The following is a 144,179-nucleotide window of genomic DNA, read 5'->3' on the forward strand; positions in this document are numbered from 1 at the left end:
AATTAATGTGCCCTGTAAAAATAAAACTGTACATAAAATAAATTGTCTACACTTTAGATGGGGAGATGAGTGAGAGTGATATTTTCTATTAGTGATTCTCAACCATTTATGATTTTGTTGGCGACCCTGGCCCGTTGGACCCCCTCAGAGACCCCTGGAACCTCCTCCAGGATCCCTGCTGCTCCAACTTTGAGGATCCACAAGCTAACAAACAAAAAAATATTTTACTCTATATAATTGGGGAAGGTGACTTTTCACTCGGGGAAAAAAAAAAAAAAAAATTCACACAGCCTGTGTTTCCTAATGCCCCACGACGGACTAAGGAGTGCAGCGGAAGGTTAAACTCCACAGCCAGCTCCCGCGGAAGGATATGATATAAATCAGGACCATGGTACTAGTTTCCAGCATTGTTTAACGCAACGTCAGGGCGAGAGGAGCTGCCCTCTGACATGATGTGACAGAGCGATACAGTTAGAAAAACTAGACAGCTTATTTCAGCTGGGGACACTAGTCCAACCTTAAAGGACAGTCATTTGAATCCGTGGCAATTTCTAATGGTTGTTAAGCTCTCAGACTCGACTGCGAAGAAGAGACGAAGTGTTGTTATGTGTCACACGGATAAAATTAATGTCCATCGTGCAAACGTTGTCAAAGGGAAGAGAAATGTGTCTTGTGGAGTCGGATATCTCGGCCAAGTGGACAGATAGTAAGGAATAACGCCTTGAGACAGACACCAGTTTGATGTTGACAGTTGTTTGTGTTGCATCCTTCACATTTTGCGAAGCTAACTGTCCACTAGCTAGCTAATTTTGGCTAGCTGTCTTGTCGTCTTGTATTTTTTATATATATATATTTGTTTCAGTCTAAGCTATTAAGTTGACACGTAACGTCAGACAAGGTGCAGCGATAATTCCGTCTTTTCTGTTATTGCTAGCATGTTTGCAGAGAGTAACAACAAGCAGTATGACGCTGGACGTAACGTTAACGGCGGGGTTATGTCACTGTCAGGCTAGCAGATAGCTGAGGGTGTCTGCAGCTGCCTGCCTTCTGTCTTTGCATGTAAATAAATGTTCACAAGGCTTGACATCATGTAGCCCGTCCATTTGAACACGTTAGATCACCGAGGAGACAAACTGAGCTAGAGTAACGCAGAGCGGGATTGCTGGTTATCCAACTGGGTCAAAGGATGACAGCTGGCACTGTTACTGTGTAGCTCAGGATTGTGGCTAGCCATGCCTCAAGCCGTCTGCTCTGTTTGACAAGTGGACATACAAGCATCCCGACCCACTGACAGGGCATCTGAAGCATGATGTCCCGTTTGCGTCCTTAAATCAAGCAATAAGGCTTATATCAGAGAAGAGTTGACGGACAGCAATGCCAAGTCAGCCTGTCACGAAATAAACCTGCGGTGCAGCAAATATCATCAGGACGAGCTGGAAGTGGACAGTTTGCATCGGGATTATTTTCTCAAGTCAAGTGAAGAGGAGATCAGGCTGAGAGCCCAGCATCAGCTGGACCAGCAGTCTTTTTTTAAAACAATGGAACCAGTGGGGGATTTCGAGTACAGCAGAAAAGACCTTGTGGGACATGGAGCTTTCGCCGTGGTGTTCAAAGGGAGACACAGGAAGGTAAATAACTCGCCTGCAATGCTTTTCTTACCCGTCCCCTCCCTCTTTTCCTCAGAGAGAAAAAGGGGGCCAAGTGACAGCTTCATTTGTAAATCTGGGTCAGTGGCAATGCAGAATGCAGCGAGAAGAGTCCTACAGCAGCATCTCTGTGCTGTCACCCTTTCTGGTGATGTTCATCATGGATACAGATGAACCATTTGATACTAATCCAGTTCACCCGATTCAACATACAGTAGGCTGTGACAGTGGATTTCAGTATTATTTCATCATCCTGGTATTATTTTGAGGTGTATATTTAAGGTGGTGTGCTCATTCATGAAACAGGATGAGTCAGGCAGCAGTGAATGACTTGCTGACGTATTGAGGGGGGTGGGGGATGAGGTGCAGTGTTTTTCCTCTCTGTTTTTAAGGATAGGAGCCCTTCTTATGTAAGCGCAAGGCAGGGTTCATTCATACCCATCCCTGTGTAACTATTAGCTTATTAATAGGATGAAACTGGATTAAATCATTGTTAAATTATATCAGGGTGTGGTTTTCTGTAAGGCCCAGAAGGGCTCAGGAATGGTGAGATTGTTTGTGTGTGTGTGCGAGAGAGAGAGATGCAGTAAATGACATCATTGGCCACCTTTCCCACTCCTGAGAAACAGATGGTACTGAATTCCTCAATGAAAGCACATTAGAGCAGCCGCACTCCCTGTCATAGTCTGGGGATAGCAGGTTACTCGTCTTGGTCTGGCTGATGAGTGGAATCAGTAACAGGCTGCAAACTGAACTGAGTGAAGATCTGCGAATCGTCCAGCCATCACTGGAGGCAGTGCACTATGTGAGCTGTATTCATCCACTGGTCATCACATGACCACCACCACCCCTGTGTTAAAATGAACCAGGCAGGTGATTAGTGTAATTATAACTTCTAGCATCTGCATGCCATGGAGCCTATTTATAGTTTATAGGATTATTTCCACCTTGGTCTGAGGAACAGGGAGGTTACTGTCACCTGCATGCAACAGAGGTGATGGATTGCCTCATCCCTTAAGCAATGTTAGTTGTTAGGCAATGAGCTCCTGTTATACTGCGCACATAGGATCAGCCTATTTAGCATTTAGAGTCGTCAGAGATAAGGCAATTATATAGACCAGAGTGGCTGCCTTGTATTTGAAAGAAGTCTCTTTATGATATGAAAAGATATGGTTTGGTCCCAGAGGCCCATTAAAGATCATAATTAAATGAAAACAAACTTCAGCTTGTTGGCTAATTTTCCACAACATAACACAGTTAATTAACAGTTAATTGCAGTTGATTAATTGTGAATGCCAAGAAAATGACAAACCTTTTATTTACTTGTATTTTTATATCAATATCTCCTGACTTTTTACTGGAACGCAGGTCTGTAGTGGTTACTGCATGGCCAACAGATGTACATAAAAATTCAACCAGTAATGCCATCACATTATTTTGAGCAAATAATCACCCAGCCTACATAATAAACTGCAGCCTAACACCTTTCAAAGTCAAGTTCCATCATAGTATAATGGTGAAAATCCGGCTAACTTCTCCCAAGACACCATGGCTGATTTATTTTGAAGAATCTGCAATCGTGAAGTTCTAGATTATGTGGCAAAGTATTTTTGTTTGCATTTAGGACATAATGGCCTATTTCCATTTCAGTTAATGGCTCAGCCGCTGTAAAAATGGTATTGCTAAAACTGTGCCAATACACAAATTTCTAGTGGAGTTTGGAATATACTGATTTACCAGACACAGCTAGTTCCTTCCTCTCCACATCACGTTCCACATCAACATCCTCTGTCAGCGTGGAATTATGGAAGCAATACACCATGGAAATGCTGTGTCCCTGTGAGTTTAAAGTAGAATTGAACTTTGGTAGAGTGTTAGGTTGTATAGTTACGTGGACATGATATGAGTCCAGTATGAGTCCAGACTGCTGATCCACAATACTGTGTTTGTGTCGCTCCATTCACTTTAATAGCATGCCAAAACAAGTCCCAAAATAACACTGGGCACATACAGTAAATGAGAGTGAACAAATTGGATTATGCCAATCTAAAAAACAATAAGCCCCGGTACCCATTTTGTTTTGTGTAATTACAGTGGTCCTTCCTGGTGCAAGGTTACTATTTGCAGACACTACCTGCCAGATCTACTTTCCAATCAAAACAAAAACAATAAAAAAAACAGTTTAATTTCCCTTTTTTTTTTTTTTTTTTTTTTAAATGTTCATGTTGGTCGTGTTATTTTGGAACCTGTCTTGTGAATGGAGAGACACAAATACAGTATTGTAGATTAGCAGCCCTGAGGACTATGGATCAGCTAATGAGGATATTTCACCACTAGGGCTGTGCCATGCCATATTGTTCATGACAATACAGGTATAAATTTGTTCATGAAAAAAGTGTCATATCATGATATCAACGATATAGCATTATGATGACATGCTGATGGTTTTGCATACCCTACCGCACAGCCTCCAGCGTTCTACCACCACAACAACAAACAGAGCAGGAATCAGTTCAGTGTTTTCCACAAAGCCCAGGTATATTAACAGCTGCCCAAATGTACTGCAAGTGAACCCATTGAGGGTTTCACATTAGCTCCATTAGTTTCACATCACTTATTCACATCACAAATTAGCATGAATTTTTGTGATATTATTTCAAGTCTATATCGCCCACCCCTACTCACCACCATGTGGACTCATATGACACCCAGGTAACTGTACAACCCAACACTCTGCCATAGTTCATGCGGAATGCATGCTGTTCAGAATGATATACTGATTCATCTGAACTGCTGGACAAGAATATTTTAACAAACCCAACCCTAATCCAGATGTTTTTATGTCTTCTTGGACGATGTGCCGTTTCATGCCAATAGTGCTGATCTGTCCGTCTGTCACAGCAGCTTCGGCTTACAAGTTGACACAGCATTGCTGACGCTAATCTCTTTCTTGCTCACACCACCATAATCGCCTGTGATTCATAAATGAGATCATCTGTGACTCTGGAAAAAGAAATCATCCCCCATCTTTACCGGACGTTTTCCATCAGCAGATAATGCTTACTCTGCACTACTCGGTTGTCCATTATGTGTCACGCCACCAAGCCATCAGTTTGGTTTCATAGAAAGCACGCCCCCGTTCACAGTCCCCCCACTGCATCATTACATGATAGGCCAGTGGGATCGTATCTTTTTCTTCGGGTGTACTGTTTGCAGCTCAGTGTCAGTCACACCTGACTGGGCAGACTGTCAGTGAGATAGACATGGATGCAGCTCAGCTGGCAGTGTATGTCACACATGCACACAGGCACACATACTGCCACATGAGCTCGTGCCATTTTCTATGCCAAGCCTTAGGCGGAGTACACCCGCAGAACAAGAACATCTCCTATTAACCTAGATTCATTTGGAAAGCATCCTTTTTTATTCATAGAATTCTTTCTTCAGCTTCTCATCTGACTGATCATATGTACAGTTTTGTTTCAGTTGTCCTTGCTGAAGCTCAGTCTCTCTGTTTTTGGCTCAAGGGCAAAGGAGCACACCAGTGTTGCTCCTCAGGCCATATATCTGTACTCTTAGTAGGGCGTGGGACATGTGCAGCAGATGTACTGAGAGCCTTTCGACTCACGTGAACTCCAAACGTCTTTTTATACCCACTCCAGGAGCTCATGTGGAAACAGTATCTCAGCCGGGGGAAAAAAATAGGTCTCTCTGCTCTCACTTAGCCTTCAGCATAAAGTAGGCTGCCTCTCGCTCTAGCTGTCATTTGAGTGCCTCGTCATTCAGCGCGGCGGGGCGGTGAGTCTGTCAGAAACCCAAGTGACCCGGTGTTATTGGCACAGCTAAGATTTCCGCCGTCCTCCTAGCCATCTCTCACACAATGATGCTGACAGTGCGATTACGGCCAGCTGTCTGGCTTTCTACACAACACACAGAGACACACACATTGCACTTGACCTTAAAGGAAAAACACTCAAATGGTGTTCTAAAACACAGCTATTGGCAAAGTACCTTGCATTTCTGGGTCACTTTTGTTGTTTGGTGGAGCATTTTTCCATCAGAGCTGCAATGAAGATCGACATTTTTTTTTGTCTGCATCTTCATACATAAATGTCAGGTTTGGGTTGTCAGTCCCTATGGATCAAAGAAGAAGAATGTCTTTTTTGAGTCACCATGATTATATTGATGTATTTGTGTTTTCTCTATTGGTTGTACAAAGTGATTACACAGTAGGAGTAGACAACTGACTTCACCAAATAAGTAAATTACATTACTTAAATACACAGTATACCTCCTGGTAAGGATCACCACAAAGGGTGTTTTTTTTTTAAAGTAATTATTGTGAGACAGAACACATTTAAAGGGGTTTTAACAAGTTTCTTGTCTCCCATTGTCCTCTGCACTCTGTAGAAAACGGATTGGGAGGTGGCCATCAAAAGCATTAACAAGAAGAACTTATCCAAGTCCCAGATCCTTCTTGGCAAGGAAATCAAAATCCTGAAGGTGAGTGTCCCACTTAATTGCTTCTCACTTATCTCCTGATCAAACTTGACTTGACATCGACCTTGTGTGAGTCATGTGTGAGGTGCCTTTGAAGGAAAAGGGCCTTGACTTCCTTGGAACATGTCAATCAAAGTGATCACATCATCTATAGTTAATGGTGCTGGCGTAGTTAATGCATCTTGTTCTTCTGCTGTTTTTATACCCAGGAACTACAGCATGAAAACATTGTGGCACTTTACGACGTCCAGGTACGTTCTTGTTTTCTACATTGAGATGAGATAAGCTCAAAGGGACTTCCAGTAATCTGTGACTTTTATGATCAATAAGAGTACAAGTCATGGTAGCCTGCAATTGACACAAACAATTAAGTCACACTTTCATATTAGAGAGGAATAAGTTGGCTAATCAGCCAGTGAAGAGGCAATATATCACCATGCTAAATACTGTAATCATACTGCTCTGTCATTTCCAGTAGGTGGGGAGTTTTAATTGCAAAACAGAGTATGGAAAGTCAGTTTTGAAAGTGAAAAATCTTTGCAGAGTCATTTGTAATCAACAGCTCTGTCAAACCCTTGCAGATGTAGTCATGTTTTGCTGTTGGACAAAAAACAATAAATTATTACACCTTAATGTCAAGTCAGTGGCCTTTAGTTGAGAAATATCACAGCAGCAGCTAGCAGTGTGGCTGGTAGAATAATTCATAGAATTGATAGAAAGTAGAAATTATCTTCCTTTTGGTTACTCAGGATTAAATGGTCAAGAGGACGTGTCCAGTATTATTAGACAAAAAGCGTGATGAATATGGGTCAATATGTCTCTATTGACTGTTGGCAAAGGTCCTGTCTCTGCTTCAGTATTAATGGGGCATCACTCAGGAAAAACCTGCATTTAGATACTGGAATCTCCATCCACAAATTCCCAGTGGAGTTCCAAGTAGATCAATGTTGCTGTTGGCCTTTTCCCTCACAAACAGCAAGCCCTTCAGTGGCATGCTGAGTTAGCCCGCCTTACATCTGCATTTGACACTGCTGGTTGATTCAGGGTCATGCTATTGCAGAGGATCAATCCCACCACTCTCATTGCAGGATGTGCACTCTGTAGCATCTGCAGCGTTGGTTTTGAGGACACAATTTAGTTGTACTGCAAGCCTCAAATGTTTTTTTTTTCTTGAAACCAAATATTTAATCATTCCTTTTGGATCAAAGCCAGCAAATGAGAATGAAGTACTTAACTGTGGACATGCTGAATTCGGATCATCATCTGTTGTTGCCGATATCTACAAATTCACTCAAATCATTCATTGTGAAGAGGATAACTTGCAGTTTTTGCAGACTTTTTTTTTTTTTTTGGCAGAGAGAAGGGTATTTGAGCCATTGGGCTGGAAACACTTAACATTTCTGGAGGTGTTAACCTTTAAGATAGAAGACTATAGTGGGCGTTACCTCCACGTACAAGTGCATGTATTGAATGCAGATTATTTTTTATGCACTAAATGGACAATTCTCTTTTTCTTTGGGATTACTAATCAAAACATGGTAAACATCATTTTATGCTTCATAGTGTTGTATTTGACTTTACATAGTCAGATTGATTTGACAGCTGCTCCTCCCTCTCCCTCCATTGCAGTGAGGGAGACAGAGTGGGACTGAAACTGGGGGCCCTGTCATGCTTTGGCTGACAAAACTACTTCTAGGTCTTGAGAATTAATCTTAAGAATTACATAAGCGCTGCTCACATGATGGCATGTGACTGGCTAATGGCCAACACCAGACCAGCACACAGTGTTCAGTCTGTCATGTTGTCATCATGGGTGATTTCTCAAAAAAACACCCTTTACAACGGGCCTCCATAGCGCCTATACACATTGAGCATGTTTACATGCACACCATATTCCTGTATTATTCAGAATATCTGCAATATTCCGGTTGCACACAAGTCATGTAAACACGTACCGAACACGATTAAGGTCATATTCCGGTTGGAGAATATTCCGAATAAGACCCCTGGCATATGCCTGTTCTAACCAGAATATTGTGCCATGTAAACACCTTAATCGGAAAATGCCCCGTACCGGAATATTCAGTTACGTCTGCACATGCTCTATTCACAATGAATCCTGGGGCGTCTTTGTTGCTATGGTTACTGCAAGCAGGGAGAACGACATGGCGAGCAGCATGGCGAAAAGCAGCAAGAGCCAGTATTTTTGGAGTGAGGAGGAGACTGCAGTCTGCCTTCAGCTAATGAAAGACTTAAATATCATGGAGTATATCGATGGGAGCAAACACAGAAATAGCGACAGCTTCTTCTTCTTCTTCTGTATTTCCAGCAGACCAGACGCCTATACGTGTACTGCTGCCCCCGCAGGTTGAGTGTTGCATTACATAAGAGCGTGGAATACGCCGAGACACGGGAATATCCCAAGTAACATGTAAATGGAATACTCCAGTTGCTTATTTGGAAAATTACCTTAACCAGAATATTGACCCGAATCGGAATATGGTGTGCATGTAAACGTAGTCATTGTTGAAGAAAGCTTGATGCACTCTCACGGTCTTAAAGGTTTGCTCAAATCAACCACTTTTAACAGTTTTGGCATGGCTGTGAAACTGTTGATCTTCACGTTAAAGGACCGTGATGCAGTTTGCTTCTGAAATGCTTGGGTTAACACAGGTCTGACCTCCTCTGTCTTCTGGTTGGTTAAATGGGCTCCATTCTTAGTGTCTAGTAGTCCCACCATCAAAGAGCCTTCATATTATTGGCCAATATACAGTGCAATATCACTTTTACAGATATATTTGTACTCTGACATATTCCATCAACAGTTGCTGGCAAAATATTGACATAAATACACATTGCTATCAGCAGAACATTTGACTATGTAGCTTCTGAAGTTTACTCTCTCCAACATCTGTCACCGGTCCTGTATGCATTTGGAATGCTGCTCTTACAGTACCGGGTGTTCAGACTGCAAGCAACCTGCTTGATAGAGAGTTAAGGTTGGGATTCTCTTAATTCTGACTGATTTGGGGTGAAACAAGAGTCTCTGAATGCACCTGTGTAGTGGTCTCTGACAGCTGTTAGTTTTCAACAAGGAAATGGAGCACTTTTTGCTCTTTGATGTTGCTTTTCATAACGTTAACACAAGACTCTAGACTACGACCAACCATTTTTTGAGAATGTGCGACTTAAAATTTCACATGGTCGTTTTCTTGCAAGTGCATAGGATTCATATCCTCCAAAGTTGAGGATGAAACAATCCATTTAACCAATGTTACTTTGTTACAAAAATGTAGCATGCTATAGCTGATTATGTTAAAAAGCAAAATAAGGAGAGAGAGGAGGAGGAGGAGGCTGGTGGGGAGGGAGAGCCAACGAGAGGTTTTGAAATCAGACGCCACTGATGATGAAAGTGCAAGCAAGGAGAGACTGACTGATGGCATGTTCAGGCCGCACGCAGACGAGCCATGAAACGTAAATTCACTCACGTGTAGGAGCTTGGCTGTTCACATTAGAAAGTATTTTTTCAGGACAGATTATACATTAATCTTCTTTTTCTCTCCCCATGTGTGCTGTGTTGTCTCACTGTCCCTCTCTCACTGTACCTGCTATCTCTCTCTCAGCATGTAATTTAATGGTTGAGCCTGCATGGTTCTCATGGTCGGACTGTGTATAGGCAGGATTTTAGTTATTGGAGCTCTAGACATGAAGCTGTTTGCCTCTGACAGATAACATGTTTTCAGTGGAGATGGAAGTAACTGTAAGACAGACCTGCCAATAAGGAAACCATGTGGACTATATTTTCAAAGGTATGTCTGTTGACCAATCAGACACAGCAGTGACACTATTTATAACAAATATAGTTGGCGGGCAGATTCTGAAATGTTATTTAAGTCTGGAGAAAATCAGCGCAGAAAATCAGAAGTCTACGATGTGTTTTCAGCATGTTTTCTTGTGAAATTCGCTCATGGCGTGTTGAGATAGTAAACTAGACACCAAAACTGTCTCATGAGCTCTCCATGGTGCGTCCGGTCTTAACTGTACCAAAAAAAAAGGGTGTAAAGGGTGTGAAAGCTGGTAGCACTGGAAAAGTTAGTCTGGAGCCCTGTATCATTGGTTTGCTGAGATGACTAAGCTAGCTAGCAAAGATAGCTGAATCTGCTCCTAGGTATTTGCTTGCTCACAAAGGCCTTATCAGCAGTTGAGATATATTGGAAGTTGTTTTGCTCTCCAGCATCTGTAGCTTTGGGATTGACTATATAAAGAATTGGGTGCACTCCCGACAAGGAGAGATGAAGGGAGAAGTGTAGAGGGAGGCTCTTGAAGTGATGACAAAACTCTTCCCACATGGTCAAGGCACTTCCTGTGTTTGTATAATCCTCCCACAGGGACCTCGCTGATCAGTCCATCCACAGCTCTCTTCATCCCTCCTTCAGTGCTTCTGATGTTCAAACCTGTTCCAGAGGCACATGGCTCAGGAGCCCAGTCATAACGCAGCAGACAGGATAGAGTTGGGAAAAGCACCTTCTGTCATTGGTTTCATCAGACTTTTCTTTCTGGGAACATTAACATAATCTGATCATGGTTTTGACAACTGGCTCTCTTGGTCTTTGATGTTGAAATCCAACATAAGCAGGCAGCTTCCTTAACTATAAGTGCTATTGACCTGAAATAGAAAAATAAATTAACTTGTTTTTTTTTTTTCAACATAGGGCTTGTGTTAATATATATTTATAGGCAGTTAAAAATGTCTTTTGCTACATTACAAAATACAGATGGATTCTTGCATGTCTTACATGTATGCCCTGGAGACAATATATGAACTTTTGTTACTGTTAGGCAGCTTGATAGTATCTTACCACAGTTGGTATCATGAGATGTAGAAAATATTCTGTGCAAATCTGTAAGAAAATCTTTTTCAAGCCTTTTTTATGAGGCCATTGCTGCAGCTCTTTGACGTGGCTCTGACATGCCAGGGACAAAGACCATGGAGACACAAAGGATTTGGCACCAGACAGGAATTGGTATACTGATGCTGTTTTTTTTTTTTTCTTGATGCATGCTCAACCCCTCAAAGCCCACTTTGTTAATTATGGTGTTGGAGTTAGTTTCCTCATGGCTTCTCTCTTTGTTTCTTCATTTTACTTGCTTGGTTTCTCTCACCTCTCCCCCCCGTTTTTGCCTCTGACATTGACTTGTCTAGTTCAGCTCAGCTTTGGGCACAGCCTCTCTCCTTCTCTACCATCTGGCTGTACTTTCCACCTCCTTCTTTCTCTCCAGTCTTGTTCTCTCTGTCTTGGTATCTGGTGTTATGTTGTGTATGCCCCGTCTCTGTCACCATATAAATAGAGCCTGGTGTGTTGTAGCCCTTTATTGACAGAAGAAAACAGCAGCTGTCGTTTTCTTCACCTCTTTTTCTCTTTTTCATTCCCTCTTTATCTTTTCAGTGTATTGGGCTCTTTGTATCAGTCCCTGTCTTTCATTTTTTTGTATTCCCCTCCTGCTCTCCGCCAACCCTCCCTCCTACCCTCCATGGTTGGCATCTTCCCAGCCTCATCAGCTGTTTTGGTTGGTAGGAACCACGTGCCGTGTGACTGGGTTTACCCAACAAAGCAGGAAATCTAACCCAGGCTGGCTTGTCTGTCTGTCAGGAGTGGCTTGCCTTCTCAACGATATATGACGTGGAACTGCTTCAACTTGTATTTTTGTCCTGCTAAAGTGCCTTTTTAAATTAGTCGCTTATTTTAAGGAGGATTGAAAGAGAACAACTCAGTCCTTTTGCATCATTCTCTGTTTGGGAAGAGATTTAATTTTCCTGGATTACTTTCAATTCTTAGGTGCCAGCCCACTATACTTTCAGAGGGCCCTTTAAGACCCCCTGTCAGTTTTACTGCAGTTTGTGCTCCTTGATGTGAAAAGGGGCGAATAGCTTCATGAGACTGCAAAGGGTAACTGCTGTTTCAATTAGAAGTGGCTTATCATCTGAATCTTTTCGGTTAATCGTGGTCTGTTTTCAAAACACCATCCGTTTAGCTAATATGACAGCCATTACCAGCGGTTATTCATCTGCATCTAAGTGATGTTTGAAGATCAGTGGGAGCTTCCCTCGTGTTGAATCAAGGCATTATTGAGCATGCCAGATATACCCTGGTTGTGACTTTTAATTTGGTCTATAAATTTCCCTGAAGAGCCAGCCTTCACACGATGTTTGACTGCAGTTTGTTTCAGAAGCCACAGGATGTTTTTATATTGTTCACACGTGTGAAAATTGCTGACAGATCCCTTGGAGTTCACTTTAGGGAGTCAAATTTTGGGATCTGTTTTTGGGTATGGGACTTACCATAAAACTGGACTGTTAATCAAGCCATGTTAACAGTGTACTGCCTTTTTCACAGGCTACAGATGAAATATAGGGGAAGGTTTGTGATCTTTTCCCTCTCTACTCTGCTCCTCAGCTTATACCTATATAAGATTTGTTTGAACTTTCCCACTGCCCTTGCTTTAGCCAACAGGAAATGGGTTACCTATTTAAAGAGTGATGGAATAAACCATAAATATGGCCTTTCTGTCTCATCTTTATAGCTGTTGAGATATAGGTGGTTAATGTCATGCCTGCAGACAGTCAATGGTGGTTGAGAGGGGGCAGATCCAGGAATCTGTAGGAGCCCCATTAAGGTCGACAATGCTGAGAGGGATTGACCTTTTGAAGAAGCACAGTGCTGTGACCTCAACGTATAGCCGGCTTATACACATTCAGCACGCAATGCAGTGAGTCACCTATAGCTCAGGGTTACAGGTGCACACACAGGGCTGTAGTCCTGACCACGTTACTTGAGTATGAGTCAATTCTAAGACCAGGACACATTAAATTCAAGATCAGATTAGATCCAGGTCCTGTTCAGCATCTGCACTTGCTGTGTATGTGTTGCCATACAAGCAGGTAGAGCAATTCAGTGTGAGTTTTTTTTTTTTATTTTATTTATTGTGGTTGTTAAATTGACCTTAAATTCCAGTTGTCATTAAAAAGGTCTTACAGAGTCTTAAATTTGACTTTTTCAAACTTGTAGAGACCCTGTCAATGACACTTGTATTGCTTCTGCCAGCTTCTTTGAATGCACCAAACCTCAAGTCTCTGTGTGTGAATCACCAACTGGTTAAATGTGGGAAAAATTCCACTTCACCTGCCTGTGCATTGACATAGCCTGTAAAAGACTTGATGTGGGAGTATCTCCACCAAATGACAGGTCGCAGGTTCCTGTTCCTGGCTCCATACTGTGGAGGAGCTCTGCTCACGTGCTGCTTTTAATGACAGTCCTGAGTGCAAGGCAACCTCCTCCATGGAGCTGTTAATGTTAAGCAAGATGTAGCAGAGTGAAGCAGAGAGTCCTAATTATACGATGTTGAGTGTCTAAAGCTGTCTCTCCCTCTCTCTCTTTCTCTTCAGCCCACACTGCACAATGTAGTGCAGCTCAGCCACGTAACTGGGCAAATACACCTTCAAACACCTTCGAAACTTACATTGGAAGTGCGTCTGTTTGGATACATGTTCAGAACCTATCGCCACATGAAATGCCCAAGGTCCAAAATAAGCATCCACCAAGCAACAAAATTTTGCAGGCAGATAAATTAGTAAAGGTCACCCGCAATAGGCTACTGGCCAGTAACTTTGTGAGGCGATAATACATCTGAAAAGTTAGTTACAGTGTTTACGGTAATTGACTTTTCGACTATTTTTTCACACACGGAATAAAGGCAATAGCAAATAAGAAAACAAAACAAATAAAAAAAAAAAAATAAAAAAATAAAACTAGCACAAAAAGGAGAAAATGACCAGTAAGTACACTGTCTTTGAATTTTATCCAGTCAAATCCAAGCAAAACATTGGCTCTGTGTCAAACAGGGCACTGATTGAATGTCTCTTCTGCTATTAAGACTCAGAGTCCAGGTCTGTTTAGACCTTTTTCACAGCAGCTACTTTGACATGATTAGCAGGGTAAACCTCTGTGTTAGTAATGATTTTAAGTAAGGTTCTGTTCCATTTGGATCTAACAGAACCAGAGTCTTGCTATTGTTCATGCTGGTTCATTGGAAAGACTCTGCTGCACTTAACTGAAACAGAGCCTTAATTAATGTCATTAGTAACACCTGCGTTTACCTGCTGTTTCACGTCACAATGACTGCTGTGAAAAAGGTCTGTTGACCAGAAAACCTAATTCTTTAACACAAAATAACTCTGAGAATTATTATTTATAATATTGCTATTAAACCTAATTTTTGCTGTTTTATTTATTTATTTATTTATTTTTATTTTAACCAGTCCTTGGCAAGTGAGCCAAATGGTTAACTTTGAATGTATGAGGTGGAATTTCCTACGTAATACACTCTTGATGAGGGCGCTACACTCAACCAACCGCTTTTTCATACACGCACACAGATTTTATATCCTTGCTCTGTCACCCACACACACAAAACACTGTTTTCATGAGATGTGAAGAAATTGGAGAAGGGAGGGTTAGACCAAGGAGAGATATCACAGCTAAACTTGATGTCAGAACACAAAACATAACAGAGGGAGGAGGAGGAGCTTGGAGGTGGGGGGGGTTTGTTTACAAAGCTCGGCAGCATGGTGGTTTGTGAGGCCATTACAGGGGTCAAGCTTCCAAAACAAAACCTAAACTTCCTGTTGAAGAACATTGTGTTCTAGCCTGGAGAGGGGCCTCTAGCCTGCTCTGTGTGTGTGTGTGTGTGTGTGTGTGTGTGTGTGTGTGTGTCCATTCTCCAAGAGGTAGAGAGTGAGGGCTGTAAGAATGAAGTCGGATGAAAGCAGACAGGGGGGCGTTGCTTATTCTTGGATAGATTCAGTGGGGATTTGGGGAGCTCAGTCGGTTTTCCTAGAAAACCAGCAGCGTGAGCCCCCACATTCCATCATAGGGCTTTTCTGTACAGCCATTAAACTGTCTGGGACGTTAGCCCAGAGGAAAAGCCTGCAGCTGTAATGCTATGTAAGTACACACACACACTGTTCACAGTATGTCCTACCTACCCAGGATTGAACATGTGCTTTTATTACATGTTTCCATGTTTGATCAGCACACATGTTATTTAAGGAAAGCAAACACACTTGCGGTATTTCAGCTGTTTCACATGATCGACAGTGCATTTAGATAACATAACCCACAATTTACATAACACATGGTGTTCACTTGACGTTAAAACAGCAGTAAATGTTAAAGTCATATTATTCTTTGGCTTAAATATAGCATTTAAAATCTTAGATTAACTTTTAGAGGTGTTGAACAGGCTTTGTTGTTCTGTTTATAATGCAGAGAAATACAGTTTAATCTTAACAGCTTAACATTTAACAGTTCAAAGACGCTTTCACTCCTATAGTTTGCTGGCTTTGCTCCAGTTCAGGTGTAAAGTTTTTGCAATTGTCACCAGGTCCAGATGGTTAATGTTCACACTGCCCCGTGTTAAGTGAACCAATCTTTGTAACCAAATGACACATGATTGAACAGTTTGTTCATGTATTGGACAGAAAGTAATATCTCAGTTGCGAATAACATATTGCAACAAGAACAAGGTGCTGTGTTTCCAGAAGTAATCATGAAACATTGTCCTTGGGCCCTCACCTCATTAATGGGCCACGTTTGTCCCTGACTCATTTTGACAGCAGCAGCTCTGTCTGACAGCTTCAGGTGTCAACATCCACTTTCAATCAGCAATACACAACACACTGTGTTCTGGTTCTCTTCATATAGTCATATTGTTTGGTCCACACCGGAGTACAAATGCATGTTTTTACCTCTCTAAATGACACTCAGGAGTTAGAGTAAGTTTAAGTAGTTTTAAAGATGTTTAGTCTTGTCTTAAGCAATTCAATAAAAACTGGAGGTGAGGATGTAATACAGCTTCAGGGATGTAAAATCTGCAATGAGAGCTCATATTGACTGAAAAAGCTAAACACACCTCAAAGAATTTAATTAGTATGGCTTTCAGTGGAGAGTATAGTGACCCATGATGGTCTAAGTGTTTCAGAGCCTGATAAGAATGAAAGTCTGGGGGAAACACTGAATCCTTGCAGTTTATTTAATGTTCAGAAATGGTTTGGCATGAAAATGGTCAAATTAAAATTTACAGCACGAGATGGTGTCATAAAATATTGTCTGTCTACAGCTTCTGTATCAGTTGTCACAAACTCATGTTGGTTTAGGCCTACCCTGTAACACCAGATACACAAAAACACCAAAGGTGCCAAGTATTTGGTTTGTGTTTGTTGCACTTCACAGTCTCATTCCTTGTGTAAAGCTGCGAGGATTAAGGCTGTTACACGACCTGATTTCTAGCAGCTACACGCACCACTACGGGACGCCTGTCCATTTGTGAATGGATTAACACATGGTGTGTTTGAGTGTTGTGTGAGTGTTTGAATGGGAACACCAGCATATCTGCGTGTAACAAACTGTACATTCGCTGTGTCTACAAAAACAAGCGTGCCCTTCCATGGCACAAGATTTAACCAGTCTTTGAAAAACATAAAAGCGTGACCCTCTGACCTCTAGCATGTAATTAGTGTTATTTCATCGCTGCTGGTGACAGAGTGATATGTCACTGCACACTGCTGTTATGTCAAAGCACAGACCGTGTTCCTAAATAACACCCCTTTACTCAGAATAACCTGGATTATCCTCATAGTTTGCGTGACAGATACATGCCGGATTTCCACAAATGCAGACACACACACTCCTCTCCCCCTCCTCCCTCTCCAGTTTGGTCATATCCCTTCCCCCCCTTGGTTCTTATGTAACCCAGCGCTTCTGGAGTTGGGTTGTGACGCAATTGGTGGACTGCTATCCAAAAACACCGTTGCGTGTGGGCTGAGACGAAGTGTTGGCAGTGCCTATAATTTGTGTATGTTTGTGTGTCTCATGTCAAAACAGCACGTCATTTTTAGCGCTGATTGTACAGGGTGGTCGGTTGTCAGATCAGGCTCTCATTACAATAAAATCCCTCCATTTATCCAACAGACAGATGGGTGGCTGTCAAACAGTTTATGGACTGTACATGGGTGATGGTGGATTTCTGTGACGAGTTGATGACAGAAGGGATATTTTTATTGTTGTTGTTTTGTCATATCACTCACCAGGAAAGAATGTTTTTGAGCCTGACACCGTCCTGGCAGCACATCCAAAGTCCACCAGTTTTTTTCAGATATGGCCGTGTGTGAACAATACGTTCCAGCAGAGGTTTGATCATGTAAACAGTTCAAACAGTCGGCAGGTTCATAAACACTCGCCACTACTTCTTCTAAGGCTCTGCAAATAAAGGCTGCCCTGTGTCGTGATGTCGACACCTGCCTCTTGAAATTCCTCTCACTCCTCAGCAATTAGGCAGCTAACCAAACTGAGGTGACCGCAGCAGCCAGGAACAACAAGAGAAAGTGTTTGAAAGAAAAAAAACCCTGAATGAGTGTTTTCTTCTTCCAGTGGTACACCAAGAGCCACTGTTTCTTGGTAATGTTTTTTGTTGATTAGAGACCTGAGTTTGGGTTGTGTAAGGTTGGATCACAGCCCCAGTGATGGATCCCTCATTTGCATTGGTGTGTGTTGGGGTGCTTAGGGAGGGGGTTGTGACATAGCCACTGACATATCAGTTACCCTTGCCCCTCTGGCGTCATGGCTGACTGTGCTCCCCACCCCCAAACCAACCCCACCCCCATTGCTCTGCAGAACACATCCTCATTATGTAATCCCACTCTGGCCCCAGCCCGCATACAGACAGACACACACACACACGCAAATAGTCTTGCTCTCTCCCTCACACACACACACGCACACACACATACATACAGTTAGAATGGATAATGGCAGCCCATCCCCCACCGCCACCTGCCTCATCTGGAGCAAACACTCTATAGGATTGGGCAGGACGGAGCCACTTACTGACCTATCAGACAGTCCCGTTAGCCTCGTGTTTCAGCTCACATGACTCACATGGTGTTTGTTCACATCAGTCCTGTTCTAGTCAGGCCATGGAAACCTATAAGTCTGATAAGCTGTATGTGGAAGGATGGACTGGGTTTCAGCTTGTCTAAACTAAAGGGAGTCCAAGTGAAACTGCAACTTCCATGTTTGTGTTCCAGAAGTAAGAAAACATTATTCCTAGTCCCCCCAGACAGTTTAAATTACAAAGAAATCCAAAAATATGCTAAAACATACTGTGCTTGTGCTCAACAGTATGTAGTGCAGTTCTTGCTTCAGTAGGATCATTCCAGTCAATTTTGCATTCTTAGCATAATATCTACAAACGTATATAATTCAGGTTTCAAAAACTCATTAAATGTTAGAAAAATAAATGTTGACCCTTGAGATAAAAAATGTGAGACATTAATCTTTTGTCTACAAAGACAATAGGCACTCATTAAGCTTTGAATATGAGTAGAACAGCCAGCTGATGATATCTCTGCTTTGCCGAAGGATTGATAAAAATTCCTGTTATTTGAAAATACACAGTTGAACAGAAGCTAAAGGAACAAAGGCCAACCGGGAAGTAGGGGAGGGACTTTGGTTCTCCCATATTCTGCCAGGCTATAGGGAATCAAGCTTCATCCAGGGGATGGGAAGTGTAATCTTGCTGATGGATTTTCTTATTACTGTTGTTGATGAAGAGCATCATGCACACAACCTGACACCTCACACACACATTGAGCACATTCAGGTTTACGTGGAGATGTTATCACAGCACTTGCACACCTGCTAACTGACACACACACACACACACACACACACACACACACACACACACACACACACACACACACACACACACACACACACACACACACACAGGTAATCCAGAGGCCTTCTTTGGTTACTTGACCATCTCTCAGTGCCTCAGCTTCTCAGTGTTAACAAGGTGTCTGTTGTAATTGTCATGTTGCCATGATTCTCAGAACCCTAGTACCCTGAACACACACATTCACACACACATACACGCCCTCTGCATGACCCTGAAACAGGTTCCATCATGCTTCTGCTGCTAGTGTGTGGTACTTGTTCATGGTTTTGGGTTGACCAGTGGTCTATTTTATCTCTGTGTTTACTGGAGCCATGCTTATCAACATTGCTCTCAAATACACATGCATTTATTAGCAGTGTCATAATACTCCAAGTTGCATAGAGACATTTCCAGCTACAACCTTTATAAATAGTAACCGGTGATAATGTATACAGTCACTTCTGTAGCCATCTTTGCATTGTTTTCTGTTGCAGAGTTGCAACTATTGCATCACCAGCTGACTGTATCTCTTCTCTTCCAGGAAACGCCCAACTTTGTTTTCCTCGTCATGGAGGTAAGTGCAGAAATGGATATTCTGACCTATGTTTTCCATCATTTGTACATCATGTGTTCTTCCCCATTTGGCTACTGTAAGCATCGTCACTGTGGTCTCCCTCTCCCTGTTGGCCTGTCGCTCTTCATCTCTTGTTTTCTTTCGCTGCATGTCTTTACTCTCCTTTGTTCACTTGCCAAGAGCCTAACCCTCGGCATCCTCCCCATCCTCTCTGCGAGGCTTGCCCTACCTCCAGTTTCGCAACACTACCAGCTGCCTGCAGGGTTGAAAACAAACTGTCACAGCACCTGAACTTTCTCACTGAAAATACTCGACATGGTTTCTAGGAACCCTGTTCTCCGAAAGGCATTGCTTAAATGTTGTTTTTGGCCTATATTTAGACAGCTTCCCTGAATGTCAGTATGCTCCGTCTCACTTTCCACCTGATGAGAAGTTAATCGTTTTGGAGCTTGTGTACATGTGTGTTTTGATTGATAGCCGTAGGACGTAAGAGTATCTTGACTTGCTTTTCATCATCTGTTGTTTTCAGAGCTAACCAACCAGAGCTAAATGAATGCTCTAGACTAGTGGTTCTCAAACTGGGGTTTGGGACCCTGCAGGGGATCGTGAGATAATTTTTGGGGTCGTAAGATTATTAAGACATAAGTGAAAGAAATTGTCATGATTGTTTTTTTCATAAGTTGCTCTTTTTCCTGTTTTCTGGTGGAATAGTGAGTAGTTTTAAAATGTGAGGTAGGTCATTCTTAAAGTGGACTGTTCACCTCGCTGCATAAGCAGCCTCTGGGGGGGTCATGTGTAGGCATCACAAACCCCAAATGTTGAGAACAACTGGTCTAGACAAACAGAGAATTTGTCTCTCTGTGAGTTATATTTTCATTCTCAACTCGTTACCTGATAGTTTCAGGGGTATTACTTGGGATACATTATTCCAGATAACCTCTGCATGAAGGGAACAGAAACATAGGAATTGCCCACAAGTTGTATCGAATTTGAAGCAGCTTGTTTGATGCAATACTGAAGACACCGACAATTATGCTAAAGGTGGCGGTGGCGCTTTGTGTTTTGCTTAGTAGGAAAAGGCTCGTCTTACTCAAAGGGTAATGGAAGTATCAGATGAGTTTCTCATAAAGAGAAGACTGCATTGAGCGTGGTTCACACCCATTGAATAGGATACTGTTCAGAGGGACACGGTGCCCTTTTCAGCAGACAATCTGAAGCAAAAAAAAAAAAAAAACAAAAAAACCCAAAAAGACTATTTGTTTGTTCAAACAGCACAGTTACCTTCCATTAAGTCTTGAAAGGACAATGTTTGTCCTGGAACATTCAGTGCTGCGCTCTGCCAGCATAGCAGACATGGTTTGAACCGGGCTCACATAAACTTGTAGCAGATGACATGTAAACTTACTGTGTCAGCCCTTAGCCCAGTGCGTTTCTTTTTTTTCATGCTGATATCTAAGATGAATTGTCAGCAGCAGACAAAAGTGCAGGTCTCCATCTTATTGTTTGTGTCTTTTCTTTGCTGTCAGTAAACCATAAACCCTGACAACATAGCATTTAGCTGACATCATTAGCATACCTTTCTGTGGCATCCCAGTATCTTTACTTGTTATAATATCAATGCAAAGCTTTACACCTTGTTCAGCATAACACATCACTTACATTTTAGAGTGTCATTTTAAGCCTCCTCTGCTGTTCACATATGATGTGTGATCATGGCCTGCATCAGATCCAGCAAGTGTTAAACCAGCTTACCACCTCTAAATTGCAACATACACAAAAAACCTTGAAATTATTAGCAGATGAACGAGATAACAGCTGTGCAAGTTAGCAAGAGACCACACTCAGGAAATGAGTAACACAACAAAACATACCTGGTAAATGCTTCATGGCTGAAACTCTTCTCTAAACTTCCAATTTAAATTTCAAGGATTTGACCTACTCTGTCTTACTAAGCTGTAACTCCATGAAAGGGAAACAATTGGCGGCTTAATGCACAGGCATTGGATGTGATGATGCAGATCAGCTAAGGCCAGAGCAAACTCAGCTTTGATCCGAAGAAGCAACAACTAGATAGCTTAACACCATGGATTTGAATGGCAGTTTGACTGCCAAAGGGATGAACTGATGTGTAGTGGATTAGCAATAATAGCTACTACGATTATTCAGTGTTTTACTGTAATTCATTTCTGGCTGTAATTTCACTCACTCTCGCCTGCTTGCTTATTCACTCAGCCTGTCAGTCTCCCTCTACCGCTCCACTCACCCCACCCCACCCTCATCCCTCTCTTCCTCTTGTCCCTCATGAGCGCGTACCGCACCCAAGCAGAGGTTGTCAGCACTGATAAAGCTACATCCCCTCATCAGATTAATTGATGAGCCTGCTGGGTTTAGCATGGGCTACAATGGGAACACACACACATGTTGTACCACAGTGTGCTCTCAGCTTGATATTGTTAATCCTGAATTTGTCTCTGTTCACACAGTGTTGCTGATAGTGGTTGTTTGTTTGTCTCCCATACACACACAGTACTGTAATGGAGGCGATCTGGCTGACTATCTGCAAGGTAAGCATCACTTTAATCTCCCTATCACACGCACACATTATTATTCATCAAAACAAAGTTACTAATGCTGCAGAGGAGAGATGGCCATGTGACTGGAGCTGTTATGTGTGTGTGTGTGTTTGTGTGTGTTTGTGTGTGTGTGTTTGTGTGTGTGTGTGTGTGTGTGTGTGTTTGTGTGGGAATCTGTGCATGTGATTTATTATGTCTGTAAGGCTGGGTGTATGGGGTGATGTGTGTGCAAATGAGTGTGTGGGATAATGTGTGGCTGTACTGTATGTGGGGATGTTCATGACTGTGATGTGTGTGTGTGTGTGTGTGTCCATGCTTGCTATGTGATGGATGCGTGTAGGAACAACTGCAGCTTTGCACAAAGAGCGCCTTCTTCTAGTTCAGAGCCAGTTAGCACAGTGCTGACGCCACTGGTCTATAACAAATTATGATGCCTAATCACACAGCAGTAAGTGAAATGAAACATAATGGGCAGTGAAATTGATGTTATGGAAGTTCATTGAGTTTGACATGGTTGGGACTTGCAATATTAGTGCCCTGCTCCAGGGGCAATCAGTGAAAATGTAAAATTCCAGAATGCAATGGTGAAATGCATCATTCTTCTAAGTTTCATCAGAGGCCGATCAGCGGGTTATGAGATAGAGCATGTGACACAAGAACAAAAGAATGAAAGGACACACTGATCCATAGCCTCTCCCCCAATTAGTCTGCTGTTTCAGCTATTAGTTTTCTGTTACCACTAGAGTGTAGCCATCTTGAATTTGCATTGCCACTGACATCATGGGTGTAAGATGTCTTGCTGTGACAGCTATGGTCTAGGATTACCAGTTGGACCACCCAAATGTCTTTGTCGTGTTGTATATCTTACTTTTCACAATATAGATAGCAGACCAAGTGAAGATATTAAATATAACTCCATGAAACTAATGACAATTGTAAAACCACTTTTGAAGGATTTTAATTCTGGAGTGACTTAAAGTCCTTATAGGCGTTTTTTTAAATCCCAGGAGGGAAGACTTTCCTTATCGATCCAGTATCTCAACAGAAATCGAGCACCTCTTCCCCAGTTACCCCCTGCCCCAAATTTGAACTGCCTGTAGGCTATCAACCCAAAGGGCCTGATAAAGACATAGCGATTAGATATGAGGTCAAAGACTTACTGTATCTCAAAGCAAGTTGTGTTTTACAGCATGAATCTAATTCCCTCATTTTGTTGCTAAACTGAAAAATGCTTGGTTGCAGAAAACTAGGCCTGGTCCCACATCACACCTGTTCTGCAATTATGGCACAGTTGTGCATTGCAATTGTCAAACATTATCAAACAATAGTTTGTAGTTTTAGCTACTTTTTTAGTTATATCTCATCTTTTAGCTTTAGAACTGTAATCCATCCCTCATGTGACATAGATATTGAGAGTCAAACCCATGATACCCTCACAATTTGTAATTTTGTTTCTCACATTGCATTTATATCAGATTAAAACCTGAATGTCAGTGTATGCCTTGCCACTGCTTTCTTAAATAACCCCAAGTATATGTAACGCTGTGCCATAAAGCTGCTGATTGTCTTGCTGTAATGACTCAAGTAGAGCACCGCTGATAGTATTTACATAATAGTGTGGGTCACGGTCAAACGACAGGGTGGGCCAGGGGTCTTCAGTTGAGTAACAGTCAGGTCTTACTGTATCTCTGTAACCTAATTTTGATTGTGAAATGAAGCCTCAGGGTCAAAGTGGAAACCTGACAGCCCGGTTGACCTGGTGCACGTGGTGTCACAGTGATATTAGCTCTCTGAAGAAAGCTGTACTCGACTGGCTGTCTGAATGCTGAACGCACACACTGTTCTGACTCGGTTCTTATCAGGACAAGGCTCCGGCTTAAAACTTGTGTTTCCACATCACTGAGGCATGGAGTGTTGTGTCACCATGGACCCTCATACATCAAACATCTTCCATTATATAAGAGGATCCTGCAGCAGTATTATTCCAATACTTACACAACTTTTCCTTGTTATAAGTTGGTCCACGGTGGTTGGCAGGGTGCCTCTAAACCCCAAATCCTAGATTGATGTTGATAAGCCTACTGGTTTGATGTATGCCTACATTGTAATCACAATGCCTTGGTGTAGAGAGAGGAATCCTCTTAGTCTAACATCGGATTAGATTTATTTCACTACCACTAGGGACCAGGACCTTTGCTGCGCTAATTTACACTATTTACACAAGGATTATTGCATTAAACTAATTATTAGCAAAAGAGATTCGAGAATAAGTACTTTTTGGGAGTTGCAGTTGTATTTCCTTCAAGTTCAGGGATGCACTTAACAAGCAAGAGCAATTGTAGTGCAGGATGTTAAGAGTGTTTTGCATCATGTGAGTACAGACCAAAGCAAACATTAATGCTGTGTATTAAGGAGCAGGAAGCAATTGAATGAGTTCAGTAGGCAAGTGTTGGGACGGTTATTCAAGATTTATATTTGGCAGTAAAACAGAAGCAGATGCATCATAATCAGTAAAATAGTTGGAGACACAATGTTGTCACTTACCGATCTTTCTTCTCCCCTGTAAAACATTTGTAAATTTTCAGGTTCTATTGCTTTTGCACCAAGTAAAGTACAATGAGAGAGAACATGAATCCTAGGTAATGTCATTTTGCTCCTCTCTCTTCTCCTTTAGTCAAGGGGACCCTTAGGGAAGACACACTGAGGGTGTTCCTCCAGCAGATTGCTGCTGCCATGCGCATCCTCAACAGCAAAGGAATCATTCACCGGGATCTAAAGCCTCAGAACATCTTGTTGTCCTACGTGGGTCGCAAGAAGTCCAGTATAAATGGCATCCGCATCAAAATAGGTAACAGAATCAGCACTAAGTTTCAATTGGTTTCACATTTTTATTTTGTTAATTTTAAATTAGGGGAGGTGGTCTTGTATAGATGCCATAAAGGATCTGTTTTATTAGTATAGAGTACATTCATTTCTGCAAATCTAGAGAGTATGAATTAATGTTTAATGTGAACTGTATCCTATTTTCATATAGTTATATTGTTGCCAAGACTTGGACTTGGTATGAACAGAAGGATTACTTCATGTCTGTAATTTTCCGTATACAGTATTTCACACCTGTCCAGTGTCATGTGTGTGTTATCCCCAATTCCAAACTGTCTGTTGTAGCCAAGGTTATGTGTACACTGTATTAAAGTTACAGTGTGGAAACTCTTCAAAGTCATGCCTTAGAGTGCTCTTCACAGGGATTTGTTAGAGTCCAGCAATAGTGGTGGTTGTTGCTATTAATAACACAGACATACTGACTTGGTTGTTTCATGCTTTTGTCTCTCAGCTGACTTTGGCTTTGCACGGTACCTCCAGAGTAACATGATGGCAGCCACGCTATGTGGGTCACCTATGTACATGGTTAGTGTGCTTTGTGTTTTATGTGCCTATAGAATTGCAGCTGATGTCAGCCGTTCTCCAATGGCAGAATCAGCTTTCTCAGCAGTGTGTTAAATAACCTTTCCCTTTTTTGGATCTTGCCCTTCGACCTTATCCCCTCCCAGGCCCCGGAGGTCATCATGTCCCAGAACTACGATGCCAAGGCTGACCTTTGGAGTATAGGCACAGTCATCTACCAGTGTCTAGTCGGCAAGCCACCTTTCCAGGTTGGTACAATGTTAGGAGAGAATATTGGTAACGTGTGTTTGTGTATGTGTGTGTTGTTGCCGCTCATTGATCTAAATGTGTATTTTCACAGGCAAATAGTCCCCAAGACTTGAGGATGTTCTACGAGAAGAACAAGAATCTACAACCCATGTAAGTTATGAAAGCTCTTGGAGTTTAAAAAGAGGATTTTTGCTTTTAAAGCAAAATTGAACTTTGGCAGGGTGTCAGTTTGTATAGTTACTTGGGTGTTACATGAGTGCACATGGTGATGAAATATCCTCATTAGTTGCTCTGTGCTCCCCTGGGCTGCTAATCTACAATACTGCATTTGTGTCTCTCCATTCACTTCCATAGTGTGGCAAAACTGCTTCCCAAATAACACTTTTAGCCCATAAATGAATGTAAACAAAGTGGACTGTATAAAAAACAAGTCCCAGTACACACTTTTTGAGGAAATTAAATGTCTTTTTTTGTTATTTTACTCTTTGATTTGGAAATTAGATCTGGCAGGGAGCATCTGCAGGCAACTTCTGTATAGCAGCCTTACTCCTGGATTAAATGGCCTGAACGCCCAGGAAACTATACAACCCAACACCCTACCAAAGTTCAGTGTTGCTTTAAGTGACCTTTATTTTGAAGAGCCATAGCTCACATGGTATTAACATTATCACACCCTGCTACCCAGCATCCCTAGGGAGACATCCCCACACCTCAGCGACCTTTTGCTGGGGCTGCTGCAGAGAAACCAGAAAGACAGGATGGACTTTGGTGAGTGCTGACATCACTTCCTCCACAGACAGCAAATGATGATTGAGTGGGTTGGGTTTACCTATTGAAATTTTCAGAGCTGATTTCATCTTTGTGAAAGGACTTCTCTGTTCTCATTCTGTCACTTTTTACTGCCACCCCACAGATACTTTTTTCAGCCATCCTTTCCTGGAGCCATCATCCGCCATTAAAAAATGTAAGTTGAAAAGTCACCTTTCCCAATGACAATAACTTGTTAAATACTGTGTAAGACTTAAAAACCTTGCAACCCAGAGCCAGAAATTATTGTCTTTTTTTTTTCTTTTAGCATGTCCTGTCCCAGTTCCCAGCACGTCTAATGTTGTGACGGACAGTTCCTGTGGCAGCTCGCCATGCATCCGCTACAACTCTCCTCCTGTGAGTTAGATACGAGTTCTGTAAAACCTCATTCAGATTAATTTTACAAAGTAAAAAATGTAATAAAACTGAATATTAGCCGTGCTTGTCTGTTAGTTTACTTAGTCCTCTGGACGGTTCATAGTCATACTACAGATGAAGGTGTGCCATTTTGTGAGACGTTCTTGTTCCACTTACAACCGTAGCTGTTATGGTGTGACTGATGCCAAATTAATCTACAAGTTGACTTGAAAGCTGTTATTTTGTTTGTTTGTTTGTTTTTTTGCCCCAAACAGGACTAGAGTTATCTAACCACCTACAAGTATAGTTTGATAATTATGGAATTAATTCAGAATTATTTGTGGGATTGAGGAGGAAGAAATCACTGACATGGTTCCACTGGAAAGGGATTAGAATTAATGAATCGCTCAAGTAATAATTACAATTACCCTACCCACCCTGCAGAAGCTAATCTTGGCAAACCGGCTTTTTAAGCAAGATTTTCCATACTGGAATGCTTTTCTTTCCATGTTTTGCCTTTATACTTTTGAGTTTGTGAATGTTGTGTTTGTAAGTTAGGTACTTGCTATTAGGGGTGGTGAAAAAAATCGATGATTGATTAATCACGATTATGTTGTGGATGATTATGAATCGATTATTAAATTTTTAAGAATCGATTATTTGGTGACACTGTTCTTCGCGCTTCACCAAGCCGATCAGCGATTCGCGCTCGATCCCCTCGCGAGAGGTTAGACAAACACCGCGAGACAGCAGAGGAAAGACACAGACGAGAAGGAGCGTGGTAATCGAGAATCGCTAATAATCGAAAATCGGTTGTTAATCGAATCGGGACCTCAATAATCGTAATCGAATCGAATCGTGAAATCACACAGATTAACCACCCCTACTTGCTATATGCTACTGCTGTCACCATTACTACTAAAGCTACTACTACCTCTACTAGTACCATGATTCCTAATACTACAACTACTGCTGCTGCTACTACTGCTAAAATCTCTTCCACTACTACTATTACTATTGCTACTACCACTATAATTAGTGCTGTTACCTCTACTACTACCATTTATACTAATACTGCTTGTACCACTACCACCACTACTGTTACTCGCTGTAATAATATTTCTTGGCACTCATGTCTGGTTTGTGGCATAGTATCAGTGGGAAAGCAGAGGAAGCCATTTTTCACCCTAAAAATGCGATTGGATTTGTTTGACAGTCAGTACTGCCATGTCTAGAAGCCCTAATTGCAAGAATCAGCAGAACTACAATTTACTCCTCTCCTTCTTCTCCCTTTCCCCTTCCAAACACTGTCATGACCACACACACACACACACACACACACACACACACACACACAAACATACATACATACACAGTCTCTACCGGACATGCAGACGTTAACGGAGGATGGTCTGTCATCTCCCCCGCTTGGTCCGCCCAACTTCCTGCAGCTGTCAAAAGAGTCTGCAGGAAGTACCAGCAGTAAGAACTCCTCTTGCGACACCGATGACTTTGTCCTGGTGCCTCATCTCTCCGCCGACAGCTGTAAGTCGTCGACACAGTGTACTAACCTTTATTTCCCCTACATATCCACCCATCTGTAACTCCACACAAAAGCAGTCGCACACTCTTTGTCCTACCTTGTCACACAAAGATTGTGTCCCCGGTGCTATTTGGCACTATTTATCACTTTATTTACATGTGACTGAAGCTCCCTGCTTTCTTATAGCTGATCAATAAACATCATCTGTTCTTTGGAGAATACACTGCTAGCAAACATAGCTATAATAAAGTGCTATACTATATATTTGCTCTATATTTGTTGTCTTAGCATCAAAGAAAGACTTAGCCATGTATTTCACCATACACTAATGGGATAAATGAAAGCAGTTTGATCTCCCATTGTATTATGTCCTCTGAAGTGATTTGCATACACGAAAAAGAGGATTATGGGATTTGTGTAAAAAGTCTCAGCTGAAATATGAAGATTCATATATCTTAGTTTTACACTATGTATTGCTTCCTTTTATTGATAAAATACTGCTCAATAAAAAGCAACAGTTGGAAAGTCATTTTTACTGCCTTGTGATGAAGTCATTTGCTTGACATAACCTTGTGAATGCCATGGTGCCACCACAAAAATGCAAAAAAGCAATGAGAATGTGTCATCTGACAACACTACCGAGTGTTAGCCATGGGATTTCTTGTCTAATATTAAGATAACTAGCCATCTGTCCATGCATGGAACATTTCACACTGCTTGTGTATGTGCATACATAGTACATAAAGAATAATATAGAAAGAATACACATGCATACCTACATATTAACACAGTTATGTATATAGATTACTAATATACATGCTCTACATACATATAAATGTTTTGTTAACCTGTCATAGACGTAATAGAAATCACTCTTTCTCACGTTCACTCACAATTGATACACAAATGCATGATACACATGCTGTGGCTAACATACACGTTTGCAGAAGTTACAGTCAGCATCTGCCAGCAGTGCATACTGTACATACAGCACATACTCTCTCTCTCACACACACACACACACACACACACACACACACACGACCAGCACATGTCACCAGAATGTGCACGTGGTGAACTGGACAGCTGCTAACAATCAACATGTTGTAATTGTAGCCAGCACTTCACAAACAGTAAACACACACACTCTCAACACTTGCTGCAACACACACACGCACACACACACACACACACACACACACACACACATGCATACACACCCATACACCCATGCACCTGCTAGTTCTAGCTTTGATACCAATTACTGATGATTTATCCATTAGTAAAGCCTTTTTGTTTTCCCTCCTGACAACCCTCTCCTCAGATGACCAACCAATGGGAGCAGGCCGTCGGCCGTCCAGCGAGTTCCTCATGTGTGGAGGGTGAGTGTGATTTCATCAGATGGTTACTGACTTTGTTAACTTGCTTAACTGTCTTAGTACCTTGGGAATGTAAGGACCACAATAGCAGAGAAGTATGCACTTTATCAAAGATAGTGTGCATACCAAGATTTGAGTGGTGAGGGTTTTAGATGGTTGGTACTGAGAATGATATTTTCTGCTGATATGCAACATGCTGAATTAAAGAAAGAGTAATCCTCTTTAATCAAGTAATACGGCATTCTTATTATTTTGGAGAAAGTGGGAGATGTTTTAATTGAAACTGCTTATGAACAGTGATTCAGTGGTCAGGTAAACTTGAGAATACATTATTGCTGTTAAATGACATGATAATGTACAAAATACATGATTTAACAATCAAATGAATAAAATGTGAAAGGAAAAATGTTAATGGACACTTTTCATGTAGCTGTGGTCAGGCAGGAACCTCTAGCATAACTCTGACAGGCTGAAGTTTGAGATTTATTACAAAGCCAATACTGGGCGGACCTGCTTCTTTTTTTATCGTGCTTGTTGATCCTTTGTTTTCAACTGAGTATGCTTTCAAGTGCGTGTTTGACCGCCCAATCCAGTGTGCGTGTTTTGTGTCATTCATAACCAGAGGCTGACCAGACACTTCAAAAGCAAAACGTAAAGTCAGGACATGACAACCTGGGGCTGTTAGTGGCAAATAAAAAGATGCTGTGTTTTTAGCTCTGGGCTTCCTGACTTGCTGGTTGTTCAGTGGGAACAAATGGAGGCGCTGCTGTCGATTTCAATACATCACAGAAATGTCAGGACAAAGCAGCTTATGAGACATTCTATTGAAGAGTTATTATTGGAAGGCAGGTTTTGTTTTGGCAAACAGATAATGATGAAGTTGCTGAGAAATATTGCTCAAGTTAACCCTCTCACTGGCATTCAGTAGAAGATGCTTCCTCTCAACACAAATGACACTTACTGGTTTATTACTCTCATCCAGTGCATTTAATTTTTTCACCATTTAATAAAGGGTTTTTGTGTGTTGTGTCTCCAACAGTGTCAGAAGCACAACATGCATCATATCTTCTTTACTAAACAAAATTGGATTTCATATTTAATTTCTTGTTGTCTTTTTTCAATGTTTTGCCCAACTACAGTCTAATTTGTTTCCAAAGGCCTTCAGAACGTCTTAAATAGACTTTAATTTGGAAGTGTGAATCCTTCAGATACCCTTTTATCTCTGGTATGTAAACCCAGCATAGGTAACTGTTCAGAAACAGACCGTGGAGTATGAACTGATGTATGAATGTTAAAGAGGATCACAACAAAAAATAGATTGAACATGCAACGGAAACATGACACAGTGTGGTGTGTCATATTCTATTTCAAACACAGAGATTTACTTGTGTGTGTGAGTGTGTGTGTCATTCAGCTGTGAATGACCTCTTACATGACTAATTGCATACTGTCTACTGTGTAGGTCATATCTTTGTATTGTCGAAGAAGGCTTAGGACAAGAGAATGGCATTTTGACAGTTCATTCAGTTCAAAGAAGTGAATACACAGTTTTACAGTATTAAATATTCATGACTATGGTAATACAAGTTGGATATATAACTACCACTGGCCAAATTTAACCAACTATAACTACATTGCAGACACTTCAAAAGTAAACTCCTTCTTGAGGAACAAAAGGCTATTCTGTTATTCACTGAAGACAAACTAGTCAGTATTATCTAGAAGACATTAACACTGGACATCCTGGTCCTCAGTTCTATGAGAGAATATACAAAAGGCTACTTTAGTGCTTGTAAATATGTTGAAAATACACGAGGAGGTGTAAACTACATAATCCTGTAATGGTAAAATTAACAAATAACAGAGAATGTTATTCTGAGGTTTGGCACTTAAAGGAATAGTTCATCTATTTTGGGAAATGTGATATTATTTTACTCCCCCCCTAGCTGTTATGTAGGAGAGTAGTGGTGCTATCTTCCTCTCATTGTTACTGAGTGCTGGATGCTCCAAATGCTAACTGTTAGCCTCCTGCCTTTGAGGTGGGTTGGTTGGCAGTATGAGCTGTGTCTTGATATGTTTCCACGTCTCCAGCAGTTCAGCTACCACGGTATAGACCCACTGGTTTTGTCTGTCCTCAGTTCTTGTGCTGATCAGGTTCACCTTTCTTTGTTTTCTGTCATTTTGTCTCTGGCTTCCCTCTGATTTATAGCCACAAGATGTCTTTTATCACTCTGGTGCAATGGCAGACATTCTGAGCTTGCCCATTTGTTATGAGTGATTTCTCCTGCCCACGTCCAAATCTGCATGATGAGTGAGTTTTGAGTCACGAGCTGAGCCAAACAACAAGGCTGTGCTGTACTAAAAAAAACACTTGGTCCACTGGGCTCTGTGGGATAAGAATAGCCTCACACATGCATATACATGCAAAAACAAAATGTGATGGTGCTATTCTGGTACCCAAGATGTCTGTTAAAAGACTGAAACATGCTTACCATGTCATAGTCTTGTTTTTGTTCTCATTTTTCCTCTTTCTATAAGACTGAAAAACACACAAGTTTGCAGTTGCATTGCAAATTCCACTCAGGCACATAAAAGGCACGCTCACTGACCTCAAGATAGTGCTGTAATAATAATAAGTTTACGTTTTTGCAATTATCTTTAAAAACACATGAAGTTTATAGCTTGTAATCAGCTGCATGGATTTGGCAAATGATGAGTCAGCAGTGACATTCAGAGTCTTACTGTAATTAGTACTGTATGCACAACATTTTCTATTTTGCCAAATAACATTTGGATCAAGCTCCACCAGAGTATTTTACAATACACCTGAAACCAGCAGAACAATTTTTTTCCCTTCTTTTTCCAGAATTTTATCCCCAGCAGTTAAATTGTTGTCCATTTTTTGAAGTGCTCATGCTGAGTCTAAATTTGCTGGTGTCCTTTTTCTCCTTTTTCTGCCATTTAGGGTTTTAGAGTGCTCTTCAGGTGTGTTCTGTCAAATAGCCTCGTTTTGCCTGCATTGTTTCCTTACTTTGGTCACTCTGTTGGTCTTCAGTTTAATTCCAGGTAGCATTAAAAAAAAAAAAAAGACTTAAAATGTCTGAAACCTCCAGACATACTGTTCTCTTTTTTTGTCTTTTAGCCTCTTTTTCTCCCCACCCATTTCTTAATAACCTACACTCAGACACAGCTTTATACTTACACTCTGTGTCCCTCTTCCTCTCTTTGTGTCACGGTAAACAGCCTCAAGGAAAACTGTTCTGTCTTTCAGTCTCCCTCCCTCTCGGTGTTTTCTACTTTATGTTTTTCTTTTTCCTCTTTTTTTTTTTTTTAAAGGTTGTTATTGCTCTATCTTGGTCTCTCCCTCCATTGGAAACCTCATCGTCTTCTCACCCCTCTTGCTGCTCTGTCGGCTTTTTGCTCTCCCTCTGCCCTCCCCTTGATAACTGCCTTCATCCCAATAATTATATGCTACGTATAGAAATTAACCATTTGCATATGCAGCACTCCTTTTGTCTCCACCAGAGGAGTCCTTTCCTTTTAGAGGTATTCAGAACTGCAGCGACACACACTAACACAAACATGAAGTTCATGTGAATCACAGCTTTGTTTATCCTAAGTACTCTGTGTCTTTAGTCGATTGGACTGAAGGAGGAAGAGGGACGGAGAAGAACAAAATAAAGGAACTAAGGGGATGGAGAGAGATGAGGGGAACAGATACCGGGGAGAGAAGAGCAGGGCGTCTGGAGAGAGATTAGTAATACAAAGAAAGCAAGAGATTTGGAGCAAAGGAAAGAAAGGGAGCATGAGCAGCTGGTGAAGATGAATGAGGAGGCAGCAAGGAGCAAAAAAGCAACACACTGAGATGAGGGATTCTTTAAATACAGTCTACTGTGCTCCCATCCCCCCTGGTCTGCTCGGTTTAAAACCAGGTCAGCAGAGATGCTAACTGGCTTGCAGATTCACCCCCTCTTCTGTCTCCATCTCTGCCTCTTTTAAAGAAGCAGCCACTCCGTGACCTACAAATTATTTTTCCTATGAGGCAACCACATATAACATCCCTGCCGGTATTAAGTCTTGGTAGAAATCAGTAAAGCATATAGCACTGTGAAGGGAAAAACAGAATGCCGTCTTCACTGTTTCCTTTTTCAGATGTCTGTAAAATCATTAGGTATGTGGAGAAATGCAACAAAGTGTGCAGGTTTGCACATCAGATTTGCACAAATCAAACAAAGAATGTGCTTTATGGTTCTTTGTCTTGGCTTGCCTTTGCAGTCTCGTGCCTCACGTGTCCACCTCGCTCCCTTCCCCTTCTCTAGACCCTCCCCTGCTTCACATCATTGCATAATACTGGTTCCCAACTTGTGCTGCTCTTTACCAGTCATTTCCCTCCCCTCCTCCCCTCCCTGTTCTATATGTGAGCAAAACCCCTCTCTGGGTGACCCAGTCATGACTTTATAGTCGAGAACATTTTGTGACCGTTGGACTAACAAAAGAATGCAAATGGGCTCTTTTTTTTGGCACTTCCCCTTCTGTGTCTGCTGCACATAGTGGGACTGCCTAGCATGTGCCATTTGACAGCTCCGCCCCCAGCTCCGCCTTCAGCATGAGCAGCTGGAAGCTTATTTGTCATGCCTCTGTGTGTTTACATGGAAGCCCGGCCCCCTTTTTTTTTTTTTTGCTGAGTCTGTCCCCTGATCAACAGGGCTAAACTTTATTTCCTGAACCTGCCTCACACTGAAGTAAACAAAGAACTCAGGGCTGTAAAAACTTACTCCAGTTAGTGTCGTCCTGCTGCATTAACCTCTTACTAAAAAACAAAACAAAACAAAAATAGTATTCTTGATTTATCTGCCTTTTGGAATATCAAGTTACCATGGGTGTCGACAGTGTTGAAGACATGGTGCAGATGTGGAAGCAGCAGCCCCGGCTCGACTGGCTAACGACGCTTCTCTCCCCCTTCTTCCCCTCCAGTCAGCCTCAGCCAACCCCGGGACAGACCCCCATGGTGTCTCCACGGGCTGAGACCACCCCGATCCCTGTTCCCACCCAGGTCCGCAACTACCAGCGCATCAAGCAGAACCTCTCTAGCAGCCCCACTACCACACTCTACAGCTCCCCCAGGTAAGAAGCGTCTTTGCTGGGCTTGACAGTGCAAGAAGCTCCCTCGGGGCGGTTCACCTCACCCCTTATTAATCAGCCCTACAGTATGCACCTGTGTCACGACTCTAAGCTTGTGACTTATGTTTTGCCCACAGTTTGGGTGTGGCGAGCAAAAAGATCAGATTAGCTGGTGAAAATGCCAACTGTTATTTCATCAGCCATCAGGTATAGCTGAAGTTACATCAGCCAAATGTCTACTAGAGCTCATGACGTTTCCACCTGTTGCTGGGAGGGATTTTTGGGGGTTTAGTGCGAAGACAAAGCAGATGGGAGGGCAGAGGGGCAGATAAGGGTGGCTTTTATTTCACAGGAAGATTAGTTCTGTTGTTCCTATTAACAATCTGTTGTCTGCTGAAAAGGAGAGCACCTCAGGGAGGTAGTATGCCTGTCTATTGTGTATTGTGTTAGCTTATGTGTTGCTTCTTAGCATTCCGTATATCTGCTGTTTAGTCCTTGTATGCAAAATGTAACAGCATTGTTGAGTGTGGCCTGTTTTCATTTCTTGGTTTGCTTGTTTTGCCAGTTAATCTGTCCTGAGGTAACTGTAGTCTTGAGGATTAGGGTTAGTTTGAAGTTCCTGGAGTATCACCTTGTCTGCCCCTCTCTGCACCTATGAGTGACAACAGATTCTGCCCCTCTTGCCCCAGTGCTATCCCCTGCAGCAGGCTCACTGTCCACCTGCTCCACTTTCCAGTCCCCTTGGCCCGTAAGTCTGCCCAGGGAGGATTACAGCTCTGGCACCCTGTCCCTTTGACCCAATAGAGGCTCTTGTTAATGGGTTAGTGCTTCCTATTCTGGCCATGGGGAGTGAGAAGCTGGCAGACACCTCAAGGAAACTCTGTCATTATATAGATCGTAACTCATCCATGTTTCTGCAGTTAAAACTTTTAACAAGGTAGTAAAGTGACACACAACAATGAATCAGGAGGAGAGGAACAAGTTTATCTTGACCATTTGAAACAGATGTGAAGATTTAATATGATTTCACTGCTATGTGAATCTGCCTTGTCTGGAATTTGTGAAGTAAAACAAATGTAGCTGCTGAGCCAGTGATTTCAGTGAATTTTCCTATGTGAATGGCTTTCATCAAACATAGAGATTGGGGGTAATGCAGTAATTACATGAGATTTTCCCATTTTAGTTAACAAGTAGGGCTGAAGGTGCATATCCACAAAAGAATTGTTGTGATAGACTTACAAGACAAACAACATAGTGGCAGTCTGCCCAGGAAGTGCTCCCACATGCTTGCTTTCCACGTGACTGGAAGCTCGTGCTCGAGGCATTAAACTTGCAGAATTACAGGATGGTTTTTGCAGCCAAAACCACAAGTGTTGACTAACTGGAGAAACGGGCTGAAATGAGCCAAAGCAGAAAAAAAAAAAAAAAAAAAAAACACAGCGGGGTGGGAGAGTTCAGCTGAGCAGCTGAAATGCAGATTGATTTCCAGCAGTTTTATTGAAAACTATTTTTATAATTTAGATTGGCAATTGACTGTTCAACACAGTAGATCAAGTTTGAATTGGTTCTTCTCTCTACATGCTACAAATATTGAAATAACTTTCTCTTGTGAAGATAATGCCCTACTTTATATAATGCTTTTGTGATGTATGTGTGTTCTCCAGGTCTGGCACAGTGAGGCGTTCTAACACTAGTCCTATGGGGTTCCCTAAGGCGGCATCAGGGTCTCCCAGCTCTGCGGAGGTCGCTCAGACGGTGGGCCGGCGTCTTTCCACCGGCAGCTCCCGTCCCTACTCTCCCTCGCCTCTCGGTAAGCACATGCCCCGACATGTTCCCAAGCTCAGCAGCTCCTCCCCGACACTTTTCACAAAGGAAATTGGCTCGTATTGTATAGTGACCGTAGTTAGAGATGACAATATGATGTTTAATTTTGCAGTGGGAACCATCCCTGAGCAGCTGGGTCACTGCTGCTGTCACCTCCAGGGTCACGAGTCTCGCAGCCGGAGCTCCTCAGGAGGTGAGTTCACTGGCAAGACTTAAAGGGATAGTTCATGCATTTTCAAAAAAAAAGCCTCACTGTCATTTAGGTAGTATTCTCCCTGGCTAACTTTCTTAAAAATAACTGCTTTTATCCACTAAAATAAGGTTTAACATCACTTCACAATTGTCACCAAATGTTAGCACAGAGAGCTTAGGCCACACCAGAAAATAGTCATACCATTAGTAATTATGAAAACAGCCAACTTTTTACACCATTTCTGGCTGTTAAAAAAAACTGTGCTGTACATCATCAAACTGAAACTTTGTTTATTTAACAACTTGAGTGGCTTAAGGTGATTCTTTTTAAGAATGTTAGCTGGGGGTCCACCTCAATAGCAGGAGGCTAACCGGTAGCATTTGGACCATCCAGCCAATATCCAGCTCTCAGTAACAATAAGAGGAAGATAGCACCACTACTGTCCTGCATAACAGCTAGGGGGGAAGTCAAATAATGTCAAATTTTGGGTGAACTGAGTGAACTATCCCTTAAAGATAGTCTGGACTCTCTGTTATTCTATGCTCTGTGACTATAGAGCATAATAGATCGGGTAATCAGTATGCTGCCAACATTTAGCTGTACCAGTGTGGACCTTTTGTTCTCTTAAACAAGGTGAAGGCAGTTTGGGTCATGGCAGCAGCAAAAAGTATCAGGATACAGCCAGGAAAAATGGAGCAGAAATTGGAATATAGCAGAAAGCTGTGGATTGCTGTGGACTGTTTGAAATATGTGTAACAGTCTACATTCAATGTTTGGCAAATGAGAAGGATATGAAGAAAGAGGAATATCATGTAACAGCATCTGAATACTTTCAGGATATGCAAACATGTGTCATGTTCATGTTAACGGGCCTTCAGACAGCTGTGAGGACAGCAGGTGACTAAGTGTGTACATGTAGGTTATATAAGACTCTTCACTGTTCACCACACTGTTCCTTTCTCTCTTACATTCTTTGACATCGGTTTATTATTGACAAAAGGCCCATGAGTCAAGGTCTTTTTTAAACGTCACCGGTGTTCCATTAACACTGCATCATCACTGCCCCAAACACACACACACACACACACACACACACACACACACACCCAGGCACAGGCACATGTGTACTCAACCAAACGTGTGTTACAACTGCCTTACTGTTTGTATCAAGAGGTTTGTCGTCATGGTGATATTAATTAATTTTTTTTGTACAGAGAAGGAAACTGCATCTCACTGTGCAGACGATGCCTTGGCCAGAAAGGATATAGTACTTTGTCTCCTATTTGTGAAGCCATGCAAACAAATATAGATTTTATGACCTAGAGAGTCAGCCAGTGGAAAATTTCTGGGCTATTTTTTGTCAGCATATTCAGCAGAAATCCTGTGAATGAGCAAGGAAACTCATAAAATCCTGGAGCTAATGGCATGTTTTCCCTGCCGCTGCTATTTTTTGCTCATCACAGGAGAGTGAAAATGTTTTCAGACCTGAGGAACACCTAGCAGTGAGAGGTTCACAGACACTTAGCTCTGTCACTATCCAGAGTCAGTCTATTATTCACGTAATTCTCCTGACATTAAACATCCAGCATGTGTGACATTTTCATGAAAAAATACTCTTATTGTCAATTTAAATAAAGAGAAAATCCATCCTGCTGCAAGGCTTTTGACCAGGGTGATGGATATTTTCTGAGCATCGTTAAAATGCCAAAAAAGACATTTCCTCAGACTGTTCCCTTTCTTGTCTCTTTGGTATCTTTGGTATCAAACATTCATAGACCAACTGGCTTTGTAAACAGGAAAGTGTTGTGCGCAGTGGACTTTATGGGGCATTGAATTCCTCAAAATGTAGTCAGTTACATCCCACTGCCAGTTGGTGGTGCTTTAAAAATCACATCAGGTGCTGTTGTTGTTTGATGATATAATGCAGTTTGGTTGATGACACCTTGCTCAGCAATGAACTGGTTGTCTATGGGAAGCCCATAGTCCCAATAATGACAACTGGACCCCTCCTGCCCCACCAGGCTCCCCCGTCCCGTCCTCCCAGCTCCTGGGAGCTCGGCTCCAGAGCGCCCCCACCCTGACAGAGGTCTACCAGACCAGACAGAAGCTCCACAAGCAGCTGTCAGACCCCGTGCAGCCTTCCTCCTCCTCATCATCTTCCTCCAGCCACTCACCCCAGCTCGGCCGGCCCGTCAACCTTGGCTCCTCCCCCACCAAGCTGCTGGGGTCTTCTCCCCGTTCCTCCGATTGGCTGCAGAAGTCCCCACTGCCCACCATCATCGGCTCCCCCACCAAGGTGAGCAGAGGCATTAGCAAGTATATGGCAAGATGGATTAGTGGAGGGAAAAACTTCATGCAGATCTTTTGCTTGAAGAGTTTCTTGGAAACCAAACAGAAAAACACCTCCACCAAATCCTGCCACACAACAAAATGAAATAGAACCCTCTCATTTCTGTTTTGAAAGATTAACAAAGTATTTATATTTATACACTGAGTGCACAATCAGTTTGCTACAAGAACACCAGGTGAATCCAAGTGAGAGTTACAAATTTCCTCCTGACTTCACCTATTAAACCTTGACATTAATCATGAAGGGAAAATGTAGGTAAATTAGAAGAGAAAAAAAAAACATATCCTATGGTAACAATTTCCTCTTTTTGTATTTGTTGTCATTCAGACCATTTCAGCACCGTTCAAGATCCCCAAAACACAGGCATCCTGTAACCTGATGGCTCTGGCAGACAACCCCATGCCCACCAAGACGCTGGCAGATGCGCGGGATATCTGTGCCCACCACTGCAGTCCCTATCCCAGTGGACGCCAGGCCATCCCCGAGGCCAGCAGGACCTTCGGCAGGTGGGACAGTCTGAACGCTGCTCATTCAGAGGCCATGGCTTTGTTCAGACTGCAGGCAAATCAGATTTGTTTCTCAAATCAGATTTTTAAGACAGACTATCTGTGGTGTTATTTGCAAGTGATCAGATTGGATTTGCGTGTCCTGATATCACCAGTGTATCTACATAGGTTGCTGTGGTAACGACGTAGGTGTCAGTAATGTACGCTGGTGACGCAGTATTCCAGTGTGGAAGCATGAGAAATGGAGATCCGGCATCTCGCCCTCCAAGCTGTAGTGCTGTCAAGTCACAGAGCAGAGCTCCTCTGTTACACCAGTCAAACTCACACAGAGGGGGCTGGTGCATATTGCATGCTGCTCTGATGTACTTCTGTCACTCTGGATTTAACTTTGTCATTGTGTGTGATGTGAATGATGCAAAAGACAGTTTGAAATCTGATTTTTAGCAGCCAGACTGAGACACATCTGTAGAAATCCAATTGGAATTGCATTTCAAACCACCTCCAAATGTGGCTTTGATCTATCAACGAATATTGGTGCAAAACAGCAGCATCAGCAGGTTCAGTTCAAAACACTGATATCAGTATAAGCGTTAAAACACAGAGTGATGTCTCCGCTACATACAGCTGGTGTCTGATACAGAATTCATTCTTCAGATACTAAAAATTTCTCTAAAAATACCAAAAATGTTCTGGTTGCACATTCCCAAATGTGAATTTACTCAGTTTAATCTTTTTTACATTTTTTAATTAACAACACTAATTATAATGGTAATAGTAACAAATATATTTTTTATGCCCGTTAGTCAGATTAAGGAAGCAGTTTGAAGAGTTTATTTGGGCTCTACTAACTTGTGGTGGGCATTTGTCATTACTTTTGACAGCTGATTGACAAAATGATTAATTGTCAGTGAAAATAATGGTTAGTTGCAGCCCCACTATGGAGTGACATGGCCCAGGTTGGTAACTGGGCTATGGTGACTGTGTAAATTATACTGAACACCAAATCAAGAAACGAAGGTCTGAGTGAGTCTGGAGTAAGAAAGGGAAACCCTGTATTATCCTGGCCCTGCAGTCTTTCCATTCTACCTGGAGGTGTCACTTTTCTGCTGTTGGATGTTTTGCTGATGCTCTCCATTGTTTCCCTGCAGGTCTGTCAGTACGGGCCGTCTGTCGGAGCAGCCAATCAGAATCACTCTGGGTGGACAGCCCTATCAGGGCAGCACCGACAGCCTGAACACAGAGCGACCCATGGACACAGGTATGTTGCTGTACACACTGTGTCCCGTGTTGTGTTTGTCTCAGTTGTGTGTATATGTATCTCTGTAGCTATATTCGGCAGCATTTTATTTGACATTTAATTTAGTCAGCTTACTAGCTTATCTTGATTCAGATTAATGCACTGTGTGTCTAATTACATATTAGAGCTGGGCAGTGTATCAATATTACACTGATATAGTGATATAAAGCTTGATATTGTCTGTGATTTTGGATATTGTAATATGTTATGACATTAGTGTTGTCTTGTCCTCATTTTAAAGGCTGCATTTACAGTAAGGGGATACAATTTTCTGAACTTGTTAGTCTGTTGTATTTGTTCCGTTATTTGCCTCCACCTGGTTGGTCATCATAAAAAATATTGTGATATTTGATTTTGTAGTGTAGTAATATGTAGTGCATCTCAGCACCTGAAACAAATGTAAAACAAATATTTTACTTGGGCAGCTGTTAATTTATAACATTGTGAGCATGCAGGATATACTCAGATATAAACCAGCCTTCTTGCCCGCTCTCCCCCAGCCCCTGCAGGTCCCACTGGACTGGCCCAGGGTGGGTCAGCGAGCCCCCGTACCGTCCTTTTCACCGTGGGTTCACCGCCCAACAGCAGCACACCCCCAACCTGCAGCCATCTTGGCACCCGGCCACGCACCACCTCAGGTATCAAACTGCAGCAGCCCACAGACAAACTTACCACAGAAATATATCTAAAGTTTGAAATGAGAAGTCATGTTGTCTCTTTTCTCGCTGCCTGTTCTCCCAGTGGGCTCCAACAGTTCGGCTGGCTCCCTGTGCTCCACCAGTGGTCGGGTTTATGTCGGCTCTCCGCCTGGCATGGCCATGGGCTCCTCACCTCCAGGAGGCTGTGGGGTGGCTCAGGCCATCCCTGTGGTGGAGGGGGCGCCCAGCAGCCTGCGCTATGTCCCCTATGGGACCTCCCCACCTAGCCTGGATGGATTTATCACCTTCGAAGCCCCAGAGCTGCCAGAGGAAACCCTCATGGAGGTGAGAGAGCTGGGAAATGTTGGCTGCGAGTGTTGAATTGACCAGAGCCAATAATCCTGAAAAATGGATGTACTCTTGTCATCTTCTGTTTTATTCTAACCTTTGTGTTTCCTGGTGCAGCGTGAGCATACAGACACCCTGATGCACCTTCGCATGATGCTTTCTTTCACCGACTGCGTCCTCGAGATGGCGGCAGTGCGAGCCGGGGGGACAGAGCTTGGTGTGTCGGCGGCCTCCCTCTATCCTCCCCAGGACAGTGTGGTGGTGGATCAGATCAGTCAGCTCAGCAAGGAGTGGGGGTAAGGAAACACTCAACAAGGCTTGACAAACAGTTTGTTACAGGCTCTTGTTTTTGATGTAGTGAACAGTGTCGTTTCTGGAAAATGGGAGCAGAAAATGGGATTACAAAAGTCACTTTATACAGCAGAATGTATTTTTTGTATTGACTTGTTTCACAGAATCATATCATGCAATAGATGACTTTCAGTCTAGTAGAACCCATACTGAAAAATAGCAAACCAGGAATAACATTTACAGGTCTTAATTTAGTCACGGCATGCCCTGGAATCTGCATCAGGACCACAGTGGGAATCCTGATAAATAATTTTACAAGTCACATTGCGTCTGAGAAAGTTACACCAGAATAGAATTTACATATGGGATGTGGGCAAAAATAAAAGTTGCTCAGTACATATCAATGGGCACGCAAAGCTCTGTAGTAATAAGGTCTGACCTTGTGTGGTTCTGCTGCCCCCTACAGGCAGGTGGAGCAGCTGGTGTTGTACATGAAGGCAGCTCAGCTTTTGGCCTCCTCTCTCCATCTGGCTAAAGCTCAGATTAAATCAGCCAAACTCAATCCTTCCACCGCCGTCAAACAAGGTAAGCACAGCATTCAGTTTGTAATCTCCCACCCTGCCTTTTTAATGAGGAGAGAACTGAATGTTTCCTATTTTGACACACTGCGACCCATCAGAGAGAGAATTCTGAAACCACCATCAGCTACCATTTTCAAAACCCAAAGAAGAAAGCTGTTGTTAAAGTAGAGAGTGGTCAAAAGCCTTCATTAAATCAGTAGAGAGAACAGCACAGTGTTAAAAAAAAATGTGTTCAGTTACATGTGACCCAAGTAATTTTTTGCAAGACAAGATAGTTTTTAGATTGGACAGTAATTACTTAATTCAGATTTGCTACCACCTTTATGGAGGGTAAGAACTTAGGCAGTCTTCCAGACTGTAGGAATGATGCCAGAGGTAATGCTGAGACTGAAAATATGAGTTATATACTCATAGAAATTAGCTGTCATCTCCTATTGATTTTTGGACATCAGTACGGCATAGAGCATGAGCTACCATGGCACTGGAGACTGGAGACTATCAAATAACTGACAAAATGCAGCAAAATGATTGTAAAAGCAGTGCAGATTTCATAACTATCATTTATCTGAGGAAGGCCATTAGCAACATAGGCAAGTAGAGGAGTACTACAATTGTTAGAGAATGATTTTCCAAAATTTACTTTACAGCAGCAGTGCAGTTACTCCTTAATTCTCTAAAGATAAGCCAGTGACAAGGGTCTTTGGTGCACCTTGCCAGAGCCCATGCTTTGTTTCTGCAACAAAATAAGATAGAACCAGGCAGTGGAGCTACATTTTCTTTTTGTCTTTTTCAAAGGTGCAGAGTTAAAAACATTAGTAAAATAACTGAAAGCTAGCTCAGGATCAGGAATTTTGAGTGTGGGCCGGAGTAAAAATCATGTACAAAAGCCTGATCATTTTCTTCTGACCACAGTGTGTGAATTAGCTTTCCTGTTTCACATTTCTAATGCAAACAGTTGGCCAGTGGTCACTAACTCTAAGGCCAAAAACACCACAGGCAGGATATTTCTCTGGTCTGTTTGATAATATTGAGTCAGTTCAGCCTGACTGAGATGACTTGGATAAATCCTTCAGGTTGGGGCGAGTGGAATTTGAAATAAGCTATGTAAAATTAAGTTTATGAAAAAGTACTTTAAGATTATTAGATTTTGAGGTAAGACAGTGTAATCTGAGATCACCAAGGATAATCACCTTGTGATCAATCAATAATGCGATTAATTCACCCATTTTTTTTTTAGGTTTTCTGATGGGGCAGAAGGAAGTCTGTAGACACCAGTTAGTATTATTGAATTATTATGTCCCTAATCAGTTTGTAACAAAATTCCAAATATTTAAGAATTTAAAAAAGAGATAATTTTACATACATTATATTGCACCACTGACACCAGCTTTACTAGCCATCTGCTCTGAAAATATTAAAACCACCAAAAGACACAGTTTGATTATCAGTGTTTTTTTCCAGCCAAGTCTCTGTTAAAATCATAACATCTGGATGAGTTTGAGATAGTAGGACATTTAAGTGATCATGTTTGTATAACTTAATAAAAAACACATATTTATAAGTAGGAAACCAAAACCACTTACACTTGTGCATCATTTAAATTTGCATATGAAGTGATGAATGAAGACGACCCAGAAGTAGTCAGCTTTAGAACTGAGGAAGTTCGCCTCCCTGAACCCTTACTGATCTGAGGAGATGAGGATGTAGGACAAGGTGACAGGGAAGATGTAGTTCTTGATAATTTAAGGATGTTTTTTCTAGTATTTTGAACACATGAGATGTAGTTGAGTTTCTATTTTATATCACGCTAAAGTCTGTCACCTTCTTCTCTCAGTGGTGAAGAATCTGAATGAGCGTTACAAGAGCTGCATCTCGCTCTGCCGGCGGCTGACCGACAAACTCAACCACTTCTTCTCCGATAAGCAGCGCTTCGTCGACGAGATCAACAGCGTCACCGCCGAGAAGCTCATCTACAACCACGCCGTGGAGATGGTGAGTGTCACACACAGTGAGGAGCTTCAGGAGACTTGAAGGAACAAAACAAGTAGGAGACACAAGTCCCATCTAACACTCCGATCCCAAGTGTCTCCACAGGCTTTTTACGTTGTGTAGATCAGTGTTACCTTTAAGTGAGAGCACCAAAACAGTAGTTTGCAAAGAGCACATTCAAACCACTGCTGTGTGTGTGTGTGTGTGTGTGTGTGTGTGTGTGTGTGCGCGTGTGTGTGTGTGTCAGGTTCAGTCAGCAGCTCTGGATGAGATGTTCAAGCAGACGGAGGACATTGCCTACCGTTACAACAAGGCCGCCATGCTGCTGGACGGCTTGTCCAAGATCCTCCAGGACCCCGCTGACATCGAGAACGTGGTCAAGTGTGAGTACCGTCCTGCACGCAAACACACTCTCACATCTTCCCTCACGCAGCCTGAAACACACAAAATGTGATGGGTATTATTACATTAACCGGCTGTCAATAGATTGTGAGGAGCTTTTTTATTTTTACAAATGAGTTTGAACATGAAATCACATTATCTGGCAATTTATTATACCAAAAGAATTTTTTTTAACTCACTAAGGGTCATTTAATTATATTTTGACCATTTATAACATTATTTGACATTTTGTACATTATCAGATGCCGCAGACTACTTATAGTCCCTGTCACATACAAGTCAGAGCCCTCAGTAATGTAGTAGTGATATTTATTTATCCAGGGAAGCATGACTGCCTGTTTTTTTTTTCCCAGTAGGATATGAGGTAGACGAGGCACTCTATTTAGGAGCAGTGTACTTCACATGACTTGTGCCGACTGTCCAGTAAAAATAAACCGCTCAGGGTTTCCCACAGGAAATGTGCTAGTCAGGGGAAAAGGCACTGAGGGTGGGGATCACACCAAAATAAACGAGGTTGGGAAAGACGTCATCTTTACGTTTTCATTCAGACATTTCGGCTGACACCTGAGCAAATTCTCTTGATTTCTTTCAAGAATATAGGAGAAAAGGCAGTTCGCAAATTATAAAACAAGAGAATGTCAGTAAAAAAAAAAATACAAGAAAATTACTGGAAAATTATAAGAACAGAGAGTACCAGTAAAGTGTATGATCGGTGATGCTGGATCCATTAGATTTCTTTTGTTTAAATCCTTATTTAACCCTTTGAAACCTGAGCAAATTAACGTAATTTCTTTCAAAAACATGCGAAAAAAGGTGTGGAGCAAATGAGTAAGAAATTACCCATAAATGTGCAAGAAGCTACTAAAAAGTTGTAAGAAAATTACCAGAAAAAAAAGACAAAAAACAGCAAAAATTACAAGAAAATAACCACGGAATTACTCACAAAAAAAAAACTAAGAAGAAAAAAAAATAAATTGATTTTTTTCAAGAGGGAGAAATAAAACCTTTCAAAATAAATGCCTGCAGGCTTGTGGGATTTAGAGTTAAATATACAAGGGACTTAACTCTGTTTGACAGCACATGTTGAAGGCTTATGGTGCTCGCATGCTGTAAAAAGTCACGGTGTGTGAGTGCATGAAAGACGTCCTTACAGGTGTTTGTATTAACACCCGGACACCTGCCAACATTGAAACAGCAACAATGTCTCCAAAATAATCTGCTCAGGGAAAATAAACTCATAAATAATGGATTTTTTTTTTTTTTTTAGGAATTCTTCAGTTTCTTTTGGCAGCATCAATGGAAATCCTGAATATTAAATGACACACAGAACATGCAACTTGTATTGATGAAGTCTTTCTTTGTGTGTTTCCTCTGCAGACAAGGCCAGTGTGGACAGGAGGATCTCTGCCCTGTGCTACTGTACTGTCACACTGTACGAGTAGCAGCCCACACACAAACACACACACACACACACACACAGAGTCCCAGCCCTTCCCAGAGGGACCACGTTCAAAGATTATTGACTACAATCCTTGGAGCCCCCACCGTTCCCTCCTGTAGCAACTCAAGCACTTTTCCTTTGGTCAGTCTCGTCTGTACTTTCATCCTGCATCCAGAAAAACCCAGTTACTCTACTTTTTGCATCACAGACTGAACTGCCGAGAGCAACCGATGCACAAATTTACAACCAAAGATGACAACGGATCCTGAAACAAAGGCTACAAAACCGGACATGGACTTAACGTGTGCACTCTTAACTGAACTGAGTTTTCTTTTTTCTTTCTTTTTTTTTTTTTTAGTTTTTTTACACTAACCATGATGATGACGACAAACCACATGATCAAAAGATTTAAAAACACGAAATGTCCACCGTTCAGGATATTCTTCGCTTTTTTTTGTACCAGAAGAAAAACAGGATTGACAGGACAATGAGAAGCTCCATTAAGCTTCAAGAGACTTAATCTACCCATGACGCTGTTTCTCTTTTTAAATCTCGCTTACTACAGTATATTGATGGTTATTATTTACTCTGTGTTTTACTTGTTATTGTTCTTATTTATTGGCTCAGAAGAGTACGGATGTTTCAGCCTGCTGCCTTGTCTCGAAAACCTCAAGTTATCAAAGCGGAAGGAAATTAGCAAAAGGCAGGCAGGCCAATCACTGTAACAGATTCCCTGCACGCAAAATGTACATTTTACATAAAACACAGACTCCTGTTGACACAAACGGAGACATCAGCAAACTAGACAGCCTCAAAAGCAAAAGGAACCTGTATATTTGTAATTAATTTCTTTTTTTTTTTTTTTCAGCCGTTAGCTCAAGCACTTTATTGTCGATTGAGGGAGGGCGCGGATCTGTCAGAGTTTTGAAGAGAGAAATGTGAAGGCTGCAAGTCGCCGCATGTTCACACTGCGAGCAACCCCGTCCACAAGTCACTAAAAACGTCTGGAATTCATGAGTTTTCGCATCTGCGTCTGCTGAGAAAACGGTTGAGCTTTCTGCGCCCATCAGCTGTTGACAGCCAGTCCCATTTCTGCTGTTCTTTTTTGTTCATGAAGTCGAAAAAAATAAGTCCAAAGTGGATGACAGCCACTCCCAGTCGGCGTTGCTCTCAGTGTGAAAACACAGTTAAGGCCTGCGGTGAACTAAGGGGTGAAAGTGTCTTGCCCTGTTGGTATTTCCACGTGGCCCGAGGGCTCCTGCAGGACTGTGACACATCAAAAAGCTTCGAAAAAGACAGAACAGAAAATCAGAACTTGAGGGAAAAAAAACTCATCCTGGGACACTGAAGCGGCGGCAGGACCTTCAACTGGGTGGAAGCTCTGGTTTGCCCACATAAACCCCCGACAGAGCGAATTATGAAATCGAATGGTCAAATTACTTGAGAAGTTACCTTAATAAGTTTCATTTTACTAAAATAATACAGCTTTTTTATGTTCACTTGTCAGTAACTGTAGCTAATTTTTAACAATACTTGATGTTTGCAAACTTGTAAATATTTGTATGTGGTGCATGTTATTTTTTTTTTATTATTTTTTTTTCTTTCTTTTTTTTTGGTTTTGGAGTGAATGTGTGAGATCACAGTTTGAGTTTCAGGCGTCTGATGCCATCGGACGCCCTGCCTGTCAGTGGAAGAGCACAAATCTTTATATGTACATAGATGAATTTGATACGTTTTACTCATGTCTGCCAAGGGTTTGATAGGAAACCTATTCTGGCACAACAGGAGTGTGCCAAGAAAAGGAAAACAAAAAAATACAATAAAAAAAAATGAATAAAAACCACATGGCAGCTCCAAAACTTTCCACATAACTCTTTCTACCAGGACTGTTCATTATGATGTCCACAGATTTCTGTATGGAGCTCAAGTCTCACACGTGTGTGTGTCCAGCCCGGTTTCATGACACTTTGTGAAATGAGCACGATGCAAAAAAAAAAAAAAAAAAAAAAAAGCCTCTGAGCACGCGGTTTATTGTCACATAACTACTTTTTCAGTGGAGGAATGTAAATCCTCACATAAATAGTGTCCACAGTTCCTGCTCATTTCATGAAATCTTGTGAGACTTTGTTGATTTGTCACAATCAGCACTGCCTATTCTGCATCCAGTTCTCCTCTGCTTTCCCCAAGTCATGCACTGTGCTCCTTACAGTGTGTATCTATGTGTGAGTGTGTGTGTGTGTGTGTGTGTGTGTGTGTGTGTGTGTGCGCGTGCGCGCGCGTGTGCGCGCATGTGCACTCGCCAGGTGTGCGTACGGCCAGTAGTGTACCCAGTGGAAGATGGAGAAGGAGGTGCCTTCTTGATGAAAGCAGACATGCTCCTGTGTACAGGTGTGAATAAACTCTCCTCTCTGTGTAGAAATGCATGAACCGGCTGCCGGGCCTGTTCTGTTCTCCCATGTACTGTTTTTTTTTTTTTCTAAACATATCTGGGTTTCCTGTGAATGTTCGTTTTGCGCTCCCTCGTCCTCGTCATGAGCACTCTGCACCATACGAAGCCTTTTACTGCACACCAAGTGGAGAGAGGAAGGAAGGAATTAAAAAAAAAAAAAAATCAAAAACTCACCTGAAACTCTGAAATCCTACCAGAACCCATGCTGTAGATTTAGGCCACACTCCCTTGGTACCGTTTTGTTTGTTTCTTTAGATAAAGCATGGGTACCAACACCTTTTCCTTCGTAGAGCCTGTAGGATCTTGAATGTATGTGCCCTGTTTTGCGCCTCTCCAGCTTGACCCGAATGCATTTTGATGAATCCCTGCCGTCGGATCTTTGTCTGAACTGACCCTGAAGATGCAACAAGTTTCCACGCACCTGATTATCTTTTTTTTTTTTTTTTTCCAGTGAGAAATGTTGATGTTCTACTTGTGTCTTTCACCGAGGGTATCTCTCTTTGTTCTTTATGGAACTCAAATGCAGTCTTTGTTATTAAAAAGAAAAAAGTGAAAGATGCCCTGTTGTCTTTTTGTTCTTTGTTTGACTGATTCTGAAGAACTGAGAGAAAAACAAAACAAAACAAAAAACAAAAACAGGCCAGTTGGTTTGAGTCAACACCAGACACCTACAATTTTTTTAATGCCCAGCTCAGATTTAATTTTACATGTCTTTTTCTGACTCATATTTATGCAAATGTTGAATGTTGGCTTTGTTTTTTTTTTTTTTTTTTTTATAACTTATTATACCACCTCAAATACATCTTTACAGCACCAACATTTCATGCAACTTATGCTCATTGTGGTCAGGTCATCAACCATGATTTTATGTTTGGAGAAATACATGTTCAGTACAATTAATTACCTGCTGATAACATAAAAGTTGTTTAAAATCAACAATCTAATAGCTGTGGAAATGAGTTTTTCCCACAGGTGATGTCATTCCTTCATTGAGTTTACTCAGTTGATTCTAGTTTAATACATCAGGTTCTGTCAAAAGTCAAATTTGATTAAAAAACAGTTCCCCCCCCCCCCCCCAAAAGACAAAAAGAATTAGGGTTAGGGTTTTTTCAAGCTGGCAAGCTTGGAACATGTAGCTAGCTTGGAATGTCGCATGTATGTAGGCCTAGCAAAGCTGTAGCTTTGTTGTATGTTGTATGTAGCTATGTTCTGTTACATTGTAATAAAGCTTTTTCCCACTTTAAAATGTCTCTGAAAACATGAAACAGCAGCTGAAGGGTAGGCAAAGCATTCCATGCCAGTAACCAGTGGCAGCCAGTTTTAAAAATGGCTGCCACAGTCATCAGAATAAAAATTTGCAGTGGCCCACTATCCAGATTCATTCAACATATATTCAGCAATGAGTGTACCAAATTTGGTGCTTTTATCCCAAGATGAACGATAGTTTAGCTCTGCCGCCCCACTAATACAACAGTCACCATACTGTGTTTCGGCAGCTGCAGTGTGGCCCGCGTGTGTCTTCGGTTGGTTTGTGAATTTAGTGGAGAGACAATACTCTTTTCCTAATTTGTATCTCACTTTATTGTTTCACATGTGCATTGCGTTTATTTTGCAGCACTTGTAAACTGATTGTCAGTGCTGTATGTTACTGTAGTCCAGTCATTTTATGACTCAAGGTCAAACAAATTGCAACAGAAACAAACTCAACTGATTTTGTATCCTCAGTATGTCCTGAGTGAGGGAAAAAAAGCCCCGAAGAATCCCACTGGGGGAAAGTTTCGAAAAAGCCCAAAATATATCTCATTCAAACGCCTATTACCTTTTTTTCCTCATGTGAATAGGGTAAAAAATTTAACCTTTAGGTATCACCATGAAAATTGCTGAGTTGATTACTTGCATATAGACAAATAAAAAATGTATTGCAAGTTTTTTTTAAATTGTTTATTGACATGAGCAAATGATGCATATTTGAATCATGTACACACTAATTTGCAATAATGCTACAACAGATATAAACCTTGGGTATAGCCAGGTGAAAATCTTGTAATCAATCCTGTTGACAGTCAAATACTAAACATTAAGGTCTGAATGGAACCCATTTAGGCTACCAATGAACATTAAGGAAGAAGGAACTTCAAACCAGTCTTTAGTGATTATCATTGTAGAGATGAGGTTTGGAGTTGGGTCCGTGAGGCTGTTTCTGGGAGATAAGTCTCTAGTGTCTCTAGACTCTAGTGGTGCAGCCACAGTACAGCATTAGCATTGTTCGACCAAGTGCTACCCACAGCAAAATGACTGTTTGATCAAAAAAGCTATATTGTGGCGCTCCCTGATCTCAGCAGCAGTCACCTCCTGAAGAAAGGAGCATGTCATAACTGCTCCACTAAGGTGGTAGCAATCTTGAAAAATGTCAGCCATTTTGAAATTTCTAAAAGGTTACTTGTCAAGTGACCCATGACAGACAGCTCATCCCAATTTTCATGCTAGTATCATAAGAAGACCACTTTATATGCCCTCTGTAGTAAAACTGTGGAGTTTATGCAAATTAGCTCATGTTACTAAAAACTTGCAATACATTTTTTATTTGTCTATATGTAAGTAATCAACTCAGCAATTTTCATGGTGATACCTAAAGGTTAAATTTTTACCCTATTCACATGATAAAAAAAAAAAAAAAAAAAAAAAAAGTTAATAGGGGTTTGAATGGGCTATATTTTGGTCTTTTTTGAAACTTTCCCCCCGTGGGATTCTTCGGGGCTTTTTTCCCCTCACTCAGGACATACTGAGGATACAAAATCAGCTGAGTTTGCTTCTGTTTCAATTTGTTTGACGTTGACCCCTTATTTGGCTTAAAATTACTGGACTACTGTGCTTGCCTTTTTGTGCCGCACAATCTTATTATCTTGCAAACTTATTTTCCCAGACACACTTTGAGGTCGTCACTCCTCCCATGTTTTGCACTGGGTCAGGAATGAATAGCCTCAGCACTATGCACTATGTATGTCTGTGTCCTATACACAGCGACGCAAACACATCGCAGGGTTTGCACTGCAGCTGCGAGCGTGTCAGAGCCTGTCAGGACTCACTGACGCCACCGGCAGTCTGCATAGAAAATCACCACAGCACGGCGGTACAGCGCATTCCCATACGTTCGGCACTTAATCATGCTGATTTTAATTTTCAACAGAAATTTACACCATTTCTATTTCTCATTGTTCCAACGAAACACTGATGTGACAATGTTGCCAGTAAGAAGGGGGGGGGGGGGGGGGGGGGGGGGGGGGGGGGGGGGGATAGGGGTGTTAGTGGAATAGCAATTCGGCCACTGATTGGTTCTTTGCAAAATTGACACATCAACGGACAAATGGTCTTCTTGTTTCTGTCGTGGGGTGCAACACCAAAGTATCATTGTTGTAACTGGCTGTAACAGTGTTACAGCCGCTGATGAAGTAGATTTAAGTGGCGGCTGACTCATTAAGGTAAGCATATATAACTTAAACTACAGACGATGTCGGTTTATTATACATAAATTTACACAGTACGCCAGGCTTTGCAGTGTTGAGAGCTGTGCTACGCTATCACTGCAGTTACTAACCAGTCAGCTAATGCTAAGCTAAACTTTTCTTCGCAATAGCCTTTGGCGAATGTAAATGAAACCCGGAGACTCCGCCGGTCGTCACTTAGCCTACTTGCCTGAAACAACAGCCCAGGTTGCTGTTTGTGTCACAAATAAATATTTGCGTTTTGCCTCCTAAAGGTGAAGGACAAGGGGCTGGTGACGTTATGTAGTGACTCAGTCAAAGTAACGTTAACATACCTAACGAGCTATTAGCTCGAATACTGGCAACTAGGTTAACCGTTAACTAACTGTTAGGCCAGACTCAGTTTAAGAATCATGCAGTTTAATGTTGCTTTGTTTATTAACAACCGCAACATAGCGTGTGTCACACCTGGGAAAACATGTTCAGGATGCTTTGGGGGATTATTCCGCATGTATATGTTAACGTTCAAAGTAACGCTAACATGTCTAACTAGCTCGAGTGTAGTCAACTCCTGGCTGGCTGAAGTCACACCAGATTCCATTAAGAATCCTTGCATTTAATTTAAATGTTGCCTTGTTGATAAGCAAGCGCAACATACCGTACGCCACATGTATTTGTCAACATTCATAGTAACGTCAACACACCCAACTAACTTCTACCTTGAATAACCTTTACTCTTGGCTGGCCGGTTGAGCCAGACTTCATAAAAAAATCTTGTAGTTAATTTTAATTTAAATGCTGCTTTGTTTATCAGCAGGTGAAACATAGTGTGTGTCACACCTGGAAAAACATGTTCAAGTTGCATCTACTGCTCCAACTAGCACTTATGTGGACTTGTGTGGAGCATGGTAGGGTGCATGGTGAGACAAATCTAAGACTGTGTTTGATTGGAATGGCTTGTTTGGTGTTGTATATTGGCCAGATTTACCAGAAGACATACTCATTAGTCTTTGTTTCATCAAGTATGCATCGTTGCTGATAAACAAAAACTACCAGAATTCTGAATGAAGTGGCATGACAGTCTTTTCCATAGCAAGAGAAGGCACAAACTAGTAATAAGACCAACCTAACAGAAGACAATAACCAGGCAGCCAGTTTGACTCCTACCAGACTGCTGTGCTGATACAAGGATACAAGGAAGTTTATTGGTCATTATACAACAGGTTAAATAATGAAATTAAAGTGTAGTTCCCTCTTGATTGATTAATTGATTGTATAGAAAATAAAATTATTAAACATGGAGGAGTGCAGATTGTGCATTTAGTAGTCTCACAGCCTGAGGGAAGAAGCGGCTCTGTAGTCTGGTGGTACGGCAGCGGATACTTCTGTATCTTTTGCCTGACGGCAGCAGGGTGAACAGGCTGTGGCTGGGGTGGGTGTGGTCTTTTAGGATCTGGGGCTTGGTAGATGGGTTCCAATGATGTTTTGGGCTGTTTTAACCACTCGTTGCAGAGTCTTCCTGTCCTGGGCCGTGCACATCCCATGCCAGTTTGTGATGTTTCCAGTCAGGATGCTTTCAATTGCTCTTTTGTAGAAGTTGACAAGAACTTGGCGTGGGAATTTTGCTTTCTTAAGTTTCCTTAAGAAATACAGCCGTTTCTGAGCTTTTTTTTTAACCAGGGCAGAGATATGTGAAGTCCATGACAGGTTCTCTGTTATGTTGATTCCCAGGAACTTGAAACTGCTCACTTGCTCCACCTCAGCTCCATTTATGTAGACAGGGTTTTGTGTCTTTGCCTCCTTTTTTCTGAAATCAACTATCAGCTCTTTGGTTTTGCTGACGTTGAGCACTAGGTTGTTTTCTGTGCACCATTCTGCAAGATGGTTGATTTCCTCCCGATATGAATATGTCATCATTGTTGGAAATCCGGCCGATGATGGTGGTGTCATCTGCGAACTTCACAATAGAGTTCTTTCCATGTCGGGGGTTGCAGTCGTGGGTGTACAGCGTGAACAGGAGGGGGCTGAGCACACAGCCCTGGGGCGCTCCGGTGTTGAGCACCTGAGTGGAGGAGGAGAGACTGCCAATCCGAACTGACTGGGGTCTGTTTGTGACTGTAGCGTAGCTGGAGGGGGGGCAGGGGGGCCGCGCGCCCCAGGCCCCAGCTCATGATAGGCCCCCTGACAAGGGGGCTCTTGACGGCCGATTGCTGCAACCACACTGCTGCAATCTGTTTGTGAGGCAAACAGATTGCAGCAGTGTGGTTGCAGCAATCGGCCGTCATCTGTCAATTCAGCCCGTCGCAGTACCACTTTAACAGGCCCCCTCCCCCGTGCCGCTAGTCTGTCAACGCGCTGGCTGGCTGGCTGGGCCGATTCTTGCATGAGACTACCCGGCCCCCTGTCACCAGCAGCGCTCAATTCTAACCTCTCTGTAGCCTATGTAGGCTATTTGTTTCCATATGCTAATAAAATTAAATTACAGTTGAAATTAAAAAAATAAATTAAAATTTAGGCTACATTTTTTGTTTAAAATCAAAAGTGAAAAGACAACATTAACTTACGTTACCACACCAAACTTCAAACTAGTAAGGGGAGAGGTGATTGGCTGTCAAATGTCACTCCTAGCCTACTGTAACGTTACTTCCTTGCATACATGATGCATCATTTTGATTTGATCGAAGTCTGAAGTTTGCTGACGGTCCCGTTAGTGTCCGATTGCGTTCAATGCTAAAATGGGGAAAAAGTCGGGATGGCAAAAGATCAAGGAGAAACAAAGGAAGAGGAACCTAGTGGCCTTGTGTGCTTCACAACTCAACCCTCTGCTTCGACATCTGGGGTCCGTTTCACAAAGCAGTTTCAACAAACTCCGAGTCTTACCCTGAACTCTGAGTTGATCTACTCTGAGATAGGAAACTGATTTTTCGGTTCCAGAACAGCTGATTTGAGTTAGTTTGATCAACTCTGAGTAGTTTCACCTGGAGTTAAGCGCGTGCACCACAGGTATAAAAAGACAGCGTCAATGGAGCCCCGATTTGACGAGTCACCATGGCAACGAGGAAGCGTCGGGCTGCGTTTCATTCATACAGTGAGTTTGAACAAGTTTTTATTATTATTATTATTTTTTAAAGTGCAACACAGCTGCAGCGGCAAATGAGAGGGAGACGGCGTGGGAGAGCATTGCTGCTCGGGTCAATGCTTATGTTTAAATGTCGTCCGGTGCAATCACAATAATATTACCGGGGAAAACTGCTTAAATGGTAGCCTATTCATTTATTTCATTTAGGTGCAATCCCGCGGGGGAGAAGCGCACTTGGCAGCAGCTTAAGATGAAATATAAAAACATTGTTCAATCATGCGCGGTCTTATAACCATATCCCGACGAATATTTAATTCTCTGCGCAGTAACACTGCACCTTCATCCACGGGATCGTTGTCGAAAGGACATGCCATGTTCGTGGAAAAAAAGCCGCCACCTAACTACTAATGGACTTCTAATAAAGGCCTACTGACTGTTTTTTTTTGTTTGTTTGTTTTTTTAAATAACAGACGGCAGAACTAATATGACACGCCAAAACTCGCCTGCTGACTGAATGAATGAAGAAGTTAAATACCGTGTGTGGCTGAAAGAGGGCGGACACAGAGAGAAACTCGAGGTTTCATGAGAATAACCTGGACCCGACCAGGTTAGTTTCATGGAGTCTGTTACTGCGGTAACTGACCGAGAGCTTCAGTTACCTCCCTCTGGGAAACAGGCTACAGTTACCCCTCTGTCTCTGCTTTGAGTTAGCCCCCTTTGTGAAACGGAAAACTCAGGGTTTCCCTCATTTCAGGGTTAACAGACTCAGAGTTTTCACTAAACCTGCTTTGTGAAACGGACCCCTGGCCAGCTGGATGCTCGCCCCGCTAACCTTACCAAAAGTTGTGGGACACAGCATGTTGCTAACGTTAGCATGCGTATCGCTGAGGATGATGCTAGTGGTAGCGATGAGGAGGATAGTAGTAATAATCTACGCTGAAGACACCATTGGTGAGTAACTTGTTTCATATTATTGGCTTAAAGTTGTCATAAATCTGTCTAGCAAAATCTGTCTACCACCGTGTTTCCTTAATTTGTGTTGGTATTGTCGCTGTCGCTCGCAGTTAGGTCTACTTTGCTCTGCTTGCATTGATTAGGCTGTGTGTCTTGGTTGTGTGGAAGGCTGTGTGGCTTTATGATGATTCATTCAACCATCACATTATTTGGTAAATCCATGGCGCTGACCATGGTGCTGAAATAGGCTGTTGTCGCTTGTACGTTAGGCCTACGTTTTGTGTGGATTGATTAGGCGTATGTGGCTTGGCTTGATTGTGTGAATTGATGTGGCTGTATTATGATTTAACCATCAAAAAGTACCATAAATTATTTGTAAAATCCATGGCAATAACCATGGTGCTGAAATAGACTACAGTTGACCAAGGCTAAAGTGTTGTTTTGCAAAATATCAGCAGTTCACTCATCCGATAAATCCATGGCACTGCCATGGTGTTGAAATAACACTACAAGCTTCTTTGACTCCTTACAACAACAACAACATTATAATAACAATGATAATATAATAATAATAATAATAATAATAATAATAATAATAGGCCAAATATTAACAATAAAACACTTTGTATAGCATCTTATTCCTGATAGGCCCACTACAAGGTCCCGCCCCCCCCGCATTAACCAGCCAGCTACGCCACTGGTTTGTGAGGAAGTCCAGTATCCAGTTGCAGAGAGTGGTACTGATGCCCAGAGTGTTCAGTTTTCCAATCAGCTTCATGGGGGAGATTGCGTTGAAAGCTGAGCTGAAATCAACAAACAGCATTCTGGTGTAGGTGCTGCTTTTCTCAAGGTGAGTGAAGACTGAGTGGAGAGCAGTGGAGATGGCATCCTCTGTGGATCTGTTGGTTCTGAATGCAAACTGCTGGGGGTCCAGACTTGCAGGGATGCTGTTCTTTATGTGCTGGAGAACCAGTTTCTCAAAGCACTTCATCAGGATGGGGGTGAGTGCCACAGGGCGGTAGTCATTTAGATCAGACACTGCAGACTTTTTAGGCACAGGGATGATGGTGGCTGTCTTGAAGCAGGTAGGAACACTCTCCTGTGACAGTGATATGTTAAAAATGTCAGTAATGACATCTACTAGCTGGTTGGCACATGTTTTTAGTTATACGGCCAGGGATGTTATCCGGCCCAACTACTCTTTGTGGCATTAACATTTTTTACTGGTTTGTTCTTGTCCGTAACCAGAGCCCCTTTGCTCTAATCTTAGTTGTATAATATTGTTCTTTGTTGCTCTTTGTTCCTTGTTGTGGTTGTTCAGTAATACAGCAAGTAGATCAGGTTTTCCTAATCTACCTCCCTCCATAATAACCCCATTGTATGCCGCTGCATACTTTACCTGCTTACCTTAGGATTCATCAGTTCATCATTTGAATTTCTAATCTTGCTATCAGCCTAGTTATTAATAATAAGAATAATAATAATAATAATAATACATTATTATTAATACAAGGACAGGTAACAGGCAAGAGGGAAAAAAATTCATTCAGTACAAGTTAGCAAAATGAGAGAATGTAAGATAATGACAACTTTGATCATAGATATCCCTCTCCCCACTGTTATTTCCCCAAATTAGACAAAAGTTAATGATTGTAATGATTGTACCAATGTCGTATTATTAGGAATTTGGGACTTTGGGACAAACTGTTATCAGCCCCTCCTTCTCAAGGGTGATTTGTAATTCACTAGAATTACAAATCATCCCAAACTAGCCAAAGGTTACAGCTGATGAGGAACAGTAGGCTTTCACAGTGGATACTTTCACTCATTCATTTCTTTATCTCAAGATGTCTCGAGAGCAGTTGGTGGTGCAGCGGGCAAAGAAGGCCTTCCAGACAGGGAAAACCAAACCTCTGGAATACAGGATCCACCAGCTGAAAAGCCTATATCGTTTTGTCTCAGAGAGACGGAAGGACATTGCAGATGCTGTCAAAAGGGACCTGAACAAGGTGGGTTACAGTCAGAGTTTAGAGGATGTGTATGTTGCATGTATGTTTATATGTATGTTATATTCCAGAGGGGAAATTTGATCAACAAGTCTGTTAGGTACCAGTTACAACCTGCTACAGAGAGGTACCACCTTAGGAGATGTACCATCAGGTCTTTTCTTGCCTTCTGTTTCAGAGTGAACATGGGACAGAGCTGTTTGAAACTCTGGGACTCGAGGGGGAGATCAACCTGGCTATAGAGAGACTGGCAGAGTGGGCGGCACCACGGCCCGTAGAGAAGAACCTCCTCACCATTGCAGATAATGTTTACGTCCAGCCGGAGCCGCTGGGAGTGGTGCTCATCATAGGAGCCTGGAACTACCCCTGGGCAGTCACCCTGCAACCCCTGGTTGGGGCCATCGCTGCTGGTACGTAGTCCGGGACACTGGTAGATAGGTCCATCAGTGTTACTGCTTCAAAATGACAAAATAAGCCATTAGACATACACTGCCCAAAGCCTCTAAAGACAGAAGGCCAACCCACTGTCATTACCTACTGTGAGACAGAAAATAAGAGTGCAGTAAAGTCTTTTGGGCATCGGGGCAGCACTGAGCACTTCAAAATATAGCAGACAGTGGGACTAAGTGCTGTAAAAATGAACCCTGGTTTTGATTCCAAATATTTATTAGTAACTGGACTATTACTGTCATTGTTGCGCAGCACAATATTTATAATGAATACAATTAATAAACTGACATGAAATTTGTGGTTGGAAAATTTCAGAAGATTTCCAGAAGCATTTAGGCTATGTGCTCTTGACTGATTGCATGACTGGAAGAAATAAGGGTAGGTGAACGTAGTGCAAGCCATGCCATTTGGAATTAGATGCAAAATGTAATAATTTGCGTGTTCAAATGTGCAAATGACTACAAAACAGCACTTTGGTTCACAAGTGGAGTTACCATCACATCTGCTGGGAGCACTCTAACCAATATTTCCAATATTTCTTCTTTTGCTATAGCTAGATTAAAGTATCAAACCACGTGTTAAAATGCACCACAATACAGGAGATGGTATCTACTCATTACAAAATTTTCCGGGGGGAGGACCCCCAGTTCCCCCATTAAGTTGTCACATCCACATTTTTTTTTTTGCTTCCGGCGCCCATGGTATGTACCATATCAATTTCAGTGATGTATTAATTACAGATTACTTGTCTTGATTGATGGTCCTACTTAAGAATGTGTTATCTGATAATGCAGGCACTGCTGTTTAGGTGCTGTGAGTTTCTAAATTTCTCATCTGTCTAAAACAACAGTAAATGTCAGGTTTTGGTGGCAGATTAATATCATCCTTCCATTGTATCTTATTTACTCCTCCCTAGTTATCGGTCTGATCTCTTTTCTTTCATCTTCCAGGTAATGCAGCGATAATAAAGCCGTCAGAAGTCAGCCCTAATTCAGCCAAGGTCATGGAGGAACTCCTCCCTCTCTATCTAGACAAGGTGAAGCTCCTGCCCTGTTGTATATTCAAACAAATGATTCACACAAAATTAAAAATTTCGTCATTATCTACACTGTAACAAATTACTGTTTTTTTACGGTGGATTTACAACAGTATCCTACTGTATTTTACAATAATTGAAAAATACTGTTAAATAGTCATCCCTCACATGTAAATTAACAGTAAAATCGGTCAGTTAACAATAACAGTAGATAACTGTAACTTAACAGCATAAAACAGTATTTGTAATGAATTGCTGTAAATTACAACAGTATCTTACTGTATTTTATAATTATTGTAAAATACTGTTAAATATTCATGCTTACATGTAAATTAACAGTTAATGGTCTGTTAACAATAACAAACTGTAATTTAACAGCATTAAACAGTATTTTCTGTCAAGCAGTGGAGACAGGCGCTGCTGTATGATCCCTTCTCAAGTCCACTCACTATCTTCAGCATCTTGCTGATGATTGTGGGCTTATGTTTCTTTTCTTTTTTTGATGATAGCACTTCTTTATTGATCAAACTCCTCATTTTTGCGTGACAAGATGTAGCCTAGCCTAACTGGCTATTCCTGCACTTGACTTTCTGGAAAACGGTGTTAGAGTGAGTGTTCTTCTTTGTCAGTTCTGGTCCTTGGTTCTTGAAAACAGCGTCAGAGTGAGTAATCACACTGTTCACTCCGTGCTACGCTGCTTCTCCGTGTCCTCCGCTAGCTTAACACACTGCCATATACTGTAAAATTACCATGTTTCATAGTTATTCGGTGGCGTGGCTCAGGAGGTAGAGCGGTCGTCCGGTAACCAGAGGGTTCCCGGTTCAATCCCCAGCTCCTCCAGAGTGTGTCGAAGTGTCCCTGAGCAAGACACTAACTCTGTCCTGATGGACAGTTCGGCGCCTTGCATGGCAGCCTCTGCCATCAGTGTGTGAATGGGTGAATAGGAGGCAAAACAGTGTAAAGCACTTTGAGTGATAAGTATCCTAGAAAAGCGCGATAGAAATGCAGTCCATTTACCATTTTACTGTCATGTAGCCTACTGTTATCCAAAAAAACGGAATTATACTGTTTCATAAATTACGGTAGATGCGCTGTAAAATTACCATAACCCTGTAATCTTACTGTCATGTGCTGTACTCCAAAAAACGGTATTATACTGTTAGATAAATTATGGTAGATGCGCTGTAAAATTACCATAACACCCACCGTTATCCTACAATCATATACTGTAATCCAAAATACGGTAATATACTGTTAAAATAAATAACAGTAGATTGATTGTAAAATAACAGTAAAATACTGGCGTCCCTGCTGCCAGTATTTTACTGTTATTTTACAGTGAAATTCCTTACAGTGTACTCTCCTCCATCAAAACACAAAACCCCATTAGTTACCTCACTATCTCTTAGATTTTCTACATCTACAAAACTCTAGTTGCCCTCAATTGATGTTAACTTTAGTCATTAAACTTAAAATTTGTTTAATTTGAATAACTGCACATACCCTCTGTAGGATCTGTACCCGGTGGTGACAGGTGGCGTGTCAGAGACCCAGGAGCTGCTGAAGCAAAGGTTCGACCACGTCTTCTACACAGGAAGCAGCGCGGTGGGCAAACTGGTGATGCAGGCTGCAGCCCAACACCTCACCCCAGTCACTCTGGAGCTCGGAGGGAAGAGCCCCTGCTACATCGACAAGAACTGTGACCTCGCTGTTGCATGTCGGTGAGGGTCTTTTGAAGGAATTCAACTGTCTAAAACTCAAAATGCTGTAGATATTTTACACCTGTTAGGTTTTGTATTGTATAATTCTTCTTCTTCTTCTTCTTTTTTTTTTTTTTAAATCAAATTCAAGGACCAGATAACTCAAATATAGATATTCTGTCATTACCATCATTTGTCAGTTAAACTTGTATGTTAACCAAACATAGGGAGTGTGAATGCAAAGCGCCTATATTTGCTGCATTATGTAGCATTATTGCAGGTGAAGGAAATGTTAAGTTTTTATAGTGTGGTAGATTGGACGTTCTTTTCTCTATCTTAAGAACGATTGGAGACCTCTGGGAGATTTGGTTGGACATTTGTCTTAAATGTGAGTTCGACCAAATACAGACAGTGCATGAAATCAGAGAGGTAATGATTTGCACAAGAGCATCCATTCTGAAGCTGTTAGTCGGCTAGCTTGATGGCATTTGTGTTGACTTCTAAAACTTGCTATTGCCTTTGCTCCAGATGTATCAACTGCACTAGTGGAAGCTTATTTCTCAAGTATTGCCATCTTTTCTTGCCAGCATCCATAACCACTTGTCAATGTAATCGTCCTTAGATGTAATTTTCAGACAGAACATCTGGCCCTGTGAGACTAATGGTGTGGAGACTAAAACAAGGAATTGTAGTGATAATGTTTACAACATCCACATTAACATTACCTCTGGCATCAGGGCAGGTTAGAACATAGGGACAGTGTGAGGAGTGCAGATGTTTTAAAAAAATGTCATATTTTATAGTTTTGCACAGCTTTTGAAGTTTTGCCTCTGTTCATACAGCCGTATCACGTGGGGGAAGTTTGTAAACTGTGGGCAGACATGTATCGCCCCGGACTATATTCTTTGTGAATCCAGCATCCAGAACCAAGTAGTGGAGGAGATCAGGAAGAGCATAAAGGTCAGTTTCATTTCAAGTTTCATTTCACTATAGTACTATGTGAACCCTTCTCAAAATGTATAGTACAAATTATTCCTTTCCTAGATTACAGTCTCAACACTATCACCTCCCCATTCACAGGATATGTGCAGTTTTACAACCAGAAAGCACTAAGCAGAGCGTTTACCTCCACCAACACCATGTAACTGTCATGATTTGCCAGTTCAGAGTCAGATAGTTCCTCTTTGCCCCATGACTGACCTTTCACAAAGTTTCATGATGTTTTGTGAATCCATTTGGAAATTAAATGTGTTTTTATGTGAAGCCCATCCACTGCCATGCCCCCCTTCGGTCAGTTGATATGAAAGGTGAATCAGTTCATTCTTGCCACATGACCATTTCCACAAAGTTTCATACAAATTCATTCATAATTTCTCAAGATATCCTGCTCACCAAAAAAAAAAAAAAAAAGACAAAGAGAGGAAAAACATACAACCACCGTCCAGCTAAGAGTGTAGCAATATACCAATTTTTAGATTAAGTGTGATTTTTGACATTGATGTGACGATTCAATTCTATTTGATTCTTTATTCTACATTTGTTACATTGTATTCATAGAGCAAACTAATTATATGCATATCCTTTATTTAAAACAGGTCGTCTCATTGAGATTGGGATCTTTTTTCAAGAGAGATCTGTCTAGCAAAAAATAAACATATGCAGTTTAAGCACAGACGAATGCAGAAATAATTCACATGCATAGATGATACAATTTTCACAAAATAAAGAAAAACATTTACATGTGTGATTGCAAATACATAAGTGCAACCTTTTAAAATGCTCAGGTGAAATAAATATATACACACTCTACTACACAGCTTATAACTAATGACAGTTTTATGAAACATTGCAATGCCATATAAACATGTCCTTAGGAAGGCAGAAAAGCAAAATAAAAACTGCACAAACTAAAACTGCTGGTTGGGGTAGCGTGAACATTTTCAACAAAGTCAGAATGACAACATTGTCACGGGATACAAGTTTTTTTAAACTAAAAATGTGTGCAAACAGAAAATTATTGTGTCTTAAATGTGTTAGTGTGTTTCATGGTGCAAGTAAATTTTTTTGAAATTTCGATTCTGGATTGGTATTGTTACACCCCCATTAGATACCACTATTAAAAACCACTAACTATTCTCCTACATGGGGGTCTTTCTCAAATGGTGCTTCATGGCCCTAACGTGTGTCTCTTTGGGTATGCCGTGGCAGGAGAACTCTTGCTACAAACAATACTTAGACCTATTTAAATCCTTAGAGCTGCCTTGAATTCAGGCATTCTAAAGATTTTTTCCCACATGATTTAGGAATTCTACACAGATAATCCAAAGACCTTTGAGGATTATGGACGCATTATCAACAAGCGGCACTTTAAGAGGGTCATGGCTCTCATGGAGGGGAGCACAGTTGTCATCGGTGGAGAAAGTGATGAATCCGAGTGCTATATAGGTATGTGGTGTGTTTGAACCATCCTTGAAAAGCATTTTTTATGTTTGGCGACAATTATCTACATGTTCAAATGTCCAGTAAGCAACATGGAAATTTCAGTATTTCCGCGTGCTTGTCAAATTGACTGTGACTGTAAGCTTCAAAGACCAGCTGATGGTTTTTACTCATTACCCCTCGTGGTCTACTGAAGACGGTAAAATAATAACACACAACATGTTTCTTTTATAAGCTCCTTAATGTCTCATTATTAGGTCTTGCTTGGAGATTACAGTCGAGAAAAATATAGAGAAAAATACCTTTATATATACACTTTGTGTGACTGACCTTCTTCCTGTATCCTGCAAGCCCCCACTGTGCTGAAAGATGTGACAGCCGAGTCAAGGGTGATGCAGGAGGAGATCTTTGGGCCGGTGCTGCCCATCATTACAGTGAGCGGTGTTGACGAGGCCATCCAGTTTATTAATGAGAGAGAGAAGCCGTTGGTGGTGTACGTCTTCTCCCCTGACAACAAGGTTAAACACAACATCACACGTTTGCCTCACATTCTCAAGTCTACATTTTAGATATTTTTGTGTTCAATATTTCAGGTGAATTTAACATTCTTGCCATTAAGTGCACTATAGAGGAATTTCAGGTGATATAATACACTCTCTGGCAGCCATATAAAAATCCAGGTCTGTGTCATAGTATCCTTCATTTGGCATCAGTTTTACCTCATCAGAATATTCCCTTTTATACCACCTCTCTATATTTAGCTATTATTTGTACACACCTGGTGGACCTCTGGCTGCAGAGAGACTTGTGATGCAACTGCAAAGCTCTTCTACACTAAATTCTCCTCACATTGCACAGCATCATTGACTTATATGCCACGGGTTCCCTCTGTTCACTTCCTGTCTGACCGATAGCTCGTCAGGAGGGTAATAGCTGAGACGTCCAGTGGAGCCCTGCTGGCTAATGACTGTCTGGTCCACTTCTGCGTCAGTGCTCTGCCCTTTGGAGGAGTTGGTGAGTGTTAAGCAGGGATTTAGTAGAGGTTAAACCAAACTACACTGACATTCACTCACTTTTATAGCTGCAGAAACTATTATTAAACTTTTTAACATGATATAAATCCTCAGGACTGAAATAATGTTGTGTAGATCATCAGGGTTCCTAGGTGAATGCCACACAGGGAATCTTAGGGAATTAGATGCATTCTCGGAAGAAATCAGGGATAGCATGTCAGTTTACATGAAGCCTGCCAACTCAACATGATCGAAACTCTCAACTTGCTGCAGCTTTTTGCAAGCCTTCAGTACAGTCCACCAGGATGCTAGTTGTTGACTTCAAAAACAAGGCCAAGCAGAAAAAATAAGGACAGACACTGCTACCATGTCCCTGCCACTAGCCACGAAGCATGTTCAAAATTGTCTTTTCACATTTGAACATGACAGGGCAGTTTAATTTTATTTGTATTGTACACATATCATATTTAATTGCTCTTAGTTTATTTTCTTGTATGCAACGGTACATTTTCACTGAATTAATTATACTTTGTACTTCACTTTGCTCAGCCTTGTGCCTATGCTTGTGACCAGCACCAGCTTGTAATCTTAAAAGCCATCAGGAATTAGTATCTTATTTTCCAAAACTGTTCTTTGGGGGAGCATATCCCCGGACCCTCCTACTAGGCTTGTGTTTTCTCTGCTCACACAAACTTCTCCTCATCTTTAACCAGTTTGCATGCCTGATGTTCAGTGGACTATTCCAATCCTTCACCGCCTTGCTTCACTCAGGTAACAGTGGGATGGGCTGCTACCACGGCCGGCACAGCTTCAACCAGTTCAGCCACCTGCGCAGCTGTCTGATCAAGAAACTGAAATTGGAGAGCATCAACAACATGCGCTACCCGCCACACACCGCCAGCAAGATGACCTGGGCGCGATTCTTGCTCCTCAAGCAAATTAATTTGGGCAAGCTGCGACGCATGGCCCTGCTGGTGGCGTTTGCTGCCTTGACTGCAGTTATTGTTCAGGTGAGATAACTTAGGACGTCTGAGCAGCAAATGCCTCAATCATAAAGTCAAACCCCACAAGAACAGGTGGATGGGCGTAGCTGTGCTTTGCTTAAATCAGGTGAAACAACTTTGGTTAAGGTTAGGGTTAGCTTTAGGTATTGATCTATAAACAAATGATGTGATAAAAAGTGAAGCCACTTTGACCAACTTTTTACCACTTTATAACATAGACGTTATAATCTCTAAATGTATAATAAGTGGCTCTGTCAAACTCATTTTTCACTTTTATATGATTTCCTGTTCATGATACAGACAGCCATATCAAAAATAACACATTTCATCATGTTACCATAACCCATCACAGGCCACCAGAAACATTTCCAAGGGCTGTCATTGGTCCATGGGAAACACGTTGAGAATGTAGAAAATACGGATTTATAGCTCCATCCTGCACATTGGAAACACCAGTATGGCCTGTGACTCAACTCTGGCAGCTTCAGTCACAGTGGATAGTCTAATATTATCTAAGGCGTCAAGACTAAATGATAGATCAGTGGGTGTACGTAACTAAAACTCATGGTTAAATAAGAAAAACAAGAGCTAAAAATAAAAACTTCACTCACAGTAGAACACATGAATTGAACCCAGATGGTCAGAATTGAAATTAAAAGTGTCTGCCCCGACTGTCACACCTGTAGTTTCCGCAGCACTATTTCAGTGCCAAATGACAAATTGTTTCTAGTTGTGCCTCCTCCACAGTATCCCAAAATCTCTCATTTTATCTGTACAAAGATCACCAACATTTTCTGACCTGATGCCTGCAGTAGCTCGTGAGCTTCTCAAATCTGCCATTAGGTGTCACTGTTGCACCTCAAGTTCCTGCAATTGGGTTTCTGTGAAAATAAGACCCTCAGGGCTCATTTTTTGTTAATGATTTACACACGGTGTCACGCCTTTGTGTTACACAGGTGACTGACTGAAATAACTGCTTAATTTTAATCAGAGTTTGTGTGACAAGTTTATGCGTGGTGGAATCATGTTGACAAGGCGTGAAGGTATCGTGAGTCAAACAGTAGCTCTAGTTTATCTTTTAAATTGCCATGGAAAAATCTGTTTTTGCGTTTGTGTTTGGGTTTGTGTGACGGTGGTTTACAGCATTTTGAAAAAGGGAAAAGTGCATTTTTCCCAAGATAGCCAGATACAAGTGTTCCCCATCTATACTCCCACAATCCTCCAGACTTGTTCTCTGGCACAAGAATGGCTTTGTTCCTCGCAGACAATGTGTGGTGTTGTCCAGGAAATCTAACCACAGAGCACTCCCTCATTTGTCCCCCTCTAATTACCCAGCATGCTTCGCTCCCTGCTGCTTAATAGCCCCTTTTGTTTTGGTCAGGGCCTCCACCTTTGTTTACATCCACACTGTTGTGCTTGTGCGAACAGTTAGAGTGTGTGTTATCTCTGTAAATCAAACAGTTGTGGTTCTGAGTAGAACCAGCACTTGTGGTTTGACTCTCTGTCTTCCATTTTGTGCCCTGTGTTTCTCGCAGAGGTTCTTGAAATGAGGCTGAGGAGCGGAAACCGGTGGCCTCAGTTTGACTTTGTGGTGGTACTGTGGGACGTCTGCGATGACAGCGACTCTACATTATGCAATATGGCACTGCTTATGGTTCAGATCACTGGATAAAAATCACTGTTGAATGATGCATGTTATTTTTCATTTTTGAAAATATGTCCTAACATTTCACCTCTTTCAAACAAGAAGTCACTCAAATGTTTTATGAACATCTCCGTTACATGTAAATAGTATGGATATTTTATCATATTTCTTATCCTGGAAAATGCAGAGTTTATTGAAAATAATAAATACTACATGACTCTAGTGAGCTAGTTACAGTCCTCTTTTCCTACCAGTTGTGCTGAATGTATGTATTTATGGAAGACAAAGGGATACGCTCAGAAAAAGATGATACAGTTTCACCTCATGCATGTCTTATAGACTAGATGGCATTACTGACAGAATCTTTCAACTGTATTATTTTACAGTATGATATGTTTTAATATGTGAAGCTGTTTTTTACGGAAGCGTATTGCTGCCACGCCAGAAAACATGACAATATATATTGTTAAAACATGAAACTTATCACATTATAACCTTATAATATCTATTGTTAAAACATGAAACATTTCACATTATAGTGTGATAATTTACTGTTAGGTCTGTGTCTTGTTAGAACATGAAACTCCCATGACACGATGTGCGGACGGATTAATTGAGGAATATGGCTCATATACATAAACATTCTGTTTAATGCTTGGGCTGAAACGTGGTGAGATTCTGCTGTTATTGAGGACGGTGGATGATATTGTGACGATTATGCGTACATTAAGGAGGATTTTAAAATGCACGGGGCTGGACAGAAGAATGAATGAGTCCGACCCTCTGGAGGTGGCTCCATGGATACAAACTCCACCATCTAAGCTTTCACGTCTTAAGAATATATAGTATATATCACGTTATAATGTGATAAGTTTCATGTTATAACATGATATGTTATCATGTTATAACGTGATACTGGTACATATTTTTTTTCTGGCGTGGCAGCAATACGCTTCCGTAGGTTTTGATGTTATTTGCAAATATAAATCCGCAAAATAATCTAGATAACATTGTATTGCCGTTGACATTTGGAAATTATTTTTCCGCTGATGCAAAGTGGTTTACCAAATGTAAAGGTGAATAAAGTGGCATATTATTAACAAGGTTTCAAGGTTAGTATATTTTATGACTTGGCTCACTGTGACTGATAAAGATTTGCTCGTCTTATTAAGGTACATTGACCTCATTGATCAGCACCTGGTCAAAAATTAGCTAAAGAAAAGGCCATAAAGTGAACTGGGATTTACAACCAAATAACTGCTATAATTATTCACTGAAATGCAGCCCTGGCTAATAAAAGGGTGTGTGTGTGTGTGTGTGTGTGTGTGTGTGTAGGGGGGGGGTATGCATGTGTGTGTTGGTGGTTGAATGAACCTCCAGTCTGGTGACAGAGAGCTGGTTTCTCACTGTAAACTGATGCCAGATCTGCCTGACTGATAAACACTGTATCACGAGACTTCAGTCAGTCAGTCAGTCAGTCAGTCAGTCAGTCATCTGAACTGCTTTCAGATCAGAGCCGAGGGAATTAAATCCACCATTTTACAGTGAAGTGGATTCCAGCTGAGCTCTCTCCAGCTTTGGTGAGTTGAAATCTTCTCTGTTGATATTTGACATGAAACCTCAGGGAGCTTGCTGACGTCCAGTCAGTTTTATAAGTGAGTCAGAAACACATTGTGCTGAAGCCGTGTTGCTCCTGGGTAACTCAGGGCAATCAAAAACAACCTGGCAAGTATTAATTCATTTAATCTTTGATTAATCACTCTAAACCTCTTACATCTGGCAAAAGGTTCAGAGGACAAAAACTATTTATTTGCATAAAAATAGCCACAGATTACATATAAATTATTTAGTTTTACTACTTACTCATCTGAGTGTATTTACCAAAGCATGGAAGAAATTTGTTCAGTAAGAACAATATAAGTATCATATGGGTGTGGAAAGAAAGTCCACATTTTTAATTGTATTGGAAAGTAATGGCTAAGGAAAAAAAAGTCTAGCTTTAAATCTGTTTTTTTTTTTTTTTTTTTTACATGCTTTATTGCCAGCCAATTATATAATGCAGTTCAGTCCAAAACATCTGTCCTTTGACATTTGAGATTTTTGACATTCTTTGACTTCTTTATTGACTAAATGTCTCCAGACGTTTAGTCAATAAAAAACAGGCGTGGAGGTTTTAGAGAAGATGTTGAACTGAACAGAAAACCTGAAATAAAAAACACTTTTTACCGAACCAGGAGCCTGTGGGCGGCCTTTCATTTTCCAAGGTTTCATTTTGCCCTTTAAACCAAATTCACTTTATTTCTTTTTACTTTGAATTGTTTTGGGGGGATTTTGTGGTGTTTTTTCTTGTTTTTTTCAGTCTACTTTTTATTTATTCATTTAGTTACTAATTGTCTGGTCTTTTTTACTAATTTTCTGGTCGCTTTCTCTCAACTTGTGTTGAGTTTTGTTTTTTTAAGAAATGTTTTGTTAATTTTCTTGTAACTTTTTCACGAATTTCTTGCTCAGTGTTTGGTCATCTCATGCTAATTTGCTCATCACCTTTTTTTCCTGTGTTTTTGACAAATCAAGTAAATTTGCTCAGTTTTCAAAGGATAAAATACTCATGAAAGGAAGCCATTAGAAACATTTAAACACAAGAAATCTGACATCCATCCAGCATCACTGATTTGATGTTTAAATATAGAATATTAACAATAATAATAATCATAATGAAAGTAACATAGTTGTTTGTAATAATATTTTTTGTTACTCATGTTTTTATACTTTAATGCTAATTTGCATATCACCTTTTTTCCCATGTTTTTGAAAGAAATTATTTTATTTTGCTCAGGTTTCAGAGGGTTAAATTCAAATTAGTAGGGTTCAAGTAAGGTTTCCAGTTTTGCGTGACTGAAGTCTTGGATTAGAGTCTTGGCCAACAGATTTGAAGGTTTGATAGAGCAGCTGTCATCAGTTGATTGCCAATATCTATCAACTGGATATCGATAAGATAAACACCAAGGATCCAGGGATATTTTGAAACATGTTTCACTGTCATAAATTTGAACCAGCTGTCAGTCGGTGTGGACGTGGCCCAGTGTCAGCAGCCCGCCCTGCTGTCATACATGACTATGACTGACTGTGGCTGTGACTGTGGTGCAGGCTTGTGCATGGACAGGCAGGTGGTGGAGAGGGCCAAGGAGGCCTTCCTGGGCGGCAGGACGCGGCCCCTGGAGTTCAGGCTGCAGCAGCTCAAAGCCCTGCAGAGGATGATCACCGACAGACAGACTGAAATCTCCACGGCGCTCAAACAGGACCTCAACAGGGTGAGTGGAGCCGCCAGATACAGCAGCTGGAGCACAGGAGGCTGGCAGGAGGTCACACAACCCAGGAACACAAAAGGAAGAGAGAAAGTGACAAGAGAACGCCATAGATAAAGAAAATAGTCCCTCATAAAGATGCATGAATAAAGGATGCATAAAGTTTTACAATGGGACAAAGACTTCAGGCTGATCAAGCGCAGCAACCAGAAAGTCACTGACAGTTATGTTAAAGTTATGTTATATTAAAGAAAGAAATACAAAACATAAGCATATGTACCTTACAAATTTTAAAAAGTGTACATTATGTATAAGATGTATCAAAGTATGCGCATCAAGTCTCAATATGTGCATTAAACCTATATACACCTTATGCACACAGAGACATTGCACTGTAATGTGTTGAATTGTTCTCAAGTCCTACAGGTATAAATTATTGCACAGTTAAATGCTTAAATAATCCGTTTAGTGTACAGTGATGCAGTCCTTTAACTCAGAGCCTGTGTAAAGTTGTCGGGGCTTTCCCACAGAGCCAGTACGACACACCGCTCTTGGAGCTGATCAGCCTGGAGAACGAGATCGCCCTGGCTATAGAGAAGCTGGCAGAGTGGGCGGCACCACGGCCTGTGGAGAAGAACCTCCTCACCTTAACAGATGAAGTTTACATCCAACCAGAGCCGCTGGGGGTGGTGCTCATCATAGGGGCCTGGAACTACCCCTGGGCCCTGACCCTGTCCCCCTTGGTTGGGGCTATCGCCGCTGGTAGGTCTAATCCCTCGTTACCTTCCTGACTTGTGCTGTAACCAAGTGTTCCTCGAGGTCCAACATGCAGCACTCACACCTTTCTTTTGTGTTACCTGAAAAGGAGACTCTGTGGGTTTCTTGGAGGGAATAGATTTGAAATGAGCACCTGATGTTGGTTCCTGACAGCGAGGTGGTGCTAACTGACTGACATTTGTAGGAATGGAGTCAGAATGTACATAAATGTATGGCTCTGACACCAAAAGTGCAGTAGAAAGATTGTTTGTACAACAGCTCGACCGACATTTCCATTTCTTAATATCAGTCAGGCTGAAACTGTCCTGTTATGAAGATAATCAGAGGTATCCACCTGTGATATGATGAGGGAGGATCCTCCCTGATTGCAGTTATAAAAACATTTTGCAAAACTTGGAATGTAACTGGACTTTGTAACTCATTTTATTTGTGTAACAGGATGTGGGAAGGGTGGGGGTTGTGATCTGGGTTTTAGTCTTCCACGCTGGTCTACATGCTGTTTCTGAGGCCAAACACCAGAGGAGACAAGAATACTATCCTTGGTGAAAGCAATTCTTGTAATGTTTTAAAAGCAGTAAAATTCAGTCTTCAGATATGTATCAAACTTGAACCCTAGTTTCTGCCACTTAGGTCTAGCTAATGTCTCTTTTGCAACGTTTAAAAAAAAAAAAAAAATGACAAGAGAAATGTCCTGGGATGAGTTTGGGCCAGTTGCCATCCCTCCCCAGCTCAGCGTTTGCCAGCTTTCTGCTTCCTTTGTGCAGCATTCATCAGGCGGTGATCTCATCCCATTCACATCTAACTTCACTTTGTCCCTGAAGGCAACGCAGCTGTGGTGAAGCCGTCCGAGCTCAGCGAGTACTCGGCCCTCCTCCTCCGAGCTCTGCTGCCTCGCTATCTGGACAAGGTCTGAACACCAGCTGCTATTGTTGATGAAATATCATTATTCTGCAGAGGGACTGTAATGTCAGCTATTGTTTTCTCCTACGTGGCCTGCAACCTCTGAAAACCCTGGACCAGCACAGCAAATTGCATATCAGCCTGTATCCATCCGTGTGTGGCATATAGAGCACCTTAAAAACTATATTTCTAATTTAAATTTTTAATCAACAATTAAGCAAAATGGAACATGTAACAGAGATTAAATTTAGAAATGTAGGAATATGCATTTAACATCTACTAGCTGTTCTGTGGGACAGTGGTGGTGCTCTCATCCTCTCATTGTTACTGAGTGCTGGATACTGGCTGGATGCTCCAGATGCTAACTGTTAGCCTCCTGCCATTGAGCTGCACTTAAAGTTTAACAATAGGAATTAGCACCAAAAACTCTGACCCTGTGGTAAACTTAGGCATACCAATGTTACACCAAACACCAGATTGTTACTGCGTATGAGCTTGTCTTTTAATTTTTGCTGTTTTTCAGATTGTTTTTCTATATCTGACAGTGAGTTTCCTCCATCATGTCAAAGGTGGATGATGCTCATTGATCGATATTTGACATTTTGCTCATAAATTGGTGTAGCCCTAGAACAAACCCGGGTAAACATGGGTAGAGCATGCAAACGTGACAGGAAATCAAATGTCCACCCTGTTTGCTGCTAAACACTGAGACATTGCACCAACTCTCCTTTTCATGTTGTTTATTTCTAGGATCTGTACCCGGTGATAACAGGTGGCGTGTCAGAGACACAGGAGCTGCTGAAGCAAAGGTTCGACCACGTCTTCTACACCGGAAGCAGCGCGGTGGGCAAACTGGTGATGCAGGCTGCAGCCCAACACCTCACCCCAGTCACTCTGGAGCTCGGAGGGAAGAGCCCCTGCTACATCGACAAGAACTGTGACCTGAGAGTCGCCTGTCGGTAATACACCGCTCATAACAACATATCAGCAGCAGCAAACAGAGAGCTGGTGTTAAGAGAGGCTCTGATGACAAGACATGGTGACCTTAGCAGGTCTCCATCATACAAGTGCAAGTTATGAATCACATTTGTCTAAAGTCCTCAAGACGCTTAAGGAATACAGCCAAGTTTTAGGTTGTTTGTCCCATTAATCAGCTTTCGCCCTTAAGTGATGGGAACAGGACACCAAAATCATGTGGCTCAGATGCTTCAAGTCCCCGTGAAATGAGCTCACATGACTTCTCCTTGCTGTAAAACACAGCATCTTAAATCAGCCTGCACTTGTGGGTGTGAATTAAAACCAATAAAACCTTCACATCACCTTCAAATCAAGAAAGAAAGAGTCCATTTCATTAGGTCTTTAGTGGTAACACTTTTTTTTTTTTTTTTTTTGTTACATCATAGTGACTGTAAAAAATTGTTCACTGAGTGATTGCAGGCTAACTTTAGTGCTTTAAAAGCTTTATATACCTTGTATAAATATGTGTTAAATAATTTATTAATTAAGCAATACAACATGAGAGGTCATGGCTGAGTGCTGTAGATCATCATAGCTCTGATATTATTTTCTATAACACACAGACCTCGAGTGTTTTTTTACTTTTATACAACAGTTACAATTTTATAGCAATAATATTGTTTTTATTTCAATTAAAATGCTGGAATAAAGCTGTGGTTAAAGTATTTAGTAATGTTTCGCAAAAAAGTAGTTCCCCAAAGTTTGCTCAGCTCATCTGCTGTGATGCTGCGTGTCGGGGAGTTTAATCTCTAATCTGATGAACAGGAACGTTTGCTTTAATTTTGTTTGTTTTTGTTTTCAGACTCAATCCAAACCAGAAGTCATATTTGGAAACATACTGTGTCATTGTTAAGAGAAGGAGATTGTTGTTTCAGTTAGTCCCCTTATGTGCTATTAATCTGACTGCTGCTGTGGCAGAATAATCCAGATAAAGTGCCGCGGCTCCTGTGATGTTTTAGTAAATTAGACACAACTTTCAACCAAACAGAGCAAAAAAACATAGAACAAATGATTCTGTTCAAACGATCTATGTGTACTGTTTCTCTGTGAATGTTTTTTGAGCCATACTAGTTTTAATATGATTAAGACAACAATGTGTTTGATGGAGCACATAAAAAAATAATCTACCCGGGACACTTGGATACTCATCTTTCCATTTTTGTTTGAACAGCTAAGTCAAAAGCAAATTGTAGTTTATCTTAACCCTTTGAAACCTGGATCGACATCAGATTTCTTGTGTTTAACCCCTTAAACCTGTGCAAATTGGCTTGATTTCTTTCAAAAACATGGGCCCAGAAGGGAATGAGCAACTTAGTGAAAAATTACCTGACAGTTTGCAAGAAATTAGGAACAGGTTACAAGAAAATGACCTAGAATATTTAAAATGATGTTACAGGAAACAATATTTTTTTCTTGCTTATTTTCAGGCTATTTCTTTTTATGTTACTCATTGCCTTTGTTCGACATGTTTGTGAAAGAGATCAAATGAATCTGCTCAGGTTATTTTTATCAAAGTGATTAACTCAGAATGATCTTGTGTTCCATTTTCTGGTTGCACTGCAGTCGTGTCACATGGGGAAAATTTGTCAACTGCGGTCAGACATGCATCGCTCCGGACTACATCCTGTGTGAACCCTGCATTCAGGGCCGAGTGGTGGAGGGCATCCGACAGACCCTGCTGGTATCATCCAACAACATCACATAACTCTCTGTCATCATTTTATCAAATCTGTTCAGTTTTTTTGTTTGTTTGTTTTTTTAATGGAAAACCTTTGACCAATCCTAGGAATTCTATGGTGCCGACCCCAAATGCTCCCCAGACTACGGCCGAATCATCAACCAGCGTCACTTCAGCAGGATAATGGGTCTGATGGAGGGTTACACTGCAGTGCTGGGAGGGCAGAGTGACGCATCACAGCGCTACATCGGTAGGAATGGAAGTTTTTTGGCGTTCAAGGTGGCTTTTATTGTTGTAATTCAGTTGAAGCCACAAAACATTTTCGTACAAAGCCCTCCGCTCCTCAGCCACACAAACATCATTGTATGAGTTTCATATTGTGGCACAAAATGATGCTGTCAGAGGTTTGTGCTCATTCGGCTTGACGCTGAACTTGAACCTTGCTGCCTTCATTCTCTGTTGGGGCAAAGTGTCAAAAATATCGCTTGCACTGTCAGCCTCACATCACAGCGTGCTGCGCCTCTGGTTTATGAGCAGCACTGACCTCTAAACCCCGTCTCACCTCCCAGCCCCGACGGTGCTGAAGGACGTGCCTCCGCAGTCCAGGCTGATGCAGGAGGAGATCTTCGGGCCTCTGCTGCCCATCGTGACCGTCAGCGACATGGACGACGCCATCCGCTTCATCAACGAGAGAGAGAAACCCCTGGCCCTCTACATCTTCTGCTCTGACAAGAAGGTGACGCTTAAAAACAAGTTGTGATGCGTGAAACTCTCCTTTATTTTCCTCTCAGAGGCAATTCCTCGACTTTTTGTGATTCACTATGTCATCCTGTCTCTCTAAGGCGGTAAAAAGAATGATAGATGAGACCACAAGCGGAGGAGTGACGGTCAACGACGTCATGATGCATTGCGCGCTCAGCTCTCTTCCATTTGGTGGTGTTGGTATGTGTTTCTCTCTGTTTTATAACATGGAGGTGTCTTTTTTTTTGAGAGAGAGTGACAGAGATAATGACTTCCATTTTGACAAAACTGGACACACTTCACGCTCACATTACAGCATTTTCAATAAAAAGCTGATTAAACTTATTAATAAGTGATAGCGATGGCTATAGGGGAGACTGCATCACACATGGGGATGACATATTTACTGTTACTTTTAACATTTTTGGCACTGTATTTTCATAAAAGTGGCATTAAGCAGTATTATTATTATTATTACAATACAGCTGTTTTATCAGCCTAAATCACAAAATGGATCTGCCAACATAGAAACATGTCCAATCCCAGTAATTGAGATGCTGTAGCCTGATTCAGCCTATTTACCCAAATGAAATGATGATATCAGAATGGACACTTTTCCTTCTCCTTTCTAAGATTTCGTCCTTTTTTCTCCTTTTGGGTTTTTTGGAGTTTTTTCTTGCTCACTATGAGGTTTCACGTCTGGGGGGTCGTTTTATTTTCTATAAACTCTGGGCCTATGAATCCCTTTTAGACTGTCACTGTGAGTAAGGGCTCTAAATAAACTAGAACTTGAACTTGCGCATGAATCAAAACTTGAGTGAAATAAAAAGTGTCTCCTTAAGCACTAATGATCAGTGCCGAAGAAATATGACCTCCACCGATATGAACTATTTTGCGTCTGTTTTTCCCCTCTGTTCCCTTTGGTGTTCTTTGATATAAAGTATCACAGACAGGCTGTAGATTTGTTTTAATGTAATGGGTATTAAACCTTTACCCAGTTTCTCTTCTGGGATCAATACAGTATTTCTAATTTTGATTCTGATTTCTGATTTTCAGTTATTTCTCATTGCCATTTCAAGCAGCCAACACACCAGTTTGTCCAGTGCTGTTTGAACTTGTGCTTCCATTTTGAAAAAAGATGAATCACCCCCTGACTTGTCTGCAACGTCTCCAGGTCAGAGCGGTATGGGCCGCTACCACGGCAGACACACCTTTGACCAGCTCAGCCACCAGAGGGCATGCCTGCTCAGGTCGCTGGGCATGGAGAGCGTCAACTTGGCCCGGTACCCGCCTCAGGACCGCCATCGGGCGCGCAGGGCCAGGCTCGCCCTCCGCTCGCCCATGATCGACTTCTCCAAGAGGACCTTCGTGTGGGCCGTCACGGCGACCGTCATCGCCTTTGGCCTCGCCATCGCCCTGCTGGTCATTCTGCTCATCGCTTCAGGCCTCAACTGTACCTGCTTTTACTGGCGAGGCTTTTACTACTAGAAACTGAATTGGGTAGACTGGGCACTGTGTGGGGAGTTCTAGCGTTGCCAGTGAGCCTACTGGCAGCCACATTTGAGGAACCAATCAAACTTTATTGACACTTCCATGGTGGCAAAACAGCAGCTGGCAGTCCGGTGGATCTCTGTCACAGTGTGCGCTAGGGCTGTGCTAAAAAATCAACACAATGAACTTCATGCTGACTCACGTGTCAATACAGATGGTCTAGTATCGATACAGCAGCAAGTGCCTTGGCATCAGTCTTGAAAAATAAAGGCACACATTGCACAATGCACAAAAGGCCAATAGGTGGCAGCATAGGCCAAATGCATGTTACTTTAATGCCAGACAGTCAGGATTTGGACATGAGTCATGCAGTGTGCAGGATCTGCACTCAAAGACAAGTGAATAGGCATTATTGTTGCATCAAGGAATAAGATAAAAAAGCTATCTTTCAAAACTTAAAATGACATTTTAAGTTTTGAAAGATAATGATTTGCTTTCAAAATCTCTGGGTTAAAAAACAGAACATACGTATCGTAGTGTGACCCCAGCCCCAGTGTGTGCAGCTTCACAGCAACACTGACGGGCTAAAGAATTACATAAAATCACCTGTATGCTTGGAAACCAGCTTCCAGTCTCAGGCTAACATTATATTAGCTCATTAGTCAGCTTGGTTAATCCTAATCAGCTGCATTATTGTGAATAAAATTAATGAATAACACAGCAAAGACACCAAAAACTTAGCAGGTTCGGCACATCTGTTTTGTTTATGTTTTTTTTTTTTTTTTTTTTTTTTTTGTACACAAGAGCCACAGGGTTATTTTCACATCCTTCAATTTAATTTTCTTCTAAAACAGAGTATATTTCTGTTAGGGGTGTATCAGGCTTAGTTTAATCAACACACTCCTCTGAACGCTGCAGCGGTGCATGACGGTTCTACCCAATTCAATGTCTATGACTGAAACACACCAATTTCTTCTTTTGTAAGGAAGAAGGTGAGCTTGTACCTGCTTGAATGAGTTCCACTGTATGAACACCAGTGAATCCACTTTGGAATCTGGGTTGAATCCTCCAAATAATTTACATCACAGTATTTACATCTGTCATTTTATTACTGGACCTTCACTCCACTCCTTCAGCTTCTCTATGCTCACAAATTTGACCATGAGCTGATCTGTGTAAAGCATTTCTGTTGACAGACATGTACGTTTCCTCTGCTTTCTCTTTTCATCAATAAAGAGATTTGTCGATACATTAACTTCTGCCTTTTTTTAAATTTAGCACCTTTTTTATGCTTCAGTGTCACAGTGTCTCCAGATTTATTTTAGTCTGCAGTCCTCCTCCAGCATTTCACCAAGCTGCAACATTTTATTTTCATTGCACATTTTACAATGTTTATTCATTTAATTGTTTACTAATGGTTTTTGTAAATTAGTTCATTTAAAAGCCTAAAGGGAGCCACTACTAACCCTAAAAGGCCATTAGTCTGTTTAAATGGAGCCTTTTAGTGTCCCATGATGGTCTAAATGCTGTTTCAGAGGGCGTTTCCATAAAAAAAAAAAAAAAAAAAAAACTAGAAGAAAACACTGCATTACTGGTAATTGTTGGCATAAAAACTGTCATATCTGAAGATAATGAATATTGTCAGATAATAGTGGCAGTCAGAGAATGTCTGCCTTCAGGATCCCAGACTTGTCAGACTTGTGTGTGAACGTCAACACGGTGAGCCACCACAGCAGCCTGAACGCCTCATTTCAGGGTGTTTGTGGTTTTCTGTCTCTATAAGACAAAAACAAAACATCCTGCAGGAAAATAAGATTAAACTGATGATGGCCTCGATGAAAATGGGCCGTTGCAGTAGAGCAAAAGTAAGCAGCAGTCTTACTTTGACAGTGTAGTGTGACGGCCTCAAGAGGGCGCTGTTTAATGCAGAGCAAAGACATCAACACTGTGGGAAACCTTTATTTTGAAAGGTTTTATTTCATCCTCTTAACTATAAATACATTATATAAATTCACTTTTTTTATTTAAATTTTGAGGGCAGTCTTCTTGTTTTAAATTCTTTTCTTTACAAATTGTGTAACTGAACATAGATATACATTTAGAATAATTCTTGTATTTTTTTTTTTTTTTTTTTACTTCTATTTTTCTAATTGTCTGACAATGTTTCACTAATTTCCTGGTAATTCTTCTGGTGATTTACACTGGTGTCAAAGGGCCGAATGCTAGTGAAAAGCTTCAGAGCATTTAACAAACATTTCAATAGCAAACACAAGAATCCTAAAAATGATGAATAATGTGAATGAAATATGAATGCTTCTTGTAATTAAAAATGCACATTCAATCTTGTGTCTTTTCTTTCAAATTTTCACTTTCTTCTCCTAATTTTCTCATTGGAGGGGTCTGGTAATCTTTGGTAATTTTATTATCATTAATGTTATTGTTGTTATTTGTGGTGGCGCTGTCGATGTGTGTCACTCAGCTCAAACACATAATAAACATTCAACTTGTGCATGATTTTATTCATTAATTAACTTATTTAATTTACAGAGCTATGTTAACAGCATCACAGAGAACTCAGTCTGCTCTGATCTGGTGCGATACACACTTCTGTACTGTATATAACCACCAGATGGCAGCAGTGAGCCAGTGTAGGCCTATTTCATTTTTTCTTTTTTTTAATTTCATTTTACACATCTTTGTCCTTTATTTTTCCTTGATTCATCCTTGTCTCACAAGTTAAAGTTTGCTGATAGATTGTTAGAGTTTGTTCACTGCAGCTTAAGGCAGACAGTGCAGGCAGTGCAAAGAATAATGCAACTCAATTCTCAAAAAAATAAAACCTTGAAAAGCCTTGGGAGTAGAACTCTTTTTCCCCATCATCACCGCAAATATGACAGCATTTCACTCCATGTGTCATGTTTTCATGTTTTTCCCATGCTCATGTCTTTGTGGTTGTTTTACATCAAAGCATCAGACAGAAGACAGACCAAAGGTGATTCATTAATTCTTTGGGTTGTTATTCTTGACATGAACCTGAGGCGTTCAAACTGCACAGTGTGGCTTTAATGCTTTCAGTATTTACCTGTAATTTGTTTTGACTCATTTGATCGTGGTCTGGTAACATGACCAGGCTCGTTATCTTCCTCCTGCCGAGGCCTGAGCTCACACCGTCATAATTACAGCTTTTCACTCGACACTTAGAGGAGCTGGTAGCCTCGTGCTGAGACAGCTTTCACACCGGCAACTTCCAAAGTGGACTGACCCCGACTTTAGCCTCGGACATGTTGGCAAGTTTAGCCCCAAGGTTGTGTGGTCAGCCTGAGAAAAGTCAGAGCTAACATTTGTTAAGGTCAGAATCAAGGTTGAAACAACAGCAATAGACTACATTCACACAGCGGCCATTTTCCTCTGACGTACATCACACTCAGGGTGGGAAACTCAAATTCTCTCATCACATCATCCTGCTGTGTTGCAGGTTGTGTCTTATATAAATGTAGTGAATCTGACCAAACAATATCATTTCATCACTTTCTGATTGATCAGCAACTGAGAAAACAATGGCTAGTAAAAATCTGGAGGGATATGAGCCCATATTTTAGGGTAAAACAACATATTTGATCACTTGTTAGCTGCCTTAGACAACAGCTAACGTTAGCCACTTCCTACCGATACGATACCGTTTGATAGCTTTACATGATATGATAGATTAGACCCAAATTATTATGCAGCATGAATAAACATCTTTGACACTTTTTCTTTTCGGTCTACTTGTGAAAGTTTAGAATTAAATGATGTGGTTCAGTGAGTGCAACGTCACATAATGAGCTGACCAGAATATTTCTGAAGTGAAAACATAACAGGATGGCTAACGTTACACTGCTAGCTTCAGCACATCCACTGGGTTTAACTTCCACACTTCAGCTGCTGGGCTCACTGAGTCCAAGATGTTCATTGATATTTCCTAATTAATTTACACCTTTCCCTATCATATCATGTAACACTACTGAATGGTAACTTTAGCTAGACAGACAGTCGTTGAATGCTAATGTTACCTGTTGTCTACCAGGTACTAATGGATGATCAGAACTTGAAATATGGCCCAATGTCTGTCTGAGCTTTCACTAGCCATTGTTTTCTCAGTTGTTCACCAATCTGGAAACAGTGAAACAATAACATTTTGTCAGATTTACCACGTTTATAAAGGATGCACCCTGAAACGCAGCAGTACGACTCAATAACAGCGTTTGAGCTTCCCACCTTGAACATGACGTCAGAGGAAAATGGCTGCTGTGTGAATACGGTCTGTTGAACACTTTTGAAAAGCAACAAGATGTTTGTTGTCCAATTAAAACTGTGGAACAAGTTTAGGACAGTAACCCCGGGCTAATAAATACCCGTGTGAATCTACAGTTGTTGCAAATGACACAGAATTTTTCAGCTCAAGCGAAAAAATTCATGGCGGTATTTACCCAATGTGAAAATTCACTTGGTGTTTTGTCTGAACACGCCATTCTATTTAAAGTGGGACTTTGATTTTGAAAAGTTTTATTTCACCTCTCAAAAAAATTAACTTTACTTTCACTTCTTTTCATGTCTTATTTTTTGGTGATTTTCGTGAAATCTTTTACTAACATTTTTGCTTATTTCCATGTCATTTTCATGTCAGGTCATGTTTTTGTTTTTGTTTTTTTGAGTATGTGTGTGTGTGTGTATGTATGTGCTAATTTTCAGGTCATTATCTTTTTTGTTCAATTTCTCTCTAATTTGCTAATAGTTTTTTTCCCCATGTTTTTCAAAGAACTTAAATGAATTTGCTCAATTAACGATTAATTTTTTTTTTTTTAAGTGTTTTGGTTGTTGGGGCCATATATTGATGAAGAGCCCCCACTGAGCTCCCTAGTGGGCCTGATTACTCTAGTAGTAATATCAGCAGTAGCAGTGGTGGTAATATCCGCAGTAGTGGTGGTGGTGTTATCAGTAGAAGTGGTACACATGATGTATGTCATGTAAAAAGCTCATTTAATATTTAACAGCACATATCAAGTATTTATCATATGGAAGAGGTAAAGTTCATACTGTCCATAAGCTTCTCTAATGCACACAGCGTCTCCTGTAGCAGAGTGATGTGGAAAATTCACCACAGATACGAGACGAACCTCACATTCACACATCATTTATGGTCTTATCATATAACCAATGTTGAAAATGAAGCTCTTACAATGGAGCATAAACTGTTATAATTCACATGAATGGGGCCCGAGGTCTGGGGGATTAATAGGTGAACTTGTGCAATGCCTGGCAAGGAAGTTCACTGAGATTTGCAGGTCTGATAGATGTCCAAGTTTCTGACCCCCCGGTGTGATATGTTCCATTTGAGAGTGACTCATGCACGGCAAGGAATATTTCAGAGGGCATATTTTCAGAGGTTCAGTGCTTTGCGTGTCAGCTGCCCTCTGATTGAAACACTGCAAAGTTTACTTTTGGAGAGATTTGCCCCCGTTTGTCCTCTGGGCATAATCCAGGCTCTGCCGACACTGCTGGCAGCTCAGCCTGACACTCATAACTCCTCCATTGCTCCACTGCTGTGGAAGGAGAGGGGAGAAGAAAAGAAAAGAAAAGAAAAAGAAAAGGACATGCCTCATATTTCATACTGCAAAGCATTTGGCTTGAAGGTGCTACATGTGCACAACAGCCTTTCTCATGTCTCCTGTCTGACTCCACTCCTGTCTTATTATTAATGTCTCATGAATGATGCACATTTTTAAGTGAGCATGTTCTAAGATGAAACCTTAAAAATTAATTCAAGAACATCTGTGATGGTGTGCGTATGTTTTTATGCATGTGTTGATGTGAGTGTGTGTGTGAGGGCGAAAGGCAGTCTGTGTGTGTGTGTGTGTGTGTGTGTGTGTGTGTGTGTGTGTGTGTGTGTGTGTGTGACATTCCAGCCGACCTTCACAAGCGTCCTGAAGTCCTCGGACACCCGGTGAGTGTGTCGGGGGGCAGATAAGCTCTCAGGGGTAAACCAACCAGGACGAGAGAGGATTTAGATAAAACATGACCTCTAGTAGTGGAGAAAAGTTTGGTTTATTTCACATTTATAGCACTAGCATTTATGGGACAAATTTTGAAATGCAGCACACTCAGCTGCAAGGCTTTTAGTAAGAGGATCACACATCTCTATTTTTCCGTTATTTGTTTGGCAAATTTAATACAGGGAGGTGCACTGTGTAATGATCACAAATGAAGCCGATCACTGATCACTGAAATCGCTGAGTAATTCCAGTAAAGACTCCACTGCCAGATCTCCTCTTGGAATGCGAATGCTGTGCAGACAGGGCCGGTGATACCAATGCAGAAAGTCTGGCTGAAAAAGGAAAGTGGAGCGACTGTTTTTATTGCGCCACTTGTTCTAATTTTTACCATATTTATTGTGCGCTTTGTTTTATCAGCTCCTGTGTTCCGTGTTTTATTATGTTTAATTTTATGTTGTTTTCTTAATGGTGTTTATTGTTTTTACTTGTTATGTAAAGCACTTTGTTACTATGTTTTGAAAAATTCTATACAAATAAACTTTATTATTAGTATTATTAGTATTATTATTCTCATTAAATAGTACAGGATGTTCTCAGCAAGTGAAACACCAACATCTCATGTCCCAAGTCTTTTTTTTTTTTTTTAAGAAAACATGCCATCAAAACAAATTACATAACATCAATAAATACATTAAAGGTGTACTATGTAAAGTTGCATTGAAGTGAGGACCCCGTAGACTCGACTGAATAAAAAAAATGGAATAAGAAGGAAATATCATGGTTGTTGGCTGAGTAAATTAAATGCGTATGCCATGTTTTTTTTACATAAGCAAAGCTGGCAATAAGCTGGCAAATGGTTTGTTCTGGTTAACTGAACTGACTCCTTATATACAATATGACATCAACACACTCCCCGTCATGTTTATGTGCATTTTTTTTTTTAATTATTTCATCTGACTTACACAGATTTATAAGCCCATGTAAATATATGGAGAACACTGAACGCACAGATGAGTTGATGATCTCCAAATTGTGGCTCATGTCCTTTAATACTCCAGTTCTGGTCGGTGATTAGCAGTATGAAACCATCCACCTGACATGTAACTTAACAGAAAACACAAGATTATTATTATGTCACCTATTATTTCATGAAAGGACACTAACAATGTTAAGCTGATAAATGCTGAAATGTTTTGCCACAATAAAACACAGAAAATATGATAATATGATGGATTAAAGAAAAAGTCACTTCAAATAGTTTCTATCAATTCACAATTCCTCACAGGCTGCTTTACTTTATGCTGAACACATCAGGCGATCATAATGTGCATTGGTTGAAAATGGACATTACCCAATTCAGTGTGATCACTGACACGGATAGCTTTTGCCGTATTCTTTCTTGTGACCCTGATGCCTTGTGTTCATCAATAGAGTCGCTCAGTGACATGCGAGGCGAACCCTGGAGGGGCTGATTCAGATGCAGGCTACGTAATGCAGCACTCGCTCCGATGTAATGGCAGAGTCACGCTGTGCTTTCTGTCGTCCCCCCCACTGTGGCAGTGAGGCTCCAGCTGAAGCAAGTGATGTCACATTGCAGAAGGTCAAATATAGCCACTGAGTTTCAAACTGTGAGGCTTGTTTGTGCATTTATTCTAACAAAAACCTGACCGCCGTTTCATCATGTCAAAATGCAGTGAATCAAAAGGGCCATTTTGTAATGAAAACGTGTTGATGCCGCCTTTGGCCCCCCACCATGACATAGTTCACCTTCAAGTTAACCACAGCATCCCGGAATCTGTGGGCATCAGGCATTTACTATTACTTTGCTACTGTTGCTATGGTAACCCCACCCCACCACCCCTGACTTTGAGATGTGGTGTTATTTTAGTCCTCCTACACATCTTTGTCAAAGATAAATGAAGTGTGCAAACAAGTGTGCAACCCCACATACAGTAAGCACACTTACAGAGGATGAGAAAAACAGACAGGAATCAATGAAATCACAATAATGAGACATGATGTGGACTATCCAAGTTTAGTTTCTGGCATATCTTTTTCTTTTGTAATCCTGAGCCACTCATATTTGCTGGTCACACAAAGCTAGAAATTGAAAATGCATGAAAATAATGCATAACTGACTTGTGTGTTGAGTGTCTTGAGTGTTTACATGTCAGTACATCTCTCTCACAATGTTATTCTTTACTTCCCACTAATTCTTCCATCATCAGTCCTTTGAAAAATATTATGACATATGCAGTACTCGAGTTGAGGGTGGATTTGGGTGGATGGCATCCCCCCTGAAATAAAAACGGTCAAAATCATCCCCCCTGTAAAACTGCCATCCTCACTTTTCATCAAGTGAAAAAAATTGACCACCCCCCCCCCTGAATTTTTTTTTACAACTCGACTACTGGACATATGGATATGTGTCCTCACAAAATGACCTTTTGAAAGAACATTGTTTGCTAGTAGACTGTCTATACTGTATGCTTGCTGATCAGTGGAGAATTCTTAAGGTGCATTCAGGTAAGAAATGTGTCACTGTTCACATTATGACCAATTAGAGAGTTATGTGCAGCGCAGCTGTGACCTTTAACAAGTCTTGAGGAGGATTCAGCTAATCAGAAAAGGGGAGGGGTCTCTTTCTTTGTCTGCCTCAGTGGCAATGCATTAAGAAAGCTGTGTAGCGAATTCACGCTTTACAACAATGGGGTTCAGTCAGCTTGCAGCGTTTGTGTCTTTGCTTGCATGCGTCAGGCTTAGTGATGCTCGATCCCTCGGTTTGAAAATGCCAACATACTGGGGAGTCAGTGCACAGAAGCCTGCTGAGGTGGAAACTGGGACAGTAGCAGAACCTGAGAGAGACCACTCCAGAGAGTCTGCTCAACTATCTGGCAGTTTCCAGTCAAAGCAGTTTCAACAAAGCGCTCAACCACTCCCGTGGACATTTCCTGAAGATCCAGTGTCTGAGACCAAGGTTCCTTTAAAGTTTGAACTGCGGCAGCCAGTGACTGCCAACAGTGTTGCTGTGCGGTGTGGGGAAAGTGCCGTCCAAGTGGAAGTCAATCAGGACCTACTTGGCATTGGCCAGCTGATAAAATCAGAGGAAATCACGCTTGGTGGTTGCTCAGCCACTGAGATAGATGATGACGCTCATGTGCTGATTTTCAAATCTGAGTTGCATGAGTGTGGCAGCACAGTTGTGGTATGATTTTCATTATTTGACATAAACTTTCAGTGCAGCAACTTTCAGTTCATCAGTTTTTCTGACAAATATTCTCTTGATGGATTTTAGATGACAGAGAATGCGTTCATTTATGCCTTCACGCTGGTCTACAACCCCAAAGTGCTGGGCAAAACCAATATCATAAGGAGCAGGAGTGCTGTGATTGGAATTGAGTGCCACTTTCCAAGGTGAGCTGCAATCGATCCCACCTATAGCTTTCAAAGACCTAGTCGTGTTTACTGTGGGGTATCAACAAGATCTGCTTGTTACAAACTGCAGCTACACTGCAGATTACACAAGATCTAATTCCAAATCAATTTTAGAGTCAAGCAGACTTGACTACATACATTTACCTTTTTTAGAAGACTAGAAGTCCTCCAGCAAGGAATTTTAAATGAAAGCTGAACCACAGCTAGTTCTTCTGGGTTAGTACATGTAACGGTATAGTTTGTCTAACTTGCCATGCCATTTCAGGAGGCTAAGTGTGAGCACCAGTCCTCCAAATCCTGTCTGGATGTCAAATAAAGATACAAAGGTGGTTGAGGAACAGCTTTCTTTCTCCCTGCAACGCATGACTGGTGGGTTTTGGGAGCATATTTTCAAAGACAAGTATTTGGAAGATGTGTATGTTCTCAAACCCTGCAATGTTAAACTTCTTTTCTTATAGATGACTGGAAGTCTGAAAGACCCTCCAACAAGTACGTCTTAGGAGATGTCCTCAACGTGGAGGCGTCAGTTGTTTCAAACAAATACACACCCCTCAGGGTCTTGGTGGACCGCTGTGTTGCTACTTTGAAGCCGGACATCACTTCTGACCCAAGACACTTTCTCATCAGCAACCATGGGTGAGTTTTTTTTTTTTTTTTTAAGATGCAAAAGTGTATCAAGATAATTGGTTTCTCAGCTCTTCCTGTAATATCAAGCTGCATCTTTCTCTACAGTTGTCTGATGGATACAAGGCTCACAGGTTCCAGGTCTCGGTTCCTGGCCCAGTCTCAGCCTGACAAGCTCCAGTTTCAAATAGAGACCTTCAGGTTTCGCCAACAAAGGACCGCCTCGGTAAGTGGAATTACATATGCTTGACATGAACTTCTGCTGGTTTCACTGTTTCACTGGATTCAATTGACCATATTTCCAGTTCCAGCAGATCTACATCACTTGCGACTTGAAGGCCCTTCCAGCTTCCTCATCAGTTACCACTGAGCACAAGACGTGTTCCTTTGACAAGGGGTATGAAAACATTTTTGAATTCCTTTGGATTACCTCTGCTCTAACCAAGATGGCCTCTAAGAAACTAAATTCTTCCCTCAGTAGGTGGAAGGCAGTTGGTGGAGAGGACCAGTTTTGTTCCTGTTGTGAATCAAGCTGTGGAATGAGGAAGGCTAGACGCCAGAATGCAGATACAGGTACTGTATGTCCACAGTAAATCACTCCACTGTTATCTGCCAACTCTGCTATCATTGATATTGATTTTTTTTCCTCAGAGGAGCAGTGGCAAGCAACAATAACCCTGGACCCCATTGTTGTTGAAGAATAATTTGTGTAAAAATAAAAGGTATATTTTTTTAACTAATAGTTTTTTTTTTTTTTTAATGGGGCGGTGATGGGTAAGAATGAGAAATGCTGGTAACAGACGAAAGTGATGAATAGAAAAAATGTCAAACATACGTGTGGTGCAAGCTGGACATTCAGCGAGGTTTGATTTTAAAGCATCATACCCGTGATTTTTGCATGCTTAACGTAATATCAAAAATAATCACAATGTGTCCTTCACACCAGTACTGTCACCGTAATAAAATCCTCTGCATTAGTTTACCTAAAAGCAGCAGCACTGTTGTGTTTTGATGACTTGAAACTGGGGCAGAGTGAAACGGTACCTCCATGACAAAATAGTGCCCGGGGAAACGTTTGCTTTACACAGTAAATTCTCAGTTCTGTGGTTTATGAATGTTGAGTTTGTTAGCCGCAAAAGTAGAACATTACAAGGTGGGTGTTTCAACCAAAAATTTAAATTCAAAAATCAAGGGATTTTTTAAAATTATGTTGTGAAATCTTTAGTACCCCCACATGATTTGCAAAATGGTTTTTCAGTGTAAAATGTGGGACAAGCATTTAAAATCATCGGTATGTTTGTTTTTAAATGGTTTGAGTGACAAGGTTGTAGCAACAACTGATTCCCTGCAGGCGCTTTTTAAAATTAATTTGCAATGACCTTGTAGTCATAGCCTGGGTTATCTCTGTGTGGGAAATAACTGAAAGACGTAGGAATTTGCTGTGGGCTCTCCCATTGTGTACACAAATTGAGAGAAAAGTTGCAGTGTGTCCAATGTCAGCAATCCATGGTAATAAAAAAACCCAAAAACAATTATCAAGTTGTATACACACTGAGGCGATCAACTCTTTGCACGAAAAGTGAGCACAATTCATAGTTGGTGGATGACATTTAAATTCACAAGCGACTTTTGAATTTAGGAGTCCAACAGAAACACATGAATGCTTCCAGGTTGTAATGAGATGTCATCTTCCTCTCCCTCTGGTGACACACACACTTGACCCCCAGCAGGCTTGTGTGTCTCTTGGCTGCTTCTCACATTTGTCATACGGATGTTAATAGATTGTCCAGACATAAACATCTTGGTGTGGACGATCCCGCCGGGGCAGGCTTAACTGAGCTTGGCTTCAGACAGGAGTGTAAATCCCTCCTCCCTTGCTGAGGACAGTAAATACTTTAAGATCCAGCCGGCATGAGTTATAACAATAGTGGCTTTTGTTCTAAATGGGTCAAGCTGTGATTTATCCTGCGTTTGGACAGTGAGGCTCACATTTCTCCCCAGATCTCTGCTTGGTCTGTGCCTGGTGACGTTTTCCTGTGGCTAAGTTTTAGATGTCAGACTCCTCATCAAACCCCATTTCCTGATTTCTGGAAAATCTCATTCTTGCTGCAGCACAGGTTGTAGACATAGCGTGCTTGGACACACTATATGTATTTACCGTTAGACTGATGGCTTTGTGTCCGCCTCCCCCTTGAATCTCTGATGAAGCAGCTGTTTTGTATCATGCCTCAGTCATACTAGTGGTTTTCCATCTGACCTGACTTGAGTGAGGACTGTTTTGGGGTTGCAATGTCTCCCAGTGACATCACAATTACATCACCCATCAGGCTCTTCATTAGTGCGGCTCACCGTTTTACAGCTTTCCAATAAAAACGATTGAAAACAGAATTTATCTTAATCTGCACACAGCATACGATTTCCAGATTTTACGAAAATGGGTGTTTTTGAAGAGTGTTTTTAATATGTAGGCTATGAACAGTGTGTGTGTGTGTGTGTGTGTGTGTGTGTGTGTGTGTGTGGGTGTGTGGATGCTGTCTCTTTCATCTCACCTATGGCTTATTTTCTTCCATCTGTTTGACACCTCCAGGAGAAGATGTGGAGCAGTTGCCTCACAGCAGGAAGGGAGAGGATGAGCTCTGTGTTATTCCCTTAACCTTTTTTCTTCCCTCCTTCACCTCATTGCTAAGCAACCATACGCACTGACACTTTTTGTCACCCTGTACGTCTACATCTCATTTTTTGATAATTCCCATCTAGGGTCACCGGAAGTGGATCTATCCCAGCATGAATTGGGTGGAAGGCAGGGAGCACCTTAGATAAACCCCTAGTCCAACCCAGGGCTGAAACAGATACACTACTCACAAAAAGTTAGGGATATTTGGCTTTTGGGTGAAATTTATGGAAAATATAAAAAGTTCACGCTACAGTGATATTATATCATGAAAGTAGGGCATTTAAGTAGAAGCATACACTGGTGATTTCCTCATCTCGAACAATTTCTTGAAACAAAAGCCAACAACAGTGGTGGGTATACCACAACAAAAAATGTCAGTGTCAATAACTTGTCATGTGCCCTTGAGCATCAATTACAGCTTGACAACGACGTCTCATGCTGTTCACAAGTCGACTTATTGTCTGCTGAGGCATGGCATCCCACTCTTCTTGAAGGGCGGCCCTCAGGACATTGAGGTTCTGGGGTACAGAGCTCCGAGCCTCTACATGGCGACTCAGCTGATCCCATAGGTTTTCTATGGGATTCAGGTCTGAGAAAGTGCAGGCCACTCCATCTGAGGTACCCCAGTCTCCAGCAGCTGTTCCCTAATGATACAACCTCGATGAGCTGGAGCATCAAACACCTGATGTGAATTTTGCCGTTAAACTCCTTGTTAGAGAACAGCAACTTGTGCAAAAAGTACTGAAACATTGAACAGTTGGACATGTGCATTCAAAAGTTTACAGAAGGTCACATTAAGTTCACCTGTAAAGGTTATAATGCATTTTAGGTTCATCCTGAAATTTCACCCGAAAGCCGAATATCCCTAACTTTTTGTGAGTAGTGTATATAGATATATAGGCAATCAAGGCCTCCAATTCTGACTTCCAGAAGTTTCCTTCTAGCCAAAATTTTGCAGTGTAGATCAGTGGTTCTGAAATGGGGGTACGCGGACCCCTAGGGGGATGTAGGAGTACCGCAGCACGTATGTGAGAGTTTTTAAAAACTGTTAATTTAAAAAATATCAGTCATGCATATTCCCTAAAATAATTAGCTCATACTGTAGTAAGTTCAATAAAAAATGTAAACGTAAGAGTGATAAAGCACATTTTATATTCAGTTTTCGCTTCGGATTTCCTCAAGGTGTCACGTGTGTTTAAATCAGCGAGGACGTTTGTTCACTATGACCAGGAAGCCAAGACAAAAATCTAGAGAATGTATTTGTGGTTGAAACGTAGCAGCGATACAGCTGAAAACACAGAGAAAGAAGGAAAACCCAAGCCAACAAAATCTCCTCCTTTCCTGAAAAAATATTTCCAAGGGGGTACATTATTGGAAAAAGTCTGAGAACCACTGGTATAGCGCACCGTTCAGATCTGCCTAAACACTCAAATAGTTTGAAGAAAGAAAAAAATTTAATAAATGCATCACCTTTCTGGTTTAAAGCCACAGTGAGGTGAGGAAAAGTGCAGGCTTGGCTGTGTTAATGGCAGTATGGAAGTCTTTATCTCCGCTCCCTGTGCTCTTCTGGTCCACAACACTAATCCATACCTGCTGTTATCAAAAACAAACACCTTGATGCTGACGCCATCCTGATCACTGATGTAAATGGTGACTGCAACAGCAGACAATTTGTGTCATGATGGAATGGGCAATCGATATAACGGCGAGAGATGGGTGCTACTGGAGTACCAAGTAATCAAATGACATCTGGATTTATTTGTACAATAATGTCATGCTCTCTGGGCCTGCAAATATGTCAAGAGAGCGCTGTGTTGAAGTTTCTGGGCGTTACGTTGTTGGAAATGTTAACAGCAAAGGTGATTCAGTTGAAAACTACTGAATGATTCACAATGAGATCATAATGAATCAGTGTGCCTGGTGAATGCATGGTTAAGCCTTCCATTATGTGGACCAAAATAGCAGGATGTGACTGAAAGATAGCTGTATGCTGCGTCCCAGACATATTGGAAAGTCAAAAATTCTGACTTCCTATGAGGAGAAATACAATGAAATGACCTTTGAAGCAAAACTGGACATTGAGTGTTGAGTGTGGTGAAATATGGTGGTGAAATATCCTCATTAATTACTCCATGCTCGCCTGGGCTGCAATTTATATCTCTTCATTCACATCCATATTGCAGCAAAACAGCTCCCAAAATAATACTACATACAAACATGAACAAAGCAGATTATGCCATAATAAAAAAAAAAGTCCCAAGTCTTGAATCTTATGCATAGTATTGGATGCACAGTTGCAACAACAATCAAAGAAAATAACAGCACTCACAGGTCAATATTCTTCTTTACTGTTGACATGAAATTAACATGTTTCAGCTATAAGCCTTCATTAGTGATGCAATGAAGGCTTAGGGTTAGGGTTAAATATCGCTAAAAAAATTATATAAAAACAAAACGTGGATGGCTTCAACAACTCTAAACGTTTTCAGTACTTTTGTATGTTTGTGCAAATAAACAGCCCACACATATATGCTGGCCATGACATGACTATGGAAAACCTGAGATATGAGAACCGAGCCATCCAGTACATTAAACGGAACTCAGTTTATTGTCAAGGTATATTGGTATCATAGGGAAAAAGTCTTTAAGAAAGTGTAACTGTGCATTTTATGTTTCTTCAGTGCCTTCAGTACAATAAAAGCCCCTGTCTCCTGGTAAACCGTAAACAATAGGGCTTGGATTATATGTTGATTTCCCAATTCGATACTGTCATGATACTTGGGTACTGATTCTTAGGTATTGTGATTTCATATTATGATTTATTGCCATTTTTGTTTTTTGACTGTGTCTTCTAGATTATGGATGTAAAGTTTCATGAGGCTGATTTTCTTGAAGGTCACAATAGGGCATCTTATATAGTAATGTTAAGTTTCAAAAAATGGTCTCACTACAGTGAAATAGCTAACATCATCACACATTAATCAAATGTGGCTCATTAAATCCACAAGAGGCTCAGGTTACCAGTCAAACCCAATTTATGCAACTCCAAGACTGTTTAGGCCTCAGTCTGAACAAATACACAATTTTACAAAGGCCAAAAGAACACATTTGTACTGCATACAAAAACCTGCATTGTTTGGGCCCCAAACTGCATGGGAGTTGCATATGGTGGGCGTGTCTGCAAAGAGGAGACCAGTGGGTGCCCAGAAAACCCATTTTCATTCAGATATCTGGAGGTCAGAGGTTAAGGGACCCCTGTGAAAATAGCCATGCCGGTTTTTCCCTCACCAAAATTTAGCCTAACTTTGGAGCAATATTTATTTGCTTTGCCGACAAACCTAGCATGACATGCTTGGTACCAACAGATTCTTTAGGTTGTCTAGTTACATATGATACGAATACCAATAATCAGATTTCTTGTTTAAATGCTTCACTAAACTACTACTAATACTTTCATATCGCCTTAACACTCCCAGCTGTGTATAATTACAACTAAACCCCTTTCATGAACATTTAACTCTAATTACTTAATTTGGGGTTAAACCACAAACTTGGTTATATTACAACAGGATCAGTTTTTAATTATGCAACAGAGCTCTGCATAATTTTAAATCTGCATTTGAACATTTGAAACCTGGTTTTGCCCAACTCTGATTTGAACTACTCCTAAATTAAATTAATTTCCTTGTTGGTGCAACACATCATTAGAGTTAGAATCATATAAATGTGAGTCAGTGGCAGATATTCTGTGGCTTGAATGTTTCTTTGCAGTTGTCTGACTGTCTTTCACCATTATGGTTTTTAAATTCAAAATGCAGGATAGTAGTTTATCAGAGGATGGGAGCCACACCACATAATGTTAAGCAAAGATTGTCACACATTCATAAATCCGTAGTTGTAAAGACTGATCTCAGGATTTTTTTAAGATTCCATACCAGATTGTTAAAATGGAGATCATGATTAATCAGAAAGTCAGTGTTTTCATCTGGGCCTAGATCTGTGCTTTACATATTTGTACAAAACGCTGAGATCGTTGTGACACTGCTGTGGCAGGATCTTCTGCACCGGTATGTAAACACTCTGTACGGCCGCAGAGTTTTTTTTTTTTTTACCAAATGCCTCAATATCAACATTGTGATTATATTGTAGGGATGACTATTGCCGATTTCACAAAATATTTAACAATAAGATTTTTGATAAACACTAATGTGTAAAAGATGATCAGTCAAGTAGAGGTAAATGATAGAACAGCTGCAGCAATTCAAAAAACTATGTCGAAAAAAAACGATGTCACAATATCACATATCACAATATTATGATATCCAAAATCCCAGATGATTTGTAGTCTTATATCACAATATCAATAAAACATCCATTTGTTACTCAGCCCTGTTCTCAGACTTGATTGACCAGTTGTTGAACTCAGTTGTTTGCCACGTTACAACTGATTGAGAAATCAGTGACCCTGTTACTACTGTGTTTCATATTGAAATGGTATTGGGGCCTGCTTCTAGTCAGGAAGATGTGTTTGAATGGTTTATAAACGGAACACACTCGGTTTTACTGAATTTTTAATATTAACGCTAACATGTCATTTTAACAAACTGGTATTATCAACACTTAAATGCACATCTAACAGACCCTGTGCCCTCAGTAGTGGAGGAGGCATTGTGGCCCACAGGCCTTGTTAACTGTGTCTTGATGTGAGTGCTTGCTCCCCCATACCAGCAATAGTTCAGCCCGTCTTACTCTGAAAAGGGTCTTAAATTTGCTCGTCTTCGTTATAAGGAAGGACAAATTAGATGGGTATTCCAGGGGACTAAACATGGCAGTGATGGAGATCTGTCTGGGCTCTGGTAAATGTCACGTTAACACCTTTAATATCGGTCCTCTGATTCTCCTGTAGACTGATTCATATGCCTCTGTGTCACTGGACCAACTCTCCAAGGTAGTGTGTCTGAAATGTGCTTTGCTTTTCCGGAAAACATTTCTCAAGCAAACACCTTGTGCTTTTCTTGAGATTGTTAACCTTTTTTCCTGCTTTCATCTCTCCTTGTTGTGTTTTAGACTGCTAACCTGGCTGACACCAGTGCATCAGAGCAGGACAAGATTAAAGCTGTGATCTCTCAGGCCAGCTTGTCAGTATATCTACACCCACATGCACTGTATAATTATCCTTGTCCCACTTGTTTTTGACCACATAATTATCTTTAAACATGTACTCCACCCTCATAATCTATCTGGAGTTGCTTAATCCATCATGTACTTGTCTCCCAAGTTACTCCAAGGCAGCTGGACCTCCACCTGCTCACTATATCTGCGTCCGCTGTGGAAAGCCTGGCCATTACATACATGACTGCCCTGTGCATGCGGTAACTATTAAGTATAGACCCAACAATACTGCATGTATTGGAACATCACAGGATGGTGTTATCAACATTACACTGTGCTGCAATTATCCTACTGTGAATATATTTTTATCTGATTAATCATTAGGGCCCGAGCACTGTCCCAGTGCGAAGCCCTATTGTATTTGCTTCGGGTTTTTTAGGCCCTCGCCCTCCCTTAGGGAGAAGGGCCTATTGTTTTTGTACCGTTTTTTCTTCTCCTTCTTTATTATTATTACGTCGCTTTGAGGCTTAATTTGACCCCCTAAACATGCTCAAAAACTCACCAAATTTGGCACGCAACTCAGGTCTGGCGAAAAATTCGATAAAATGGCAACTCGGACCCCCAAAGTGAAAAAATGGGCTCTCTAGCGCCATCTAGGCACACTAAATCGGCCGCTGCGGCCCACAAGAACGTGATAGAAAGACCAAACCAGCGCCGAAACGTAGGTCTCATCAAGGCCGAGATTTCACGCGCTCGCCCCCCAGACCTGAAATCAACAGGAAGTCCGCAATTTGCCTTTCAAAGTAAAAGTCGGGCCCCGAAATTGCGCGTTGAACAAAAATTATCTCCTCTGAGGCCGTAAATCGTGGCGGCTCAAAAAGCTAATACATGAAAGAGGATAGAGTGCTGAACAAAAGTTGCTAAAGACTTCGTCATTACTCGCTTAGTTTTTAAATTATAAGCCCTCGAAGTCGGCAACGCCGACTTCGAGGGCGTCGTTTTTTCCATGGAGTTTGGCGTGAAGAGGCGCACACTTGGTGCTAATTAGGCCCGTGGCGTCTAAAGTAAACGTCGCACGGCTTCGAAACCTACGCCGACGGAAAGAGGACGAAAATTCCTACAAAAATATGAAATTAATTTTTAAATTGGAACAAGTTTGTGGCCGCGGTCAAGACTTTTCGACCATTTTGGACCCTGGTGTCCTCTCCTCTGCACTCTGCCCGGTCATGTGACTCACTCTAGGCAACGGACAGTTCCGCAATACACACCCATTATAAACCGTCAGCGGGAGCAGAGAAAACAGTCAAACTTAAACTGCCATAATTCAAAAACGGTACAAGATAGCAAAATCATGTAAATACAAGATTTATAGAGCAGAGTCTTGTGCCTCGTTTAAACTTTGAAAAAAGTCTGTAACTCAAACGATGTCCGAGCGGCGTTACCTCAAACATGGGTTGGTTTGATCGATTTCTCCATTGGATTGAATGAGGATTTCTCTGTGTGCCTGCATTTTGGTCTGATCATGACACAGCTGCCAGTACTCATGTATTAGCGCAGTACTCATGTCACTCACACACTAGGACATCCTGGGCCTTTCAAAATAAAAGCCCAAAACTCTTTCCAACTAAAAGCACCAAAAAATACCCTTACAAATGGGAAAAATGGATAAATTGTCTGCACTTCAATGACACAAACATCATCACGGATCGTGGCGGACCGGCACCGGTGCGAGGGCCGACCAACGCTGCTTGCAGCTTTAATTTTATTTTTATTTTTTTATTATTATTATTATTATTACGTCTCTTTGATGCTTAATTTGACCCCCTAAACATGCTCAAAAACTCACCAAATTTGGCACGCACGTCAGGTCTGGCGAAAAATTCGATGTGTGAGTGAGTGTGTGTGTGTGTGTGTGTGTGTGTGTGTGAGTGAGTGAGTGTGTGTGTGTGTGTGTGTGTGTGTGTGTGTGTGTGTGTGTGTGTGTGTGTGCGTGTGTGCGTATCTCATTACACTTAAAATAAGACATGATCAGCTCAGAAATAACTTGTCTTTCGACATTTTTCACTTGTTTCAAGTGAAAATCTACTTGAAAATTAGCTTGAAACAGGAAACAAATTTTGCCAATGGAACAAGCAAATTTTTCTTGTGTCACAAGGAAAAATGTGCTTGTTCCATTGGCAAAATTTGTAGTGTAATGAGATATTTTGACTAGAAATAAGACATTTTTACTTGAAATAAGACAAATAATCTTGGTAAGATTTTGACTTTTTGAAGTGTAGTGCTACTCATGATCTCATTTAAAATAATTTTTTAAAAATCTTTTTTTTTTTCTTCATCTTTTTATTTCACAATGATTCCGCAACAAAAAATGTCCGCTCTGATACAACATCAGTAACAGTAATTTTTTAAAAATCTGTTAATACAGAGAGGTGTATGCGCGAGGCAAAAAGGAGCGTCCTCCGTTTGTTCCTTGGGACGAGTTGCCTTCTGAGGATAAGTCTGAACTGATCCCTGATGAGCTACAGTGTCCCATCTGCAGCAAGATGATGACTGACGCTGTCATCATACACTGCTGTGGAAACAGCTACTGTGATGAGTGTGAGTTCATACACGCTCCCAGAGGGCAGTCATTATATCACTAAGTTTTACTTGTGTAGATCTCAGAACACATAAAAAGGGATCAATGAAAACAAAAGATGATGTAGAAATTATTTAAAAGATACTGATTTAGTCAGTTGTGACCAGTTGGGCAGATTGTTCCAAATTCAAGAGGGACTGATGAAAATGAGGCACTCGTTTTCAATCTGGGGTTTGGAACAGCCAGTTGGAACTTGTCTGAGGTTTTAAGCCACTGATGCTTCTTGTAGAGTTAAATCTCTGTAATATCGCTTTTGTTTTTGCCAGACTCATCCATGCGTTAAACATGATTTGTAAAATCCTGAAGGAAAACTCTTGAACAGTGTTAGGTAGCTACAGGTATTTAATCTTTAATCTCTGGGCCTACTTTGTTGTTTGGTGTATTTTATTGTATTCTGTTTTATTCTCCTGGATAACAAGTTGAATATCAATGACTTGTTGTCAAGGTGATATTTTCAGCTCATGTGCAGTTGAGTTTGATGACAGAAAAGGTTGCATATATTTCAAACAGGGATGATAAATTGCAGGTTTTGATCTTAGTCCCTCAGAATCAAAGAGCAGGAGCATCTTTTGAAACACACAATTTCTCAGTGATATTCAACAAACAGGAAGGAAATAGGCTTCACAAGTGTGAAAATGTTTTTGTCAGTAGCCACAATAGACCAGCCCAGTGCAGCTGACAAGACAACAACCCTCAGGGGGTTGTTGAAAATCATTCTGGGAAATGTTGCAGAAGAGAAATAGAAGTATGTGATGCAGGTTGAAGGAATGTGTCCGTCATGCAAGTAAATTATAACACCTTTTCAGAGAATTCTTTGAACGGGCCCCCTGGTAGCTTCCTTAGTAGAGCATGTACCATCTATCAAGGCTGAAGCCTGACCACAGCAGCCTGGCATTAAATCTGGCTCAGGCCCTTTGCTGCATGTCATCCTCCCTCTCCTCCCTGCCTTCCTTGTCTCTGTCTACTGTCACTATCAAATAAAGCAGAGATGCAACAAAAGGAAAACTCTCTTAATAATAATGAGCATCACTAGTTTATATCTAACAATAGGGGAATTTGTTCCTTCTAATGAATGTGAATGTTCAGTGCACTGAATGTAAAGTTCCCAGTTAATTTAAAAAATTTATTTTGTGTGCTCTCAGTTATCAGGGACTTCTTGTTGAAAAGAGAGGAGCACATCTGTTACACCTGCCAAGAGTCTGGCATGTCAGACAGCCAACAAGGCTCTTCGCCAGGTGACCCACTCATACATACACACTCTGAAGTTATATTCCTCAGACAAAATGATGAGAGAAGTTGACTAGAGGATGTGTGGCACAAAAATCTGTGGAATCATTCCTGTCCAAGCATGTGTTCCCCCTCCCTTTTGTCCTGCAGGCCGTGGATAATTTTAAGAATGGGACCTGTCACAAACAATACGAGCATGAGCAGCAGCAGCAGCCCTGCCACGCCTGCAAATAGTTAAGACTTGGGTCTCCAGGCAGCAGGACCCGCTAGTGGGCAATATGTCTCACCTTTCTCCTGCTAGCTTCGTACCTGCCACCACTGTCCCTCCTCCAGCACCAGGACTGTCCACTCAGCCCGCTGGTGCTTCTCCTGGTGATGCACAAGAGCTTGCAGTAGCACCTACAGCTGCACCTGCAACCTCACTTGCACCTACACCTGCAGACAGGTAAGTCTGCCTGGCTATAGGATTTCTTTTGAAGTTTATCAAAATCCAGTGTTGTCATTCTGTCAAGTGACTCTCTCCCTCTCTGTCCCTGTTTCTTTGTCTGTGTCGGGCCTTACAGAGCTCAAGGAGTGCACGTTCCTCCTTTCCTCCAGACAGCTGTGCCTCCAGCGATCTACCCAGCACCCATCGTGCATCCACCTCCTTCACTGCGCAACCCTCCTCCCTTCTCCTCTGGCCCTGGCCTCATCCCTCCACCAGAAGTGCACCAGCCCCAGCCTGTTTATGCCTGTGGACCCACAGGTTTCTACCCACCCTGGGATCCTCCTGGTACCCAGCCCCCTCTTGGCTCCATGCCAACGTCACACTGCCAGCCCCCCCTCTCCAAGGAAACTTACTACAGGCAGCAGCACTACCATCAGGACGAGTGAGTTACTTCTATGTCTGTATGACTCTCCAAACAAGTACAATAGCTACAGATTGGAGATAGTGCATGATGTGGAATATTTGATTTGCACAGTTAGAAGTGATGTTCATTCACTTGAATGTGATTAAATGTAAAGTGAATGTTATTAAAGGATGGGATTATGCATTTATTGTGCAATTAAAAGAATAGGAATTTTAACTGGAACCGTGTGGAATGAGTTGGGTGCTTAGTCTTTGTTTCTGTCTTGTTCAAGGTCTAACGGGTATCAGCACCCGGGCTCAACACGATTCCAGGTGTGGCTCTCCTGGTGCATACTGGAGCCGCAGCCCTGATGGCCGAAAGACACCTCCCCCTGAGTTGGCACCCAACCAACTGAAGGGTCATGGAGGCCGTGGCAGCAGGGATATGGTCACAGATGGGCTTTCCTCCTCATTGCCCAGAGCTGACTCTCCCCAGGGGACGGGAAGAAGAGGAAGAGAAGAGAGGAACCCCGTCTTTCCAGCAGCCTACATCCTCTTCCTCCTCAGGAGCCAAGTCCAGCACTGAAATGCTGAAGGACAGAGAAGTAAAGAGGAAGAAGAGAGGACAAGAGGCTCCACCTTCCCCAGCTGACAAACGGAGAAGAGGAGATAAATGGAGCTTTATATTGGGCTCCCCGTCCAGCAAGCTGATGAGAACAGAACGGTCAGGCCACATCTCTCTTCAGGCCCAGCTCCTCAGTGTCCCACCCGTCAAACAGAGGCCTGGTCTTTTTCCCACTCCAGACGCAGACAGACGGACCATCAGACCTCTCATGGACCCACAGGTACCAGACACTGGGACACACATGCTTACACATCACCCTTCAAAAGATTGGAATCACTGAAAAAGTTTTCATGAGTTTATAAGAAACTGGTACATTTTTCTGGTTGCACTAAAATTATCTAAAACTAAAAAAATGTAGCCATGACAATGATTATATTGCAGAACTCTTTTCTTTTTTAATTCAGTCTTTCCATATTATTGAAAAGCCCCATTTTTAGCAGCCATCACTCCAGTGTACTAACAATACACAGGTCTTGGTGCACTGCACAAAGTGTTGGAATGGGATGGGAGTGATAAGAAGATGTTATCAGTTGATGTGTTAGGGACTGACTGAACCCATCAGTTAACATTTTAGTCTTCCCTTTAAGGAAAGTGCACAGTGGCTTTTTGGTGAAAACCAACTGCACAAGTGAGAGAGTGAAAGAGAAGGCATAAGGCAGAGCTGAGAACCATCTTCTCCACCTTTCTTGTCCCTTTCTTTTTTTTTTTTTTTTTTTTTAAATATAAACATAAATTCATTTCAGCAAATAAAACACCATTATGCTCACTTTTCCTTCTCATCTAAATAGAATGGGCAATATTTATATTAATAAAATGACTAATAGCCAAACCATGATTTTGTTTTTAAAATAATCATGATATAAAATGTATCAAAGTTATGTTTACATTTGCATCGACACCACTTATGAGGCTATTTACATTTATTGTGTACATTCTTGATTATCGTTAACAATATTCAGGATGTGCATGACAAATCGGCTTGTCGACTAAATGGATCTGCTCTTGCAAGTTGGCATGGAAATACTAATGAAGTTAAACTATTGCTTTTTTCTGATCTGTTCCTGTGGTATCAACGGGTGGTCACTCAGTGTTATTAGAATTCCCGACAGAGCTGTGGACACGCCCACTTGGTTAAATTTAGGATTATGGTTGGGTGAGGGTTTTTTTTCTGACCAATCATGGCGCTTTGTGGCTGCATCTTGCAGAGAACAGTGGGGATTCATATTAACGCTGCCACTCAGGCAAGGGCAGGAAAATGGCATCTGCTGCATTTAAATTTGTCATTGTAATATTAGATAAAACATTTCAAATGACTTTTATATCCACACAATCTTTTTTTTTTCTTCTGACCACGTTTGTTCTGACAGATTGGAATATGCTCAGTTTTGACTGCTTTCTGAGTGTTTTCTTAATTTAGACTGGTCATGTTGTCTGATAGAAAGTTAATGTTTAACTGTCAGTGAAATTAGTCATTGTGCACATCCATAAGCAGTACAGGTTAAAAATCTAAATGTTGTAGAGCAAATTCAGTTCAGATGATTTGTTATATTAAAGACAACAGAGGACATGAAAAAAGGTAGGAAAAAGAGAAAATGGCAGTTTCTGATCTGCATAAAATGACAAAAAAAGAATGCAAGAAGGCTGCAGCAAGTGGTGATCTTCATCATTTTAATGTCTGCAAAATGTGGAGGACATAATTCTTAAACAGTCTTCTCTGTGTGTGTCTCCCTATACGTAAGCAACTAGTTGACTACCTGATCTACTTGGGCAAATTGAGTTCTTAGAAGTCCTTAATGACTATAGTTGTAATTTAGTTCTAAATATAAACTGTTTTTGCAAGAAATCAAGTGACTTTGCTAACGTTTCACAGGGTAAAATAAGTAGGCTTAATAACCTCTGAAAGGCTGTAACGAAGAGGAAAAAGGCCACACCACTTGTGACAACTCTGAGAAGACGATACAGCTCAGATCTCCAAACAATCTTAGCCCTCTTCTCTGGGTTTCTAAGATGCAAAGATAAATCTGTAATAACTGATGATTAATGTGAGGGACTGAAAAGTATTGAAAGCAGGCAGAAAGGCAGCTTTGCTATGTACTACAGCACTCTAGAGTCTAGAAGATCAAGTGCCGTATTAAACATTTTCACAGTCAGGTCAAGTACCTGTCATAGTCTATAGGCTTTGGGTCTGCTATTTCAATCAACATGTCTGCATTAGACATGGGAACAAGTGCTTGAATAATTATTTGTAACCACCTACTCAACTAGTAAAATACTGCTTGAAACTCATTCATTTTGCTTGTGTCAGACAGAACAGAAACAAGCATGAAACCACTCAGACCCATGGCCTGTGTGTGCCTGTTGTTTTCCAAAAATCAGCAAGACCAACTCGAAATGGTTGCTTCACATGAGCAATAGCATGTAACAAGATAGATAGATAGATTATCAACTACAGTACAACTTTGACGAGTGCCACTGTGGCATTTCCTGGTTGTACACAGACAGTGTCAACCTTGACTTGGCAAGCGTCTCATGAAACGTCCTTTGCAGGTCGTCCATGAGGGTGACCACTAGGAGTGGGACTTGTACACGTGTACATGTGTACGTGGTTAGCCAATCATAAACCTTTAGAAAAAAAAAACACTAACCGCGTACACGTTTTTTCATTACGTGACATCATTGTATATGTGATCGCGGGGCACAAGGCGCACCGGTCTGTGCCGAGCTGAGCGCAGCGTGAGGCTGGTGCCGCCATCCGTGTGCGCTGCGGCCAAGTTGAAAATTTTTAACTTAACTAACCCTAACCCTAACCCAGCGCATAGCACGGCCCAAACCACGTGCTATGTGAAAGTTTTTAAGGGTAGCAGCACAGGCTCAATGGTAAACCACCTGCAGTGGAAACACAGGAATAGCCTGGGGACAGAGCCTGGTGTCAGTGCAGGAGTGAGTGGAGGACGACAACAGCAAGCTAGCATTAAGGATTTAATATCCAGAAAATGTGACAAGCCACAAAGCCAAGCAATTAACAACTTAATTGCGGTTGCGGTTGCGACTGTGTTATTTGAATGGTGACAGTGCCCTCTAACGGTTGTATAGCGGTCAAAATCCACCAACTCTGAAGACACGTGTACACGTGTACACCCGCTAAATCTCTCTTTCTCTTGCAGTTCCAGCTCAACCCACAGGGTGGGGCTGTGCAATATGATGATACATATCACATCGGTATAAAAATGTCTATTGTTCCATGTGATGTGTTTGTTTTGTTAAGTCACAAATCAACTCCTTTACGTAATACAGCAGTTTAAGTTTGTATAATTTGGATGATGCTTTACATTCATCTGCAAAGCCTGCATGACTGTAGGAAACAGAAACTGACTGCATAACATACATAATAACACAGCTTAATTTAAATCTTGTGTCCAAGTGTTGCCATAGCTATGCTGTAATGGTCTACAGTGGTATCAGCAATTGTTCTGAGTGAGAAAGTCTGTTTTACACTTGTTTTACACTGGACAGCAGTGTCCAGATTTACGCTTAAGAAGCTCAGATAAAAACAAGAGAATTTATGCTTGCAATAACTGAAACAAAAAGTTCACTCCAAATTGATGTTTTGCTTCATTTCTCACCGTGATTTTAGTGACTCCTTGCAGTCTGTAGAATTTGGGGATGAGTTGGCAACATCAGAACAGAACCAGTTCCAGCTGGTTGACAAGATGTGAAAACAGGCATCATGTTGTCCTCATCAAACGGCACAAAACCCAGAACAGGCGTAAGGGAGTCTAGCTGATCTCAGCGGCCTTGCATTGCCTTACATGCAGTTACAGTTTTGGAGTAAATGATGGAAGAAATGTCCCTCCATATGCATTCATGGCACTATTTTTGCTTGGGAAAAAATTGTGCCAGCATCAGGAAGCATGTACAGATGGCTGATAGACTTCTTACATCATTGCACTTCTATTTTGCATGTGGAATTTCATTTTTGTTACTGCTTAATTGAAGATTTGCGCAAGGTTCACAATTAAAGGATAAAAATATTCAAATATAATGAAGTACCTTTTATTTCAAACACATAATTCAAAAAATAAAAAGAAATTGGCCTTCCATTGTGGTCTTTTATATACGAACTATTTATTCATATAACATATAGAAAATGTGCTATATTGTGATATGTATCATCATCAGGATATGAAATGATTTGCATCAGGATATGAGATTTAGGTCGAATCACATAGCCCTACCACAAGGTGGTGCTATAGCCTTCCTGAGGTAAGCTGAGCCTACCTACTCTTTAACAACCAAGTATTATTTTCACTTTCCATGCAAGATAGCGAAAAGCAAGCACAGCTTTATTGATTTGACTAATGAAGATTGGTCCAAATTTCATGCACAAATCCATTCTTTTTTAAAACGAGTACATTTTTTTAGACTAGACTAAATAACAAAATTTACATATCTAGTCTGCATACAAATAATTTTAATATACTCTAATCCTTATAATTACTGTAAATGTAAATTTTAATTATTGCATTGATATCCTTGAATTTTCTATGTTCTTTGTTATATTATCTTTCTTTGGACAAACAATTTGTGGATTGTGGACCACAGCAATTTTTTTTCTCGATAAGAGTGCTCTCAACTACTCATAAAACTTTCTCTTACCGTAGAGAAAAGCAAAAACACAAAAGTGCTGGCAAAACCAGAAATAAATCGCTATAAACAGGAATTGGTGAATAGGAAAATAAGAAGAAGCTCGTTTACACATTGCCTTTTACGTCTTGCCCAATAATTGTTGTTGTATTTCTGCTATAAGCAGAATGCTGTGGAGTATTTACTTTGTGAATAACTAATGTGTATGTGCATCTGAGATCTAATTCAAAGAATGGAAATCTTCGATATTAAGCTAATTTAACTTTTTTCTTCCCTTTTCTTGTCTCCTCTCCTGTCCTCTCGTGCTCTGTCGTCTCCTCTCCTCTCCTTGTGCTTCCAGTGGAGTTTGTGCTTCCAGTCTCTTCCCTATCCTCAGTATAGACGGATTGTTTCTAGAAGGTGTGTGTGAAGTTGCCAACGAGTTCCACAAGTCACCATACAACGTCATTCTCAGCAGAGGTACACTCTTTGTCTTGGCAGCTCAGAAATATACTGCATCACATCACAAGTGCATGCCCACAAACCCCAGCTGCAGAAGGCAGATGGGGCCAAAACTGTCTTGCAGAATACTTGTAAACACATCCATTTATCGTCTTAACACAGTATAAAAAGTTCTGCTTTGAAGCAGTACTGTTGCCTGTGTCATTTCATCCTCCAGCACCTCAGCCAATGTTTGTTTATGTAGTATATTCCATATGACACAAAGTTGTTGTCACTAACAGTGTAACTTAACCATCAAAGCTAAATTCCACCTAAAAAGCAATAAATTTGCAAGCAGTTGTGGACTTAATGATATGGGTGCAGATGGGTATAGATGCTGTGTTGGGAGGAGGGGGTGTGTGGACATGAAAACGTTAGTCAGTTTAGTGTTCTTGCCAAATCACAGACTCTTGTGAATGTGATGATTGCATGAGGTGAACACAAACGAATGGTGCAAAACAGCACATTGCTCTGAGGAATGAAGGGACATGAAGATAAAAACAAGTCCTACAACATCAAGATTACATAAAAACCTTGGCTGAAGTTTTGCTGTCCACATGCTTGCAGAATGTTGCACAGCATGGACATGATTGACATTTTTAACTGACAGGCTTGAGAAATGGGCGGGTCTCTGGCTGTGTATTAGCTTGGTGTCAGTCTTACTTCACAGGTAGACAGTTTTTTGTCAGCCTGAGTAGTCATGTAGCAGAAACTCATGGTATTGACCATGGTATTCCTCAAGGAAGCCCTCTTGGCCCAGTTCCGCTTTCCTTACAGATGCTCCCACTTGGAAACTATAAATCATCACCATGTCAATTACCATTTTTAAGCAGATGATACACAGTTATTTATTTCTGTTTTGCCAGATGACCACAATGCACTGAATGTTCTTATTGCTTGTCTTGTTTCACTGACATTAACATTTGCATGGGTAAAAACCTTTTAAAACTACATCAAGAATTAAACCTAACCGAAAGCTGCAGGAGAAAAATTACCTTCAGTGTTTGGTGGTCTTGGGAAAGATTATTTTATTATGTTTACTTGTGAGTCCCATTCAGATTGTACATAGTCACAGTGTATCCTTGTAAACATGTAGTGTGAAACTGAGATGACAAGAATACAGGAAACACATTCAGCATCATTATATAAAAATTATTTTATATCACAGGTAAGTATTCTATGTATATTGTGTAAATAGTTTATATAATTGTACAGTATATTTTAATGGATGTTCAACAGATGGTATGAATTATCTATCACTGCTATATGTATATAAAATGTTACTGGCAATGAAATGTTCAATACTACTACAAGAAATAACACAGTTTTCATAACAATCAACAGCTAGCAATCTAATTCAAATAAGTTAGTGTACAGGGCCAACACAAATATGCATGCATAGTACTTTTAAGAGATCAGTTACAATTACTTACAAGCAAAGCTTCCCCAAGTGGAAGATGGATGAGGACTGCAAAAGGGTCACTAACACAAATGTTAAAAATGTTTAAATATTTTATGATTCATAAATCGTTTCTTAATAGTTTTCTATGGATATAGGTTGAATCATGATTCTCATGGACACATTAACTTATATGAAAATATCAGAGATTACTACAAGTCTGTCAAAACATCTGTGTGATGTGCATATGACTTGAAAAGCTACACAGAGAGCTGCTAATGTGCATGCTGAATGAGAAGATGAAACCTGCAGCTCTACAGCAAGTTGTAGCACTTTTGTAAAAAAAATGGTTGCCAAGATTACCATAGTTTTATTCACTCAGTATTTCTTGGAATGAGTGAATTCATTAATAATACACATTTCTACTCATGCAAGTGTAGAATTAGCATGAATTGTAGGGCTTCACACAAAGCCTTGTTGTGTTCCTAAATGGTGCCATGTGTGTTGTGTGTTCCTCATGCATACAGCCTCGAATATTGATTAACTTGGAAATTCACCATTGTTTACCACCAGTCAAAGCTAAGCCATGACGTGCTTATCTGGACAAATAGTGCCTCTGCTAGTCATCTGTACTCATTTGTACAATCGATCTGAGATTAATCTCGTTGGGCAAACATCCTCAGGTTCCAGAATGACGTAGTGTGGATTTTTCCACTTATTACAGTACATTTCCATTGTCTTGCTATTGTATTGTACATATATCTAACATACTGTACTTGTGAGGATAATGCTCAGAGGTCAGAAGCTACAGTATTTACACAGCTCCTATTTGCTTTTAACTGGTGGAAGCACTAGAATGGAAGCCTCCATCAACATCAGTAATGGTTAATGTGTGCTGAATGCTGAACAGAAATACACTGATTGAAAACCTGGCCTCTTCAATTATCACAAAAGCTGTGATTAAATCACTGATTGAGATCAGAGCTTCCAATCACAGAGTCCTGGTAGAAGAAAGTGTCTTGAAATAGCATGACTCTGTTTGATAATTGAAAAAAAGCAGCACTCCAGTGGTGAGGGCTGGTGTGTGGAGAGAGGACATAAGATGGATGACATAAAATGGCTTGGTTTTAAATATGGAAAATGTCACAATCACACATTTGGTGCAAAAGGACATAATGGGAAGCCTATGGTTTTGCCTTATAATCAGGGATGCAGTTAGCATCTAGCTGTGTAGTTTATTCACATTTTTATTTGAAGAAAAGGGTTTGCCAAATTTGCCTGACATGTAACTGACTTGTTTGTATGCTGTTTGTGGTTCAGCTCAGGGTAGTTTTCCATTCGGAGGTCATAGTTTACCCTTCTTTAGATTTACCAAGACATGATCTGGTTAGGCAGGTATTTGCAGTATTCATGATTTAAAATTATGCAGATATATAGCTTATTGAAAACAGTTTTATGATAGAAAATGTTGTGGACAGCAAGTTTCACATGCTCTACATAGTCATATCCTGGTTCCAGCAACCTGTACTAGTAAATCATTATTCAGTTGATGGAAAATAAAAAAACAAAACAAAACAAAAAAAAAAATCAAATACAAGTATATAAATGCAGGCAATTGTGTGTGCAAATGTGTGCTGACTTACACTCACTGGTAATCAGTTTTATGTTCAATTACTGCAGTGATTGCAATAGACCGTTTTCATAGCAACCATTTTGACATGAAACAGGTTAACACAGGTGTTACTAATGACATTCTATTCCATGTAAATGTTGCAGAGTCTTTCCAGTGAACCAGCATGAACAACATCAGCACCCTGGCACTGTTAGATTATTATATGAATAATCCATACTCCTTCCCAAATCCCATAACATGTTGAATTTGTCAGAACTTGTTTATATAACCCCACTATGTATTTTTTCTATTGCTTCTCTTTGTTTAATTAGTTATTTTCGGTTTGTGGCCATTTTTCTCTTCTGTTTCCTATCAGCATTTGCTGCTGCAACGACCCATTTTCCCCAGATGGGTTAATAGTCACATGAAAGGTACATGTTTACTGTAACTCAAACATAATAAAAGTCTCAATTTTAGACTAGGTTTACAACTATAGGAATCAGATTAAATACGAACATCTGTTTTTTCTGGATCTTTTCCCATTAGCTCATATTGTGCTGTGTATTCAAAAAAATGAGTAAACATTGAAACTTCACTTGTACATGTTTTACGAATGCATGTTCTTCCACTTTAACAGCTTATTTTGAAGTTAACTATGTCCATGCAAGTGGCTTATTTTATTTTAAGGCATTTTTGTTTTGACAAGACTTGTAAGAATAAACTGACAGACACAAGAATAAGAAGAGTGTAGGAAAGCTGGACCTTGATTAAACGTAACATAATGAGAGGTTTGTTGACTCTAAAACCAAAAACCAAAGCTTACTGGAAGATTTGAAAAGTTTTATATGGAGGGTGTGCCATGTGAATTACCACTGAAACTAGTTGTGAAACATAACTGAGACAGAACAAAAGCTGTTTTTTGAAATGTTTTGACTCAAAATGTAACAACTGTGAATCTTCAACTTAAAAAAGAAAAACAAAAAGAAAAACAAGTTTAAATGTCATGCTTTGGAATACATTTTATTTTTTAATCTGTGTGTGTACTTCCAGCTGAATAGTTTTTAACAGCTGGTTTGAATAGTCTAAGCTTGTCTGAATGAATGTGGCAATATGGGGGATATTTTGGTCCATCAAGCTGTTTGTCATCTGCTATCACTATGCGCTCTGAGGCAGTGACTCACAGGCCAGCGCTGGAGTGAACATGACTTTACACACTTTATTCATTCCTTTGTTTACTGTACTCTAGATGTTTGTGAGCCTACAGAGAGCCGATTCAGAGTTCACTGGCCCCCACCGCAGTCGCATGGCTCAGAATCACCATGTTGTCATATTTTCTTAACTCTCTGTCTGCCTTTTCGGCTCACTTGGCTCCTGCAGGGGAACGGTTATGACAGTTGAAAAATCCTCTGGACTGATATAATCCCTCCCTCTTTCTCTACAGAAGGTCAGTCAAAGTTCAGATGACTGGAGAGTTGCAACTTCTCTCCAATCGACCCATCTCACACACACGAGTCTTTCTCCTGCTTCTTTCTGTCTGAAGTTCCCATTTAAAATCCCCATTGTTTTCGTACAGAAAAAAATTGCGTGCTGTGGTGTAACAGGGCAAAACAACACTTAGAAATCCATGGTTTCTTTGTCATGCAACCCTGATAAAAGCCTCCCGCAGAATTTTTTTTTTTTTTTTTTGCACGAATAGATTTTTATTATTTCTTGGAAAAGTCACCCACAGTGTGTGCACATGTGTACTGTAAAGCATTGCACAGCTCTTATAGTGGCACACAGTAATAAAGTGTCTTGTTTCATTTGCAGATACAGCATTTTTACAGCAGAAGAAAAGTGAATTTTACTCAACACAAAGTATACTTAAGAGTATTCCTGCACTGAAGGTGGTTGGCATTTGCACAGTGCTGTTATGTAATGGTTAGACATGTTGGCTCCTGTGCACTGGCCTTGTATGCCTTGCTGTAGGGCAAGGCAATGGAAACATTCATTTATTGGCTATGACTGGGTTGTCATCACTAAATACCTGGCTCACTGCTCACAAGCTGTGAGTATTTTGGTTCTGGTTTCAGCTTCTGCAAAGGTAATTTCAAAGGATGCTTTCAAGTGAAGTGGAAGCAGACAGGCAGACAAGTGGGCATGCTCGGCTGCGTTCTCTATGGGATTTGTCATAGCCAATAGGGAAGAATAATTGAGCTGTGTCGGCTTGTATCCCGCTGGACTGTGGGGGCTGCGATGCGATGGATGGTGAGGGGCAGAGTCACCAAGGCTGATATGGTGACAATACTTGGCATCACATTATAGCCTGGGACTAGATATGCAATGCCCCTGATGTCCAAGATTTAATCGCCTTGGATCGCCATCTATCAAAATAGAAATGCTAGTTGTCAGAAAGCTGGAATGACTGTGCCAGAGGTGCAACAGCAACACAAACAACATAAAAAAGGTCCAAGGTTGTTATAGTTCACTAAAACAAAACTAAAACTAGGTGTAGAAAAAAACATCTACTTAACTGAAATTAAAAAAAAAAAAAAAAAAAAAACGAACTCACTGTAACAATATTGTGAACTTACAGAACTAAAATAAATATACACAAAATGACTAGTTTTCGGAAGGAAGTGTTGGCGCTGATGTTTGTTGAGACTGGGATGTCAACATGACAGAGAGTCAACTGCCTTAACAAAGTGTTGGGTTTGGATTGGAATACCTATTCTGGCAAACACCCTCCTTATTGAAATAAAAAACTAACTGAAACCAATACTGGAACCAGTAACAACTCAACTATAACTAAACATTTTTAAACAATAAAAGCTAAACTGAAACAAGAAAACCCACAATGGAAACTGAATGAAATAAAAAATTAAAACTAACATTTTTTTTTTTTTAAGATTTTTTTTTTTTTTTTTGGCATTTTCAGCTTTATTTGACAGTCACAGTGGAGATAGACAGGAGGGGCAGGGGAGAGAGGGGGATGACGTGTAACAAGGGACCTGAGGTTGGATTTGAACCCTGGTCGCTGCAATCAGGACTAAGCCCTGGTACATGGTGCACACTCTTTGCTGGTGAGCCACCAGTGTGCCCCCTAAAACTAAAATGGAGAGGCTTTTTCATGCGACAGCACAACATTATTATGAATTCCACTGGAGTTCTGGGAGAGATACACCCACACTGGCTGTGATTGGTCAGAAAATTTGTTGGTTTGTTGCCCAGTCATTAAATAATTTTGATATAAGCCCTTCCCCAACCACGACCCTAAATTTAAAGCAAAATTGTGTGGCTTTCAAAATAACACTTTTAGCATGCCAGGCTGTATATAGCTGCTGGATGGACTCCTAATGTTTTGAGTCCAATCACAAGGAAAACAAATGTGCACATTGGATAAAAAAAACAGTACGCTGTATTAGCCTGTGTAAAGTGTTTTGTTATACAGTAGTATCTTTGACCTTTCAAAATCAGTTTGTGTCAGTTCATGTGCTAAAAGTGATAACTGGGCACCTGTTTTACCACATAATGGAAGAGAATGGAGAGATAGAAGTACAGGTTTGTGGATTAGCAGCCTACAGAAGCACAGAGCAACTGATGAGGATATTTCACCACCATGTGGACTCATAATGCCCAGATAACTATAAAACCCAACACTACAAGAGTTCAGTTGTGCTTTGACCATGCTAAAATAGTATCTTGTCCAGAACTTTGGTGGGATTCATAATAACACACACACAACTTCTGGTGGCCATATTGGACGTCCTCAGTTCTTGGGGAACAGTAGCACTAAATATATGGTTGTTTCTAAAATTACCACTTGGGCATTTGAGCAGAATAGATACGACATCTGTGCTGTTTGTGATAAATTCGATTGATTTTATGTTTAAATAAGGTCAGATTGTTAGCTAGCAACCGATACCTGATAGGCTACCCACTCTTTTGTGCATTTGTGCTTATATCTGGTCAGTAGTGTTAATGATGGTGAGTAGCTGCACATGATCACTGTTGTGTTGCTTCTAAATTAGCCAGGTGGCTAGTTAGCTAGCTAAGAGTTTGTCTGGGTTGATGGATGTAACTCCTCTCCTGCTGCAGCTTGAGGAGTCGGGAAGCAAATCTACCTCATCATCATCACTTTTGTGATGCAACTGCAAAGCCACAGAGTATCATAATGTCTACACTGCATCAATATCAATTTCACCATTGTTCCTAAATCTCGTTCTGGTCTTTGAACAGAAAACAGAGATTCAGTCTTGAAATACAATATCAAAGCATTACCGAGAAAACATCCCAGCAAGTGTCCAATTTACCAGTTTTTCAGATCCAGCTTCAATCACCTCTGCTATCAGTTACTGCAGCGTCAACCAGAGCCATGATTAGTGGTGGCCCTGTCGAATGTAATGAGTGTGTCTGGATGACAGATTCCACTTTCTAAAGCTGCCCCCCCCACTAAGAGAGAAGACTTGGATGCAAAATCTCTGACATGGCACAATCAGGAGGTCCTTACTGGAGGAGTCTATCGTCTTGATTGAGCTCAAGTTTCGTCAATGAGGCACCAGCCGGGGCCACAGCTCCCTGTGGCATTAGCAAAGTGGGAAGGAAATACAATAAAATGTCAAAGCCAATTAAACAATAAATGCATTAGGACCAATTAAGAAGACCTGCCTCTGGCTTATTTGCAGTGAAGGGATTCTTGCAAAATTGCCGACACTCACTTTGCATAATGCAGAAATGTTGTGAGAATGACTGTCTGTCTGGGCAACACGTTGGACATAAATCCTAATGCAGTAAACCCCACCCTGGCCATTACAGCCATTAATTCCCGTCTGAATGGAAGGTCCACACGATGGAAAACTGAGTGATGTTTTAATGGAGTGCAGAATTGGCACTATTCATGAAAGTACTTCATCACCCATAGCAGGCATTAGCTATTATGGCAACAATTTTTAAATCAAAACACATAATCAATCATATCGGCATGTCATAAATGACAGTGAAAGAGAGCAATGCTCAGTGCTCTCAGATGGCAAATGATCAGTGGGTTTATTTATTTATTTTGTGTGTGTGTTTTTTTATGCCGCCTCACTGAAGCAATCTTCACTGGTGATAAATGTCAGTTCCTCTGGCATAGTTTGTGGATTTGGGAGCAAACTTCAGAAGCTTGTGGACAGCTCTATTATCAACCTCTTATATCATCAACATTCAATATGTAAAATGTTTTCAATGACAGAGCTGATGATGCACATTTATATCCATAATCACAAACTATTCATGTCAGCACATGCTCTTCTGATTCCACATCAAGACAAAAAAAGGGTGTAAGCATTTTTTTCAAAAAATGTTTGTGAACAGAGGAATTACTGTGTCTGTCAGGAAGCTGAGAGAGTGATTTTTTAAAATGCTTCCTACCAGAATAAGCCGTGCCAGGCACACTGAGGGCCGGATATTAACACAGCGGGGACTGCACGATGAACAATCATAGATGTCGTTAATTTAGCTAATCACTTTCATTCGTTGGCGCAGTGGTGCTATATCTCTGCTGATTCAGCTAATGAAGTGACCACTGCTAATGCAAATTGTACTAATGATGCTGACAGTTCTCTTTCCGCCACTGGAAGAAGAAGAGCACATTTAAATTACTCCATACACACTGGACTTTGTGTGCCTTCTGCTAATGGAAATGAAAATCATCTGAGGATTGGATAAAAAGTGAGCTTGTGCTCAGTACATCGAAAAAAAAAAAACAAACTTAGATGTTAGAGTATTAAGTTTCCATTTTTAATTTACATCTGACCAATAAAATGTCATGTAAAGAGAAAGAAACCCTGCACGTTCAATTTACTTTGGTGCAAAAAACACACAAAAAATTGTACTAATGATATTGTGGCATTTACAGAAAAATTAAAAACAACAACAATAGTAATGCTATCAGTCAACTCCATCTTTAACGTTGTTGAGTGCAACCAGATGAACTGAGAAACAAAAGATCCACAAGGCCTAACATCTGCTATCAATACTGCATCAACGGAAACAAAATCACTTGTGGGGATCAGGGGACAGAGTGTGTGTGTGTGTGTGTGTGTGTGTGACACCACAGACCAACAACTAACCACTCTGAGTTTTGTGTGTGTGTGTGTGTGTGTGTGTGTGTGTTTTAAATCACCAGAATACAGTGACAACATCAACTTTGACACAACTTCTGTATAACAAACACCAACTGAAAATTAAGTTTAATATTCTCCATGGCCCTTTGTCAATGAGTAAAGGCTCTTATAGGAGAAGCTGATAAGCATTCCTGACCTTCTCAGTCAGCTGGTAACAGATCTCGTGCTTTGGCCTTTGGACTGAAATGTCAGCCATACTATGCTTCATTAGATGAGGTTATGCGCTGTAGCCTAATTGCCCATAAACATGCTACAGCAGATTTGTTAATTCTTTGGGACCCAGGAGCCCAGACAAAACTACCTTAATTTATTTGTTTTTTTAATATTGGAATTTTCTGGTAATTTATACTACTGTTATACAACTATTATAATATTTAGATATAATTTTATGGCATCTTTGTCTGGTCATTTTTCTTGTCTTTTTTTTTTTTTTTTTTAACAAATTTTGTACTAATTTTTAAATTTTTCACAATTTGTGGCATATGCATGGTTATTTACTGTAATTATTTCTATTAATATTACTATAAAGGGTTTTGGCAATTTATGGTAATTTTCTTGTCACTAAAATATGTCTTGTTTCTGGAAGAAATAAAGTGCATTCCCTCAGGTTTCAGAGGGTTAAACCCTCTACTCTGGCTACTATATTTGAACAGGGCTGTTTTCTGTCATGCTGGTAAAAGTCCTGCTGTCTTGAGCCTCCATTTTAGACATTTTTTTGTTTTTGCTTTTACTGCTTCCTTGTGACTGCACAGCCTACATCACTTTTTACAGCTGTTTGTTTTGACTTATTTTCAGCCTGGGCCTTTAGGCTGACATAAATTCTACTTACATTTGCTCTGGCTCTGAGAGATACACAGTGCTAGAACAGCAGCAGAATTGTCAAATATATAGTTTATTTGTGTGACATGTTTGCAGAAGGAAACACTGGTGTTGGAGTAAAGGCTGTTCCTTGGAGTATGTCGACATGAACCGTTGCAATATCATTTACTGGCACTGTTAGGCCAATTCAGCTTTAATCAGAGACTCGATTAGGAATCTCAATCAATCACATTACTTTGCTGCTTCCTGGAGTCCCCACTGTTCAATCAAGGCTGTCTAATCAAACCCCCATCACTTCAAATTATCCCCACTGCAGCTATAGATATTAATACTGAGCAATCCTTTGTCTTCCCTCAGCAACGCTGTCTTGTATTCTTTACCCTCATCCTCCCTTATCTCCACCCTGAAAACAGTGTTCCATTATTGGATGATAAATCGCTACACTTTTAGTAATACACTGACTAAATGAGCTGAATGCAATGTACAGGCAGGGATCATGTCTTAGTTTGTTTGGTGGCTGACCGTCAAGGACAGGGACGCAGGCCTGGACAGACCTGTCATCTGCTGTGGACTGTCTTACATAACGCACCTTTTAGTGGCCCCCTCATGTCAGGAGAAACTGCTCAAAGTCTGAATGACAACCACACACATAGCGAGGTATAGAGATTTATGCTTTTGTGGAATGTGTGGCATCTACGGCATCGATGATGATATGATTCAACTGTGGCCTAAGCAGCTATGCAGGTGGGGTCTCTGTGTTTGAGTGTGTACTTCCAAAATTTTGTAACAACAAACAGGGTGATGCAGAGACTATGCTGGGACAACAAAATGGTTACCTGCTGTGATGACAGTGCAGTCAGGTCCGTGAGAATGAATTACCTGGTGTGTGTGAGGACTTCGTGTGTCATCTGGGATCCTTGAACACAACAAACATTTGAGCAGGCAAAAATTTACATTTAGCTTCTGAGGTTGGGATACACTAGACCCACATTTTTATGAACCACCTGGATCCTTGATCCAGCACTTAAAGCAAAACTGAACTTCGGTAAAGTGTTGGGTTGTGTTGATACCTGGACATGGTGTGAGTCCACATGTTGGTGAAATATCCTCATTAGCTGCTTTGTGCTCCCTTCGGCTGCTTCTCTGCAATACTGTATTTCTGTCTCTATTCAGTTTCATAGACAAACAACTCCCAAAGTGACACTTTTGGGAAATAAAAGCACACAAATAAATCGGATTATACCAGTGTAGAAAGCAACAAGTTCCAGTACAATTTTCTTTTCTTTTCTTATCATTTTTCTATTTGAATTGGAAAGCAGATCCAGCAGGCAGTGCCTGCAGGTAACTTGCAGGCGACCAGGACCTGTTTTGTGTATTGGCATAATTCACTTTGCTTAAGTAAAAGCTGCTGTGGGAGTTGTTTTGCTGTGGAAATGAATGGAGAGATATAAACATAGTAATGTGGATTATCAGCCCAAAGGACCACGGAGCAGCTAATGAGGACATTTCACCACCATGTGGAATCAAATAATGCCCAGGTAGTTATACAACCCAACACTCTACCAAAGTTCAGTTTTGCCTGAAGATGCCTTAACTGCATCTGGATCCCACATCCTAGAAGTCAAGTAGGTCAATAAATAGACTCATTAAATGTCATTGAAATAGGTATGCTTACTGGGGTTTTTTTGTTTGTTTGTTTTTTAGTTAAATTTATACTTGTAAAATGAAAAAAACAATGTCAACTCATAGTTCTCAAGGCATGTTGGAAAAGCCTCTGTCTTTCATCAAGTTTTGTCACACGGGGCTTTTCTTTGTTGCTTCCATTTCACCCATTTCCTGTCAATCTTTATGAGATCCATTTGTAGGCATGCAGCTCTGTTCTATCAATATGTATTTTGTTCAGTTCAATTAAGTTTTATTTGTATAGTGTCCAATCATAACAGGAGTTATCACAAGGCACTTTACAGACATCCAACAGATATTACCCAATCCTGTGAACCAAAATCTCCCCAAAGAGCAAACACTGGGCAACAGTGGTGAGGAAAAAACCCTTTTAACAGGGCTCTGGGTGGGCGGCTCTGGGTGGGCGGTCACCTGCCTTGACTTGAAACTCAACAGGATTAAGGTGAAAGGATGAGGTACTGTGTAACTCATTGCGTAGTGAATGTACTGAAGTCCTCAACAAATTAGCTATTTTTTAGCCTTAGATTGGATCCAGAAAATGAAATTGGCAAAATCCTGCAGGATCCGACTCCAGATCCTAAATGCATCCCTGCTCTGTAGTTCTGTCTCCTCCTCCTAAACAACTGAGGCGAACAGCTCCGGGTTGTTTGAAGTTCCAAAAGGTCATAAAATGTCTCTTGAAGTTCTCTGAAACACTCACAGTATCTAATCACTGCGCCGTGTATCTACAAAAGGCCAGTATTTACCTCATTACATAATACTACAAGTTACATTATGAAGCTCTGCCAGAAGGCCATGCTTACTCAACACTGGCCGGTCAGTTTTAAACAATATCAATCCATTTTCTAGTTGTGGTCACCATACTAAACAACAGGTTGTTACCATTTTGTCTTCCTAGAATAGCATTACATATTGAGATAAATGTAGGCCTTTTGGCTTCAAAGTGCAACAGTTTAGCCACTAAACACAGGGATTATGCTTCACAAACTGTTTATAGAGAGTTTATATGGTCGTTTTTTGCTCTTTTCAAACTCTGAACAATGTAGCCTTGTTCACTTCCAAGCTCCCCTCTGTGTTGGGTTTTTCACACAAACGTCAGTGGAGCCTTGACTTGCATAAAAGTGAGTAGAGAAAGTCAGTTGTTCATTTTGGAGCGAACTGTTCTTTGATGGTAAATGCTACCATGCTTTTCTGGGTTATACATTTCATGAATCCAGAGGGAGGTCTAGGTTTACATCCAGCCTCTGTGACACAGGTGGCCCGAGCTCTCTGTTTCACCTGTACTTTGTGCTCCCTCTCCAGGTGTCTTCTATTCATCAGCTACCTGTTTCCACCTGTTTTCAGTGCTCTAACAAGAGGAGGTCTCCCCAGGCAGGGTTTCAGCCGAGTCTGTGTAATGTTTCTTCTTTTGTGGAGGGAGGAATCTTGGTTGTTAGAGGCAAGCTCTGGGTCTAATGGCACTTTTCAGTCCCTTTTTCCCTTTGACAATTCATTCTTTGGGGCATTTTTTTCTCCTTTAATGGACAGATGTCCGGAATCATTTAGAGAGAAAAAGGAAGACGATGTGCAAAAAATCTGTTGTGTGGGGCGCATACCATTAATCAAGGCTGTGTCTTTACCCAGTGTTGGGGAGTAACTAGTTACATGTAGTTGAATTACAAAATATATCTAATTGTAAGAAAAATGTCTCCTGCTGCTAATTGTAAGAGAAATGCCTCCTGCTGTCAGTTCGCCTCCCCAGGACTGCGGTCCAGGTGTGCGACAGCATATATGCTCCCTCGTCCCGCTTCATTGTCCTGCTTGCACGTTTTTTAATCTCCACTGCCTCCATAATCCACCGTTGGTAGCGGTTCTCCTCCGTGCGCACGACTTTTGCCTCCTCCCAGGGAGGCAAAAGGTAACTAGTAATGTGACCTATTACATTTCAACTTTATTAACACTGCTCTTACCACTGAGGCCCGGGTTCAGTTTCAGGCAGATCCTTTGCTGCATGTCATCCCCTCTCTCCCCTGCCTCTCCTGTCTCTCTCTCACTGTCAAAATAAAGCAAAATGCCTAAAAAATTATCTAAGTTAAAAAATCTGGGGCTGGACTCCAATCCGCAGTGTCACAGGCATCACCAGGATGCTCCATGCTTCCCTCTCCATTTGTTTGTTTTGGCTGTCCTACTCACTGCCTCTCACTCTTTTTTTTTTTGTATTTTGGTTTTTGTTACTGTGATTTCCTTTTGCCTGCACACTCAGGTCGCTGCTGTTTCTATGTTGCTGACCTCATGTGTTTGAGCCACAGTTTGACGTCATTTCACATTTCCAAAGCAGTCCAGTGAGTCATCCTTCGTTCTCCTGTGGATGCTGTGTTATGCGACAATACAGAGTTGTAAGTCCTGCAGCTTAGCGTCTCAGCAGGGATACAGTCAGTGTCGGTGTGATTGTCTGGATGATGAAACATTTGTTCAAGCCATAGCTGCTCTCCCACTCTGGCAGCCCACATAGTTGTATAGTGGCTCTTTACTAGAGCTTGTGTTGGTGTGACATTCCCTTAACTACAGCTTAGGGAAGTTTGTGGGATGTGAATGTGCTAAGTGCTCATTTGACATCTGCAGAGGACAGCATTTCAGGCACGTATCACTCTTGTTTTCACACCGCAAACGAGTGGAAATATAAAATTAGAAGGCCGGAATGTCTTAATCTGGGCGCTTTCATGTATAGCGCAGTTTTGGCAGAGTGTGCATTTCCATTATACATGCCAGACTTTTCAATGTTTGATTTACTGAACAAATGTTCCCATCACAGAGATTTATTTTTACTGTCATGAATATTTACCGTGTGGACGTTACAATGCATGACAGAACAAACACTTTTTGAACAAATGGTATTGTTTACCAAATTCTTTTCCTTTTCCCTGTGTGTCACATTTTCCATCCTTTGCAACATGCACGCATTCTGTAGAGGTTTTTAGAGGACATTTTGGATCTGGCGAGCTTGTGCCAAATTTTGTTTCTTGGAATAACAGAAAATCCTTTTTGGCGCTGTGTCTTTGGTCTCAATTCATTGCCAGGGAAAGAAAATGAGAATATCACTTCAATTTTTATGGATGTTTTTTTTCTTCGGTGCAGGCTTTTCACATAGTAAATTACACACAGCGAGGAACAAAATGACAGGGAAACACTCGCATATTTTTTTGCACATTTCAGTGGTTTTAAGATTAAAAATGGCGTCGCAGGAGAAAAGCAATCAGTGCCTTTGAGCAAAAAAGAAGTCTGTGTCTTCCTTTTATTCCATCATGTCTTTCACTCATTAATTCACTCATTACACATCCTGTGATCAGCCTTCATCATCGTCTTAATTACCCACCATCCAAAATGATTGTCAGACATTTCATTTATCTTCCTAATGATTCCCCTCTGCACCAACTTGTGTGATTATATTGAAAGAGTTTCATGTCGTTCACAATCATTGCATCATCTTGTAGTCCCTTTCATAGTTCAGGATAGTTATATAAGATTTGAAATGCAGTATATATCCGTGTTATATATTCAATGTTCTAACATTTTCTCTTCCGATTAAAATATAACCAAGGCTATCTCTGTATCTGAGGACTGTTTCCACCGTTTAGCTGTGACCCATACAAGATGTATGGATTTAACCCTTAGATGCATACGTGGGGTCAAAAATGACCCCGGAGGTGGTTTTTTTGCAATATCTTAGTCATTTTAAATTTTTATCATTTAATCTTCCATGTATTCCTCAAATAGGTTGTCTTTGACATGAGGCCATTTGGATTTGTATCTAATTGTTATATTTTTTAAGTAATTGCATTTTTTATATCAATAGCCCACTCTTCCATACGTGGGGTCAAAAATGACCCCAAGCATTTTCTATGGAATTTCAAGGGTTAACCCTAGGAACCTTTGATTTTTATCAACTGTGAATGTCAGGTATACATTTACTGTTGATCCACACATCTAATGCCAGCAGTCTCACCACCCTGAAGGTTATTTTTACACAGCAACAAGTATTGTTAGTATTATCATCATTTTTATACCTCAGAATATATATATATTATGACTGGAAGGTATCCCGTGCCTACCAACCTACATCACTGAAGCAATGGGAAGGTGTAGAATGACAAAAGCTGCAATCCAGCCACAGGAGAGAAGCAGACAGGGCCAGCAGAAGGGAAAGAGGTGTAAGATATGTCCAAGAAACAAAGATCGCAAAGCCAGCAATAGTGTTGGAAATGCAGTGACCCTGTGTGCAGCGCTCACAGCCACAAACAAGTAGTTCTGCTCACAGTGAGAAGAGAGAAGACACGCATGTGTGCGTACATACGTGTGGACGTGCATAGACAGACAGACAGACAGACAGACAGACAGACAGACAAACAATGAATGTTGGCGTTTTGATAGCAGCAATATTTTGATCAAATGAAAGGTGATAAATCAGGGCTACTCAACTTAAGATGGCTCAGGGGCCACTCAGCAAAATTCAGCTGTGTCCAAGGGCCACAAGCTAAACATGTCTGTCCTATTTTGGACATTTAAACAATAATTTTGTCAAATGAATGAAACATACAGAAAACAGCTACATTTCCATCCAAGGCCAAACCTCACTGAATAAAAGATTGTCATGCAATGATTAATGATGAAATGATCAGGTTACAACAAAATGAGGCTTTATTTCCAAAAAGATTAGATAGAATCATAATATTTTTATTATATGATAGTGGCGGGCCGCATAAAAATGACGTACAGGCTGCATATGGCCCCTTGGCCATGGGTTGAGTAGCCCTGTGATTAATGAACATGTAAAACATGAAATTATTCTTGTGTTGACCAAAATATAATAAGAATCATTATTTTAAAACCAAAATGAAGGAATATTGCATTAAACATATTGTTTCTAATAGGGATAATTTTTGGATGTTTATTTTTTTGACCTATTTAAAATATGTTTTTTGATAAAATGTTTATTAAAAGTGATAAATGGACATGTAAAACATGAAATAATTCTTTTGTTGACTAAAATACAATAAAAATCATCATCTTTAACCAAAATGAAAGACATTTCTGAAGTTTACAGCGTAAAACCCATTCATTTCAATTGGGGTCATTTTTGACCCCATTCATGGAAGAGTGTAGGGTTTGGTGAGCCATGCATCTAAGGGTTAACAACTGGGATAGTCATTATCCACTGTATCCACTGTAAAACACCCCCAGCAAGCACACTGCACACACACACACACACATACACACAGCACACACACACACAGAGCACCATCTGCCACAACACCCTGCCCAAACAACAGACCCCTGACGATCAGCTTACTCCGGGATAAAACCTGGCTGGACTCCCAATAAGCCTTACTTGCTGCAATTAAACTACAGAGACAGCCTGCTAATTCAGTCCTTTGTGTGTGTGTGTGTGTGTGTGTGTGTGTGTGTGTGTGTGTGTGTGTGTGTGTGTGTGTGTGTGTGTGTGTGTGTGCATAAGTGCTGGTCACTAGTCTTGGAGAGAGAGGAACAATGGCTTTTCTTGCACGTGGCAATTACAGGTCACGATCTTGGCTCTGATGAGGATTTGTGTTAATTCTGTTTATTACTACAATGAATCATTATTAAAAAGGATTAGCAGGTGCATGGGGCGACTGTAATGTGTTGGCTCTGTTAAATGTGTGTAGGCAGTTTGTCAGTAATGACCTTGACTCACACGTTTTTGTGCGTAATGTGCACTTTTTTTTTTTAGTATTTTTCTACTTTGTAGCACTGCATTTTGCTACTTTGTAGCAAAATACAGTGTGATGTATCAGTGGGACCTGCATGAATCAGAAAAGCAGCCAGCCAGAGAACAGGCAGTCAGAGAAGAGAAATCTGACTGCTTTATTATTTGTCCAATGAAAATAATCTAGTCTGAACTTTTTCCTCTGCCCTTAGATGTAGTTCACATGTAACACTGTTCTCTTTTATAAAAAAGAAACTCCGTAATTCATTCCCGGGTTTCTAAAAAAGAAACCCAGGTGGGCGGGCTTATACTTTTTTATACTCTATCCCTCTTTAGAAAATTCATTCTCTTTATTTTTATTTAGAATTTTTTTGGCTGGATTTTTAATAATTACTTTTATTTATTTATTTATTTATTTATTGACATTTTTCCTCGCAATTTTGTGGCAGTTTTCTTGTAATTGAATCATAAATATACTGTATAATTATATAATTAATGATGACTGTTATATTACAATAATAATTATAAAAACATATTTTTTTTCGTAATTTAATTTAAAACTTTTTGTTTTTTGGTGATTTTTTTTTTGACATTTTTTCCTTTTCTTGTAATTTAATTCCAAATATGTTATATTATTATATAATTAATGATAATTAGTATATTAAATTAATAAGTATAAATTATTCTATATGGTATTTTATATTTTTTAATCATTTAAAAAAAATCACAGATTTTTGGGGGTAATTTTATGGTAATTTGTTAGTCATTTCCTTGTAATTTAATTTAAACATGTTAAAATATATGATGTAAACCCCAGCAAAGTACCAGTTCTTCTTATACGTGAGTAAGATGTTTTGGCCCATGTCCCACCTCTGTGTGCAGTCACAGTGTTTGACAAAGAACATTTTGCTGGAAATGATTTTCTCTGCAAAACTGATCTTCACTTGCCAGAGCAACTGTTGAGTCTGCCGCTGTTCTGCACATGTTTAAAATTGGATGCATCTGTAATAAATCCAGTCGTTTTGTGTCCAAACTGAATGAGAGTGGAAGTTGAGCAGACTTTGTCTCGCTCTCCTCCTGGATCGTCCCTCAGAAGGCAGCTCAGGGACGTGGACTTCCTTTGTTTTAGCTCTTAGATTTTCTGTGTGCCACTTTACCCTGTCAGACTTTGAACAGTTAGGTATCTGGGCCAAGAGCTCCTTCTCTCATTTTTTGGCTTCTTTTGCTGGCAGGGGTTGAAAAGCTGTTGACTAATCAGCCCAGATGCACTGCTGCTAATTGGAAACCAGGCGGAGGGAAGTGCTTGTTTGGGACAGAGGAGGCCTTCAGGGGTTCAGAAGGAAAACAAGCACGACTTATACATGCCGGCTTTGGTCAGACAGCTCATACACCGCCTTCCTCCTTCATTCATATTTTCTTGATTTTCCTCCATTTTTTTCCCGAGAGACTTTGGCTTGGAAGGCCTGAATCGAAGTCTCCGCTCTATTGTGTGCAGAAGAAAGCGAGGGGGTTGACAACATAGGGAGTGAAATGCCTCAGTAAGCACAAAGTCTGGGAGGAAAGGCCCCAAATGATTCACAAACCAAGGAGAAGTGAAACTATCCAAGCATTTAGGATGATGAGAAAAACAAGGTTTTGCACATATCGAACATTTCTTTGCAAGAGTCAGTCCACTCACGTCTCACAGGCTTTTCCTGATATGAAAATAAAGGGATATGTTATTCCTCACATTCAGACTAAAAGTTAAATCGGGTCTGTGGGAAAATGCACTGACAGTGTAGCTGTTGCTGTTTGTGCTTGTTACTCAATATTTACATTCTATTACTTCCCAGTGATATCATCAGCCTGGATTTACTCCATTTACTGTAGACTTTCCCTGCACACCTTCTTATCTCTGGACTGGGAGCTGACAGATGATGACTGTCAGACTAGCACAGATTGGGATATTGCTGTGTGCAGCATTTTAACACCAGCAAATTATCCCCACATTAGCCCTTTAAAACCTGAGCAAATCCTCTTGATTTCTTTCAAAAACATGAGGAAATAGGTGACTGGCAAATAAGCCCAGAAATTACATTTGGAAAATTTGTAAAAAAAAAAAAAAAAAAAAAAAAAAAAAAGCCAAAAATTAAGCATATAAATAAATAAATAAAGACCAGAAAAATGCCCCAAAATTAAAAAAAAAAAAAAAAACAGAACAAAACAAAACAAAACAAAAACAAACAAATAAATAAATATATTAAAAACAATTAAAAATAAAATAAGCAAAAAATAAATAAGCAATTACAAAATACATTTAAAAAATCGTAATAAAATGTAAGAGAATTATATCATTATTAAAATTATATGTTTAAATGTCAGATCAGAGATGCTGGTGTTAGTCTGATTACCATAAAACCATCACTGAGACACCGGCAGCCTCTGTACTCAATGTTACGTTACGATGCCAGTGTGTTGAATTTGGCATGGAATCTGGATTGCTTTACAGCACAAAATCAGATTGCTTTACAGTACATGGCAGGGAGGCAGGGCTGTTCCTCCAGTGCAAACAGAGGTAGAGCACTAAGAGTTTGTGGCGTTGGCAGATGGTGGTAAGAGTGAAAGGCCGATGGAAGATTTATCCTATTCATGGAGGGAGAGGAAGCAATGGGCTTATGGGAAAAGCAGTCTTAATTTTGAGAAACACCAGCACTAACACTGCTAATGTGAGCTGGCGGCCACCGGTCACTCAAACTGTGGTGCACAAAGTTATCACAGTGAACTTGACCGTGACACAGTGATGCTGCAACACACAGAGCTTGGTGTTGTGTATGGTGAGATATCTGCTGGTTGGTGACTGTCATCGTGTGTCAAACGGTGCTGTGAGCGGCGGGCGGTGACTCAGGTTCTGCGGTGACTGTTAACTACCGCCTGCCAGGAGAGCAAACAGAGACAGATGATGCCAGTGCATCATGGGAACGATATCTTAGCGTGTGTGATGGACCCCCACCCACTACACAACCTAACCCTGTCTTTTCTGAAGGACTTTATTTTAGGATTCGATACATGCGGGAATGTGATATTTTCCTGTATCACCTACAGCTCCCTTTTCTTTCCTCACTGACAGGTTTTTTCCTAAAGGGATAGTTCACTCATTTTGAAAAGAAATGGAGCGTCCAGACAGTATCCAGCACCCAGTAACAATGAGAGGAAAATAGCACCACTAATATCCCATATAACAACTAGGAGGGGAAGTGAAATAATATCTAATTTTTCAATCTGGTTGAACTATAACTTTAATGCTCCATATATTAAATGTCCAGGTGGCTCATTTGGCTAAGATAGATACTTTTCCCCTGCAGTGTCCTAGGTTCAAATCAGGCCTGGCACTTTTATTATGTGTCATCTGCTCAGTCTTATCTGTCTCTTTGTCAAATAATATAAAAAATGCCCCCATTATAATAAAACTTAATGATACTTTATTGACTGCTGTTTGGGAAAATTGACTGTTGCAACTGTAATAGGATACAGTTATCTATAAAGAATGTGACAAACAGGAGTTATTTAAACACTGTAATGTGTTATCTACAGATGTATAAATGACACTATAACTAAAGTATGAATTACATTGTCATGAGGATGTGCAAAATGACAACAGTAGTAGTGCTGAGATAAAGAAAAAAGGGTATACTTTTATTGACGATTTGAATGCTTTTTGAATACTTTTTACTCTAGATTTGATAACAGTTCTTCTACTATCATCACTATTCTGCTGATCATTCTTCTGTGGCTTTCAGTTATTCAGCTCCGTCAGCCTGGAATATGTTGCAAAATGATTTAAAACTTGAGGAGCGGTTCTCGCTTGATGTTTTTAAATCCATGTTGAAGGTTTTAGGGGTTGATTCAACAGTCTGCTTATGTTTTTAATTTAGTGTACTTCCTTTTAACATAATTATCAAGTGGCTTGTGTGTAAAATGCATTTCTATTGTATGAATGTATTTTTGTTGTATGTGTTATGTTTCAGTAACTTTGTGTTCTGGATTGCACGGCTGCCGGTCTTGGCCAGGTCTCTCTTGAAAAAGAGATTTTTTATCTCAATGGGACTTTTTTCCTGGCTAAATAATAATAATAATAATAATAATAATAATAATAATAATAATGGCGTTCACTGAGGTTGAGTTAAATGCTTGTCTTGTGAGAAACAAAAATTATTCTTCATTCTTTATAAATAACATTATTCCAGGGCCTAAAAAACCTAGAGCAACAGAACTTAATGATTTCAACTCAGTAGTATTCTAAGTAAATGTATGCCAAGGGTCACAGTCAACTGTTTATCTAAATCTCTTTCTGATAGTTCAGTTTGCCTACAGTAAAGATAGTGGCACTGAGGAAGCAACTCTAACATTATTGAATACTGTTATTAACCACATACAGCAGTCCAAAAGCTATGGCAGACTTTTATTTATTGAATATACTTCTGCTTTTAACTGGGGGTGTAACGATCCATCGATCTGGAGAGATCCATCAATTGTATGCTACACAATGCAACTGGATCAATGCAAAGTGTAACCATCGTTCATCATCGTCATCTTTCAGATCATGCCACCTTTATTTTGAAATTCTCACGGCATGCTTGTGTCACCGTTTCCACCTAAGTGCACCTGAAACCGTGATAGTAGGTGCTAGCCAGCACCGTGCTAATGATGGCAAGCATTGAAGATAAAGATGAGGAGGAATTAAGTCAGCTGTGTGGAAATACTTTGGAGTCAGGAGAAGAGACAGGTCCAACTGACAAAACACACACTATATGCAAGCAATGCCGTTACAAGATAAGACACTCAGGAAACACGACAAACCTCGCTGGGCTCCTGAAAAGCAAACACGGCATTTTTTCCCCCACAAAATCTAAATCACAGCTCTAAAAGAGAAGTGAGAATCACAGCTGCTGTTTCATACTTTATTTGCAAAGACAAGAGGCCTTACAATAACTTTCAAATCATATTTTACTTGTTTTGTGAGTTGATATAATGTACAGTAACTAAATGTCTTAATAAAAATATGGTGTCGTGATATTGATCGCAGGCCCCTGAATCGAAACGCAATCGTATCATGGCAGACTTCGGCAAATATTGTAACATTGTACAAAGACTTAATATATCGTACTGTGATGAAGCTTGTGGTTTACTCCGCTACTTTTAACTGCATGCAGAGCCCCACTCTGATCCCCACTGAAGACTCTGTGACCTGAATGTCAGCATTAACATGAATCATTGGTTTAAGGAATTCGTTACTGACGTGCAGTGGTTTCTCTTCTGACCAGACTGTTCTGAACACAGGTGCACCCTGGGGCTGTACACATCCATCTGTCTTGTTTTCTCTGTACACGGGTTTGGCTGTTCTACTGCAGGAAATGGACATAGACAGGGAGACGGCTTATTTTCAACATAGTGGTCCAAACACAGTCCTCTGTGCATAAATAAGACAAAAGAGTTGGTTATTAGCAGTAACTGTGACCCACTTCAGCCAATTAGAACAATTTGAAACAATCAAAATCTTATGCTGATAGTGCAGGAGTTTAAGTATTTAGGACCTTGGCTTCACAGTCAACACTGACTACATTTGCAATGTTGGTTTTTGCTGAGGAAATTGTGTTCTTTTGATGTTAGTTAGGACATTTTGAAACTGGTGCACACAAATCTTATTGAGCATATTTTGTATTTTCATATTTGTGCTTGGCATAGTAACTTGGTGGCCAGGAATAAGAGTAAACGGCATAAAATTGCAAATCACCCGAGCAAAGTAATAGGAATAGATCAAAAACAGTTGTCTCAGGTATATGAAGATTAATGCAAACACAAGTCTGATTGAGCTCACCTACTCTTTCATGTATTTGCTTGGATTTCCTCAGGAAAATGATGCAGAGCTGCTAGGGCAACTAGAAATGCACATAAAAGGTTCTTTATTCCAGCTGCCGTCACATTACTAAACTCTTGATCCACATGCTTATTGCTGAACACTGTCGTCTTTTGTACTGTGTTGGGTGTTTTACCATACATTGTGATTTTATGGTATGACGTGTTTAATATTGAATATACCATGTCTCAATGGTGATATGTTTTTAATATACCAACCAGTGAAGCCAGACATGAATTTCCACTTTGGTGGACTAATGAAGATTCTACTAAAAAATGACAATACAGTGTGCACTATGAAAATATTCCACAAATGTGAAATATGTGCAGTACCATATCAATGAAAGATTATCAAAGTATCAATGTACATGCAATATGTAAGAAATGACAGGCTTATTCATGTTCTGTAATTCTGATCTATCAATTTGTAATGCCACCCCCATATAACTATGTTTAAACGCCAATAAAAATTGATCAGAAAAAGAAAGAATATGGCAGATCAGCCCACTGGCATAAACAAAATGACTCTTGATTTAAAAACAACAACAACAACAACAAAGAAGACAAGTTGATCATCTTTGGAAACAAGTAAATTAGTGGGATTCTCTCATTCCACATTTTTTTCTTCCCACTTGTTTTTTTACCTGAACCATCCAAGTCAGGTGAAAATATGCTTGTTGCACCAAATGTAAAGCACCTTTTTGTAGTTAACACAGCAGTTAGCTCAGTTAACACAGAGTGAAGATGATTTGAAATTTTATAGCTCTCATGCAGAAACCACTTGAACTGTATATTCAGCAGCAGGTAAAATATTAGTCTAGTAGGTAACTAGGTATTAAATGTGTGGCTTTATAGTCTCAGAACTTTTGAGTTTTCTTTTTTTTGTATAAATTTGTGGTTTTTTTCCTCTGTAAATTTACCACTTTAATCTCAGAGAATTTCCAAGTTTTTCTCGTGATTTTACAATTTTAATCTCGGAAATTCTGAGTTTATCTTAGAATATTCCCCCATTCCCCCAGTTCTGTAATTTTTTTCTCTCTACAGTGGCCCTAATATGCTGTCGTAGGATTAAATGGCAGATTAAGATAGATACTTTTTTATGCATCCACACAGAGAAGAGGCTCTCCAAGAGCACGAGAATATTATTTTTCAGAATGCTACCCTGGAAACAGCTGAACTACTTTATCCATGTGTCTAGTTTGCCAGCTGAAAATAATTAAATAAAATCATGCGTGTCACGAGATCCTGATCTCTTCCAAATGGAATAAAACAAGCTCTTCTCTGCTGATATTCTGGCTTGGCACTGCAACACAATGCTGCATAGAGCACTACCTATAATGAAGTGAAGCAGTGTAACAGTGCTGAAGTGCCAAACTGGGACATCAGCAGAGAAAAGACCTTTTTTTTTTTTTTCCATCTGGGAGAGTCAGGATCTAAACAGTGAAGGCTCACAGTGAGGAACCGCTCTTGCATGTCAGTGTTAATGGGTTCAACCAGCTTCTTATTGCATTATCGTTATCCACTCGCAACTGTTATGCAACCAATTCAGGCTTGTGATTAGGAGAATAATTCAGACATTGAAATGACATCCTATGGTTGTCTTGTGACTTTGATGAGGAGTATCAACTTTTTAGCAAAGTTATTTCTTGGTTGTAATGAGCAATGAAACAACTTTGTGGCCACTGCAAGAAAACCAAAGCTATTGTTTCATAACACTCAATTACAGAGAGAGGAGAAAAAATACATTTGTCTTTCACTAAAACAAGTGTGGTCCACCACTGCTTTCTGTTTGTTGGGATATCACCATCAAGGGAGGTCTGGACACTGAAACAGCAAACACTGACAGAGATGCACTCAGAGTGAAACCAGGAAATTACTCTGTCAATCAAGGCTGCATTCTTTCAGGAAAACACAGACTCATCCTCTTGTGTTGAAGAAGGTTTGAGTTTTCTCTTTTCTTAGTTTGAGGAACACTGAGCCGCTGACTGGGCTATTGTAATTAATCTTAAACTGCATGCAGCCCAAGCAACTTGTCAGGAAGGACATGATAATAAACAGATTGTCATACTTGTCAGCATGCGTGTATAAATAGAATAGTTTTTCCATGCTCTTCTGCAACAGTGTAGAATAAGAAGTATGCACGTATCTGGTTATGATTAACTGATCAGTCATCCATCATAATGAGCAGGGAATGTGGCAGTGGGAATAGGCTGTAAATATTCTGAAGTTTTTTGGTGACACATCTAAAAGTAATTAAACTTTTTAACAAGGACCATATTTTCTCATCATGTCCCATCATACCAGTTGATTCTACTCAAAATCCTACCAGCTGCTTTGCAACAGAACTCCTTAAATCTCTTAAAATGTAGTCCTGAATGGTCTGTCCAGCAAACAGCCCCCAAAGTCTCAAAGATCATTGCCAAAAGCATGTCTTTTTCAACACAATGATGCTTACTCAGAATCAATAAAAATGATGGGAAAAGATGAGAAGAAAGGGTCCATGTTTAAAATGGCTGCAGTTATGGCTCAAGGTGTTTGCAATATCACTCAGCCTCTGCGACTCATCATTTCATACCAACAGTAGCATTCTGAATTTCTGAATCTGATCCTGATACATGGGCACAAAATGCTAATGAAATACTTTTAGGAAAACAAATGTGGACGACTTCATTACCTTGATGGAATAGTCTCTGAAAGTTTTCTTATTGTAGTGGAATTAATGGGATCCTATAGCTGGATGAACGGTAGGAAAGATCATATTGGAGTTCTGAATTATGAAAAGATTAGCAGAAACGTGAAGTATATAGATTTTCTAGATATTACGCTCAACACACAGAGTCACTGGTCCTTTAATGTAAGATAATAAAGCATGAGGAGTTTAAAACAGTCATAGAGGAGTTGTTATGCCAAATGTATCCAAGTAATTGAGATATTTGTGTTTGTTATGAGACAATTCTTAAATTTTTGCTTTTAATTTTTCCCATTTGGTGTCCATCTCTCCATTATATAGCAACAGTAGACCTGGATGTGGCCCACAAACTGACCGAATATCCTAGATTTTAAAGAGACTGAAGAGGCACTGAATCAGTCGGTCTCTGGGGGTCCCACAGCCTTCAAGATTCATGCATAACCACAAATCAACTGGGCAATAAATGACTAGGGCTTTTGGTGATTAGGGTCCACTAGTGGTCTGGGCCCTGGGATCCGTCATCCCCATGCCCGGTCAGTGAGTGTGCTCAGATTGGATGGAGCACACTGTGAACTGTGGTTGAAGATGATGAAGAAGTGAGGTCAATGTACGCTCTTTAAAAAGTTTCAGTCTCTTAAAAGTAACTTCCCTCAGCACCTTGACCTCTATACCTCTTCCCAAGGGACACAGGCATTGTGGGACACTATACCACCATAGCGGCTGTCACTTCCTCCCATTTTCTCAGGACTACTATCCGTTCTCACACTTCACAAAGCCCTTGAACACATTCTCATACGGGTCTCTTGGGGATCCATTGTGACAGTAGCTATTTTTGCCCCCATCTGCCCGTACGGGCCTTCAGCGGAGGAATATCAGCACGTGTGATATCACGCTGAATGTGGAAAATCTCCATTTTTCCCACTTGAAGAAGTCAGTAGCGGTATAATGGTCTTCTGTGCTGTCTAAATCTCAAAGGACTGCAAGGAGCCCCGATTTCCATGTTGTGCATTGTTACTGTTCTGCTGTTAACAAGCCTCATGGGAAATCCCAATGTGGGCCAAACCATGTAATGCGATGAAACAAGTAGATCCTGTTGCAGTCAGCACAGCATGAGACAAAACATCCTTTTTCCACTGCGTGAAGCTGTCAGCTGTCTATTGATTATATGTATGTTTGGTAGGGTTAGACTGTTATATTGGGCTGATCTCATGCAACAGATATCAGGCACTCGTGGTCCGACACGATGGAGATTCCTCCCGGATCACAGCTACTGGAAAAAACAGTCTGTAAAACATGCAGCAGATGTTTTTCGCACATTCTTTAACTGTTTAATCATAAATTAACTCTTCATTTAAAGGCTAATAAAGCCCAAAGTGTCCCTACCCTTCAGTGGGTATATCTGATGCTAGATTAGATCTGATAACCATAAAAGAATTTGATGTCATTTTGTCTCACTGGATGAAAATAGTCCTTGTTAAATATAGTGAATATCGGCATAAAATATGAGTTGCTTCAATCTAAAAACACTGGTATCAGCACTGGCCTGCAGAAACACACATTGGTCAAACCCTAATATCTGGTCTCGGTTTCCTCAGCGCCCACTCAGATTGGCTAACATGCACTTTTGAACTCTGCTGGAGATGCTGAGTGCTGGTCTCTGCTGACCGTTCACTGTGACTGAAACCAGAGCATCCACAATAATGGCATCATTGATCATTGGACATCTTTTTTTCTGTCGCTGGGTTCAAAGGATCTGCTGCCACGAGAAATGTCTCGGAAACTGAAAGTATTCTCTTCCTCAGTGAGAGGCTTGATCTGCCGTCCCCATTAACCCTCCAAGGTCTCATGTGCTTTTGGTTGTCCTCTCTCTCTTCCCCTTCTGACCTTCAGTCAAAGATAACTGTGCTGCTTGATGAGGGGCTTCCGTCACCCTCTGAGTGGATGTTACTTTGAAAATCTATATGGCGAACAGCAGCCTCTTTGCCCACCAACATGATGGAATTAAATCACTTAATGTGACTTCTGTTTGTGCAGCCTGTTATTAAAGAATCAACAGAGACATAAACCCAAATTCTGAATAACATGCAGGCTAATATATGCACAAACTTATCATACCAATTAATCTTGAGGAGGCTGCTGCTGGATTTTCCAATCTTACACTAACTTTAGGCTAAGATTAGAAGTATTTTTTCTGCATTGAGAATTGATGTTTTTAGTGTGTGGTGCTAATCCAGACAGATTCCAAACCAACCAAGCACAGACTCCTGATGCTGTTTAATTCTGATTTTGGCTCTCTTGACCCACCTTGCATTCTGTGATGTGTGATTATCCTTATTGGAGGTGGCATAGCTATGTTGGTGCTGTGTTAAACAAAGTTGGAAAAAAAAAAAAGCAGGCCAAATTGGTGGCTGCTGTTCACCGGCTGTCCTGGCTTTGTTGCTAGACAACATAAACCCATGAAAAAAAAAAAAAAAAAAAAAAAAAAGAATAGAGAAAGACCTTGGCCATGACTTTTTCTTTTATTCATTCACATGGCAATGAGATAGCTCCAGAAGACCTGACAAAGACTAGAATTGTCCTTGTGTTTTTTCTTTCCAGATCCAGTGTACATTCCAACTGTAAATGTTATTTTCATGTAACAGACGACTTGCTTTAAGTAACAACCAGAGACAACGAACAGCATCCAATCTCTAAGAGAGCATCATTAAACATGAAACAGATCAGTTTTACCACTTTAATGTTAAGATGGAAAGGCAAAGACTGTCACCTGAACAGTCCAAGGCATGCAAAACTAAGTTAATCTTAAGAATTCTTTGCTATGTGAATGAATAAATGCTTGGCCATTAATTTGGTAAGACAAGATTTGGCACAAGCCAGACATTGGCCTAAGTGAGTCTAGCTTTTTTTTTTTTTCTCTCATTATCATAATGGAGGGCAAAGACCAAGCACAAATCTTTTGGAGGTCATATCTAAGACCAGTTCACATTCGCAGAAGGTTAAGGATCAAATTTCCCACAAAGATGCTAGTTTGGAGACTTACATGTGATTATTTATAAGACTGACCAAATACGAATACATGCACTACTACTACTACTACTACTACTACTTATATTTTGTCAGTTGCAAGTCATTTCACCACTTATCCACCCCAAATTTGATATATTTTGGTGTCAAATGATGTAGGCACTGTGCCATATCTTGGGCTATTGCACAAGTGATTAATGTTGCACTCAGATTATTGGCAATGTAGATAAAAACATTATTTGTTTTCGAAAACGGCATCCTTACCGCTGATTGCAAATTGACTGTGGTGTAATTTTTCTCTCTTAACAGTCAAAAAAAGACCTTGTGCTTGAGGAGCCCTGCACAAACATTTATAAAGGGACTGTGTCTTTAAATTCCTTATAAGTCCGCCCAATGCCGCATTGGCCAATCACCGGCTCTGACACACAAGCGTCTTTGAATTATAGACCAATGGAGTCCCACCTCTCAAGGCCAGTCGAGCAGTCGAGTAGTAGCAGTCTGGGCTCATCTCTCATCAACCAGCGCAACAAGCCTGTCCGCCCTGGAACTAACCCGGGCTATCTACACAGAAAATGCCCGCAAAGTGACTCCGGAGGACGGCAGGACTGTCCTGACAGCGGGGCTGCACTCTGGGAAGGTTTTCTGACCGACACACCGACTCTCCTCTGCGACGGATCCGCAGCATTAGGTGGGTTTTTAGACTGTACTGTTGTAATGTCTCTCTCCTCTCCTTCCCCTCAATATACAAGCTGCGACAATTTAACACACATTTTTGGAAGGGGGTTACGAGTTGTCGTCATGCGGTTTTACGTTTTTTTTCCTTAGTCTTTTCAAAGTAGCTCTTTCCAAGACGTTAATCGAGGTTACATAATTTCCAGTCTTTTGGCCTGTTTGTGCCATGAAGGTTGGGAAAATGACACTGGCTCAAATAATGACATCGGTTAGCCCATGTGAAATGCACCGCACACCGAGCTGCGGATGTATGGAGACGTCGTTGCCCCCCGTTACGTACGATTCGGTACGAACAGACCGCCAGGCCGAACTGTTAACACAAACCTGGCAGTTTCTGTAGCCTCGCTTATCGATAGCCGCACACAGCTCCTAGATCAACACTGAAAACATGTTACGAATGGGTAGTGGCAACTCTTCCATTCGGCATACACCCAATCCACCAAGCATCACTTACTAAAAAATAAATTACAACTTTTAGCACAGGGTCCCCTGCTACTCCCGGTATCTTGTTATTTATTGACAAAATGAACCGTAGTAGGCGGTAGCGAGCAGTGTTAACCAATACTAAAAGTTAAGAAATGACTGAATTTAGTATTGGTTGGTGGTTTTATGTATGCCGAATTAACTACAAGACACTAACGATTCAGGAATAAAACTGTGTCCCCCGAGGTGTATACGTGTGCCTATAAGTAGAGCAGTTTTAAATTTCCAGATTTCTGAATAGATAAGTAGCGAGACTTTACACGAGAGCACGGAACGTGTCGGGGCTGCATAATTTACAGTGTTTTGGCCTGTGAGTGCTGTGAGGAGTGAAGAAAATTAACCCTGGATTTAATGCTGGCATAGATCAAACTCATCTAGAATTCACCAATACATTAAGGATTGATGATTGAGGATTTATGCTGACGTGCTTTTAGTTCCACATATCGGCAAGCATCTAGAGATATTTTCGTGTTAAGGCGCTGTCTCATATCCTAACAAATGATCTCACTTTTCTTCTGTTGCCAAGTGAAGGCTAGTTTGCTGCACTAATGAGGCTTACTGTATTAGACTTTTTACACATGTCCATCTGTAGGCAGCAGTGTTAGTCTTTCAGTTGTACCATTGTTGTGTCTCATGCGGCTGAGTAAAAATGACTTCCAGTGTTGACAGCCTTTGTATTGCCCTCCTGTGTTTATTATAGCCCTGACAAAACCACGTCAGAATAAAGAGCCAATGTAGTAGATATGGTAGTGTCAAAGAAATGGCTTTGGTGTACTTTAAACTGAAAGATACTCTTTTAGCTTGCAGGCCTGTAGGTGATATATGTATCAAATTAAAAGGGTGCCATAAAAATATTTTGTAGCAGTTATAGAAAGCTGAGAACACTGTTTCCAGTGGCTGGCATTGCAGTGAGCATAAACTTGCAGTGACTCGGTGCCCGGGAGCACATCTGCTGTGTGCAGGTGGTCGGGTAGGGGGTGAAAAGACAAAAGTGCAGTTGAATTGGGATCTCTTCCCTGTGCTGGCTGGCTGGCTTCAGTGGGTCGGCCTCCACAGCTGCAGGGCCGGAGCGGTTGGACTCTGGCACCGTTACCCTCATTTCCTGATCTGAAAAGAACACCCGCTGCTGCATTACAATTATTATATTCAGTCAAGCAGCTGTCCGACCACTGAGCCCAAGCAGCGTTTCAGCTCCACGCCCAAGCTCGTATTTATGAAGTTTCTCGCGCAGTCGTCGACTGGGGGCCCACAGAGCAGGAAAACTGAGAACCAGGGATGAGAGTAGGTCCCCTTAACTATCATCTGTCAGCTTGTTCACACTGCAACACACCCTGGCGGATTGTGTACGGTTTGAGAGGCTCCGATTTCATCAGTGTAGTGGTCTGGTGCAGCTTTATAGTGTACAACAGGCAAATCAAGTTTTTTTTTTTTTTTTTTGTTTTTTTTGTTTTTGCTGTATTATTGCCTTTTTATCATTGCGTCCCTTTGATGAGTGACAGCTACATAAAGCAATATTAGTGATGATATCAATAGGAATGATACATTTTTATTATAATATTAAATTTCACTGATAAAGTTGTTATAATGATAATTGTATGATTTTTTTTTTTCTGACATCTGCACCAAATAAACATTTTCTCACATCTGGAAAACACAGTTTGTTGGCCAGGGCATCACTGCAGCACCATAAAACTTAATTTACAGCTTTTATCCAAAAATTGCAGGTCATGCAATTTGGATGGTGCACTTGGCCATGTTGGGATTTTAGGTAATATTTCAATTAACTGCCCAGCCCTTCAAGCAAATGCTAATCAGGTGGTGTTAATTGAAAATAAACAGGAAAATAATAACATGAAGTCTGAGATTAGCATTGACCCCAACAATGGATTCAGTCATTTTCCAGCCATTGTTTTTGAGGCATGTATTCCTACAGTCTTTCAAACACCTCCATTTTCTTCGGTCACTCAGCTTTACAGGAAATGAATGGGCTTCCATTGACTTGGAGACCATGTTGCCCACAGTATGAACAAACAGTACAGGAACAGCCTTGATAAATCCGTTGCAAAGTCATCCTGACCGGCTCATTAAATAGCAAAACAGTTTCCAGATCAGCACTCCTCTGACAGCCTTGACAAATACCAGCCCAGTATGTGTCTCCCTCGCTTACAGAGTGCACTCGTTCTAGTTGACTAAAGGCTTCCCACTTAGTACACCCCACTCACCCCCCCACTGATTTGTAATTTTTCCTTAATTGTTTATAACCCCTGTCTTGTAGTACTGGGAATATATATCATCTTGATTTGTAGCAGAACTAACTTAAAGGATCATCCCATTGATTTTGAATTTTTGGCTGATTTACTGCAATTTAATTTAATCTCATTTTACATGTCAGCAAACTATTATGAAAATCATGGAGGGGCACTAAAGATTTCACAATATATTATCAAAATCCATCAGTTTTCAACTTTGAATTTTTGGGTGAAACACCCACCTTTGTAATGTGCTGCTTCTGCAGCTAACAAAGTCATTACCAAGAGCAAGAGCAACTGGAAGTGTAGTGGTATGGATATTCTGTAGAAAGCAAATTCATCATCCTCTCAATGGAGCCCTTCTTTATTGAACTTGTGATCCACTGTTATTGCGAAAGTTTTTGCAGCTCTTGTCATTAAAAGCATTCTGGTAAGAGCTTTTGCTATCTCCTGCAATCGAGACTTTACCACACAGTTTTTTTTTTCAGCCACTTTGATTAAAAATGATCAAATTCACAATATCATCATATTGTCAGTATCCTCATTACAATAGTGCCTTTTGTCTTAGGGGTTAGGTTTACCGACAACACAGCTTGTGAATATGATGCTGTTAGTGGAAAATGATCATAGTCCGCTGTTGACAGACGCCCCTGAATGCACCACCAGGAAGGCTTCAGATCTGTTCAGATAATTTGCCCAATCAAGTCATCACAACACAACAGTGCTGCTGTTTTTAGGAAAATTAATTTAGGCGACTTTATAACAGTGATTGAATACTGGTGTGAAGAAAGTTTGAAGTCTCTGAAAGTTAGATTAGCAAAATGTGAAGAAAACAACTTTGAGGATATTAGGCAAACATGCAGAATCACTGGTATGGTCCCTTTTTTTTTTTAATCTGGAGTCATCTCAGTATTGTGTTCCTTTAACAGATGATAATGAATTTGATAGTTTTGCATGCAGCCAGAGAGAGAATTATGTGTACTAGTGTAGGTAGACTACCATATTGTCTGCATGCAGTGATGATGGCAGCAGTTCAAAGTGTGAATGCTTCCTGTGTGGTCTGCATGTGTACTTTAACCAATAAAGCCTAACCATAACCAAAATCTTTTTTTTCAGTATCTTGCCCACAGACTAATAATAGCTTTCATTTGGGTTATGTTCTTGTGTCTGGTAGCCTACTACTTCCCAGCACACCAGTAATGATGAGTGATAGGCTGGCCTTGTGAATTTATTGACACTGAGGTTGCTTTTCTTTGTCTTGTTTAGTGTCACCGACAGCTCTGCCAAATGTTCTGTGAAGTGGCCTCTTAGAGGGGTGGCTGCTATGGTTAACGCAAGTCAGCAGACAGCGGAAACAAGATGGCTTCTAACACTGCAGAAGCTGTAGCCGGGTCACAAACTCTTTATTCTCCAGCTTTCCCAATGCCAAATCACTAAAGCAGTCAAGCCAATAAGCGTCTGCCTTCCGGCCTTTTGTAGTTACAGGGCCATGCTTTTCCATAATAAGAGAGGGCTGTTTTGTGACATTGGTGTAGGGTGTTGGTATAGAATGTCAGGATCTAAACTGATCAAATACTGCTGTTACGGCATGCTCTGTGGGGACAATTGATTGACTGGGAAATTGGGCCCTCCTTCCAGCTGAAATGAATGTCATCACTGCTGTGCCAAATGGACTTCACATGGTGTAGAAGTGACAATACAATATTGATTATATCTTGCCGTCTCTCATAGCTTTTTTTTTTTTTCCCTGTCAAACTGTATTCAGACTATGTAAGTATTCATGTTCCTATTTTGTTGTGATCTGTTGTTGAAATGTAGGGGACAGAGATGCAAAAGCCCATACTGTAAATTGATAGGAACATGTGATAAACCAATGCTAACAAATGATGATCTTTGGGGTGGAGAACGTCCACTGAGGATGGTCTCTAAATAGTATTGATCTATAACCAATATTACCCGCAAAGTGCATGACCACAAAACACATTGCGAGTGAGTTAGCTCTATGTTGGCACCTCCCAACATAAGTGACTCAGAGGAAACTGGTCCGCCAGAGTTTAAAACACGGCAAAACTGACCATAAAATGACTCCAAACATCTTGCTCAGCGTAATCTATGGAGTTTGATGCCAAACAATTTCCCTGTCAGCCATAGCGTCTCATTATGTCCTAGATTTTCCTCACGGACAATAACAGTTTAGAGTAACAAGCGGGTACTGCCTTCAGATGGTTTAGGAAATACTGTAATTACAGGGAAGTGCACTTGAATGATGGAATAAAATGGTAAATCCAAAGGGAAAGGTTTACATGACTTTTAGGTGACATGCAAAAACAACCTTTAGTGAGTTACCAATTAAAATATCAATAACATAACATGATTATTCTTCTCTTCATTTTGCTGTTGTAGCACAAAGTAGCGTCAGACCACTTTGGCTACCACCTCTAACCTAGGAGGAAGGAAGTGCAGCTGTTTAAGCGTTGGCTGTTTGTCGAGTAATTCATGTTCTTTTTTTGCCCTTTTTTAAACTCTAAAAAAACCCAGCTCCCAGTATTTGAGCTCAACTGAGGTTTTGTTGGAGGTAGAAGGCAGAGAACGCACCCCCAATTCATCAGGAGATGCTAATGAAGAGGTGTCTGAGTTGTTTTTGGTGTGCCCGCCGGCTCTGGAGTCTCGATGGCTGATTGAAATGCCTGCTATGATTAATGTCAGCCCACTCTATTTACACTCTGCTATTTTAGCAGCTAATTCAAAATGTTAGCTAGCTGGGTCACAGTGTGTAGAGCATTCTTAGACAGTGGGGCCACATTTTTTTGTGCTTATGTTTCCAAATGTAGTCTTAAAGGAAAATTCCACCCTCTTTTCTACTAGATGTCACCAGTTTGTGATGCTAAACATTATTTTAGGAGTTATTTTTTGATGAGCTGTTATAATTGACTTTTTCTATGTCCTTAATTTGCCTCAACCCACCTTGTCTACCTCTGTTACACTTCCCAGAATGACTTTGGACAATCCCACAGAGAGAGCGGGGGGGGGGGGCTGGGGGGGGGGGGGGGGGGGGGGGTTGGATTAGCTTGTTACTTGCAGTCAATCAAAATTTTCTTTTGTTTGACCTGTTTGCTTGCTAGCCAACTATGGGATACTGTGAAAATGGGGGTGTGCAGTGATTGCAGCCCATATTCAAAATGCAACATGCCTGATGGCCCCATTGCATCATGGTCTATTGAGGCTTCTGTCTTCTTCTGGAATCAGTAGGCTGTCTCCTCTTCTGCTATGATGGCTTTTTCCCTTTAATTTTGTTGAATTTTGATGCTAAATAGTGATTTTTAGAAGGAAGTTCTTACTCATTTATTCTGAAGAGCTAACATCAAAACCTGACTTTTACCAATAATGATTTAGCCATTATTTGCCAGTCATTTGTAGATGTAAGAAAAATACACCAGAAACAACTCAATGTGGCCCAGAAATGCAAGTTGCTTCACCAATAGCTGTTTTGGCAACACTGTTTAAGTGTGTTCGGGTGGGTTTTTTTTCCTTTCGAAGTTGGAAAGAGTAATCTTACCCCTTTAACATCCCTTTCAGACTCACCTTTTGAGATGGCTGCCTAAGAAATTGTTGTGTGTTATTGCTCAGGCGGAACTGAGAGGTTTTCGTTCACAGCAGAAGAAGGAGTGGAGCTGATGGCTTTTGTGAATGCTGACCTTTCAGTTGAGCTTACCCCTCTGCTATTGCTTCCTTTTTAAATGGAAATGGATGTAACGCAATATCACAGTACAGCATAGGACGTGGTCCCCGGAGGAAGGCAAGCCATCCCTGCATTGTTCAGCCATAAAGTTGTCATCCCCTATTCCTTCTCTGCTTTTTATCTCATAGGGGTGTGTGTACATTATATTCAAAACCTCTTCGTGAGTTTGTTGCAGCCATTTAGATAAACTGGCGTTTCTTTTTTTGTCTTCAGTGGCCAGTGATTGAACAAACCTTACTGTAGATGCATGCAACCAATGGTTTAAAATTTTCTTGTCCCAAGAAACGCCTGAGTATCTCTGCTGTAATTGTGAACCATCTATTCTGAACACACAAAGAAGCTCCCCGCAGGGCGTAAACACTGTGACAGGTGCATAAGCAAATGAAATCCCCTAGGAGCCCAAGGTTGACACAAGGTTTGTATAAATAATGGGGGAGGAGGACTATATTTGCCCTCATCCTTACTTTATTTGTCCTGTAATCCCAGCAGATAATGCCTGGAAGTGAGGGAACAGTAAGCGTGTTGAAGAAGCAGAGATTCACACCACAGTTGGTGCTTGCCTCATCAAGACTTCCAACTGGGAAGGTTCCTAACTGGGGAGGATGCTGATCAGCACATATGATATAGCTTGGCTTTAGGTTGAATGGTCTTTGTTCATGTGATTTATGGTAGGTCCTGTGGGGAAAAAGGTCGTGTCCAGGTTAATTACCATGTTGCAGCTGATTGATCCAGCTGCTGGCGGGAGGCTCAGGAATGTGCCAGATCACAGGTCTAAAATAAATGGACAACTAAATGTCTCAGGGGAATCGAAAATGAAATTAAGGACACTAACTACTGTTCAGCCAGTATGGGCTGATACAGTATTTTTGGATTGCTGCAGCCAGTAGAGGATATGCTTTATTAATTGTTAATATGCAGTAATTTTAAAGTCCCCATGAAATTACCTCACATGACACCTATAAAGGAAAGTCTCTTAAATAGTGACATCATCCTGCACTAGTGGGTATAAATTAAGTTTTCAACCACTTAAACCTTCACAAATCTTAAAACATTCTCTCGCACCCACCTGCTCCTTCAAGTAAAACTGTTTTTCTCCCAAACTGATATTCTATTGGTTAGGAGTCCATTTCATGGTGTCTTTAATGTTAGCTTTTCCATGCCTCAAAATTTCAAACATTACAGTGGTGGAAAAAAAATTTCAGACACCCCATGCATTTGTGAAATATTGCATTAAGAATCACTCTTAGGTCTTCAAGTGCAATTTCTTTTAGTACAGTCACAGCCAAAATACTACAAAAATCCTAAAAAAGCCATTAAAAACTTAAAATTGATTGGTTCCATAAAAATACATAAGAAATTTTGAGTATTGGCTCATTTTGGTACCAGTGATGAAGGTTGTTCTTTTTTATTAAAAGACACAATTTTTGTTGCCAAGCTTGGTGTCTATATAAAGCCAACACATTTGAAAGTTCTTCAGACACAAAAATGGCTAAAACAAGGAACCTAACACAGGAAACACACCTGAAGATAAAGATTCTCAGCCAGGAAGGGTACAGCTGCCGCCAGATAGCCAGGAAGTGCAGATGCAGTCCTTCAGCAGTTGGATCCACTCTGCAGAAATACAGACGAACCAACAGCTTGGAAGACAAACCAAGATCTGGGCGTCCAAGGGTTTCTTCAGCAAGAAATGACCACATCCTGATCCGCATGTGCAGGCAA

General features: G+C 40.8%; 6 protein-coding genes across 8 annotated transcripts in view; all 6 read left to right on the plus strand.

Annotated features, from left to right (window-relative positions):
• Positions 1–421: 421 nt before the first annotated feature.
• On the plus strand, positions 422–49,799 carry ulk2 (unc-51 like autophagy activating kinase 2). The gene is made up of 27 exons (XM_030066781.1): positions 422–1,628; positions 6,057–6,149; positions 6,356–6,397; positions 19,465–19,497; positions 22,025–22,061; positions 24,745–24,918; positions 25,405–25,478; positions 25,622–25,723; positions 25,816–25,874; positions 26,410–26,492; positions 26,638–26,688; positions 26,800–26,888; positions 28,265–28,433; positions 29,756–29,813; positions 34,785–34,934; positions 36,596–36,741; positions 36,868–36,948; positions 38,970–39,244; positions 39,626–39,804; positions 40,953–41,062; positions 41,602–41,739; positions 41,843–42,084; positions 42,205–42,383; positions 42,845–42,963; positions 44,794–44,951; positions 45,196–45,331; positions 46,728–49,799. The coding sequence occupies exons 1-27, from the start codon at positions 1,539–1,541 to the stop codon at positions 46,790–46,792; spliced, it is 3,132 nt and encodes a 1,043-aa protein (XP_029922641.1). The 5' UTR covers positions 422–1,538; the 3' UTR covers positions 46,793–49,799.
• Positions 49,800–52,582: 2,783 nt separating this feature from the next.
• On the plus strand, positions 52,583–69,153 carry aldh3a2a (aldehyde dehydrogenase 3 family, member A2a). Its single transcript, XM_030067074.1, has 11 exons — positions 52,583–52,719; positions 58,603–58,764; positions 58,940–59,171; positions 60,162–60,247; positions 61,760–61,968; positions 62,790–62,907; positions 64,251–64,392; positions 64,738–64,904; positions 65,301–65,400; positions 66,171–66,409; positions 67,939–69,153. Exons 2-11 carry the CDS (start codon positions 58,603–58,605, stop codon positions 67,951–67,953), a joined length of 1,470 nt encoding a protein of 489 aa, XP_029922934.1. The 5' UTR covers positions 52,583–52,719; the 3' UTR covers positions 67,954–69,153.
• Positions 69,154–69,453: 300 nt separating this feature from the next.
• LOC115370173 (aldehyde dehydrogenase, dimeric NADP-preferring-like) lies at positions 69,454–79,222 on the plus strand. Its single transcript, XM_030067073.1, has 10 exons — positions 69,454–69,628; positions 71,193–71,356; positions 71,881–72,112; positions 72,949–73,034; positions 73,778–73,986; positions 75,608–75,725; positions 75,831–75,972; positions 76,292–76,458; positions 76,565–76,664; positions 77,638–79,222. Exons 2-10 carry the CDS (start codon positions 71,201–71,203, stop codon positions 77,949–77,951), a joined length of 1,524 nt encoding a protein of 507 aa, XP_029922933.1. The 5' UTR covers positions 69,454–69,628; positions 71,193–71,200; the 3' UTR covers positions 77,952–79,222.
• A 7,414-nt stretch (positions 79,223–86,636) lies between these two features.
• Positions 86,637–88,861, plus strand: LOC115369633 (zona pellucida sperm-binding protein 3-like). 2 transcript variants are annotated; one of them, XM_030066278.1, is made up of 8 exons: positions 86,637–87,191; positions 87,282–87,400; positions 87,687–87,790; positions 87,880–88,057; positions 88,154–88,271; positions 88,351–88,442; positions 88,527–88,618; positions 88,697–88,861. In XM_030066278.1, exons 1-8 carry the CDS (start codon positions 86,694–86,696, stop codon positions 88,747–88,749), a joined length of 1,254 nt encoding a protein of 417 aa, XP_029922138.1. In that variant the 5' UTR covers positions 86,637–86,693; the 3' UTR covers positions 88,750–88,861. The 2 variants fall into 2 exon arrangements, with proteins under 2 accessions (XP_029922138.1, XP_029922137.1); XM_030066277.1 differs by having other exon boundaries at positions 86,639–87,191; positions 88,524–88,618.
• Positions 88,862–98,301: 9,440 nt separating this feature from the next.
• LOC115370653 (classical arabinogalactan protein 9-like) lies at positions 98,302–101,050 on the plus strand. Its single transcript, XM_030067762.1, has 5 exons — positions 98,302–98,429; positions 99,612–99,704; positions 99,847–100,141; positions 100,260–100,565; positions 100,819–101,050. The coding sequence occupies exons 3-5, from the start codon at positions 99,975–99,977 to the stop codon at positions 100,895–100,897; spliced, it is 552 nt and encodes a 183-aa protein (XP_029923622.1). The 5' UTR covers positions 98,302–98,429; positions 99,612–99,704; positions 99,847–99,974; the 3' UTR covers positions 100,898–101,050.
• Positions 101,051–135,739: 34,689 nt separating this feature from the next.
• tpst1 (tyrosylprotein sulfotransferase 1) overlaps positions 135,740–144,179 on the plus strand; it is a 54,900-nt gene continuing 46,460 nt past the window's right edge. For both annotated transcript variants that reach the window (XM_030067706.1, XM_030067707.1), the window contains exon 1: positions 135,740–135,945. The gene's annotated coding sequence lies outside the window, so the exon portion shown is untranslated. The remainder of the gene's footprint in view (positions 135,946–144,179) is intronic.

The sequence above is a fragment of the Myripristis murdjan genome, chromosome 13 (genome assembly GCF_902150065.1).
Source record: "Myripristis murdjan chromosome 13, fMyrMur1.1, whole genome shotgun sequence".
NCBI classification, from domain to species: Eukaryota; Metazoa; Chordata; class Actinopteri; order Holocentriformes; family Holocentridae; genus Myripristis; species Myripristis murdjan.

Excerpts from the sequence above, each read along its gene's own strand:
- ulk2 (XM_030066781.1), top strand. The coding sequence starts at position 1,539 with ATGGAACCAGTGGGGGATTTCGAGTACAGCAGAAAAGACCTTGTGGGA. Across the intron at positions 6,150-6,355 it reads AGGAAATCAAAATCCTGAAG|GAACTACAGCATGAAAACAT; the intron begins GTGAGTGTCCCA and ends TTTTATACCCAG. Across the intron at positions 25,875-26,409 it reads AACAAGAATCTACAACCCAT|CATCCCTAGGGAGACATCCC; the intron begins GTAAGTTATGAA and ends CCTGCTACCCAG.
- aldh3a2a (XM_030067074.1), top strand. The coding sequence starts at position 58,603 with ATGTCTCGAGAGCAGTTGGTGGTGCAGCGGGCAAAGAAGGCCTTCCAG. Across the intron at positions 59,172-60,161 it reads GGTTGGGGCCATCGCTGCTG|GTAATGCAGCGATAATAAAG; the intron begins GTACGTAGTCCG and ends TTCATCTTCCAG. Across the intron at positions 61,969-62,789 it reads GACCTCGCTGTTGCATGTCG|CCGTATCACGTGGGGGAAGT; the intron begins GTGAGGGTCTTT and ends CTGTTCATACAG.
- LOC115370173 (XM_030067073.1), top strand. The coding sequence starts at position 71,201 with ATGGACAGGCAGGTGGTGGAGAGGGCCAAGGAGGCCTTCCTGGGCGGC. Across the intron at positions 75,726-75,830 it reads GCATCCGACAGACCCTGCTG|GAATTCTATGGTGCCGACCC; the intron begins GTATCATCCAAC and ends GACCAATCCTAG. Across the intron at positions 76,459-76,564 it reads TCTTCTGCTCTGACAAGAAG|GCGGTAAAAAGAATGATAGA; the intron begins GTGACGCTTAAA and ends TGTCTCTCTAAG.
- LOC115369633 (XM_030066277.1), top strand. The coding sequence starts at position 86,694 with ATGGGGTTCAGTCAGCTTGCAGCGTTTGTGTCTTTGCTTGCATGCGTC. Across the intron at positions 87,791-87,879 it reads CTCCCTGCAACGCATGACTG|ATGACTGGAAGTCTGAAAGA; the intron begins GTGGGTTTTGGG and ends CTTTTCTTATAG. Across the intron at positions 88,619-88,696 it reads ACGCCAGAATGCAGATACAG|AGGAGCAGTGGCAAGCAACA; the intron begins GTACTGTATGTC and ends TTTTTTCCTCAG.
- LOC115370653 (XM_030067762.1), top strand. The coding sequence starts at position 99,975 with ATGTCTCACCTTTCTCCTGCTAGCTTCGTACCTGCCACCACTGTCCCT. Across the intron at positions 100,142-100,259 it reads GCACCTACACCTGCAGACAG|AGCTCAAGGAGTGCACGTTC; the intron begins GTAAGTCTGCCT and ends CGGGCCTTACAG. Across the intron at positions 100,566-100,818 it reads CAGCACTACCATCAGGACGA|GTCTAACGGGTATCAGCACC; the intron begins GTGAGTTACTTC and ends GTCTTGTTCAAG.